General features: G+C 34.5%; 1 pseudogene; it reads left to right on the plus strand.

Moving 5' to 3' along the window:
- Positions 1–133,727: 133,727 nt before the first annotated feature.
- On the plus strand, positions 133,728–136,425 carry LOC115844998 (DNA endonuclease RBBP8-like; annotated as a pseudogene).
- Positions 136,426–144,179: the final 7,754 nt, after the last annotated feature.

Genomic DNA, 144,179 nt, shown 5'->3' on the forward strand with positions numbered 1-144,179 from the left:
AAATCAAAGAGGAAATCAAAAAATACCTAGAAGCAAATGACAATGGAGACACAACGACCCAAAACCTGTGGGATGCAGCAAAAGCAGTTCTAAGGGGGAAGTTTAGAGCAATACAAGCCCACCTTAAGAAGCAGGAAACATCTAGAATAAACAACCTAACCTTGCACTCAAGCAATTAGAGAAAGAAGAACAAAAAAACCCCAAAGCTAGCAGAAGGAAAGAAATCATAAAAATCAGATCAGAAATAAATGAAAAAGAAATGAAGGAAACAATAGCAAAGATCAATAAAACTAAAAGCTGGTTCTTTGAGAAGATAAACAAAATAGATAAACCACTAGCCAGACTCATCAAGAAAAAAAGGGAGAAGACTCAAATCAATAGAATTAGAAATGAAAAAGGAGAGGTAACAACTGATACTGCAGAAATAAAAGAGATCATGAGAGATTACTACAAGCAACTCAATGCCAATAAAATGGACAATCTGGAAGAAATGGACAAATTCTTAGAAATGCACAACCTGCCAAGACTGAATCAGGAAGAAATGGAAAATATGAACAGACCAATCACAAGCACTGAAATTGAAACTGTGATTAAAAATCTTCCAACCAAGAAAAGCCCAGAACCAGATGGCTTCACAGGCGAATTCTATCAAACATTTAGAGAAGAGCTAACACCTATCCTTCTCAAACTCTTCCAAAATATAGCAGAGGGAGGAACACTCCCAAACTCCTTCTACAAGGCCACCATCACCTTGATACCAAAACCAGACAAGGATGTCACAAAGAAAGAAAACTACAGGCCAATATCACTGATGAACATAGATGCAAAAATCCTCAACAAAATACTAGCAAACAGAATCCAACAGCACATTAAAAGGATCATACACCATGATCAACTGGGGTTTATTCCAGGAATGCAAGGATTCTTCAATATACGCAAATCTATCAATGTGAAAAACCATATTAACAAATTGAAGAAGAAAAAACATATGATCATCTCAATAGATGCAGAGAAAGCTTTTGACAAAATTCAACACCCATTTATGATAAAACCCCTGCAGAAAGTAGGCATAGAGGGAACTTTCCTCAACATAATAAAGGCCATACATGACAAGCCCACAGCAAACATCATCCTCAATGGTGAAAAACTGAAAGCATTTCCACTAAGATCAGGAACAAGACAAGGTTGCCCACTCTCACCACTCTTATTCAACATAGTTTTGGAAGTTTTAGCCACAGCAATCAGAGAAGAAAAGGAAATAAAAGGACTCCAAATCGGAAAAGAAGAAGTAAAGCTGTCACTGTTTGCAGATGACATAATACTATACATAGAGAATCCTAAAGATGCTACCAGAAAACTACTAGAGCTAATCAATGAATTTGGTAAAGTGGCAGGATACAAAATTAATGCACAGAAATCTCTGGCATTCCTATATACTAATGATGAAAAATCTGAAAGTGAAATCAAGAAAACACTCCCATTTACCATTGCAACAAAAAGAATAAAATATCTAGGAATAAACCTACCTAAGGAGACAAAAGACCTGTATGCAGAAAATTATGACACTGATGAAAGAAATTAAAGATGATACAAATAGATGGAGAGATATACCATGTTCTTGGATTGGAAGAATCAACATTGTGAAAATGACTCTACTACCCAAAGCAATCTATAGATTCAATGCAATCCCTATCAAACTACCACTGGCATTTTTCACAGAACTAGAACAAAAAATTTCGCAATTTGTATGGAAACACAAAAGACCCTGAATAGCCAAAGCAATCTTGAGAACGAAAAAAAGAACTGGAGGAATCAGGCTCCCTGACTTCAGACTATACTACAAAGCTACAGTTATCAAGACGGTATGGTACTGGCACAAAAACAGAAAGATAGATCAATGGAACAGGATAGAAAGCCCAGAGATAAACCCATGCACATATGGACACCTTATCTTTGATAAAGGTGGCAGGAATGTACAATGGAGAAAGGACAGCCTCTTCAATAAGTGGTGCTGGGAAAACTGGACGGGTACATGTAAAAGTATGAGATTAGATCACTCCCTAACACCATACACAAAAATAAGCTCAAAATGGATTAAAGACCTAAATATAAGACCAGAAACTATCAAACTCTTAGAGGAAAACATAGGCAGAACACTCTATGACATAAATCACAGCAAGATCCTTTCTGACCCACCTCCTAGAGTAATGGAAATAAAAAGAAAAATAAACAAATGGGACCTAATGAAACTTCAAAGCTTTTGCACAGCAAAGGAAACCATAAACAAGACCAAAAGACAACCCTCAGAATGGGAGAAAATATTTGTAAATGAAGCAATTGACAAAGGATTAGTCTCCAAAATTTACAAGCAGCTCATGCAGCTCAATAACAAAAAAACAAACAACCCAATCCAAAAATGGGCAGAAGACCTAAATAGACATTTCTCCAAAGAAGATATACAGACTGCCAACAAACACATGAAAGAATGCTCAACATCATTAATCATTAGAGAAATGTAAATCAAAACTACAATGAGATATCATCTCACACCAGTCAGAATGGCCATCATCAAAAAATCTAGAAACAATAAATGCTGGAGAGGGTGTGGAGAAAAGGGAACACTCTTGCACTGCTGGTGGGAATGTGAATTGGTTCAGCCACTAGGGAGAACAGTATTGAGGTTCCTTAAAAAGCTACAAATAGAACTACCATATGACCCAGCAATCCCACTACTGGGCATATACCCTGAGAAAACTGAAATTTAAAAAGAGTCATGTACCAAAATGTTCATTGCAGCTCTATTTACAATAGCCCGGAGATGGAAACAACCTAAGTGCCCATCATCGGATGAATGGATAAAGAAGATGTGGCACATATATACAATGGAATATTACTCAGCCATAAAAAGAAATGAAATTGAGCTATTTGTAATGAGGTGGATAGACCTAGAGTCTGTCATACAGAGTGAAGTAAGTCAGAAAGAAAAAGACAAATACCGTATGCTAACACATATATATGGAATTTAAGAAAAAAAAAATGTCATGAAGTACCTAGGGGTAAGGCAGGAATAAAGACGCAGATCTCCTAGAGAACGGACTTGAGGTTATGGGGAGGGGGAAGGGTGAGCTGTGACAGGGCGAGAGAGAGTCATGGACATATACACACTAACAAACGTAGTAAGGTAGATAGCTAGTTGGAAGCAGCCGCATGGCACAGGTATATTGGCTTTGTGCTTTGTGACAGCCTGGAGGGGTGGGATAGGGAGGGTGGGAAGGAGGGAGACGCAAGAGGGAAGAGATATGGGAACATATGTATATGTATAACTGATTCACTTTGTTATAAAGCAGAAACTAATACACCATTGTAAAGCAATTATACCCCAATAAAGATGTTAAAAAAAAAAGAATGAGTTACAAATGACAATAGCTAACTTATATTCTAAAAACTATTTATAATTTACAATCCTATTAGCATAACACGCAATTCATTCCTGAATACTTCATGTTTTACCTCAAAATCAAATTATGTGTAATCAACACTTTTCTAATCAGCATAGAAGGTAAAAAAATTCTCACTTTAAGGAAAGCACATATAAGAATTTAGTAGGCATAGATTCTAAGATCCTTTTTTTTTTCATTCTGTGACATAATGGCACATTTTAATCTTTACTTTGGCTATTGTGGGTTAGATGAAAAGATTCAGGTGTTGCAGTTTGTTAGTCATTGGAAAGCATTGTGGAAGATGAGCTAGATAATTTTTCTCATTTCTACTTGAAAAATATGTAGATTAGTGTTCAAAAGGCAACAAACAAATTTGGGAGAACTGAAATGATCGAATTTATACTAATAATTCTAGCTATGTTACAGGAAGACAATGTCTGTGTAATTGAGAATCATAAATACATATTGAAAATTATGGTATAGAATACTTTAACTAGATTGTCTCATTTAGTTTTATTTTTTGTTATTTATTGGTTGATTTGTCAAATACATATGTGTATATTTCACAGTGAATATGGTTACTATCCAAAAATATGTAAAATTTGGCACTAATATTTTTAGCTTTGTCTTTTATTTGCTGCACCTATATAAAAGGCATTTAATACTAACAGTTTAAAAACTAATGAGGTGGATGGACCTAGAGATTGTCATACAGAGTGAAGTAAGTCAGAAAGAGAAAAACAAATATTGTGTATTGACGCATATATGTGGAATGTAGAAAAATGGTACAGATGAACTGGTTTGCAAGGCAGAACAAGACAGATAAAGAGAACAAACATATGGACACCAAGGGAGGAAAGTGGGGGTGGGGTAGTGGGATGAATTAGGAGATTGGGACTGACATATATACACTAATATGTATAAAATAGATAACTAATGAGAACCTGCTGTATTAAAAAAATGCTAATGGGAGTAAAATACTAATCATACAGATATCATATGTGACAGTAACTGTGGTTTCAAGTCATGCTGTACACAATTATTAGAGTGTAGTTGTTTCTGATAACTATTAGAGAATAACTGATGTCAACTTGGAATTATATGGCAAATTATCCCACGTAAAAGATAACTTCTTTTTGTAGTCCAGTCTGGTGTTCAAAATGTCCGTGTTAGTAATTTTTTTCATATCCATGACTAATTTATTCTGCAACTGGAAGTTTGTACCTCTTAATCTCCCTCACCTATTTCTTTCCTCCTTCTCACTCCCTCCCCTTTGGCAACCACCTGTTTATTCTTTGTATTATAAATTTGTTACTGTTTGTTATGTCTGTTTATTTGTTTTGCTTTTTTAGATTCCACATATAAGTGAAATCAGACAGTATTTGTCTTTCTCTGTCTGACTTATTTCATGTAGTGTAATACCCTCTAGGTCCATCCATGTAGTCATGAATGGCAAGATTTCATTCTTTCTTATGGCTAATATTCCATTGTGTGTCACAATTCACATCTTCTTTACCCATTCATCTATTGATGGGCACTTGGGTTGCTTCCATATCTTGGCTATTGTAAATAATGTTGTAATGAACATAGGGGTGCATGTATATTTTTCTAATTAATGTTTTCATTTTTCTTCAGATAAATACCTAGGAGTGGAATTGCTGGATCATACTGAGGAAACTTCACACTGTTTTCCATAGTGGCTGCACAAATTTACCTTCCTACCAACAGAGCCTGAGGGTTACTTTTTCTCCACTTCCTCACCAACACTTGCAATTTGTTGTCTTTTTTGATAATAGCCGTTCTCACATGTATGAGGGGATATATTATTGTAGTTTTGATTTGCATTTCCATGATGATTAGTGATGTTGAGCATCTTTTTATGTATCTGTTGGCCACCTGTATGTCTTCTTTGGGAAACTATTCAGATTCTCTGCCCATTTTTAATTGGGTTGTTGAGTTGTATTAGTTCTTTGTACATTTTGGATGTTAACCTCTTATCAGATATATCATTTGCAAATGTCTTCTCCCCTTCAGTAGGTGGTCTTTTTGTTTTGTTGATAGTTTTCTTCACTGTGCAAAAACTTTTTAGTTTAATGTAGTCTCATTTGTTTATTTTTGCTTTTGTTTCCCTTGCCTAAGAAACATATTCAAGAAAATATTACTAAGGCCAATGTCAAAGAGTTTACTGCCTAAGTTTTCTTCTAAGTTTTATGGTTTCATCAGGTCTTACATTTAACTCTTTGAAGACAATACAAACAAATGGAAAGATACACTGTGCTCATGGATTAGAAGAATTAGTATCATTAAAATGACAATACTACCTAAGGCAATCTACAAGATTCAGTGCAATCCCTATAAAAACACAAATGGAATTTTTCACAGAACTAGAACAAATAATTCTAAAATTTATGTGGAAAAACAACAGACCCCAGATAGCCAAAACACTCTTGAAAAAGAACAAATTTGGAGGTTTCATGCTCCCTGATTACAAACTGTACTACAAAACTACAGTAATCAAAACAGCATGGTGTGTCTTCCCTGGTGGCGCAGTGGTTGAAAGTCCACCTGCCGATGCAGGGGACATGGGTTCGTGCCCCGGTCCGGGAAGATCCCACATGCCACGGAGCAACTAGGCCCGTGAGCCATGACCACTGAGCCTGTGCGTCCGGAGCCTGTGCTCCCCAATGGGAGAGGCCAAAACAGTGAGAGGCCCATGTACCACAAAAAAAAAAAAAAAAAAAAAAAAAAAAACAGCATGGTACTGGCTCATGAACAGACACATAGATCAATGGAACAGAATAGAGAGCTCAGAAATGAGTCCACACTTATATGGTTAATTAATCTACAACAAAGGAGACAAGAATATACAACGTGGAAAAGACAGCCTTTCAAAAAATGGTATTGGGAAAACTGTATAGCTACATACAAAAGAATCAAACTGGACTAGTCTCTCACACCAGGCACAAAAATAAATAAAAATTAGAACACTAAATTCAAAATGGTTTAAGGAGTCTACGTTAGTAATTTTTATTTAAAAATTTTAACAGTTACTAAGGAATGAGGATCTGGCAGAGTTATACATTATATTAATACAAATATTTAATACAATTAATGAGTAACCATCTCTGTGCTAATTGTCATTTCCCTAAAATCTTGAAAATATGCTATTTACCATTTATGCCCAGAGTGTGAGTAAATATGGCTATTTGGATTGCAATAAAAATAAAACAAAAAATAAATTAGAATGTCTGCTTTCATGTGTAATGTAGTTACTATTATTCCTGCCACAAAAACTAGGATAAAAAAACAAAAAAAAAACAAATTCATGTTTCTAAAGACTTTGGAAAGATGTGACACAAAAATGACCAGAGTAATTAAAATTGCATAGAGGTAAGACTCCTTCTATGGCAGATTGTTGTAGCAATGACCTCTAGTTTGGTCACTCTTACCTTTATCCAAAAGTCACTTTACATTTTAGAGATCCCATTAAGATGGATTCATGAGTTTTCGGCAGAAATACTGGAAGCCATAAAACAATGAAATGTCACGTTAAAGTGCTATTACTAAATAACTGACAACTTAGTAATCTACACTTAGAAATTCTTTAAAACATAAGTTGAAATGAACATATTTTCAGAAGAATAGAAGTTGATTAATTTTTACATGTGCACTAAAACAATCATAAAGAAAATCATTCAAATACAAGGAAAATATTTGCAGATGGAGATACAGAAGTTCTAGGTGAAATGAGACATAGGTTAAAAAAAATGATGTATATGATTTAAATGAATGTCGACATAATACTACCACTACACTGTTCTTAATGATGATAATGTCTTTTGAAGTTTAAAATTTATATAGAGTTAAAAATATGACAAATATTGCATGATCTCACTTACAAGTGGAATCCTAAAGAAAAAAGTTGAACTGATAGTAACAGAGTAGGATGGTGGTTACAATAGGCTGAGGAGGGGGCAAATGGGAGGTATGAATCAAAGGATACAAACATAGAGTTTTAAGATGAAGGAGTTCTGGACACCTAATCTACAGTGTGGTAACAATAATTGATAATATATTACATACTTGAAATTTGCTGAGAGTAGATCTTAAGTGCTGTCACCACACACACACAAAAGATAACTATGTGAGGTGATGAATATGTTAATTAGCTTGAGTGTGATTGAGTAATCATTTCACAATGTGTAAGTATATCACAGCATCATTTTCCACACCTTGAATGTATATAATTTTATGTGTCAGTAGTACTCAATAAAGCTGGAAAAGAAAAACAAAAATAATCATTTCAATTTTACACAAACCAGCATCATTTTAGTGGTTGGACATATTGCTTTAACACTTTAAAGCATTAGCTTTCAAATCACAATCAGGACAAGAACACAGCGTCAATATTACTTAACATTGTTGTAGATATAACACAATTAGAAAGAAAGAAATTGGAGATATAAAAATTACAAATATTATTATTATTTCTGATGTTATGATTTTTTACTTATATACATTTATAAGCAATAAAATGAATCACTAAGATTTCTAGATACAAACAAATGAACTAAATATTTACATCTCAAAGGGCAGAGAAAGAATTTAGTTGTAAGTTCTAAAGTAAATGCCCTAAGCAAACGGACTTCAGAGGCTTAGTGTCAAAAACTTGTCTAAAGTTTAGTCAACATGAGGTCACTAGTTTAGGCCACGGACAATTTTTTTTTTCAGTGTTAAGTGGTCTAGAGAAATGTGGATGGCTAAAGCAATTAGAATTTATGTTGGTCACTTAGGAATTACTTCAAACCATACTAACTGACAGTTCCAGACCACTTTGCAACTGCTGTTGTCAGAAAACCTCTATAATCACAAAGCTCCTGCTGATTCCAAAACAATTCAGTGACTATCACGATCCACAGGGACAGTATGAATGCTTGCACCCAGGTTCTTAAAATCCTAAAAATCGTGTTCAGTTACTGGACCCAGTGATAGAGTCACTGAAAGAAAAAAGCCTCTATGACTGGGTTTGTCAGAAAAAATGTTAGAAATAACAAAATCAATACTAATGCCACCTCCACTTCAGTAAACATTGCAAATCTTAAATAAATGTCCCTGATTCTCTAAACCAAAAAATCACAAGAAAACATAGAAAATATATTAATAGATTTAACTTTCCTGACTCTAAAATACATAGGCATGCTAAGGAATGTTGAACAGAATTTAAATAAAAATCCAATACATTCATTTGCTAAGACTAGAATGGTTATTCTCCAAATATGATAAATGGGCATAAATATCACTTACAGCACACTAGTTTCATAAATCTATTTATAGGACATTTGCTGACAGAGAAAGGAGTTAGCTAAATGGGGAATACAAGTTATATTATGCTCAAGTACATATCATATTTTAGACCTGATATGCAAACAACAGAATTAATAGGAACTATGGCAGATCAGAAACACTAAAGTGATTCAGTTGCATTGAGCTTACTTTTAATGCAATACATATGCAGAATACAGATTAGAAAACACATTTTGCCTGTAAACTACTCATTTGCAAACTTTTGCTAAGAGACAGAAGTACTGCCCTGAAATATGACATTCTAACACTTAGCCCTTAATCTACCACTCTTGGGTTGTATCATTTAGCCCCACTATGACAGTTACTTTATCTGTAAAATTAGCAGGATTGAGCAGGAAATCTAATATACTGAATGTGAGAAGGTGAGTCAAAGGTGTTTTATTTCATTATACACCCTAAAAAGCAATAATGAAGAGACTGTAGCCCTGAAAGGAAAGATTTGTATGTAATAAAAGAAAAGAATATAATGCTTAGTTATTTTTAGTCATTTTGCACTTCTTAAGGCTAATTTAGTTTGACATTGAAGGAAATTAGTGTCAAATTCTAAATCAGGCTTTAAAAGTTTAAATCCAACCTGACATTTGGACAGAATGCTAGCATTAGCTGAAGGGTATACCTTGTGTAGTCATTTTCATTTTGAATATTTATTTGTAATATATCACATTCAAAAAACCCTTGGGGGAAAAAGGATATTTGGTACATTATTGTTATATACAGGTGCCAACTGCAGTTTGGGGAAAACAACTTTTACAAATGAAATTGCCTAAATTCCCTCCCTTTATTGTTTTAATACATGTTGTTATGTGTGTCCTATTGACCACAGATTCAAATGTTATATAAAATGATTTGACTAAGCCATCTAATAAATAATTAGGGTTTGCTAAATTAAAAAACAAAAAAATGAATTTATTATTTATTTATTTATTTATTTTTTTGCTGTGTCGGTCTTCGTTTCTGTGCAAGGGCTTTCTCTAGTTGTGGCCAGCGGGGGCCACTCTTCATCGCCGTGTGCGGGCCTCTCACTGTCTTGGCCTCTCTTATTGCGGAGCACAGGCTCCAGACACGCAGGTTCAGTAGTTGTGGCTCACGGGCCTAGTTGCTCCGCGGCATGTGAGATCCTCCCAGACCAGGGCTTGAACCCGTGTCCCCTGAATTAGCAGGCAGATTCTCAACCGCTGCACCACCAGGGAAGCCCTATTATTTAACTATTTTAGTTTAGATTTCCAAGTGTTTATGTAATGACTTAGAATAATATTAAATATTGCTCTCCATTGTATTCATTCCAAATTTTCTACAAACGTTTTCTGTGTGCCATGGAAATTTGGTGAATTGATTGTTGAATAATTTACTTTGCCCCCTATATGCTACCTTGTTTTTACTACAAACTTAACACCTGTAGAATGGAGACTTACTTTAAAAAACGACTTTAAATCTCATTGTCAACGTCTGGTGTGTTTTTCGTAGATGGGAAAGTTTATGGACCTAGAACTCTCATTGGATTTGTGTCAAAGCTGTATTCTGTGCTTTTCCTTCAGTGTTTACCATATTTTGAGAAAATTATTTGTGTACTCCTTTGTTAAATATTATCTCTGGTACAATGGTAGTTCCTGGAGAATACAGCATATGCTATTAATACTTTTTAGTATAGAACTTACTTATGATTAAAAGAATACCTCAGACATTGTCTTTTTTCAGTAAATATTTGTAGAAGGAATGCACAAATGAGTGAATAAATGATTAATTGAATAGATGAATGAATGAATGATTGAATCAGATTCCCTTTGTATTTGGAACTCAATTTACAAATGTTGCTCCAAGTCTGGTAGATAACTTTCCAGGCACACAGATTCTGACATAACAATGTGTAGGAATTCATTTGGGGGACTTTGGGAGTTTTGCTTTTGACTTTGAATTGTAAAAACCGTGAAGTTTCGGTGAGCTCATTCAATAAAGCACAGCTTGCCAGTGTGATTTATTTAGATCATTCATTGGATCCTTAATTCCCAATGCTTTAGTTGGTATATATTGACTATTACAAATCTTCTCCCTCTTTATTCTGTTTAGAATAACATCCAGGGTCACAAAAGGAACCATTACGGGATGAATTTTTGTGAAATCCTATGGCCAACTGGTAATTTCTCTCTGGTGCTCAACTTGGATTTGGTTTGTTGATTAGATAACAATTGATCATGGTTATATATTTCAATGCTGCTGAACGTAGGTTCCAACCTAATGCTATAGTTGACTACATCAATGAATAAAGAGAAATGGGGTCTTTAAGTGTAGGAGTAATCTTTCTGCATTGGAGGAGAGGAAAATAATTGATGGAAGTGTGGCAAACAGTGGCTAAGCAGAGAGAGTAAACAGTCAGTTCTGGAAATACCCTGACTCTAGGAATCACATTTGTTCAGACTAAAGGAAAACAACAATGAGAAGTACAAGTGCCTCACAGGGTATGTTTACAACAGACAGAGTTTGGGACTTTCCAAAAAAAAATCAGAAATTTGAGGAAGAATGCAATCATCCTAAAGACTCTTTCATCTCTTAGAAAAGTCCATTTTTTTCTTAAAGGAAGAAATGTTTAAATACAGCAAGTAGTACTGGTCCTTAATATCTTAGAGAGCGAATATGTGAATATGTCAAAATGTTACATTGGACAGATGTAAAAAGCACAATAGGAAAGAAAATGCAATATGACAGGGATTCCAGTCAAGTTATCCTACTGCAAGGAAAGAGAGGTGAACCTCTGAACACAAAAGAAGAGGTAAATGCTATTCACAGCTTGAAAAAGTAAAAGTCTGTGAACTAAAGAGATTTGAGAAAGGACAAACATTGGAGAAGTGAGGCTAAAGAAACATCAAAAAAACCCATCAATTTTAGCTCAACAATCTCTTTGAGGACATATTCTAATTCCAAGAAATAAAGAAACATGTGGGACCCCTTCCTGGAATGCAGAAGAGTGATGGAGTCTCTCTCCTAATCCTGAGAATTCTCATTCAGTTCACCATTGAAGTACCAGAAGCACAGGAGTCACAAAATAAATAAAAAGGAAGAAAGGTCCAGACAATTTCTCATGAATAAAAGTCTTTCAGATAATACAGTCTAAAGGGGAACCGAATCTTCCACAGGCAATGGGAAGACAGTACCCCAATTAATCACTTGATGGAAGAGTTCTATCAATTGAAATTTTTACTCACAAATTTTGGATTCTAAGTTGTGCCACAAAGAAGCAACTTTTTAGTAATTAGGAATCCCCAAATGCTTTTATTATTTTTGTCTGTGTATATTTCTCTATCCCCTTGCCCTGAACAATTCAATTTCTCCTGTGATCTGTGACTGACAAATGTAAGCAATCACTTTTCAGATGGAGATACAAATCTAAGAATTACTGTGGAGTTTTGAAAAAGCACAAACTATCTAGTCCAAGTATTAACCATCAACCAGGCATATGTGTCTTGGTCTGCTAGAGATGCTGTAACAAAATATGATGAACTGGGTGGCTTGTTAACAACAAAAAATTAGTTTGCATGGTTTTGAAGGCTGGAAGTCTGATATCAAGGTGCCAGCATGGTTGCATTATTGTGAGGGCACTCTTCCGTGTTGCAGGCTACAGTATTCTTGTTTCTCGCGAGAGCTCTCTTGGGTCCTTTTAATAAAGGCACTAATCCCATTTATGAAGATTCCACCCTCATGACCCAATTACCTCCCAAAGGCCTTACTTACTAATACCATCACATTGGGGGTTAGGATCTTAACATATGAATTTTGGGGGAACACAAACATTCAATTCATCACATTCCTCCCATATGGAATAAACTATGTTGGGATAAGGTGTGTGCATGTGTGTATTTAAATAGCTACAGAAGTAATTTCTATGTAAACTTCTGACTTTTTACCTTCAAACTGTATTTTCATATATATTGTTTTTACACTTTTCAACTTTGCATCAGAAATACTATTTTCTAAGAAAATTTGTGTCTGGATCATAAAAGGATATAGCTGTTTGCATTTGTCTCTAGAGAATTGATTGTACTTTCTAAATATCCTGGAAGTTGAACTAGTGTTAAAATACCCTCGTGTGTCTTACTTACCAGCTGGAATATCAGAAAGGTGGGGACAAATGACTAACTGAAGTTAGACTAACCAAATTTGCAGATGCTAAATGAAGAAATGAACCTGATTATAGTAGTGGATGAGTCAAGCAACTACAGCTGGGAGAAAGAATCTAAGTTCTCCTTAGGCACATGACTGTGGCATTATAGGTAGGACTAAGCTGAATAAAGAAATGACAGTGAAAAATATATTTTTGGAAATAAATGTGTTTAAAAGGGAGAAGACATTTTATTTAGGAGACATCAATTCCTCTGTAGGAATATAAGATATACTTAAAAGTGAGTGTTGGTATTTACTATTGAACATTATTTAATTGCTGACAAGACATCATAGTAGAAGCTTTCAAAATTTACTTCCATATAATAGATATGGAAGATGAACTTACATTTTATATTCTTTTTAATAGTTATGACAATTGGGCTATTGTGTGTGTGTGTGTGTGTGTGTATTTTGCGCTTACCAAGAATGAGTTGCATTAGTCCTGTAGCTATTTATGCTAATTTTGGCATGTGTTAATTTATTTATGGGATTTAATCAAATAATATGCAATATGATGACTCATGAGTGCAGGGAAAATAGATTTATTTTATTCTAGATGCACTAAGTTGAATACTTTAGAGAAACTCCCTAAAGGCAAACAATTAAAAAGAAATCACTGTCAAATTGGTTTTGACAAAGAACTTAAAAGATTCAAGGGTGGAGTGAGAGTAAAATATATACGTGGATTTTCATATTCAGACTGATATTTCTATTATTTTTAATATCTCTCCCTTTTTAAAATGAATAGGGAACTGAAAAGATACATATTATGAGAGGTGTATAAGACAATTTTTTAATTAGACCATTACCATCGATGAATTTTCTTTTGTCTAAGTGAAAATATTCAAAATAATGTGTATTATCTTGATTTCTTCTAAGTCAACAAATTTGCTCAATTAATTCATCAAATTACACCAATCAAATCAGAAATGATGGATTCTATTCTCTCCTGAATTTGCTGACTTAAAGGTCTCAATGTTAATTTAAGGCTGTCTGATCACCTATGCTGGACAATATAGCTAGCTATGATTCCATATGAAAAATAGCACACAGAATACATTATTGATGAGATAAATAAGTGTTATCCTCAAGATAATTAATTTCACATTCTAAATAACTGGTTTTCTGGAGGCAATGTTAAAGAGGCATTCAGATCAATATGATGTACTGCTTCTCTCATTGGTTCCAAATGATCAATAGAAACCATTGCAAAGAGCAGCAAAGTGGCCTCACCACAGTGCTTGCAGAATTCTCTGATTCTGTGTTAATCTCTCACTCAAGATAGAAAGTAATGCTCCTAATTCACAACAGGTTTGGCAACACCTTAAGAAACCGGAGGAAGGGCCGAATTGACAGCCTCTAGGATATGATATCTATGTATGGCCTCCTACTCTTTCTCCAAAGAGAAGTGTGGCTCTGACAGCTCATGTCCTAAGACACTGATAACATGCATTTTATAATAAAGTTTAAATTTCAGTATGCATTAGGATGTCTCCTTCCTTTCTCTCCTTTGAATTCATGGAGTGGATGTGTACTAAAAAACACTTGCATATTGGAGGGTTTGGTAAATTAAAATTTCTATATTCTAACCACAGTAGCACTGAGATCACTTAAGAATTATCCCTTGTTATAGTTCAGGCTTACTTCTTCGTCTCCTCAAAGGCAGTCAGTTTGGGCTGAAATATTTTATCATTTTATCTGAAAAACTTTCTAATATATGATGACTATGAAGAATTTGAAAAGATCATCATTAAAAATTTTTGATCAGGAAATATGTATAGCCCTTTAATTATAGAATTTGGTGTAAAGTTATACTTATGGAAGCAAGCCTGTTTCTTATCAAAAGTTTTGATAAAATTTTTGAATCAACAGTTAATAACTTCCTTAATATTTTGCTTTAATTTTTAAAATTTCATAATATGAAGTATCAAAATATAATTGCTTAAAAAAATCAAGCTTCACATAAATGCCTTCAAATCCTTTCCAGAGTACCTCCCTTTTCTATATCACACTATAATATTTTGTGTATAATGTTGTTAAATTGATTGGGGGCCCTGCCCTTAGGGGAATGTATATCCAAGTTCCTCATCCTATGGAGAGGTTCTGATATAAAAGAAGAACTCATAAAGATTCCAAAATGGAGGGTTGGAGCTTTTCTTTGGAGTAGTAGAAGCTATTCATTCCCTCTTACTCTCTATTATTATTGTTTTCTAGCTTTTCAGTCATTTTCTCCCCTTGCTGTTGGTATGGTTAATAGGGGCACGTAAATGTCCCTCAGCTAGGAAATATACCAACTCATATATTTGTAAAGCCAAATGAGCCCCAGAACGTTTATAACATGTATTTACCACTCAAGTCATTTTTTTTTCTTCATTTGAAAAAAACAGTGATATTGTTACTGCAATTAGTGCTCCATTAAAAGCCATTAAAAATGCACAAAAACAGGTGACACATTTCATATCTTGTATCAAGGCATTAAAAATTCAGACTCAAATTTGGTTTATTTAATTTCTACATGGTAAAAGTATGTAGAGATTTTTAAGGAAAATCCTTACTTTTGGTCATTTTGTTATTGTTGTTATTTTATTTTGTTTCATTTTGTTTTGCTTTGCCTAGAATACTCCCAGAGTATCCAACAAGGAGCCAAGTGGTGATTTGATACTCATGGAGCTGCCTGGAAATTTGGAGTCAGGGAGCTGACATCACTTTCTTAGGAGACCAGGTATAAATTTGTGAATACCCATGTTATTGGTTAGTCCAAGGTATAAATTTGTGAATACTCATGTTATTGGTGAGCCATATGCTCACCAGATAACAGGCCAATAAACAGACAAGTCGTTGGGGCAAGGAATAACAACTTTATTTGGAAAGGAGTAGACATAGAAGATGATGGACTAGTGTCCCAAAGAACCATATTACCTGAGTTAGAAATCCAGCTTCTTTTATACTCAAAGAGGAGGGGGTGTGGCTGGTTGTTGCAAACTTCTTGGTGTCAGGCCACAATGTTCCTGTAAAACTCTAACAAGACAAATGTTATTCTCTCTCTGCAACTTTTTATCTCTTTATGAATGGAAAAGTGTTATACCTTTAAACGTTAGAGCTTTGAGAATGGGCTATCCTACATATTTCAGGCTACAGGCAACATTCTTAACTTGTAACAATAGCAATAGTATACAAAGGTCAAAGTAAAAGAAACAGATCCAATATGGAGTCAGATTTGTTCCTCCCTATTACAATTTCAATTGTGGTTTTAGCTCTGACCTTAGGCCTTTTAAGAGAAATTTTCTTTTTTTCTCCAGTGACAATAAGCACAGCATGAAGAGATCATTAATTAGCAGTCTTGCCCTAGTATTATTCTACTAACTTTAAAAATGGCATTATGTTCTGGAGATTTGATTAGTTTTAAAGAATAGCATAATCTTTACAAATTGCCTCATGGTTTTATTTTTCCTGATATTTTCCTAGTTATTCAAGACTCCCAATAAAGATATCTAAAACTACATTTCCTTGTCTCACCGCCAGCCACAGCATTTTGGATACTACAGTGAATTTAAATTTCCCAATGTTTCATTCACATGTGCTGATGATCAGTCACTTGAACTACTGGTCAGCATCTGTCATTGCCTCCTCTTCTGCTACTGACAGGCATTATTTTATGGAACCACTGAGTCGTGGTTGCTATGGAGACTTCCTCCACTATTCCAAAGACAAATAGTATGCCATGTATTTCAACCAATAAAAAACCATCACATTTAACTGATACAAATATATTTCTTCCAATTGTGGAGCAAATTTACCAAGCTTCCCAGTTTTGGGTTTTCAGTTGTTTGTCAAAACTTCTGTGATTATTTTCATTTATATAAATAGGTATTCTTCCAAGATAACATCTTGTTCTTGTAATCCTGGCAGGAATCTGAAAGATGTAGCATATGAGTGATGCCTAATATATGTAAGGCTGCAATTACAAGTGCCCTTTTTCTCCCATTGTTGACATCCTTGCATCAAGTATATGTTCAACCTTCTCTTTCATTAGGAAGAAATACTTATCAAGAGATTTGTAAGTCCCTCACACACTCAGGTCTTTAGTGGATTCACTACAAGAATTGTCTGGGTGAGTCTGGATATATTTGATTTACAAGATATACCAATTTGAATCTCTGTCTCTGGAAATCTTACTGCACTCTCAATTCTGTTATAAGAGTGCTACTTTTGTGTGCTAATTTATTATTTAATCATTTAGGTTAATTATTATTTAAACAGTAAGTTTATTTTGAAATATATGTAGTTGTAAAAGAAATTTCAGTTAAAATAAAATTTTATTGAAAACTGCAGAAAGTAACCTTGTAAGAGATTTAAAGGAATTCATTGTCCTTTTGGTGGTGTGTTTAACTCCTATTCATTTTCCAGTTGGTTATGTGTACATATAAAGGGAGGTTACCACACATTTTTGAAGTTGTTTGTTATTAGGTTCAATAATTTCTAAGCTTCTATATAGAAAGTAAAGTACTATTCTCTACAAAGCTGCAAATCTCTTATGTATGAATTGTACTCATTTTATATTTGGGTCAGATGCTGATGTCATTGGGAGCTACATGACAGAAATTAGTGCAGGAGCCTCAAAATATGCCCTTATTGATATATTAATAGGATGGGAGAGCTGTCTTCAACAATGCTCTGATTCTTTGAATTATATGTAGAGCTCTAAGTCATAAGCATTTAACATCCTCTTCTATTATAATGAACTGTTTCATTATTCACTTTCATTTTGTTTCAGTACACTTCATATTCCCATTAGTTGAATATACTTGAGAAGTTATCACCTGGGGATTCAAGAATGAATGAGTAATCTTTGAAGGGTAAGAAATCTGGGCAAGGATACTATCACATGTTTAAAATAATGTAGTCACAATTTTACACATACAATGGAGAGGTGTCATAATTCTTGAACTCCCAATCCTCCTCCAAAGAAGAGAGAATTAGAAGTTCTTTAAGAGACCTTTAGAAAATAGGTTACAAAAATTAGCATTCATGTTAGAGTGGCTAAGAACATTTACATTATATTATCAAATATTGTCTACCACAAAAATTGTTTATCTCTTCTGACGTATTTAAGATTTTTATGCATACTTGATATATTTATATGCAGGATTGGTCTTATCCATGTGCAAAATATAAAGTGTCAAAAAGGATATAATTTTTATGGACCCAGGAAAATCTCTACCGAAAAAAGCACACACCAAAAAAAACATAGGCAAAAGAAGGAAACAAAGAAATGTGGGCAAAAGGAAGATAAGGCAACACTACCATTGGCCAGGGTCCCTCTGAAAGCCTTGACATTTCTTTAATAGAAAAAGACATCAACAACTTGTATGATGTAACTAAAATTAACAATTACAATTTATCACTCTTCTAAGTGAGTTAGTACACTGTTGGAAATGACTGAGGATTAAATGGAGAGCAAGTTCTGATTATAGTATGAGAAGTCTTGGGAGAGGAAGGACACCATAATTCAGCTTCCTGTTGGGTCAGAGAGTCTGGTGCCCAAAGAGAAATGAAATATACCCTATAGTTGTAAACCAAAGATATGTTTGCTCAATTTATATAATGTCTGAACATTCTTGATCATATAATATTAATATGTTTATTTTGAGTTTTATTATTAGTTTTACTACTTTTGTAGGAAACCAAAGTGTATATAAATTCAGAATATCAGACCAGTGAAATCTGTTTAAAAAATGTATTTGCCATTATATTTTATACAAGATATTGGGCATTTGTGTTTATTGCTGACATTTGTTATAGTTAGAAAATGAATAAATGAATGAACTTTCAAATGTATCAATATATTTTGATTGTATTGTTTTAGTTTGGCCTTGTTACTACCACTAATATACAAATTGTTACATCTGGAGTAAGTTTTGAAATCTATATTATCTAGAAATCTGTTTATACACAAAATTAATTCCAGTCATATTAAAAGAATAGAGATATTAAAAACAATATTTAAATATAAATAATAAAATGCAGGGAAAACTAAGAAGAAGTATCATGAATCATAAATACTTTTTGGAACCTATGGACGTTAGAAAAACTATTACTAAGTGTACTAAATCCAGAAGGTGGCACTCTTGTACTGTATTATGCAAACTTCTTGGTATTTCTCTTTCTCTGCATACACCCACACATTTAAATGTATGTATTTGTATTTACAAGTATAAACACTTATAAACACATAAAACTGTATGCATTTATATAGTGAGTACTTGTTCACATGGCAACATTATAATATGATTTTTATATTTGTCAATTTAATATTTTGCAAACTATATGAAGTTAAAAATATATTTCAGTAATTAATTTGGAACATTTTCTTAGTTATCAAGTAATAGTTTTATTATATAGTTAGCATATGAATGCACTATTGTATAATTATTTTTTATACTAATTATACAATACAGTATTAAAGCAAATAATTTTGTTGTATAAAATTCATATTCAAAATTAAAAGAAAATCACATTCATATACAGCAATTGTTTCACATTTTCAGTTTGCAATGGAGTACAAACATAACAGGTAAGTTACAGAGTAAATTGCCATGATTTAAATTCATTGTTTAATTTACTTAACTGTAAAGTTAAACATACGTAATAAAATTCAATTCTAGATCAAGGAAAAAGAATGTGGGGTTGGCAACTACACAAGATTTTAATAACCAGATAACTGAATCCTACTTAACTCACTAAGAAATGATACTTCCAGCAAATATATAACATTACATACAAATAAAGCCTGAGGGAGAAAAACATAAAATAGCTACAGACAAATGTGTGGTGTGAAAAATAAAGATTGAAGGAAAAAACACAAACAAAAATTCAAAAGGAAGTGTAAGAATGTAAATGAAATATGAAAAGTCATCCTAAAGATGTGAAAACATTTTATTTGTGACAAAGCAAAATCTATTTTTTTCTAAGTTGTACAGCCTAGTTCATTCATTTATCAATTTTCTCTGTCATTTCTCTTTATTTATATGGAGACAACATGATACAATGGACAGAGCGTGGGGCTTTAACACAAAACCTGGCTTGATGCAAGCTCTCTCCTGCTTCCAACTAGTGAGGTGACCTTGAGCAAGTGACTTATCCTGTCTGAGAAACCTGCAGCCCTGCAGAGAAACAAGGGCATTGTTACTTAGTGTTCAAAGCTGTTGTGACTGATTCATACTTAACAAAAGTTACCTTCTTTTGTTTTCAAGTTTTGTTATTGAGGGATGGTTTACAGTGCTAGGTAGGAAATTCAGAAACAAGTTCACATTATTGCTTTTTTGATGCCTTTTCACACCTGATCACAGCAAAGGAATCTTTCCTAAGTGCCTCATGTTTCATTTTTCTGAAGAAAACATGTAAATTCATGTGCTTAGTGTAAAATTCCATTTTCGAAATACTTGATTTTTATGAAAAGTAGGAGCATTTTTCTTTCTATGCAAAAATGATTAAATCATGTTATTTTTCTTCTTGCTAGGTTGCTAAAGAAATCTGACATAATTTGCATTTGTATTCCCATGAAAAGTATTTCAAATTGGGTTGACAATATGTTTTACGGCTTGATTACCTTCCTAGAGGTTTTATGGTTGCATTTGTGGTTTATTTTTTGTAAGATAAAAATGTATGCTCAAACTGCTATAAATGAGTGTAAGTGATACCTTTCAAAAGCTGAATTAGATGTAAATCCCCCCAAACTACAAAGTGGTAGGTATCATTGCTCTAGATAGGTTTCCAGTATAGTTGATTAGCCTAATAAATAGCAACATTAAATTGCTCAGAACAAAGAAAGAATGGTAATGGTGAAAAGAACTGTAAGTCAGAGGGACTGACAATAGGAGACAACGTTAAACTTCCAGTTCCTAAAACTTCCCTGCGAAGGGAAGAAAAAAAATTAAACATAATATCTTGTTCAGTTAATGTAGCATAGACGTTTTAAAGTATTTTCAAATAAATTAAGTTGTATTACTTTGAAGTTTAATAGTAACTCTAAATTTAGCAATTATTTCAAGCAGAATTGCATGAGAATTATATACATCTGAGTAGGCAATTTTTTTGCTATTGTATTTATATATATATATAAACATGTCATTATAAAGCAATTCAAAATCAAGATTTGGAAAAATACTTGATGGTATAGAAGAATATTTATTTTTGCTAATATTTCAACCACCATTTCACAACTATTTATTAAGCATCCTCACAGACTGGGCCTCCTACTGAGCTCTGGGTCTGGTGTCTTGCATGTAGGTGACACTCAGGATGTGAAGGACAAAATAGTCCCCCTTATGATGGCCTTCCTTTCTGCATTCAGGATAAAGAGGCATATAATTCCATCCATAGAATCAACATATTGGTGGGGTGAATTTAGATGATATTAATATTTTTATTAGTAAATATTCCAATGTCTCAACAATAGGCATATATTATTTGATAAATAGAGGAAAATAGATAAACATAAGTACACACACATACACACTACACACACATACACACAGAGAAAAGAGCGTGGCTGTTTTACCTGCAGTTATAGCTTCATCAGAGGTCAGATAAAAAGTGAGGAAAGGAAATAATCCTCCTACATCAACTATAGGCTATATCATCAAAACCCATAAAAAGGTCAAAGAAGTAGACAACCCCAAATACAAAATGTTTCTAATGATATTAGTCTGATGTTAGCAAAAAAATTAAATCCAGTGTCCCTGGTACTCATGCAGTCTTATTGCTTTTGATTTGACTCCTTCCGCTTCTTGATAACTTTCTCTCCTCTCTGAATCAGCACTGATAAACTCTTTAATGTATTCACTTCCTTCTCCATTAAAATCCCTGCTATATCAGGATTTAAAAAAATAGTTTGATTTCTATTTTGAATAAATATATAGTCAATGTCACTCTTTCCAATAAATAATGTCATATATGCAACATTTGGCAAAAGATTTTAGTATAAGAACAATGGCACACAAATGAGCACAAAGCAGTACTTATTTTACTTTATGTTGTTATGTTATATTCTTTAAAATTAATTTACAAATGTTATTATACCTATTTAGTGTGATGGCTACTTGTTAGGTTTATTCCTTTTTTTCCCTTAGATGTCTTAATTTTTTTTTTCTATTTTAGATTGTGTCTACCATATTACTTACAAAATAAGTCACAGGTAACTTAGAAATATTTTCACCCAATTTCTAATGTGATTTTCATACTTAAGTTTTAAAACAATTACTTAGAAGCAATTTTTGATGTGCTCTAAGTGTTAGAATGTCATACCCAGGCCCATCTGAATCAGAGATTAAAACAAAATCAGTGAATCATACATCCAGGACTTTAGATCTGTATTTGGAAATTGCTTGGTATTTTTAACCATTTTATTGAGGTATGATTTACTTATTACAAACTTTATATATTTAAAGTATTTAACTCACTGGGTTTGGATATAAGTACACACTCATGAAACCATCACTACCATCAAGGCCATAGACATATCCATTACCTCCCAAAGTTTCCTCCCACTCTCTTTATTATTTGTGGTAAGAACACATAGGATCTAGCCTATTAGAAAATTTTAAATGTACAATACAATATTCTTAGCTATAGGCACTATGCTGTATATTAGATCTTCAGAACTTAATTATCTTGCGTAAGTAAAATTTTATACCCTTTGACCATCACCTACTCCTTACTTCATTCCCCCAGCCCCTGGAAATCACCATTCTACCCTGTGCTTTTACTCTTTTGACTATTTTAGATTCCACATGTTAGTGACATCATGTAATATTTGTCTTTCCGTGTTTGGCTTATTTCATTGAGCATAATGTCCTCTAGGTCCAGCCATGTTATCACAAATGGCAGGATTTCCTTTATTTTGTAAGACTGAATAATAATTCTATTGTATGTATATATCACATATTCTTTTTTAAAGATTACAGTGATTTTATTTTATTCTTTGTAGTACTTCTTTGTTTTTTCTAAATTTTCCATAGTGAGCATGTATTACTTTTTTTTTTTTTTTTTTTTTTTTTTTTTTTGCGGTTCGCGGGCCTCTCACTGTTGTGGCCTCTCCCGTTGCGGAGTACAGGCTCCGGATGCAGCAGGCTCAGCGGCCATGGCTCACAGGCCCAGCCGCTCCGCGGCATGTGGGATCTTCCCGGACTGGGGCACGAATCCGTGTACCCTGCATCGGCAGGTGGACTCTCAACCACTGCGCCACCAGGGAAGCCCCGTGTATTACTGTTTTATTGAAGTATAGTTGGTTTACTATCTTGTGTTAGTTTCAGGTGTACAGCAAAGTAATTCAGTTACACATAAATATTTTTTTCCGATTCTCTTCCACTATAGGTTAGTACGAGATACTGAATATTGTTCCCTGTGCTCTACAGTAAGTACTTGTTGTTTATCTATTTTATAAATAATGGTGTGTATCTGTTAATTGCAAACTCCTAATGTATCCCCTCCAACTTTCCCCTATAGTAACCATAAATTTGTTTTCTATGTTTGTCAGTATGTTTCTGTTTTGTAAATAAGTTCATTTGCATTACTTTTTAGATTCCATGTATAAGTGATATCATATATTTGTCTTTGACTTACTTCACTCAGTATGATAATCTCTAGGTCCATTCATGTTGTTGCAAATGGCAATATTTCATTCTTTTCTATGGCCGAGAAATAGTCCATTTTATATATACTACATCTTCTTTATCCATTCATCTATTCATGGACACTTAGGTTGCTTCCGTGTCTTGGCCATTACAAATAGTGCTGCTATGAGCATTAGGGTGCATGTATCTTTTCGAATTACAGTTTTTGTCTTTTCCAGATGTAGAGCATGTATCACTTTAATGATTAAAGAAAATAATTATTTAAAGTACATTCTATAGCATGGCACTCAAGGTCTTGGAAAGAATTCCGTTCCAGCTACTCTGTTATATCCCTCACTGTTTCCTAAACACATCAAGCATGTCCACACTTCCCTGCTTTTTTTCCTAAAGTTTCTACTGCTTGGAAGCCCTCACAAGAACTTGTAATGTATCACAATTTCTTTCTTTTTTTTTTTTTATCACAATTTCTTTATCCACTCATCCCTCAGAGGATATTAAGGCTGTTTCCATATCTTGGCTATTCTAAACAGTAATGTAAGGAAATTGCATAGTATTTCCATTCAGACATGGTTTCAGTTGCCTTTCTGATCTAAATGATGGTTAATAATAGTAAATTGTTGAAATACTACTCATGTAATGTTCTAAAAACCACATCTTCTCACTTAGAAAGGAAATGGTTCACAATAATTCCTCAATCAGATGTTGCTACCAATTGTACTGGCACATTACATAATCAATAAATGCTTCTTACCATTACTATTATCAATTATTATTATTGTTATTATTATTATTACTCACATATTGAGTATCGACTCTGGATGAGGATCTGCCGGTACTGGTGGGTGAACGTTCATGATCCTAAGGGAAATTAGTAGCTCATATTGACCAAGCACTTTGTATGTGCAAAGTGCTTTTACTAATTATAACAATAAATCCTCAGAGCTTCTCTATGAAATAGGTGCTATTTGTATTTCCATTTCAGAGAATGTAAAGTTTAGACCCAGTAATCTGTCCAAGGTCAAGAGAATACCTGGCTGAGCCAGGGTTAAACTACTTGACCTTTACCATAAAGCTAAATTCTTAATTGTCACATACTCCAGGCAATGGAGAATGATAGGAAACTGAGTCACTGAGCTGAAGGACATTATAGATTATCTGGTTCTATTAATTTTACATACAGAGAAAATAGAGCACAATGAATTTGTGCCTTCTCTGTAGTCACAAATTCAAAGGCAAAATCTAGTCTCTTTATTCAGAGTTTTATATTTGGTATGACTTCTAAAATAGCCTTGTGCCAATTTGGAAATGGGATCCCATCCCTTCTCTTCCTGTCAGTACTTATCCAAAACTTATCTACTTAGTGTATCATGAAAGACTTTTTTTTTTTTGTGGAAAAACCATTTAACCACAATTCAAGAATTTTTTCCCCAGAATCTCTAAGTCTGATATTTGTGGGGCCTCAAACACATTTCTCTCTGTGACAATGAGTTCTTCATTTGTGTAAGATAAAAGAGTTGAATATGATGAACTACATATTTAATAATGAACTACATTATTTAAAAACCTCTTAAAAACCATGGCATATACTGCTATTTTTCATTCTCCTAATTGTACTCTTGGGTATTGTTGAGCCGTCAGTTACCATTGAAAATAATATTTTACGCCTGTATAACTGAAGGACTCTTTCAAATTAACACATTTTTTCCTTGTAAGCAATCTGCAAATGTAGTTATTTTTTAAATTCCCTGTACAGTGAGAAAGCAGAAATTCAAGAGGTTAATTTCAACACTACCCATCTACCAAGTAGTAAAATGGAAATTCAACCACAGTTTTTTGGATTCAACTTTCATTAGTCTGCTAAGTTCACCGGTCTTTAGAATAAAGCACAGTTTTACAACCTATGATGTGACTAAATGAAAAGTCAGAGGCATGAAACATGAACAAAATTGAAAAGAGAAGAATCTGCAATAAGTCTGGGAAGGAAATTAAAAGTAAAATAACTACTGATGGAAGGACTTGAAATTTCTTGGAAAACAGGGAAGTTAGCATTTCCTCATTGATCTTGGGATATTTGGACACAAATTAAAAGGACAAATGACGGACTCCAGAATTTGGAAAGTTATCGGTGAAATGTAGTCATTAGAGTGTTTTAGCATTATTCTCTTCAAGGTTATTAATTCACCTTTTAACATAACTTTAATGCTTTCTCTTCATTTGTCAGTTATTAGCTTTTGCCCTACGTTGGATTTTAATTACATTCACTTTCTTTGTCATTAGATGTGATGTGCTGGGTCATTCTGCCACTTCAAAAATCAGTTGATGAGACAGCTGATGTACTTCAATAAAATTCAGTGATTATTTTGGGTGAAATTACCCTTGTGTTGTTACTTCAGTACAAAACGTTTTGTAGTTTCTCTCGTCATGCCTTAATATTTAGGATATAAAATTCAATATGTGTATGCGAAAGCGAGAATGTATAGAGTATATTTTCACAGTCATAATGTCACTCTGCTAAGACAGTTTATTAATATAAGAGTATTACTGAAGAAAAAAATATATCTTTGCATTGTTACTAAAAACTATTGAGAAACCCTCTTAACTCTAGAGAGTTAGTGATAGAAAATGTAAAACAAAGACAATCTGTACTCTCATAAATTTTAGTGAAGGTTTTGAATATTTAGTTATGAGTTAGGTCATTTCATATGTATATACACATTTCATATGTATATATAATAATAGCACTTAAGGATTTATCCTTTATGACTCTAATGCATTTTTTGCATAGAAGGCTGAATGGATGGATGTTTTCAGTATAGCACTAACATACATGCAAGTGTTGTAAAATGTAGGATAATGTAACATAAGAGTTGAAGTGTATTCTCCCATGTCACTCACCACATATAGGAAAAAAATGGCACAGTGGTCCTAGAAGACAGTAGTGAGGGTCTTGAACCAGAATATCTGAATTCAGTTTCAAACTCTTGTACAATGTTTGAATCAGAGTGAATTGGTTGAATTCCTTCTCTGTGTCTTAGTTTCCTAGCAAAATAGGGATTTTTTTGCAGATTAGGGGATATTTTATGGACCAAATACATACATTAATTTTCACACGTAGGTAAATTGCTTATAACAATTGCTGGCAAAAGGTAATCTCTCCCTGTATGTTATCTTTGTTGTGATTATTATTACATAGCAACGCTTTTATTTTTTCACCTATTTTTCCTGATTGGATTGCACACATAAATAATGAGCCAAGCTTGTCTCTGTTTCTTGAAACACTTATCCTGATTTTATCTCTTCCTCCTACCTCTACTCTACCTGGGGATGCTCTTGGAATGCATGTGGAGCAACCCTTTTGAGATCAATGACAGTTTCTGTCTCTCATAATCTGTAAGAGGCACCAAAGGACCACTAAGATCCAACAATATACCTTTTATAGCTCTTTAAATAGCAGTCTTGAGAGGAGCATGGTATGTGAACATTTTAATTCAGTTTCTGCTGGTATGTATTCACAGACACCAAAGTAGACACAAAGAAATGGTTTTAAATTTACAACCTCCATTTTCTTTTTGGGTGGTTCTTTCTCAGGATTAGTAAGGTCTGTTGGTTCTCTTAGAATTGGGGATGGATTCTCAGCAGGAGTCAGTCCTCTGTCTTGTACCTGGATATTGATACTTGGAATGTCATTGATGAGCATTTTAAGAGTTTTTAATCCCTTTTTGGCTCTGGGTCAGCTCTTCAAATGACCATGAATTTATACTGAGCCAGAAGTGCTGAAGAAAGCTTCATTACTCTGGATAAAGTGCAACACCATCATTCATTTTTTAATTTAGGCTGTGCTTCAAGTGTTGGAGGTTGTAATCAATTACATTAACACATGATGCAATTTGACTCATTTGAGCAATTTCAATCAGGGTTTCATCCTCATCATAGTGCTGAGACTGCTGTATTGAAAGTAAATAATGACCTTTTGATTGCAACAACGGGTGTTGTCTTTTATGATTTTGTTGGACCTTTTGGCAGCATTTGATGCAGTTAATCATGACATTTTATTGGCTGGTTTATATATTTTAGTAGGATTTTCTTAAATAAAAGTAAAACCAATTCAAAGTGCTATCTCAGTGATCTATTTAAATGTCTGTTTAGTAAGGTCATTTGATCTCTACTGTAGGATCCTACAAGACTGAAAGTGACTTTTTTCTGCTTTTCTATTTCTATTTTGTACAAATTCACTTTTTTATAGACAAATTTCTGGAAGTTTTGTGACATTATAGGATGACTTGGACAGTTTTTAACATCTCAGTTTGAAAAATTAGAGAAGTGTATTTGTTCCCTACATACGTAGTGACGTTGACCAATTGTTATACTCCATTACTGGTATAATCATTTATAAAACTCTAGCTTCTAATTCTGCTATCTATAGCAGACATAAAATTACACAGCATATACACACACTTACCTAGGTCCAAACAAAATGTTAATAGGCTAAGAAATGTAAAACAAAGTAGCTTTCTCTAAATCAAGCCATTTTCAGAGTACTCCAAAGGTGAAAGTGACCCAACTAACAGTAAGGTAGTTCTTGACGTTAACTAAGACTTTACCTGAAGAGCCTAATTGTATTGATGTTAGAGTTGCAAATATGCAGAAGGCATATTTGGAAACTGCTTGATATCATTGTTTAGCTAAAAGGCACAGCTAAAATACTGTTCTCTTTGTAATTCCCATGATAAGAAGCTGGAAATTTAAATGAATGTTGGAAGCTCAAAAATTGTCAAATATAGAAGTATGGTTCTGGAAAAAAAAAACAATGGTCAGCACTAGGCTTACAGATGATTTTCTCACTTTACTGGAGAAATGTCTGCAGGAAAAACAAACAAACAAACAAAAAAAACAAGGAACATAGCCTGGTCAAATCTCCTGGTAAACAATCTGTGAGAAATATTTTGCAAATGTATTAAAGTATTTACTAGTAGAAGAGTCCTTATCTATGGAGGGGTCTTAGAAGGATGCACCTATTTGAATTGCTTAATAAAAACACACTTAGAATATATGGATTTATGAACATGGCTCCCTGGTAAAAGTCCTGTATGCTATACAAATATCAGAGTATAAAATGGAGATTTCTCTTGACTGAAACAGCTATTTTTTTTTTTTTTGGTGTAATTGATGCAGCTTCAAACATTATTTAGAGATTTCATATGTTACTCTGGACCAGAATATACTCTTATGTAGCAAAAAAAGATGTAACAGCTGCAGTGGCAATCCTAGACTTCTCTCTGTTTATACACCGTGATTATTTCTATCCTTGAAATTTTTCTGAAAGCTCAATCTCTGATTGTGTGTCTGATTTGACAATGGAGCTCTTTGTGTTATTGCAGAATTGTTTAAGCAATTATGTTTTAACTTATTTTGTATACCTTTTCTAAAACTAAATGGTGTGTATTTCATAAGAACATGAAATTAGGTATTGAATGTGATTCATGGGGAATTATTTTAAATTGGATTTTAAATGAGTTTGGAATTTTAGGCTAACAGGGATCCTTATGTTAGTTGGTTCTTTTAATTAGAGTAGCAGTAATATAAACTACTATAGATACTAACATATTACATACTACTCCAAGGATTAGTTTATCTTTTGATAAGTAATTCTGGATATTTACCAGGAATAATAAATTTTAGTACATATTTTCCCTTATATTTATTCTAAACAAATCTCTTTCTGACAGTAATTTGTTTTCATTTATTATTTACAATATCCTTTTCCCCAAACATCAAACATTTTACTCCTTGGTTTTCTGCCACTTCAGTTCCCTAAACCTGAATATTGTTTAAGTCAACCTTCTGCCTTTCCCAATCTTAATTCTGAATAGAATTAAACAAATTACATGACCATGATCTCTAAACTCTTAAGGATTCTCAATTTTATACAGCAGCCCTTCTAGACTCTCTCCGTCCTTAATATTCTCCATGATACTCAAAACTCTCACTTCATAGACTCCTTCTCATACAACACAGTTTTGCCTCCTAATTCACAAATTAACAAATTTAATGAGATGCATATTTTGCTGGTATTTTAAGCTTTTGATCTAAAAAACTGTCTGAATTGTAATACCACCTTCCTCTTAACCTTCCATTTGAGATGATTTTTTGTTTGTTTTCGTGGAGGACGGTAACTTCCCCATTCTTTATGTCAACTTACATCTTGCTGCCTATTTGGGCCTTATTCCATTAGTTGTTCTTTCTTCAGTTTTATTGTAATTTATTATTATTTTAATCCCTCTTATTCTTCTTTTTGCCTTGTTCATGCCACTCCATTTTAACTGAAATTTAAAAAAAAGAAATGTACATAAGTAAAGAATCTAATCATAAAAACTGCCATACTATCATAATCTATCTTGTATAGTTAGTGAAGTATTTCCCTTCTCTAAAGAGTACAAGCTCTTAAAAGAGTAGTCTACAGTTTTTTTATCTCCAATTTCATATTTATTCTTTTGGCATTTTGCCTACCTTTCCACTTACAGGGTTCTCCCCAAGGTTACCAAAGACATCTTAGTTTCCAATTTCAATAGTTGTTGTTGTTGCTTTTTACTCTCTGATTTCTGTGGAGTAAATGAAAATTGTTGATCAGTCATCTTTCATCTTGCAAATGGGATGAAACAATTGGTCTTTCCTCTAACTTCTCTAATGCTTATTGCCAGTGTTCTTTTTGGCTCTTCATCTCAGGCTGGCTCCTTAAAATTTAGTGCTTCCTGGATTCCTTCACTGACCTGCTCTCATTCTATTCATTTATATTTACATAAATGATTTTATGTAAATTTGATTTATTTAAAATAAATTTATATTTATTTATTTTAAGCATTCTCATGGCTTTTGCCAGTGCCTAATGTCCATAATCCTTAAATCCCTCTTTCCTGCTACTGCTTTCTCCTGAAATACAGACCAAAATTTCTAAATATATGATGACTGTCTGTACTTTGATTAATTTAACTTGTCCAAATCTTTGCTCCTCAGTATTCGTTGCCCTCAAAACATACACTAGAAGGTATCATTCACTCAGTTATACAAGAAGAGACCCAGAAATAACCTGGAGCAGAGATTCTCACTGTGGTGTGCCTGATATTGTTCATCTCTGCCCATGTTGTCAGGTGATTTCCTTTGCTAAGTTATTTATCCCAATGTGCTATAAAATAGAATTACTTTTTGTGCTTCATGATGTAAGAAAAGCATAGACTTCTTACATATTCTAATTTCTGATAACTTAAGAAATCATTAAATTTGGTCAAATCAGCATCTGAAAGGCCTCTCAAAACTGCTTCTTATTTCCTATCACCCTACCCCCATTCTTTTGTTAAGAACCTTTTCTTTTTTTTTAACATCTTTATTGGAGTATAATTGCTTTACAATGGTGTGTTAGTTTCTGCTTTATAACAAAGTGATCAGCTATACATATACATATATCCCCATATCTCCTCCCTCTTGTGTCTCCCTCCCGCCCTACCTATCCCACCCCTCTAGGTGGTCACAAAGCACCGAGCTATGCACCCTCTGCTATGCAGCTGCTTCCCACTAGCTATCTATTTTACATTTGGTAGTATATGTAATGCCACTCTCTCACTTCGTCCCAGCTTACCCTACCCCATCCCCGTGTCCTCAAGTCCATTCTCTATGTCTGTGTCTTTATTCCTGTCATGTTCCTAGGTTCTTGATAACTTTTTTTTTTTTTTAGATTCCATATATATGTGTTAGCATACGCTATTTGCTTTTCTCTTTCTGACTTACTTCACTCTGTATGACAGACTCTAGGTCCATCCACCTCACTACAAAAAACTCAATTACATTTATTTTATGGCTGAGTAATATTCCATTGTATATATGTGCCACATCCTCTTTATCCATTCATCTATCGATGGACACTTAGGTTGTTTCCATGTCCTGGCTATTGTAAATATAGCAGCAATAAACATTGTGCTGCATGACTTTTTTGAATTATGGTTTTCTCAGGGTATATGCCCAGGAGTGGGATTGCTGAGTTTTATTTTTAGTTTTTTAAGGAACCTCCATACTACTCTGCATAGTGGCTGTATTAATTTACATTCCCACCAACAGCACAAGAGGGTTCCCTTTTCTCCATGCCCTCTCCAGTATTTATTGTTTGCAGTTTTTTGATGATGGTCATTCTGACTGGTATGAGGTGATACCTCACTGTAGTTTTGATTTGAATTTCTCTAATGATTAGTGATGTTCAGCACTCTTTCATGAGTTTTTTGGCAATCTGTATATCTTCTTTGAAGATATATCTATTTAGGTTCTGCCCATTTTTGCATTGGGTTGTTTGTTTTTTATATATGAATCTGCATGAGCTGCTTGTAAATTGTAGAGATTAATCCTTTGTCAGTTGCTTCATTTGCAAATATTTTCTCCCATTCAGACTGTTGTCTTTTCATCCTGTTTATGATTTCCTTTGCTATGTAAAAGGTTTGGGTTTTAAGTTTTATTAGGTCCCATTTGTTTATTTTTTTTTTATTTCCACTTCTCTAAGAGGCAGGTCAAAAAGGATCTTGCTGTGATTTAAGTCATAGAGTGTTCTGCCTATGTTTTCCTCTAAGAGTTTTATAGTGTCTGGCTTTACATTTATGTATTTAATGCATTTTGAGTTTATTTTTGTGTATGGTGTTAGAGAGTGTTCTAATTCCATTCTTTTACATGTAGCTGTCCAGTTCTCCCAGCACAACTTATTGAAGAGGATGTCTTTTCTCCACTGTATATTCTTTCTTCCTTTATCAAAAATAAGGTGACCATGTGTTCATGGGATTAACTCTGGGCTTTCTATCCTGTTCCATTGATCTATATTTGTGTTTTTGTGCAAGTACCATACTGTCTTGATTACTGTAGCTTTGTAGTATAGTTTGAAGTCAGGGAGTCTGATTCCTCCAGCTCCACTTTTCATTCTCAAGATTGCTTTGGATATTCAGGGTCTTTTGTGTTTCCACACAAATTGTGAAATTCTTTGCTCTAGTCCTGGGAAAAATGCCATTGGTCATTTGATAGGGATTGCATTGAATCTGTAGATTGCTTTGGATAGTATAGTCATTTTCACAATGTTGATTCTTCCAGTCCAAGAACATGATATATCTCTCCATCTATTTGTATCATCTTTAATTATTTTCATCAGTGTCTTATAGTTTTCTGCATACAGGTCTTTTGACTCCTTAGGTAGGTTTATTCCTAGGTATTTTATTCTTTTGGTTGCAATGGTAAATGCGAGTGTTTCCTTAATTTATCTTTTGGATTTTTCAGCATTAGTGTATAGGAATGCAAGAGATTACTGTGCATTAATGTTGTATCCTGCTACTTTACCGAATTCATTGATTAGCTCTAGTAGTTTTCTGGTAAAGTCTTTAGGATTCTCTATGTATAGTATCATGTCATCTGCAAACATGGACAGCTTTACTTCTTCTTTTCTGATTTGGATTCCTTTTATTTTTTCTTCTCTGATTGATGTGGCTAAAACTTCCAAAACTACGTTGGATAAAAGTAATGAGAGAGGGCTTTGTCTTGTTTCTGGTTTAGTGGAAATGGTTTAAGTTTTTCAACATTGAGGACGATGTTGGCTGTGTGTTTGTCATGTACAGCCTTTATTATGTTGAGTTCAGTTCCCTATATGCCTAGTTTCTGGAGGGTTTTTACCATAAATGGGTGCTGAATTTTGTCATAACCTTTTTCTGCATCTATTCAGATGATCCTATCATTTCTCTCCTTCAATTTGTTATTATGGTGTATCACATTGATTGGTTTGCAAATATTGAAGAATTCTTGCATTCCTGGGATAAACCTCACTTGATCATGGTGCATGATCCTTTTAATAAGCTGTTGGATTCTGTTTTCTAGTATTTTGTTGAGGATTTTTGCATCTATGTTCAACAGTGATATTGGCCTTTAGTTTTCTATATTTGTGACATCTTTGCCTGGTTTTGGTATCAGGGTGATGATGGCCTCACAGAATGAGTTTGGGAGTGTTACTCCCTCTGTTATTTTTTGCAAGAGTTTGAGAAGGATAGGTGTTAGCTCTTCTCTAAATGTTTGACAGAATTCGCCTGTGAAGCCACTTGTCCTGGGCTTTTGCTTGTTGGAAGATTTTTAACCACAGTTTCAATTTCAGTGCTTATGATTGGTCTGTTCATATTTTCTACTTCTTCCTGGTTCAGTCTGGCAGGATGTGCATTTCTAAGTATTTGTCCATTTCTTCCAGGTTGTCCATTTTATTGGCACAGAGTTGCTTGTAGTAATCGCTCATGATCCTTTGTATTTCTGCAGTGTCAGTTGTTACTTCTCCTTTTTCATTTCTAATTCTATTGATTGAATCTTCTCCCTTTTTTCCCTTGATGAGTCTGTCTAATGGTTTATAAATTTTGTTTATCTTCTCAAAGAACCAGCTTTTGGTTTTATGGATCTTTGCTATTGTTTCCTTCATTTCTTTTTCATTTATTTCTGATCTGATCTTTATGATTTCTTTCCATCTGCTAACTTTGGGTTTTTTTTTCTTCTTCTTTCCCTATTTGCTTTAAGTACAAGGTTAGGTTTTTTATTTAAGATGTTTTCTGTTTCTTAAGGTATGATTGTATTGCTATAAACTTCCCTCTTAGAACTGCTTTTGCTGCATCCCATAGGTTTTGAGTTATCGTGTGTGCATTGTCATTTGTTTCTAGGTATATTTTAATTTCTTCAGTGATCACTTCGTTATTAAGTAGTGTATTGTTTAGCCTCCATGTGTTTGTATTTTTTAGATATTTTCCTGTAATTGATATCTAGTCTCATAGCATTGTGGTTGAAAAAGATACTTGATACAATTTCAATTTTCTTAAATTTACCTAGGCTTGATTTGTGACCCAAGATATGATCTATCCTGGAGAATGTTCCATGAGCACTTGAGAAGAAAGTGTAATCTGCTGTTTTTGGATGGAATGTCCTATAAATATCAATTAAGTCCATCTTGTTTAATGTATCAGTTAAAGCTTGTGTTTCCTTATTTATTTGTATTTTGATCTGTCCATTGGTGAAAGTGGGGTGTTAAAATCTGCTACTATGAATGTGTTACTGTCGATTTCCCCTTTTATTAGTATTTAGGCTGTTAGTATTTGCCTTATATATTGAGGTGCTCCTTATTGGGTGCCTAAATATTTACAATTGTTATATCTTCTTCTTGGATCAATCCCTTGATCATTATATATTGTCCTTCTTTGTCTCTTGTAACAGTGTTTATTTTAAAGTCTATTATTTCTGATATGAGAATTGCTACTCCAGCTTTTTTTGATTTCCATTAGGATGGAACATCTTTTTCCATCCCCTCACTTTCAGTCTGTATGTGTCCCTAGGTCTGAAGTGGGTCTCTTGTAGACAGTATATATACAGGTCTTTTTTTGTATCCATTCAGCCAGTCTGTGTCTTTTGGTGGGAACATTTAATCCATTTGCATTTAAGGTAATTATCAATATGTATGTTCCTATTTCCATTATCTTAATTGTTTTGGGTTTGTTATTGTAGGTATTTTCCTTCTCTTGTGTTTCTTGCCTAGAGATGTTCCTTTAGCATTTGTTGTAAAGCTGGTTTGGTGGTGCTGAACTCTCTCAGCTTTTGCTTGTCTGTAAAGGTTTTAATTTCTCCATCAAATCTGAATGAGATCCTTGCTGGGTAGAGTAATCTTGGTTGTAGGTTTTTCTCCTTCATCACTTTAAATATGTCCTGCCAGTCCCTTCTGGCTTGCAGAGTTTCTGCTGAAAGATCAGCTGTTGACCTTTTGGGGATTCCCTTGTGTATTATTTTTTTTTTTCCCTTACTGTTTTAATGTGTTTTCTTTGTACTTAATTTTTGATAGTTTGATTAATATGTGTCTTGGCATGTCTCTCCTTGGATTTATCCTGTATGGGACTTTCGGTGCTTCCTGGACTAGATTAACTATTTCCTTTCCCATATAAGGGAAGTTTTCAACTATAATCTCTTCAAATATTTTCTCAGTCCCTTTCTTTTTCTCTTCTTCTGGAACCCTATAATTTGAATGTTGGTGCGTTTAATGTTGTTCCAGAGGTCTCTCAGACTGTCCTCATTTCTTTTCATTCTTTTTTCTTTATTCTGCTCTGCAGTAATTATTTCCACTATTTTATCTTCCAGGTCACTCATGCGTTTTTGTGCTTCAGTTATTCTGCTGTTGATCCCTTCTAGAGTATTTTTAATTTCATTTATTGTGTTGTTAATCATTGTTTGTTTCCTTTTTGGTTCTTCTTGGTCTTTGTTAAATGTTTCTTGCCTTTTCTCTTTTCCATTTCCAAGATATTGTATCATCTTTCCTATAATTATTCTGAATTCTTTTTCAGGTAGACTGCTTATTTCCTCTTCATTTTTTAGGTCTGGTGGGTTTTTACCTTGCTCCTTCATCTGCTCTGTGTTTTTCTGTCTTCTCATTTTGCTTATCTTACTGTGTTTGGTGTCTCCTTTTTGCAGGCTGCAGGTTCGTAGTTCCCACTCTTTTTGGTGTCTGTTCCCAGTGGCTAAAGTTGGTTCAGTGGGTTGAGTAGGCTTCCTAGTGGAGGGGACTAGTGCCTGTGTTCTGGTGGATGAGGCTGGATCTTGTATTTTTGGTGGGCAGGTTCACATCTGGTGGTGTGTTTTGCAGTGTCTGTGGACTTATGATTTTAGGCAGCCTCTCTGTTAATGGGTGGAGTTGTGTTCCTTTCTTGGTAGTTGTTTGGCATAAGGTGTCCAGCACTGTAGCTTCCTGGTCATTGAGTGCAGCTGGGTCTTGGCATTGAGATGGAAATCTCTGGGATATTTTTGCCTTTTGATATTACGTGGAGCTGGAAAGTCTCTTGTGGAAAAGTGTCCTGAAGTTGGCTCTCCCACCTCAGAGGCACAGCACTGACTCCTGGCTGGAGCACCAAGCACCTTTCATCCACATAGTTCAGAATAAAAGGGAGAAAAAGTAGAAAGAAAGAAAGAAAGAAAGAAAGAAAGAAAGAAAGAAAGAAAGAAAGAAAGAAAGAAAGAAAGAAAGAAAGAAAGAAAGAAAGAGGATACAATTAAATAAAGTATGATAAAATAAAACAATTTAAATAAAAAATAATTATTAAGAAAAAAAGTTTTTTTAAAGTAAAAAAAAGAAAAAATGGATGGACAGAACCCTAGGACAAATGGTGAAAGCAAAGCTATACAGATAAAATCTCACACAGAAGCATACACATACACACTCATTAAAAGAGGAAAAGGAAAAAAATATATATATCTTGCTCTCAAAGTCCACCTCCTCAATTTGGGATTATTTGTTGTCTCTTCAGGTATTCCACAGATGCAGGGTACATCAAGTTGATTATGGAGGTTTAATCCACTGTTCCTGAGGCTGCTGGGAGAAATTTCCCTTTCTCTTCTTTGTTCGCACAGCTGCAGGGGTTCAGCTTTGGATTTGGCCCTGCCTCTGCATGTAGGTCGCCTGAGGGCGTCTGTTCCTTGCTCAGACAGGACGGGGTTAAAGGAGCTGCTGATTCGGGGGCTCTGGCTCACTCAGGCCGGGGCTAGGGAGGAGGGCGGATGTGGGGCAAGCCTGCAGTGGGAGAGGCCAGCATGATGTTGCACCAGCCTGAGGCGTGCCGTGCCTTCTCCCGGGGAAGTTGTCCGTGGATCTCGGGACCCTGGCGGTGGCGGGCTGCACATGCTCCTGGGAGGGGTGGTGTGGACAGTGACCTGTGCTCGCACACAGGCTTCTTGGTGGTGGCAGCAGCAGCCTTAGCATCTCATGCCCGTCTCTGGTGTTTGCACTGTTAGACGCAGCTGCGCCTGTCTCTGGACCTCCTTTAAGCAGTGCTCTTAATCCCCTCTCCTCATGCACCAGGAAACAAAGAGGGAAGAAAAAGTCTCTTGCCTCCTCGGCAGTTCCAGACTTTTTCCCGGACTCCCTCCTGGCTAGCCGTGGTGCAGTAACCCCTTCAGGCTATGTTCACGCCACCAGTTCTCTCCCTGGGATCAAATCGAAGCCCGAGCCTCAGCTCCCAGCCCCTGCCCACCCCGGCGGGTGAGCTGACAAGCCTCTCTGTCTAGTGAGTGAAGGTTGGCACAGATCCTCTGTGCAGGAATCTCTCTTTGCCCTCCGCACCCCTGTTGCTGCACTCTCCTCCATGGCTCCAAAGCTTCCCTGCTTTGCCACCTGCAGTTTCCGCCCACCCATAACTTTTTAAAAATTTCTGATCTGATCTTTATGATTTTTTTCCTTCTGCTAACTTTGGGGGGTTTTTGTTCTTCTTTCTCTAATTGCTTTAGGTGTAAGGTTAGGTTTTTTATTTAAGATGTTTCTTCTTTCTTGAAGTAGGATTGTATTGCTATAAACTTCCATATTAGAATGGCTTTTGCTGCATCCCATAGGTTTTGGGTCATCTTGTTTTCATTGTCCTTTGTTTCTAGGTATTTTTTGATTTCCCCTTTGATTTCTTCAGTGATCTCTTGGTTATTTAGTAGTGTATTATTTAGCCTCCGTGTGTTTGTACTTTTTACAGATTTATTCCTGTAATTGATATCTAGTCTCATAGCATTGTGGTCAGAAAAAGGTACTTGATACCATTTGAATTTTCTTAAATTTACCAAGGCTTGATTTGTGAAACAAGGTATGATCTCTCCTGGAGAATGTTCCATGAGCACTTGAGAAGAATGTGTATTCTGTTGTTTTTGGATGGAATGTCCTATAAATATCAATTAACTCCATCTTGTTTAATGTATCATTTAAAGGTTGTGTTTCCTTATTTATTTTCAGTTTGGAAGATCTGTCCACCTGTGAAAGTGGGGTGTTTAAGTATCCTACTATGATTGTGTTACTGTCGATTTCCCCTTTTATGGCTGTTAGCATTTGCTTTATGTATTGAGGTGTTCCTATGTTGGGTGCATATATATTTACAATTGATATATCTTCTTCTAGGATTGAACCCTTAATCATTATGTAGTGTCCTTCTTTGTCTTTTGTAATAGTCTTTATTTTTAAGTCTATTTGGTCTGATATGAGAATTGCTACTCCAGCTTCTTTTGATTTCCAGTTGCATGGAATATCTTCTTCCATCACCTAACTTTCAGTCTGTGTCCTTTGTAGACAGTGTAGAATGAAGTGTGTCTCTTGTAGACAGTGTAGATACAGTTCTTTTTATTTGTATCCTTTCAGCCAGTCTATGTCTTTTGATTGGCACATTTAATCCATTTACATTTAAGGTAATTATCAATATGTATGTTCCTATTACCATTTTCTTAATTGTTTTGGGTTTGTTATTGTAGGTCTTTTACTTCTCTTATGTTTCCTGCCTAGAGAAGTTCCTTTAGCATTTGTTGTAAAGCTGATTTGTTGGTGCTGAATTCTCTTAGCTTTTGCTTGTCTATAAAGTTTTTAATTCTCCATCGAATCTGAATGAGATCCTTGCTGGGTAGAGTAATCTTAGTTGTAGATTTTTCCCTTTCCTCACTTTAAATATGTCCTGCCACTCTCTTCTGTCTTGCACAGTTTCTGCTCAAAGATCAGCTGTTAACCTAATAGGGATTCCTTTGTATATTATTTGTTGTTTTTCCCTTGCTGCTTTTAATATCTTTTCTGTATATTTAATTTTTGATAGTTTGATTAATATGTGTCTTGGCATGTTTCTCCTTGGATTTATCCTGTACCAGACTCTCTGCACATCCTGGACTTAATTGAATATTTCCTACCCATATTAGGGAAGTTTACAACTATAATCTCTTCAAATATTTTCTCAGTCCTTTTTTTTTTCTCTTCTTCTTCTGGGCCCCTTTTAATTTGAATGTTGGCATGTTTAATGTTGTCCCAGAAGTCTCTGAGACTGTCTTCAATTATTTTCATTCTTTTTTCTTTATTCTGCTCAGCAGTAGTTATTTCCACTATTTTATCTTTTATCTTCCATATCACTTATCTGTTCTTCTGCCTCAGTTATACTGTTATTGATTTCTCCTAGTGAATTTTTAATTTCATTTATTTTGTTGTTAATCATTGTTTGTTTGCTCTTTAGTTCTTCTAGGTCCTGGTTAAACGTTTCTTGTACTTTCTTCATTGTATTTCCAAGATTTTGGATCATCTTTATTATCATTACTCTGAATTATTTTTCAGGTAGACTGCCTATTTCCTCTTCATTTTTTAGGTCTGGTGGATTTTTACCTTGCCCTTTCACCTGGGTGTGTTTCTCTGTTTCTCATTTTGCTTAACTTACTGTGTTTGGGGTCTTCTTTTCACAGGCTGCAAGCTTGTAATTCCTGTTGTTTTTGGTGTCTGCCCCCAGTGGGTATGGTTTGTTCAGTGGGTTGTGTAGTGTACCTGGTGGAGAGGACTAGTGCTTGCGTTCTGGTGAATGCAGCTGTTTTTTGTCTTTCTGGTGGGCAGACCTGCGCTTGGTGGTATGTTTCAGGGTGTATGTGACCTTATTATGATTTTAGGCAGCCTCTCAGCTATGGGCAGGGTTGTGTTCCTATCTTGCTAGTTGTTTGGCATAGGGTGTCCAGCACTGTAGCATGCTGTCATTGAGTGGAGCTGGGTCCTAGCATTGAGATGGAGATCTCTGTGAGAGCTTTTGCCATTTGATATTACATGCAGCAAGGAGGTCTCTGGTGGACCAATGTCCTGAACTCGGCTCTCACACTTCAGAGTCATAAGTCTGACAGCTGGCCAGAGCACCAAGACACTGTCATCCACATGGCTCAGAAGGAAAGAGGGAAAAAAAGAAAGAAAGAGGAAAAAGTTAAAATAAAATAAAGTTATTAAAATAAAAATAATTATTAAAAAGAAAAAAAGAAAGAAAGAAAAGAGCAGCCAAACCAAAAAACAAATCCACCAATGATAACAAACACTAAAAACTATATAGCAAACAACAACAACAAACAAACAGAACGGAAAGACAGATCCCTAGGACAAATGGTAAAAGCAAAGCTATATAGACAAAACCACACAAAAAAGCATACACATACACACAAATGGAGAAAAAGGAAAAAAATATATATATATTACTGCTCCCAAAGTCCACTACCTCAATTTTGGGATGATTTGTTGTCTATTCAGGATTTCCACAGATTCAGGATACATCAGGTTGATTATGGAGATTTAATCCACTGCTTCTGAGGCTGAGGCTCCTTTCTTTTCTTTGTTTGCACAGCTCCTGGTGTTCAGCTTTGGATTTGGCCCCGCCTCTGTGTGTAGGTCACCTGAGGGCATCTGTTCTTCGCTCAGACAGGACAGAGTTAAAGTAGCAGCTGATTAGGGGGCTCTGTCTCACTCAGCTGGGGAGGGAAATGGAGGTGTACGGAATACAGGGCGAGCCTGCAGTGGCAAAGGCCAGCGTGATGTTGCAACATCCTGAGCCACGCTGTGTGATCTCCCGGGAAATTGTCCCTGGATCTCGGGACCCTGGCAGTGGCGGACTGCACATCCTCCCAGGAGGGGATGTGTGGATAGTGACCTGTGCTTGCACACAGGCTTCTTGGTGCCTGCAGCAGTTGCTTTAGCATTTTGTGCCTGTCTCTCTTGTCCGTGCTCATATCCGTGGCTCACACCTGTATCTGGAGCTTGTTTAGGCAGTGTTCTGTATACTCTCTCCTCGCGCACCCTGAAACAATCGTCTCTTGTCTCTTAGGCTGGTCCAGACTTTTTCTCAGACTCCTTCCCCACTAGCTGTGGCACGCTAGCCCCCTTCAGGCTGTGTTCACACAGCCAACCCCAGTCCTCTCCCTGTGATCTGATCTCTGAAACCCAAGCCTCAGCTCCCAGCCCCCACCCGTCCCTGCTGGCTGGTGAGCAGACAAGCCTCTCTGGCTGGTGAGTGCCACTGAGATAGCTAAACACCAGTGATGGGTCTAGGTTCATAATGTTATAATATTAATGTTCATATTGGTGGTAGTGAGTCAGAAAGACCATAAATCTGAAAAGACTTTTGGCATAGATCATATTCTGGGAGGACATTAAAGCTAAGGAGATAACAGCACGTTTTGCATAATTGATTATCTCACCACAAAAAGAGCAAGTAGTGTCTGTGGCTCCTTTATACTGATGGACTAGCATCACGTGAAGGTATTAGATAATCCAAGTTAAAGAATCCTGGGAGGTGGCAAAAAACCCTACTGAAGCTATACTCTTAAGTGCATTATTACTACCTTTTCAACACTGTAATTATGTTTTCTTCTTCTTCTGTGACCATTTTTTTTTTCTATCTTCTTCACTGGAGTTCTTTCCTCAACTTGATTCCAAAGTGAAGAACACCTTTTTTTTCCCTACCTTTACTAAGTCTCTTGTATTTATGTTGCTGCAAAATTATATAAATCTACACTGTTTTCAAATGAACACTGTTATACCATTTTTGTTGTTTAGAATTGAACACTGAAGTGATTTGTTATTATTTCACCATATTCAATAATTTAAAAAAAAATAAAAAGCACTTTACAGAAATATCTGTACTTCTTTCAAGAAGATATTGTTTTTAGTACTTTCATAAAAATAGCTAGTTTGTGTAGAATATATTTATAGTAAGATCAAAATTAAAGTATTTTATTTAAATATGCCCAGTTAGTTTTATTGTATTTTATGTCACAAAATGTAACATTTTGTGCCTTGTTTCAGAAGCAGAGAACTTAAAATATGTGTTTGCTAAAAGGGAGTCAATGCCATATGACCAAATGCATTAACTGATCTTCAAATTATATCTTCAAATAAATAGGGCATAAACAAATATGTAGTGATAATAAAATGTCTTTAATGAATTATATTCTACAGAAAGTGTGTCCATTTTAATTGTTGTGTTTCATGCATGACAAATTCAGAAGTACTAAAGAAATTCATTTTAATACTTAAATAATTTTTAAAAACAAAAGCAATAAGCACACACAGAGTCAGAGTAGTACTGCTAAAATTATTTGGAAGACTAGTTTTAAGGTTAATTCATGACATAGGAATTCCAAATTTCTTTTGAAAAATTATGCTAATGATGGGATCCCAAAGTGCAATTTAGCCACAGACTCTTTCTCACTCAACACAGGTCAATAAAATTTCATGTTAATCTTACCTAAGGAAAATTATGTATTATTTATACCTCAGAAATATGTTAAATAATATTTTAAAGTAAGCTATTTTCTACATATTAGAAAATAAGTATGCATCTTTATTATTCACATCTGTGGGTTTTTCTGCTATTACAAAATTCCCTAGAAGATGTCAATGCAAGACTGTAAGAAATTACATTCCAAATGGAAAAACTAAGCTAAATCATGAAAGTCTGTTAGGACATAGAGGGTACACTTGTAATCTCAATAGCAAATGATGATTCCAGTGAATGTATGCAGAGAAACTTTGTGAAGTCAAGATAAAATTTTAAAAGTTAATTTTTAAAAGTTAGTCACACATTAAAAGATAGATTGGCAAAAATTATAACTGAAAAATACACTGTACATAAAGATTGTTAAAATAAATCCTAAATAATTATCTTTCTAAGTATACCAGTGACTTTAAAATGGTTAAAATAAGAGAATTGCTAGGAATATTATTTGAAAAATAGATGATTGAAGATAAATTCTATTTCTGAAAGTAAATAAAACAATTTTAATTTTCTTCTGTGTGTGTGTATATGTATATTTATTTATTTGTTTATTTATTTTTCAAGAAACTGAAGCTTTTTTTTACAACAGAGAGAGACCTGGTGGTCCGATCTGGCAACTTATACAGCCCTGTACTGCCCTCATAGGGCCATTTCTATATGCTCTGGTCTAAGGGGGGCTTTATATCTGTTCAATACTTGTTCTCTCTGCTCTTCAAAAATCGTTTCTAGACCACATTAGCTTATTTATCAAATCATGAATTAATTATAGCAGAAGGAATGCAACTGAAGAATATTTTTTTCTATAAAGAAAACCATACTCTAAACTTAATAGCCAATGACAAAGTTCGAACTAGAAGATAGCCTGAAATATAAGCAGGAGAAAGAAATATTAGAAAAAATATATATTTGTCTTAGCTATGCAATTTAGAAAAAGTTCCAAATAGGCTTGTAAATATGTGAATAAAACAAGAATATATATATATATATGTATATTTATATCTGGAAGGCAGCCAGTTGTAATAAATTTTCTCAAATAGAACTACAGTATATATCATGTTTGAGAAATGGGGGCATGCAATGTGCTATTTACTGTCTTTTGTAAATGGTTTAGTTTACATATTGTATGTGTATGTATGTATAACAGACTTTTTAATAAAACAAAATTTTTACTCAATAATTCATATTTAAAATCACATGTAAAATTCCTGGTTAAGTGTGAGATTGAGTTTACATTTCTGAGTCACAGATATCATAGGACTGTCAAGATGTATTCACATAGTGTTAAGCATGTGATGAACATTCGAAAATCCTTCTCATAGCAGTTTGTAGTAAATGTGATTAAGTATTGCTGAAACAAAAATCATCAACATAGGAGGACATTTGGTCAGTGCAGAATGTGTACATTTTTTTATTATTGATTAATACTGTTAGCAAAGTTATAAAATCACAAAGCATGAAGAATCACATTTGAAAATATAGTTGAGTTTATGTCAGTAAAATTCATCTGAAAACACACATTTTCCAATCTCCCATTTATTTCATTGTTAAAGAGAATCTTAGTTAATGGTTTAAATCTCTGAGTCTACTATATTTGCTCTGTCCTCAGAAATTCAGAGCTACCTATCACATACGGAACAACACCCACATTTACTGAATGTAGTAACAAATTATTCTGTCCTCATCTATTAGATTCATTTGAAGACTTTATTATTACATGCTCCTCACCTATTTAAAATAAAAAATCTGAGAGCATAATTTATTGATTTCAATGACATATTTAAAATATATAAATTTTTTATTTTATTCACTAATTTTAACATTTTTATACTTGAATTTGAGAACAATTACTTTATTTGATAGAAATTTGGTGTTCCTTACAATGTCTGTTGATTTGAAGTAAGGCTGAACACGTAGAAGCTGAATTTTAGAGTCAAGTATTCTTTCACCTATGTCCATTTCCTAAATTGTGAGATAATATGATCTTCCAAACTCTCATTTTGAGAAACACATTTTTGGTATTAGATATATGAAATGAAAAACACACTGAATTAAGGTTTTTGGACATTGGTCTGCAAGGGCATATAATGTATGATCAATAGACACATTCCAATAAAACCTGGTTTAATTGAGCATAATTCTCAGTGAACAATATGTTCATAAAAAGCAATAAATATGTTCATAAATAATAACATAACTACATATTCTCAAAGCGGTTCACAGTATTCCTTGATATTATTTCAAACACACTACAATTTGTTACCATCACATCCTTATCTTTAGAAATCCATCCAAATAAATAATTTAAAAAGAATCAAAATTGGGAAGTATCAAATTTAATGAAAAAATACAAAACTAATTAAATAGTGATGCCTCTATAATAGTTTACTTATGGGACATTGTTGTGATGGTCATTTCCCCCTTTTTCCTTTTCCTTCATCTTATTCTTGGGCACATTTTCGTATCAATTATACATTTATTAATTTATTAATATACCTGCTCCCATAAAGTAATTTCAGACAATTTATATTAAAGAGGATATAATATAACCAAATATATTTTTTAAAAGGACAGTTGATACTTACTGAGCTTTTATTTTTCTTCAGGTGATGTATACATATTATTTTATTTAATTACCAAAACAGTATTAAAAAAGAAGTATTTGCATTCTTCCATTTTAGAGACAAGGAAAGGAGTCATACTTGGTAAGAAACTTGCTCAATCATGAAGTTTCAAAGGCCATTCACATTCAAATTCATAATTCTATAATGTGAATCCCATGCTCTTATCACTGCATCATAGTTCATCCAAAAGAATAAAGGTAAAAATCAAATAATAAAGAGTTAAAGAGAGGAGCTCATTAATTATAAAGTGCAACATTTAGGTCTCAGCATCTGAGAATCTTAAACTAGTATCTACCAGAATTGGTTACATAACTATAGCTTTAGATTATTTTGTAGGTCTAATTATTATACATCTTCTTTTTGAATATTTACATTCTCAGCTAAGCTTTTAATAGGAGCAGCTTTTACACAATTAAGTTGAAATCTTTGGCAAAAATCTACACAAGAAGTATTTTGTTGATATTGGCTAAAAAAGATTTATGTCTTCTGGATAACAAGTACATGCACAATGTAAGTGTGGTTTTATTGAAAGGGGGGTGCACTTGAACTACATTTCTGGTCTTAAAGGAGAGTGCCAGAGATCCATATGCTTAGGAATAGCAACAATGTGAATCTGACCTTTTCATTTTAAGCAGAGGACAAATAAGCTTCAGCATCCAAATAAGCAATAGGTTAACATAGTGTGCCATGAGACCTTATCCTGGAGTACCCCAAGGGTTGTATGGTGATGATGCTTTAGTATGTTTCCTTCTCTATTTGATGTTAAAGAGATAAGAAATAGAGCTTCAAAGAGCTACATGAAAGTGATGTAAGATGTTCAATCCCAAGGTTATGAAAAATGATATTATAAGGAAAATCAAAGCTGCTCTATTTGTAACAGAGACTATTTCAGAACCTCTAAAATGTTTCTTTAGAATCAGAAGAAGATATATGTGTAATGAAATATATATGGAATATCAGTTACAGGTAAAATCTAATTACATAAAACATCATTGCAATGAAGATTTGTAAAAGATTTAAAACTTTATAGATATATAGTGTTTCACAGTTTTCAAAGGAAATTTCCTACACAGCAGTCATTTCAAAATAAAATCACTTGTAAGTACTTTAAAAACAATAAAATCAGTCAAAGATGGGGAAAATGTTGAGTACTTTTTTGGTTGGTTGATATTTATGTTTTTAATACCTCCTTACTGATACTATGTTTGAGATTCAGAAAGTATAACTTGCGTAAAATCATAGGGATATAAGTTGTCATTCATTGAATCCTGAGTCTCCAGTTCAACCTCTCCAAAGTCTACTGTTGTTAATCATAAAAAGAACAAACATTTGTAAATTTAAATCCTGTTTTTTTAATATATATTCACTGATTTAATGTTAGTAATAGACTACTTTGACAGATATTATTATTATCCCTACTTTACAAAAAAGGAAACCAAAAACTCAAAGAAGTTGAACACCATGCTCAGAACTATTTAACAGAATCATTTTTGAAATCCAGATCTTTTAACTTGAGATCATATATATTACTTCTACTTTGCCAGATTCCTGGACTCTATTCAATAGCCAAATTGCTCTGTTAATTCCAGCACAATAAATCAAGTTGTTGGTTCCTTTAAATTTCTTGTATTAAAATTGATATGAACAGCACCATGGGAATTAAGAATTTTAAAATTACACAAAACTCTTTGAGTAATTAAATATATTTTTTAAATGATAGGAAACAAAACAACTTTCTCCACTCATTCATAAGGTTAACTGCTCAGCCCTTCCTTCATTGTTCTCACCTCCACACATTTCACAGACAAGTGTGATCTGCTCTTCCCTCTACTAATCCAATAAAAGTGTTCTTGTTTAGGTCACTAACAATCTCTTAATTGCCCAATACAATGATATACTCTCACTTTTTACCTATATGACTTCTCTAGAGCATTCTCAATGTTGTTCACAATCTACTTTTTTAAACTCTCTTTTTTTCTTTGTTTTTGACTCAGCCTCTCCTTTCTTCTAATTTTAGAATAGGTCTTTTTCAAACTTGTTATATGGTTACTCTTACTCTGCATCTCTAATCAATCAGCTTTTTGAGCTGCCATGTCAAACCTTCACTCACTCAATGGATGTTTCTCCTGGATGTTGTGCAAGAAACTCAGATCTGTACAGAATCCAACTCAAAATCTGCCTGTAAAGATCTACTTCTGATACTGCAACTCAATTAAAAATAATACTGACCTCATAGAAACACCTTTTACATCTCTCTGTACTGAGTCATCTTTCACTCCTTCTACTCATTCACTCTACTCTATCCAAATAATAGTCTATGCCTGGAATGTTCTTTCCCAGAGAGCTGAATGACTTCCTCCCTCAAATTCAGGTCCCACTAAGGTCTTCCATGTAAAATTCTTACTACATTTTTGCCCCATTTCCTTTCTTGCCTAATTTCCTTCATAGTTCTTATCAATTTTCATACTATATTTATTTTGCATATTTGCTGAATGCTATCTCCCCAAAGAAATTAAGCAACATATGATCAAGGATTTTTCAGTTTTTTCTGTTGCTCTAGACATCGAATATAGCACTTTGATTGGTACAAGAAACTCAGTGTTGAATAAATTAGTGAAATATTATATGATTCTTTTTCACATATTTTCCACATAAAGAACTATATATTATTTATTATATAATTTGCCAACAATACCCTATTCCAGGCTTATGGTAAGCATGGTTTATTCTCAGGCAATGACTTTGTCTAAGTTCTGTGATTGACTCTTCTCTATTTTTTCTTATACTCAGCATCAGTTACACCAGTACCATGTTTCTAAAATATATACCTGGTCCTTTTAATTTCACATAATAAAAGCATTTACCAGAGGGTAAAGTTTAAATCTGTTATTTTACATCAAGTTCTTCACAGTCTTAGTCTAATACACACCTCCATCTCTTCACACTCTCCTGAATTCTTTCCAGTGTAACCATACAAAACAAATTATTGACTTGATCATACTCTCCTTTTTCATATGTCTCTGTCATTGGTCAGAGTTTTTTCCATACAACAAAGTTAACTACTACTCTTATCCAACAATCAAATTTCCTTTCTAGCCCTCAAAGGCCATCTCTTTTGTGAAATCTTCTCTGACCCCTTCAGACATAATTATCATATATTCTTCTCTGCTTAAAATGCACTTCATACTGTCATTATTAGAATCATCATAATGTGCTTGTGTAATTTCCTGGCTGTGCTATAATATTAATGGGGGATATTCAGTTGCTTATAGCAAGAGCAGGAAAGTTGGAATTTTAGAGATCTAAAATTACATACATTACTGAGGTAGGGCACACCAGGAAAGACTAAAACAAGGTAAAGTATAGGAAACATGTGTCTGACAGGCTAGTATGCTGTATAAATGCAATAGTTATGCAACTGAGGTCTGGACAAACATCACAGTTAATGGACAAAATAAAGTGATAAAATTTCCCAATAAGTTCAGGAGATACCAGGAAAGTGATACTTGCAAAGTTTAATTAACGTATTAACTGAACAATTTAAAAAATATAGAGCATGTACTTTTTGCTAGGACCTCTGTTAAATTCTGGAGTGACAAAGAATAGAAAGAAACACAGCCTTTCTACAAAGACTAGAACTGGACTGCTAGGTTCTAGTCTGACAAGTAGCGAGAGTGATATCACAAAGAACAACAGAATACGAGTCCTTAGATGTTTAATTATCTTCTAATTCACCTCTGGATTACTTCTAAGAACAACGCACTGTGGGGAGCTATCAAGGACTTCTGTAATGAAGAAAAGGATGGAAATGTCAGGAAGATGTCCAAACCTGTCTCATTCCCCTCTAGGCTGTGACTCACTCTGTTTTACAAACAATGTCTTACGTATCTTTGTGTTCTCATGATTTAGAACAAGTGTTCGTACATATTAAGTGCACAATAAATACTTACTTGGTGAAATGATTAAACAGAATTAGACCCACAATTACTGTGTTTTGTTGAATTTTACTACAGGGACACAATGGTGGGCTATCAATCACTATAATAAATGATGTAAACAGAAAGTATCCTAAAGTATTTATAAATTGGAAAACTCAGAAAATAAAATACCTAAACCTAACAAAATACCTAATATTCAGTTTTCTTGGCCTTCTGGGATGAATCCTAAAACTTAATTTTGACTCTATAATTTCATAATGAGAAAAATCCCAGCCAAGGAAGAAAAAAATAGGATGTGCAAATATACATCTGAGAATAATATATGTAAGGTAATTAATTAATTATAATTTAATCACAAGATTTATTTTGAAATCTATGTTTTAATTTCACATAATAAAAGCATTTACCAGAGGGTAAAGTTTAAATCTGTTATCATTTTACATTGTTTTTCTCAGCCTTGGTCTAATACACACCTCCATCTCTCCCTTTTTTCAGGGAAAAAAGGTGATAGTATTTACACAATTAAAAGGTCATATAGGGCTTCCCTGGTGGCGCAGTGGTTGAGAGTCCGCCTGCCGATGCAGGGGACACGGGTTCGTGCCCTGGTCCGAGAAGATCCCACATGCCTCAGAGCAGCTAGGCCCGTGAGCCATGGACGCTGAGCCTGTGCGTCCGGAGCCTGTACTCAGCAATGGGAAAGGCCATAACAGTGAGAGGCCCGTGTACTGCAAAAAAAAAAAAAAAAAAAAAAAGGTGGTATACACTTAATAATAGGAGTGGGTGGTATTAAGTTTATCAATTGTATTTAAATATAGTCACTTACAGAGCTAAATTTGCCCTTTTCTTTCCTATTATATAGGAGTAGATTTTCTCTGTACTTGTGTGTCCCTACATTCTCTCTTTCCATCTGATTTCTCTTTCTATGACTTACAGATTGTGTATTATATATTATATTCTAGGTTATACACTCTACTCCTGTGAGTAACTTTAAGCTTAAATCATATGGTGAGACATATCTTGCTTTGGCTGCTTAGTGTCAATACTTAAAAATTTTATGCCATAACAGTCATGTAAGTCACATTATATTCTAATTTTAAGAAAAATACTAGTATATCTGGATTGCTTACATGATAAAACATGGCAATGGGATTGCAGGAGATGGAGGAGGTGAAATAAGTGAGATGAAGGAGAGAGGAAGGAGGGGGAGAAAGGAGTTAATGGAAATGAGAGGGGGTGGGAAGAAGGGACTAGGCAAAGGAAGAGGAGGGAGAAAGCTAGGTAAAGAAAGAGTGGTGAAAATAAAGACCCTTTCCACTACTGGTTCGTGGAAGTTTTAGATCAGCATGGAGAGGGTGGAGAATACATATTTGTGGAGACTTTAGAATGTACTGGAAAATCTATGGAATGTACCAGAGTTATTGGCAGGATGGCAGGAGGGGAGTGGCAAAAGTCTCATAAAGTTTTTTTTAAGGCAGTGGAGACAAAGAGTAAATAAAGCCTATTATATATATATTATATATATATATATATATATGTATGTATTATACTTTCCCAGCCTAGTTTAGCACATTTCACAAACATTACATGTAACCAAAGAGGACTTTATAATATGAATAAGAAATAGAAATTTGATCAGAAGAAATGCATGCTGTATGTCATGATTTTGAAAGACCAGCTGTCACAGGACAATGTGTGGTAATACATTTTTTTTTTTTCCACAGAGGATTAGGAGTATGTTTAGTTAATACGTTCTGGGCAGTTCTCTCTTTAAAAATAGCATGCATGTATTAATTTTTAAAAAGCAGTGCAATATTAAGCCCCTAAAATTATAAACAGGAATAATGCCATGGTCTATAAGCAGGAAATGCATTTTTATAAATTTGTACTCACCAGGCCAAAGATGAGAATATAATTGGCAGGAATAAGATGGACAGAAGCAACAAAAATACACAAATAAACGTGTTTTTCCTTCTTTAATCAAATATTATTGAATCTATAACCTTGTTGCTAATTTGAGATTCAAGTGACCAAAAGTTTTGGTTTTTTTTGTTTTTTTTTTTGCGGTACACGGGCCTCTCACTGCTGTGGCCTCTCCCATTGCGGAGCACAGGCTCCGGACGCTCAGGCTCAGCGGCCATGGCTCACGGGCCCAACCACTCCGAGGCATGTAGGATTTTCCCGGACCAGGGCACGAACCCGTGTCCCCTGCATCGGCAGGCGGACTCTCAACCACTGCGCCACCAGGGAAACCCGACCAAAACATTTTAAAGATGAATTCGCCATGGCCCCAGAAGAAAGAAGAGTGTAAGAAGAGTCATGTGCCAGTTGGAGATATGGGTACGGATACCTTAATCAGATTCCAGAATCAAGGCTAACCCTTAAGCTATGGTAAGTTTCCTTACCTCTCTGGTCCTTAATATTTATACATAAGATATAACATGCAAATTAAAACTTCAGAAATATAAAATTGTACAGACTCATTATAAAAACTTGGGAACGTTTAAACAAGAAAAATCACTCATAACTCTATAACCAGCTGATACTCATTTCAAAAATGGTGGTGCAATATAAATAAGTGATAGAAAAAATAAATAAATGGTGGAGAATACACAAACCTCCTATACTTAAGAATTCCAAAGTAATTTATGTAAAAATTCTGTTGTCAAGGAAAAGGAGCATAACTACCCCCACCAAAGTGTGAGCCTTGCAGAATGTCTTCCTTCCAAAGTGCACAGTATGGAAAGGGAAAAAAAAGAGAATGACTTTACAGTAGAGAAACCTGACAACTACTCCCTCAGCCAGGTGATCAAGGTCAACACCAACAGAGATGTCATGATAACAGTACGTATGCTTGACATGGGATGAGAATTGGCACTTTACCTCTGTGGTCTACCTCTCAAAAAAACCCACATAAACTCAACTTAATCACAACACAAGCATCAGACAAATTCCAATTAAGGCATAGTCTACAAAAACCCTGAGTAATACTCCTCAAAACTGTTAAGGTTATGAAAAACAAGTAAAGTCTAAGAAACAGTCACAGCTTAGAAAAGGCAGAAGAGCCGTGATAACTAAATGCCATTTGTTATCTCAGACGGAATCCCGCAGCAGGTAATTTTTTTTTAAAGTAAAAAGCAAGGAAATCTGAATGAAATATGGACTTTATGTAATAACAAGGAGTTGATATTGTTGACAAATATATCATACTAGTGTAAGAAGTTAATTATTAGGAAAACTGGGTATGGAGAATATAGGAACTATCTGTACTATCTTCACAACTTTTCTGTAAAGCTAAATCTATTTTAAAATTTAAAAATTTATTTTAAAATTTCTTACAGTTCTATTTCACTCGTCTAACATTTTTCAATTTTTACTTAACATCATATTCGCATAATGTTCAAATATCATTAAATCATAACATTTTTCAGATCTGCATTTATTTTCATGTTATGGATGCATCATATGTTATCTATTACTGATTTATATTGTTGGTCATTCTGATTGCTTCTATAATTTTCCTTTTTTTAAATAAATAATCCTTTGGTGAACATGGTATACATGAATTGTTCTGACTTCTGGTTTTTCTTTGTGTGTTTGGGTTTTGATTTTAATTTCTGTCATTTTTTAAATCAATAGATCTGAATTAGGTTTTTGATTTATATGTTATAGTTGGTTTTTAAAATTTTACATTTTTAGGATACTGAATTACAATTTTTAAGACTGATACAGCTGAAGCTTAAGATAGCTTAAAGTAAAAATAGCCCCATTTAGATTTTTTTTACCTCAACCCACATTCACATAAATTAATCATTCTTTAACACGAGAAACGTGATAAAGAGAAGAGTCAGTTTATTGACAGGGCAGTAAAATCAGCTACTTACCCTTCTTTTCTCCCACCCTTCAGGACTGGATCCTCTCTCTCAGTCTAGAATTTTCCACCATATGGTTGTTACTAGGCACAGGTTGGTGACACTGACTCCTCTGGAATGTTCACACATGGGAAATGGGTTGAGTCTCAGGATATCATCACCTATTTATGATATTTGTTTCATTCTTTGAGCAGGACCTAGACTTCCCTAATGCTCCATCAGAAGCAGACTATGGCTTATTTATTCATTATCCTTGAGAGTGAGACAACATTTGTCTTATTTTCTGCTAAAACTCCCTTTATAAAAATGTAGGGGAAATATTTACATATGCTTCATACTCGTTTTTTGTTTGTTTGTTTGTTTTTTCTATTTGCATGCACAGCAGTGAGGATTAGGATCTGAGATGAAAAGGAAAACATATTTCTGTCAAACGGAGAAGAAGTATGTTTAGTTATATTCCAGGTTAAAAAATTATATCTATACTAGTTGTAAAATTTATGAGCAAGCTATTCTGACCAGCAAAATCATTTTGATGTCCCTCTATGTTACACATTAACCATCTAAACTGCAACATATTTACCACAAATTTAAATTATTTTACTATATAAGAAAATCATGACAAAAAGTTTTTATAGGATATATCCATTCAAAGATTGAAATCTGTTCTTATTTCCTCCTCTCTCCAGTTAGATAATAATTAGCAGACCATTAAGAAAAAAATTATATTGTTCTAAAATAATATTTTTGATCTAGTAAGTCAGGGATCTTGATGCAGCTAACAATAACATCCTTAAAGAATAATCTTATAAATGAATATTATTAGAAAAACTAATCTAAATTATTTGTCAGATATTTATTGCATGCTAAATATTTTAATAGAATAACAAATGTATGTGTCCGAACTCCAACAATAAAGCCAACTTAAAATTTTCTAAAAGAAAATATCCTTTTTTTTTTTTTTTTGGCTGGATTTTTTTTTTAAAAAATTGTTCTTTTCTTTTAACATTTCTGAATGTTTCTTTAAAAAAAAAGGAAGAAATAAAGAATGGTCTGCAGAATGTTGGTCATTTTTATTGTACCACTTGTCAGAGAACAGAATAAAATCACTTCAAACTATTCACTTCCATCAGAGAAAATGAAATGCCTCCAATAAACGGCATCTTCAGAATGTTGTCAGGTTTGAGAGCAAACAATAGGCAAAGTGAAATCAAAAAGCAGTGCAGAGTGAACACAGTAATTTATTCAAGTAATTAGAAAGAAAATTATGTTCAACTGAGTACCATAATCGTTTTGAGGTCAATAACTAAAATTTATAATTAAACACATTATTTAGTACATGAATAATCATGACTTCACTTTTCTGTCTTTGGGCATCAGAGAAATGTTAAGTGAAGTTAAAGCAAATTATGAAACAAAAAAAATTTTAACCTTGGATGTCAAACTTACTTAAAATTCCTTAAAATTAGTGGGAGTTTGAAATTCAGATTTTATAATCTAACAGTATCTATTCACCAAGTACGTTGCATTGACATATTTAAACTATTGGCTGAAGGCAATTTGTCTTACATACACTTATTCTTTTTGCTAATTTGGTATCCCTCTTATGTTTTCTATTTCTTATGCTATTTCTACAATAAAATGATATAAATCCTGGCTTTGCCTGTGCTCTATCAGTCTGAACTCTATACATTTTTTTAAAAAAAACTGAAAAATATGGGAAATAGAGTTAGTAGATTATATTCCATTCACTATATTTAAAGTAGGCACCACTAACCTATTGACGTTATAGCAAACTGTCTTACCAATATAAACAAATTAATATAGATAATTTATTACAGAATCACAGTAAACTTGTAGCCTAATGTTTTTCACACTCTTAGCTTCCATATGAAAGGGTCATCTTTAACCTACACCCTTTTATGCTTAGCTAATTCTAAAGCTCCTTTTGTGGATTTAAAGGATATCAGTCTTAGAAGACCAAATGGAATTGAGGTTACCTCTGATACATGGATACAAGGTATCTGAAAATTTCTCTAAATCTCTAATTCTATAGGATTGGTAAGAGATCTCTCCTCTTATACTAAAAGGAAGATACTAAGGAAATTCAAATTGTGACTTATAAAAAGCAGTACTCTTTATAAGTTGGATGTATAACTTAAAAAATTATCTCACTTCTTCATTCTTTCAATAGGTATCTATTAAGTGGCAATAAGTATAGCATTGATAAGTTTTGTCCTGCTTTCATAGAGTATAAAGTCTCATGCAAAAGACTGATAAGAAAACTAGCAATGAGTCTGAATTAAACATTGCTGTGATCCCAGCTTCTGAACAAGGCTTGGCACTTTATAGGCATTCAATACATGTTGAATTAATTCAATATATATTTTTCACTTACCTGTTCATCTATTATATTATCTTCCTCTTCAGTCATGAAGTTGATTCAAATAACAATATGCAATCGCTTTTTTCAAGGCACTTAGAGCTCATCAATATCCAGTGATCAGCAAAACAATATGATAAACACCAGAATGGAAGGTTTGCAGAGATTTAATGTGGTATCATTTTTATCATATTTTTTTTGAGCAATAGCTTTGTGACATGGAGGTAGGTTATATGCTGAAAACAACTTGATACATGAATTTGAAGCCTACCATTCAGTGACATAGCTTTAGCCATCTCTTACATAGAATAGTTGCAGTCCCAAGATGGGAAGAGATTTCTCTGAAGAGCATTCAAGTGTGGGAAATACTTATAGCTCAGGCAGAACACAGAAGAAAATATGAGAAGAATCTACAAACACAGAAGTGCCAGCAGAGTATTTTGTTTGAGGCAACAGAAATTCACAAAAGCAAGAGATTGAGCCACCGTCTCAAAAGCTGTAATAATATACTCACTGTGATGAGCAAAACATAAAGTGAAGTCACTGGTGAACTCTTTCCTAAAGTAGTTTCAGTGTAAAGTGGGTGCGCATATTAAATCAGACTGGGGGAAAGGAAAAAAACAGTGAGAAAATAAATATGAGCTTGGGAAAATGTTCAACAAGCACATTTGAATGGAAATAGAGGAGAGTGTAACTAAATGGTATCTTGGGTCAAAAGTTATTTTTTAAGGTGCTTATGTGTGGATAAGAGCCAGAAGAGGAGGGAAAGATTAATGTGATTCCATGGGCAGCAGATAATCAATGAAGTCCCTGAGGAGAGTGAGAGTGTGAGATGCAGAACAGGTGCGATGTGTTAATCTTAGCAGAGGAGAGGGACATGTTTTCCATAGGAATTAGCTAAAAGTGTGAGTGCTTTACTTCCTGAATGACTTTATTTTTGTTTGCTTGTCTTTGGTATAGTGGGCAAGGATAACTGTTGGGATTGAGGGGAAAAAGCCAGATGTATTAGAAGGCTATAGGAATGGGATAAAGCTTAGAAACAAGTGAAGGTCAAACTGCCATATAGTTAGAGACACCTGCATATGAAATGGTGAAAAAAAAATACTTTTATTAGAATAAATATGCATATATTTTATTCATGATCTATAAAGTACTCTTATTTCAATATTGTGAATTGTTATCTCTTACTGTGCCTGTCCTGTGTTTTGGCTCCCAGTGTTCTCCAACTTCCTTAGCACCTAGGGAATTCCCTGGGAATCTGGGTGTGGGCTGGGGATTGGATGCAGGAGGAGGAATCTCACTGCTGTGCCTCAGGAGCACAGGCTCCCCTTGTCAAATCCTGGCAGCAGCCACAATGTGATTTCAGGCAGAAAGAAGCTGCAGCAGGAGAAGTTGGCATTCCTTCTTATCCAGTGCTTGTAGCAGCCTCCTAGGTGCTGATAAATTTCTTCCATTTTGTCCTTGGCTCCCATCTAACAATGTTGCAACTGATTCTCTCACTAAATTCCTCTCTATGTGAAAGCTCTAGAGTGTTTTTCCATTCCAGAATGACCCTGATTGATACAATTGCCAAGAAATAAATTAGAATTTTAGAAAACTTATTGTCTGAATGCAGTGTAAACCAAAGGCAATTTGTATATACGTATATTCAAATTCCAAATTCTAAGTCAGTTTAACTGAACCAAATGTAAATATGGAGCAGACACCTCACCTTATGAACTAAGCCATCAGATTGCATCAGAATTGCAGAATGGCATTATAAAAAGATTTTTATAATGTTTAATGAGTCAGGCAAAATAATATACTATCCATATTTAATAAAAGGTCAACTGCATTTTTGAATGTAGTATTTTCTCTTAAATTGTGATTGCTGGTTAATCTGTTTATCATCTTGTATTAGCATTTTTATAATGATCTTACCTCTTTCCTAAAATTTAATATTTCTAAGTTTAGCTCACTTCAAATTTTATTTTCTTGAGATTCAGATTAACGAGCATATTTTTCCTTCCTTTTTTAAAAAAATTAACACATCATCTCACATATTTACCTTTTTTGTATGTGAGAGAACTTTTAAGTTCTCCTCTCTAAGCAAATTTCAATTATATAATATAATGTTAGCAATTATAGTCTCCATGTGATACATTAGATCATAGAACTTACTCATCTAATAATTGAAAGTTTGTACCCTTTTACCAACCTCTCCTTGTTTCCACTACCCTCCAGCCCCAGGGAATCACTTTTGTATTCTCTGCTGCTAAGAGTTTGATTTTTTTGTCGATTCCACATATGTGACACATGCAGTATTTGTCTTCCTTTCACTTACCATAATGCCTTCAAGGTCCATTCATGTTGTCACAAATGACAGGATTTCCTTCTTCCCAAAGACTGAATAATATTCCACTGTATATGTATATATATAAACATACATATATTTGTATATGTATCACATTTTCTTTATCCATTTATCAGATAATAGACACTTTGTTTCTATACCTTGGCTATTATGAATAATGCTGCTATGTGAGTAATACATGTGAGTAATGAGTACAGATATCACTTAGAGATAATTAACAAGTGTCCTGTGAATATATACCCAGAAGTGGAATTGCTGGATCATATGGTAGTAATTATTTGAGGAAACTCCATACTGTTTTCCATAGTGATTGTACCAGTTTACATTCCCACCAAGCGTGTACAAAGGTTCCCTTCTCTCCAAAAGCTTGCCAACACTTGTTATCTCATCATTTTGATCATAGCCATCCTAACAGATATGAAGTGATAACTCATTGTGGTTTTAACATATATTTCCTTGATGATTTGTGATTTTAAGTACCATTTCATGTAACTGTTGTCCATTTGGATGTTTTCTTTAGAATAGTGCCTGTTCAGATCCTTTGCCAGTTTTTAAATTAGGTTATTTATGTTTTGTTTTTGAGTTATATGAGTTCCTTATATAATTTGGATATTAATCCCTTATAGGATATGTAAGTTACAAATATTTTCTCCCATTTTATAGGTTGCCTTTTCGTTTTGTTGATAGTTTCCCTTGTTGTGCAGAAGCTTTTTAATTTGATGTAGTCCCACTTGTTTTTGTTGTTGTTGTTGTTGTTGTTGTTTGTTTGTTTTTGTTGTCATTGCTTTGAGTGTCAAATCAAAAATATTATTGCCAAGACCAATGTTAGGAGCTTACTGCCCATGTTTTTTCTTCTAGAAGTTTTACAGTTTCAGGTCTTAAATTTAAGTCTTTATTCCATTTTGAGTTAATTTTTGTTTATAGTGTAAGATAAAAGTTCAGTTACATTTTTTTAGCATGTGGGTATCCAGTTTTCCAACACTATTTCTTGAAGAGATTGTCTTTTCCTCATTATATATGCTTGGCTCCTCTGCTGTAAATTAATTGACCATATATGTGGGTTTATTTCTGGACTCTCTATTCTGTGCCATTGATTTTCTGTCTGTTTTTATACCAATACCATACATTCTGATTACTATAGCTTTGTAGTATGATTTTAAATAAGGAAGTGTAATGCTACCATCTTTGTTCTTCTTTTCAAGATTGCTTTGACTATTCAGAGGGCCTTTGTGGGTCCATACAGTTTTGAATTTTTTTTCTTTAAAGACATTACTATGCCTACTAATAGATTAGCCATGAAATATGTTTGACTATTTAAAACATTGTTTCTGAGAATATGATCACAGGTATAATTTTCCATATAGGCCTGGTAAATTCCTGTAGAGAAAACTCTATTCTGTTGTTTCAAACTGCACTCTTCACTCAGCTATCTTGTAAAAACATGACTATTAGCTATCTATTGCTAGATTATAAACTACCCCAAACAAATATTTATTATATCACATAGTTTCTAAAGTTCAGGAATCTAGGATTGGCTTGCCTAGGTGGTCCTGGCTCAGGGTCTCTCATGAAGTATCTGTTAAGTTGTGGGTACAGGCTCTTGCTCTGAATTTGTTCAGGCTGGAGATTCCTCTTCCAACCTCACTCACTTGGCTATTGATGAGAGGTTTCAATTCCATGCCTGTCTATGAGCCTCTCCATACAGCTTCTTATGACATGACTTCAATTTTTCTGAGAGATGCAAGACAGAGAGAGTGTGTGTTGAAGAAGCCATTCTTTTTTACAGTTACAGATATTCCAAAGTAAAAAGGCATAGTTTTTTTTTTTTTTTAAATAACTGTTGAAGAAAAAGCAGAGCTGAAGAGTAGTTAAAGAGGTACAAGCAGATTTTATTCAGGACTACTACAATGGGGAAAAAGAGACTTCAGTATAGACTGGGTTCAATTTAATACACAGCATGGGCAAGTAGGAATTTATAACCAAGAGACAGAATAGGGTCATTGAATGAAAAATTGCTGAAAATACATCAGGGGTACAGGGGTTCTGGTCAAACCGACCTAACAGGATTATAGGTGAAGACAGGCCAGGGTGATCAGACATCACCTGGGAGATGGTGGAAGATGAAGATCAGATATCCAAGATGATCAGGTATGGAGGGTAGTGTTCTTGATAAACTGACATAGCAGGGTTCTTGTTAAAACTGAATTTTATAAGGAAGTACACAGATTGGCCTAAGAGAAGTTTCAGGAGCCTCACTAAAGTTTGGTCAAGCAAAAAACCTTTGTCATACCTAATCTTGAACTCACATTCCATCACTTCTGCCATATGTTATTGGTCCACACAGACCAACCCTCGTACAATGTGGGAAACGGTTGCAAAAGATGGTAAATACCAGGACGTGGGGATCATTGTGAGGCATCTTAGAGGCTGCCTAGCACATGCTCCTTACTTATCAACAGCCCAATGAGCATACAGTGATTTGGGGGAATGAGAATTGGTTAAATATGTACTTTTGGAAACAAATTTTAAAATTCAATGTAAGTTGCCTACCACCATAACATCACCTTTGTTTATGAAAAGCAGAGTATGTATGCATTAAAAATTCTTCTAAACGGTGATAAATACTTTTAAAAGTAGAAAGGAATATTTCAAATTTTGTAAGAAGAAAGATCATAAAATGAAGGACTTCTGGATTATGACAGATTTTAGACAAAAATCACTAGTAGCATGTATTTAAGTTCAAAATTTTCTTTTGATAGTTGTAACATTGTATATTTAGAAGTTCACTCAATTTAATAAAATCCAAAATATATTTTCCAATAAATGACATCTAGTATATAATATTCTAAACATTTTTATTCAATGTATAAAACCAATGAACACAAAAGATGAATCATCTTTATATGGGGGGTATTTTTCTGTTTGTTTTGGGTTTCTTAGAAATGGGATTCAAATAAAAGTTGAACTGAGATGTCATTTTTAATTAATCTTCCTGTAAGAAACACAGGTTTTCTTTATTTCTCCAATGGCTATGTAAAGCATTCATATTTATTTTTCTACATTCTTTTTTCCTATACTGAAAACTAAAAATTTAACTCATTTTCTTTCAACCTTTCTTTCTTTAAATAAATGTCTTTCAGGCTCTAAGTTTATGTCAAATCCTACTTTACCATCAAAACACAAGTTTTTTGTTGTTGTTGTTGTTCAGTGAATTCTGCTGAGAATACATCTTTTCACAGAGGAGATGGTTAAGATAAATTTATGGGTTTTTTTATGGTTTATTTCAAAGTTAATTTCAGTAATATCTGATTTGAAGGAGAGGGAGGGAAGAGCATTTGCATGTGAAGTGAAAAGTGTGAAGGGGCATAAACAAAGAGAACCCATGAGGGAAACTGGAGCTTCTCTTATTCTCTGACCCTTTATGGACCTGCAAAATAACAGTGTGTCGGGGAAGCCAGTACGTTTTTTTCCTAGCCCAGGAGTTGGAGAAGGGGACTATGGACCAACAGCTACCCCGCAGTTAGAAAATGTTTACCCAGGATTCAGAAACCTGAAGTTTGAGTTGCTGAGACCCGGTGAGACAGTAGTAGATCAGTGACAGCATAAATGCTCTGTAATAGCAGCTGGTGCTTTGTGCTCAGTTTCTAAGCATAAAAAGGATATGGCTACTGCTTCTTAGTTGCTTGACTGCTGCCCTGCAAATTGTGTGCAAAATATTTCCTGTGGCTGAAACTAACTTAGAACTATATGCCCTTTTGGGAAATTTAGTTGTACTTTAGCTAAATTGATATACTACAATCCACTAAGGTTTATCTACCATCAATTTGGCATCAATATACACCATTTAACCATGCTTAAATTCAAATTAAGGCAATAGCATGATGCAATCTTTCTTGCACAATTGAAAACATACCAATCAGAGTATACCCTCAAAAAATAATACACCGTTTCTTTATCTTTATAGAAGTTTATTATTGCTGATTCACATTCCCCTTTTAATAACCTCAAAGTATTTACTGAAATACACAATTCAGTACTGTTAAGATACATTGTTATATGGCATGGGATTGAGAGATGGGATAAAAATTTGCAAAATATATTTACAAATAAACTCATATCAAAATAAGGAATAAATTACTAATTACCATTTTGAGTCCTTGAGTCTGGAACTAGTGTGGCCATAGCTGGTATTTATGACTACTTTCTTTTACTACCCATTTCACGTTTTCTTTGGCAAAAAGAAAAAAAATATGCTTTTCAGATGCTCATGCTTCTTTGCCTGGTAGAGTGACTCAGACTTTGAATCTACGGATATTTCAAGTGCAAGTAACTTAAAGACTACACTTTGAGAGTACCTGATTGATGAATTTCTTCCATGGTACACAGTAAGTCAGGCTTGTAAACCCAGGGAGTGCACTGTCTTCTGAGAGAGCCCAGAGAAGTATCAAAACAATAAAAAAACAAGAATATGCCATATTTTTTTCAACTCAAATGTCATTTTCACATAAATAACTAAACTATTGCCTAATTCAGATAAAGTATATTGTTCATTTGTTTATCCCATGACATGTAGAAACTATAGCACAACCTTGGCATTTCTTTTTATATTCCTACCGATTTGGGAGATAAATCCCCATGCAAATTGTCATCTACACTTAGAGTATAAGTAAGGGCAAGGGAAGATCTGTTATCCCACATTGCCAAGTAGATGTTACTTGATATCTTAAAGTTTCACTTCTAATTACCAGTCTCCTTTCAAGAGTCAAATTTGTGCCTCACAAAATTATAAACTCAATGTCATGATTGTTTTCAAATAGTTGAAACTGAATTTTGCATAAAGTACTCACTAAGTAAACAAATTGTCAAAAAATTGTCAAAAAATGTCAAAAAGAAATGCACGAGTTTGCAAATAAGAAAATAATTTACTTGAGACCTTAAGCATTGCAATTCCATAGACACAGATTCTGGTAAAGTCAAAAGAGTGTTGCAGGGAAAAGAAAGAGTCAGGGACTTATAAAGACAAAAAGTCAAGAGGTTGTTAAGAAGTTGCCTGGCAAGAATTTTGGTTGACTCTGACACAGTCAGAAAATATTTGTCCTTAAGGAATCAGGAGCTATTTTAGGGTAGGGGTCTGATAAGTAGATAAGGTGTCATGAGTTTCTGGCAGGTGTTCTGGATGACTTCATCAGATCAAAAGGTTGGATTCCATCCAGGCCAAGAGAGGTGTACGCTACACTTCCTCAATGGCCTCTCAGCTCCATCTTAGTTAACAATACTGAATCCATTCTGATTTTCCTTTCACAAAATCTATGTCTTAAGTGCTAAAGAAGTTAAAGGAGGAAGGAAGTCACAGGGGCTGAGGGATTCAGGATAGGCATTTTTCTCCAACAAACAGATGAAACAACTCTATTATTTCTGACAAGTGCTGCTAGTATTAAGAAGACTGCTCTCTATCAAAAATTTGCCTTTGTGGGCTTCCCTGGTGGTGCAGTGGTTGAGAGTCCACCTGCAGATGCAGGGAACACGGGCTCGTGCCCCGGTCCGGGAAGATCCCACATGCCGCGGAGCGGCTGGGCCCCTGAGCCATGGCCGCTGAGCCTGCGCGTCCAGAGCCTATGTTCCGCAACGGGAGAGGCCACAGCAGTGAGAGAGGCCCGCGTACAGCAAAAAAAAAAAAAAAAAAAAAATTGTCCTTGTTGGTAATCTGCATTTCTCTTCTGGTACTAAGATTTTCTCTTTATCCTTGAAGTTTCATAGTTATTATGGGATGTTTGGCATAAACATATTTTTTAATTTATTGTTCTTGGTATTCGGCCTGTGCTTTTTTGTCCTGAGGAGTCTCTGGGAAATCTAAGTAATGACTTATTTAACTCTACCATCGTTTCTTATAGTTCCTTTCAAAATTATTAACATATGTTTAGATCTGTCAATATAGTTTAAAAATCTGTAAACAAAAGCGCATTTTTTTCTGTCCGCTTTTGCCCTGGGGAATAGTCTGTTGAAGTGTAATATTTTGTGTGCCTTTTAACTTGTAAGAACCAAACACTGACCATCATCATCAGCCTCAAAATCCAAAGTAGCACAGCCTGGTCACCTTCCTCTAAGGTGACTCCCTCACCTTTCTTTTTAAGTTTCTAGTCAAAAGAGATAATTACCTTGTTTTTCCGATATTCTACAACTTTTCTTTCTACTGTTATGTTTTCTTTATTATTGTTGCATTTTGGGAACAGAGAGAATTCACCAGAGAGTGATCTTATTCTGCCATCTGAGCCAGAAGCCATTAAATCATCTTCAAATCCTGCATTTATTCGTTTCTTCCCTTTAAAATAGATGTTTCTTGTTTTTTGCATTTCTCATTTTTCTTTTTCTTTTCCATTTTTCTTTCCTTTAAAAGTCTCTCATTAAAATATAAACCTTCACTGACATATTTTAAGCTTACATTTTTGCATATTTCCCATTCTGATGCATTTCCTATATATTTATGTAATATAACCCTATACATGTTATTGTGATTAGTATGTGATTAGTATGTATTATGTTTGATGATATCTCTGAGGATGCATAGTTCTATTTGCTTAGAGTAGAAATGAGAGTTGAGAGTGTTTGAGAAAAAATATACAAGTTTTAAATGTTTAAGGTAATAAACATGCTGTATGAAATGTAGCACAAAGAACAGTGCAAATCATAAATATTAAAAAGAGCACAGCATCCCATGTCAAATCCTAACCATATCCTCTCTGAGGAGTCAAACCCAGAGTAAAAAAATTTAAAAATCAAAGAAAATGCTGTTTGAACAATTTACTAGCTAATGACAGAATTGTATAAACATAAATTTGAAAAGAGTCAAAAGTAGAGTGAAGAAGTGGAGCAAACAGAGAAACCTGTGGAAAATTAATTCCCAGAACTAGAATGTTCAAACACGATAATAGTATTAGGCAAGCAAAGAGAAATGTGTGTCATCCTGGACAAGAAAAGAAATATGCAAATGTAATCTTCACTCAGGAGTCTGCATATTAACAAGCTCAGCCTAGCAACTAATCAGTCTCTAATATCCCAATGCCTTGTCTCCTGCTATGGTAGTAATGACCTACATCAAGATGTTTTACTGAGATATACATACGTAAATAGAAACATTTTGGACAATTGTTTTAGGACACAAAGGTTTTTTTAAAAGACATAAAAGCACTAAATAATGTCTAAGAAGGGGTCTGGTTTCTAATCTTTTTTGTTTTCCCTTGAGAAATTAACAATATCTCTTTCTAACCTTCTGCCTTTCTTTCTCCCACATAAATAAGAGAAAAAACAAGACTGTAATGTCTTCTCTAGGAGATTTATCTGTCCGCAGGGAGAAGTGTAAAAGTTAATAAACAAAAACCTCAGCTAAAATAGTTTGAAGGCCAGAGGGGGGAAATCTCTTGCCCTACAATGAAAGCAGATCCCAACTGGAAGAAGGAAGATCTCCTCTCTTTGCCTGAGCTCAGCCAATGAGAGACTGTCACAACTCAGCCAATGAAAAGCCACTATACTTCAAACTCTCAATTCCTCCAAGGGACTCTTTGTTTACTATAGCCCTCCCAACTTCCTTTCCCTTCTTCTTCTCTTAGCGTGCAAGGACTTGTGGCACTCTGTGGTAGCAGACCTCAAATTGCAATTATTTGCTGATCTCCGGTAAAGCCATTTTTTGCTGGAGAAATAACCAGCATTCTACTTGTTTAAGGTCAACAGAAGTAAAAGCAAAAAAACAAGAATATGTTAGTCACAAATCATGCCAACCCAGATGGAAGATAAAAATTACCACCTTTTCTATATAAACTAGTAAAAAATGTACTCTAAATTTCCATGGAAAATATAAATGATGTGAAGACTAAATTACTTAAGTTGACAAGGTTGTATTGAGTACGTAATTTGTGCCAAATATTTGGGATAAATGAGTGTGCAAAACAAACACAGATGACTGTCTTTGGGGAGTTTACATTTTGGTAGAAGACAATTTAACAATAAGCAAAATGACTATATGTTAAATACATGGTATATTAGAAGATGGTAAGGGCTATGAAAAAATAAACAAGTAGAAAAGGGAAGTCCTATTGGCAATGCTTTACTGAGAAGATGGCATTTGACCAACTATTTGAAAAGATGAGGGAGTTGGATACAAGGATGCCTGAGTGGTAAGGGTTCCAGGCAGACAAAAACTGTTTTAAAGACCTGAATTCAATCTTAAGTGTTCTTGCCACAAAAAAAGAGATAGTAATTATAAGATGTGATGAAGGTGTTAGTTAATCTTAAAATGGCAATTTTTTGCAATTTATAGTTGTATCAAACCAAACCAATATGTATGTTTTAAACTTATACAGCATTGTATTTCAATTATACCTTAGTAAAACTGGGAAAATTACATTTAACAATATGGTGAAAGAAAAATGTGAGTGGGAAATGAAATCTGAAATACAATGGGGTTGATATCATTTGGGTAGTGTTTCTCCATCTCTACAATATTGGATTGGATAACTCCTTGTTGCAGGGAGTCTGTCCTGTGCATTGTAAGATATTTAGCATGTTCCTGGATTCTCCCCACTAGTGCCAGCAGAACCCCCTACCAATGGAATGATAATCAAGTTTGTCTCCAGATGTTGCTAAATGTCACTTGGGGGTAAAATAACCCGCACTTGAGAATCCACCGAGACAGAGCCCTGTGGACCATTGTAAAAATGCCATAAAGACTCTTTATTTTATTCATAGTAAAATGGAGAATTACTGGAGGATTTTGAGCTCAAGGCTAATGTCTTAAAAGATCATCCTGGCTACTGCCTTGAAAATAGGTTATAGGGCAGCAAGAGAAATGTGGGAATACCAGTTAGGAGGCTAGTGCAATGGTCCAGGCAAGGGATGAGGGCCCACCAAGTTCTCAGCAGTGGAGTGGTGAGCATGGGAGGAGCCAACATGATTTCCTAATAGTTGGATGTGGGTTATAGAGAAATTGAGAAGTCAAGACTGGCACAAATGTTTTGACCTGAGCAATTGGAAGGGTAGAAATAACATTAACTATGATAGGCAAATAATAAAATTAAAAAGTACTATTGGGGCATTTTAATATTTCAACTATTTTTTTTTTCATAAACTTGAGTCAGCGCTACATAAATCTAAGGCTAGGATTTTTAGATATTACAAATATGCTGTCATTTGGAACCACAATAAATATCCCTCATTACTCTTTTGTTCACTTGAAACCCACATCTCCATTGTTCTGCATAATGAAAATAATATATGTCAGTATCCTGAACAAAATGAAAGTACCTCCCTTTACATAATTTTCTTCGTATTAATTTCTTTATTTCAACCCTTCATAATAAATAGTTTTCACTAATAAAAATAACATTTCTTTTAAAACTAAAAGTAAACGTTGAGTAAATTGGACATATGTAGTAAATCAGCCAAGCAAACCTCTTAGTGAAACCAGAAAAACTTCTATAAAAACCACTATAAATACCCTTTAACCAAGCTTTGCCATTTATGAGGCTTAGAGAAAAATACTCCTTGTGAAGTCCACATTACATACTTCTTCTTTCTAGTAAAAAATTCTCTCTCAAATACTACCTTTCTATTCTTGTCTGCTTTTCACTGTACAGATGAACATATTTGCAAGGCAGGAATAGAGACGCAGACATAGAGAATGAACATGTAGACACAGAGGGGGAAGGGGAGGGTGGGATGAATTGGGAAAATAGGATTGACATATATACACTACCATGTGTAAAATAGCTAGTGGGAAACTGTTGTATAGCACAGGGACCTCAGCTCGGTGCTCTGTGATGACCTAGATGGGTGGGATGGGGAGGTGGGAGGGAGATCCAAGAGAGAGGGTATATATGTATACATATAGCTGATTCACTTGGTTGTACAGCAGAAACTAACACAATATTGTAAAGTAATTATACTCCAATAAAAAAAAAAGAGCATTATGCTTAGAATCTTATTTTCTCACTTGTTATTTACTAACTCAGCATTTTGTGAAAGATTATTAGGTTATATGTAAAAGAGAAAAGGAGCCTGTTAGATAAATTTTGAAACACTATATTTAAAGGCAGATTTCATAAGACTTCTGTATCTCGGAGCTTCTTAAAGCTTTGTATGTGTTGATGCATATCAGGAATCACCTGGTAAGTTATGTATAGTATAACTTTTCTCAAATCAGTTTGAATACTGATGTATATTTTTTCTTTTTAATGTATGTACAACATTTTATGGGTTTTTCTAAAGAATATACTTTGAAAAAACTACTTTAATACACTAACAAATGTACTGTAAATTCCAACTTAGGAAATTGAAATCTTCATGTTCTCATACTATTGATATTTGTCCTTTTGAGAAAAATAATTGTTTTGCTTCTCAAAATCCTTACTCTTTGCTCCTGGGTACTGTACTTCCACGCTTCCTCATTTAACCATAATTTTTTAAGTCAATCTTCTTCATACCTAATCCTTAAATATAGGAATTTTTGTAAAATTAAATTTCCAGCACCTTTTAAAAATTCTCTACATAATATATTTTTTTATTCTCACCAGTACACTTATTTTCTCTATATGCCTGGTTTCTATGTCTACAGTTTTATTCTGACTTCTTGATCTTTTGACTTTAATAAATTTTGGCCTATTTGTCTGATACCACCATCTCTATAAGCAAATTGCAACATCCCAAATTGTGTTTTTTTCTAATCCTTTTCCAAATCTTACCTTCTACTGTCTCTATTATCAATCATCAAAATACTTTGTCTCTCAAACAAAAAATAACGATATAGTTTTATTTTCTCTTTGTTCACACATAATATTCAACTGGACTCCACGTTTTGCTGGGTTTTAGTGTTCCTTGAAATGTTTATTTTTAGTGCAATCATACTGCTGTCCTGCTTCCCGTAAACATCCTTTACATGACTGTTAACAGGCTTTCAACTAGATTTTCTGCTTCAGGCTTTTGCTGAATAAATCCTTCTAGTGATGTCATGTCATGTGCATTACCCAATGTTATGTGCTGAATTCTGCACATGCTTTTCTCTAAATCTCTACTTGTTGAAAGTGATCCAGTAATTTTATAATCACCACTTCCTTTCATGAATTCTTTTTTTAACTTTCCATTCAAAATAAATCACTTTCTTCTTGAGCCATCCAAAATTCTTTGTATTTCTGCTGAGAAGAAATTTCTACTGTTGTGCTCATCATTCTACCCCTTGTAGGAAAACTAGCTTTTCACATTTCTGTCTGTCCTTTTAGACTGTAAGCAATATGCTGTTATGTAAAATACTTGGATTTTGGGATAATACATACACTCTCTTTGTGACTTTGGGAATATAAAAACTTTTTGAGCCTTTGTTTCTTCATTTTTAAAAGGATAATTTTTCCCTTAATTTAAATGACATAACGTAGAACAGAATTTATAGCAGAGTGCTACAGTCCACTATATTTAAATTTCATGAACATTCCCAGTCTCCTTTACACGTACTCCTCAGAACCTTTACAGAGCAGCCACATACTAGGTCCTTAATAAGTATTGTTGAACAAAAGAATGCAGCTACATTTTACTTCCATGAAAATGGAGATCAATATTTATTCCATATGACTGATGTTCTTTTCAGCACAGTGTCCTATGAAGAAGACTTTAATTGTTAAGTCAGAAATAAAATTTTTGACAACAAAAGTATCACATTCGGTTGACTTTTCTAATCACTTCTTTCAATATAACTTTCCTTTTTTATATAAAATCATTTTTAAGGAGTCTCTTCATAACTCTAAGGCCAGATAAAAATCATTAGCATTTATTGACCTTTTGCAGTAGTAATTTAATCTTTGGGAGAACAAAGTTGATTAATCACAGCTTGACATATTGAAATTTGGCATAATTCTTTCCCAAAAGTGCTTATAGGGCAGCAAGTTATAGGGCATTCAGTGTAATAACTAAGGCATATATTACAAATAAAATGTGCTCAGAAAATCTTCCAGAAATTTAAGGTTACACATTTTGGTAAAGTCTTTCAATCTGGAATAGTCCTGCAAGTGTACAAGGAATTCAGCACATGCTTTAATCTTATACCTTCATCCAGACAATCCAGGAAAATTATGGTTAATAATTTAAAAGAAAGAAGACGGGGGAATATATAATAATGATGAAAGTTCAAAAGACATTATCTTTAAGTGAGATATTTTTAAAATATGGCCAACACTGAGAATATTCTCATTGAACAAACATTCAGTATCATCTCCTAAAAGACAGACTATGGAACACTAAAAACTGTACATTTCTGATTCCATTAGATAATCCTGTAAGTTTCCATCAATAAGATGAACTCATGGTAAACTTAAATTTGGAACTGAGACAGATGGGGAGAAAGAGACAGTATTGGAGGTTGCAGATTTTGCCAGAAGTGGTAAATTTCTTGGAGCTTTCTAAATCGCAGAAAAGTTTCTTATTTTAGAAGAAAGGCCACAGGTCAGGAACTGGTATTTGTAGCAGGAATCTTCTAATTTGGTAGGATGATTCTTAATTCTCCACTTTCTGAATGTGACAGGGAGGAGTTTCTAAAGAAAGCCATTTCAGTACAGTGGCTTTAGAAGTCAGAAGTTCAGTCTGGACTAAGTTTCTTCAAAAAGTCAAATGATTCATTGAATTATTTAAAACTATGTGATAAATCTCCCTTTCTTTTCTTTTTTTTTTTTTTTCAGTACGCGGGCTTCTCCCTGTTGTGGCCTCTCCCGTTGTGGAGCATAAGCTTCGGACGCGCAGGCTCAGCGGCCATGGCTCACGGGCCCAGCCACTCCGCAGCATGCGGTATCCTCCCGGACCGGGGCACGAACCCGTGTCCCCTGCATCGGCAGGCGGACTTTCAACCACTGTGCCACCAGGGAAGCCCCAAATCTCCCTTTCTTATGCAAGCTGAAGTGGATTTTGTTCTCAGCTGTATTCTGACCAATACAAAATTGTGTCAGGGATTTCTTTAACAACACTCAGACTGTGGAAATCTGGGTTTCATAATTTAAACAGCTAGGTTGGAAGAGATTCAAGCATGTGTTCACTGTGGATATAGGATAATGGCTATTCCTATTATACAGTGACAAAACAATTAAGTCATTATCTTTAGCAGTGAAAATGAAATTCCTATTGAAGGCCAGGGATTTGGCAGATATGGCAGCTGCTGTGATAAAACCGTATGGTGAAAATAAAGCTTATCTCACAGGTTGTTAAATTATTTTCCTTTCCCAGTTTCACCTAGTCACTCATCTGAAAGCTAGCTGGTAAACAGTGGGACCCTTTAATGTGCAATAGTACATTTGCTTAGAATCAAATAACACTAAATATCACAATCCTCTCAAAGCCTTTGGGCCTGTCTTGTCAGTGTAAGATGCCTCTCTGCCTTTGTTTTTGAAGCTTGTCCCTGAATATCTCATAATAAACTTATTTAAGGTCAAAACATCCCAGAATCTCCAAAGGATATTAGTTTTCCTTATCTCCCAATTCCATCATTTCTTATTGCCTCCAGACTTCAAACTGCAACTTGGTGAGCAAGAAAATATTTGATGAGAAAAATTTAACATAGTAAATAATGCAAGATTTTAAATGCACGGTAATTTGAGAGAAATTAACAGATTATGAATTATATATACTAGTTTATGTATCTGAGAATGGTTTCATTTCTTTACTTGGTTAGTAGATTAAAGCAAGAATCAAATGCATTCTATGATTGCTGATATTGTGATGCTTGCAATTCCTTATCATGATAAAATAAAAGGAAACTCCAAAATTTAAGAAGATATAAATGTTACAAAAATTAATGATGTGTGACTTATGTTACTATTCCATAATTATTTACCCAGTGGGCTAAGGAACTGTTTAATTCTCAAAAGATGTTGAGGAACATATCATATACATATATGATCAGTATCATTTTAAATACTGCAATAGTTGTTCTCTAAGACAGGAATAAATATGGGAGATGTTTGAAATTAGTTAATTGATTTCCATGGAGATGATGGAATCCTCAAATATCAGAGGTGAAGCAACCTGACCTAACATCTATAGGAAAAGCAGACACGCTTACCATAATAGGTAAGATTAAAACTGGGATCGCTGTCATGTTACCAAGCAGGAGCCTATGAGGCCTTCCCCCCACTCCATATCCTCCACCTGCTTCTTGTCTATAGAAAAACTTTAGCCTCCTAGGCCTTCCCCAAGTTCCAAAGAGTATATTTAATCAGATAAGTGAGAAAATGTAGAAAGAAAGAAAAACAGTCAAGCAAGACAAAATAATAATGGTTTAGCTATTAAACAAAGTCAAGGACTTTTGTTCCTCCTTAAGGGTTATAGATAATATTCTGAGCCATATCCTTCGAGCTGTTTTGCAGATGCTAAACCCCCACCAGGTGGGAAAAGTTAACTGTTTGCTACCCACAAGCACGTAGACCTCAGACCAGTTGGAACCATAAGGTTGATGATGTTGACTCCCTATTACCCCACACCAACCAATTAGAAGAATGTCCATGAGCTGATCACACAACCCACAGGCCTCACTCTGTCTTTAAAAACCTTTCCCTGAAAGCCTTTGGGGAGTTTGGACCTTTTAAGCACCAGCTGCCTGGTCTCCTTGCTTGGCGCCCTGCAATAAATGCTGCACTTTCCTTCACCACAACATGGTATTAGTAGATTGACTTTAGTGCACAGGACTGAGAGGACCCAAGTTTGGTTCAGTAACAGTCTCACTGGAATATTGGTGGTGACCAATTCTCTAACTGCTAATGACCATTCTCTAATGACCATTCTCTAATTGCTATTCCAAGGACAGAAATAAATGACCAGCCATCTAAAACCATACTTTTTTGCATAATAAAAATATGAATCTAAGTCTAATTAAATGTAGAACAGACATGCATCATTGCAATGGAGAGTTATAAATTTTCATCCAATTCCCAGACCCAGTTAAGTTCAGAAAGGCAGTGTCACTTGCTTGAAGGAAAGACAAGCAGGCAGGGATTTAAACTTAAATGAAAGATCTTATGTTAATATCTTAATTATGAACTGTAAGTCTTTCTCTTAGCCTTCTATCCAAAAAAAAGTCTTGGCTGTATACCTGTGTAAATGTTCATTCAGGAGATAAACATTCCCAGTTATTTTACTGATTACTAGAGACTGTTTCTGAACTACTAGTAAACGTTTGTGGTCCAGAAGTGATCTGGTCAAAATGGATTTTGGAACTGAATCAACCTCACCATGGGTTTTCTATATTCATCAACCCAGCCAATAAGTACTTTCCCAGATCCTGAATATATAAAAATAGATATACTCAGCAGTTAGCAGAAATATGGCCTTGGCTCCTTGACCTTAAAAGTAAGAGTAATTATTATAGAATGGGAGAAGTGTAACCTCTAGAGCCAAACTTCCTCAGCAAAATAGCAAAGCAATAGCAATACTACTTTACTGAGTGAAGTGTATAAATAAGTGTTACTATTAAACTCTTAAAAGGTATAGATAACATATTCATATTTAACTCATCTGATTGGTCTGTACAGGAGACAGATGTGTCTTGCAAAACCATAGTGGAGAAAATTAATGCATCCCCTGGAAAGAAACCATCCATCTGCCAAAGGCTTTTTCTCATTCTCTAAGAGAAAACACCAGATGCAATTTGATTCAATCTTTCAGGAAACAGCAGTATACACTCATTTTCCTACCATCTCTATTACATCGACTCTCCCGTCAAAGGTTCTAATTAACCCACAGGGACCCTGATCATTTCACTACCCCATACCGTAGCATATTGGTTTATGACATTTATAACACTGAGATCTGGTAGGAAGAAAGAAGCAGGAGCCCTGAATGACTTGATGATATACATGCCTCCTGGAGGCTTAGAGATAAGCCTCATGAAAATTCAGGAGTCTCCCTCCTGAGTGAAGTTTCCAGGAGTCACGCCATGTATGGAGGAGTGATGTCAGGCTAGTCCTTCCAAAGTGAAATACAGGTTGTGGCTCCATTCATCCACTCCTACTAAAAGAGAAACACAATATTGTTTTGGATTTTTTTTTCTTTTTTACTTTGGAAACAAGATATACCATAGATAGTGTACTGTTCTGACCCATTTTACTGAGTAAATTGAAGGACTATCGGCTTTTATAATAACCCAAAGCAAGAAATTGCACCCCGCCTTGTCAAAGATTCACTTCAACAGTCACAGTCACTAGTCGTCAGGACATTATGAACAAAATTAGAAGGGAAGCTGTAAACATCACAAGTATTTTTGAGACTGCAAGGCAAACACACACGCAAAACACTTAAAATACAACTTAAATACTCTGTGTTTGTTTTGGAAAATAAAATTTATTGCTGCAAATTTAGAAATGTATATATAGAGAAAATAAAATAGAGAAGTGATACCTAAAGTTTACCAGTGTAAACTTCATAGATTTGAAGTGATAAATATTGGTAACAATTGAGAAATAAAAAGATTAAATAGGGCTTCCCTGGTGGCGTAGTGGTTGAGAGTCCGCCTGCCTATGCAGGGGACACGGGTTCATGTCCTGGTCCAGGAAGATCCCACATGCCGCAGAGCTGCTGGGCCCATGAGCCATGGCTGTTGAGTCTGCTGCATCCGGAGTCTGTGCTCCGCAATGGGAGAGGCCACAACAGTGAGAGGCCCGCGTATTGCAACAAAAATAAATAAATAAAATAAAATAAAATAAAAAGATTAAATAAAGAGAGGAATATAGTAGCTCAAAAATACTGTAGAGACTACCCACAAAACTTCAAAATCCTTGTTTAGAGATTGGTACACAATACTTACTTTTACATGTGGATTGACTTGGAATGCTTATTGGTACTTGTATATATCAACAACTTTTTTAAAGTTTTACTCTCCTCTCACTTTACCTTTGTGCTTAACTCAGCCCAGCTACATGTGCAAAATGCACTCATCACCACCGGGAAGGACAAGGTTTTTCTTTGGTTTCTCTATTGTCCTTGAGAGACAATTCAGAGGTGGATTTTCATATTATATGCAGATAGTGATGAACCATAAATTATGTCACGTACGAGTCAATCATTATTATTTTCATATGAAGACAGGGAAATTTACTAATACAAGCTTTGGGCAGAGGTGATAACTTTTTTTTTTTTTTTTTTTAACTCAGGCAGAGAGTAAGCACCTAGCTATCCGGATTCTGAGTCACCACAATACTGACTTTTGAAATGGGCTCCCTCTGCCAGATTGCTCAACTTCTCTTTCAGAAAAGACTTTCTCTTAGATCATTCTTTCATCTTTGGGTTTCACTATATTCCATATATTCTAGTCACACTTATTCTTATCCTGCCATACAAATCTTTTTCACTTTATTTATTCACAATAATCTTTGATGGCAAGTGTAGCCCCAAAAGAGTGGATTGCTCAGTTTCACTGAAGTTATATCATTAAGGAAAGATAATTCTGCCTTACAGAAAGGTAGGGACATTTCATGCTTCCTAGGAAAATGGTCCAGGCAGCAATTCCTGGATACAAAGTTAGGGAGATATTTCCTTCTATGCAGGGAATTCAGTTCTTTCTATGTAAAACACCCAAAGTATTACTTCTAATCTACTAAGGTAAAGAAAACAATTATTTTTTCTTCACAAAACAATTTAAACATTCACATTCTTCTACAAAGTTAGATATTTTGGTGTTGTTTTAGAAAATCTGGACAGAATTTTCCTAATCTTAAGGAAAACATTTCTTTAGAAATTAAAGTGATATAGATTTTTCTGACATAATCTGGTAGTAATTTGAGAAGCAGTTTTTGAAGACTGAAATGTCTGTTTTTATAAATAAGATGTTACTTACATGAACTGAAATCTTTTTTTTTTTTTTTTGGATTGAGAGCATAAATCAGTGGTATTAGAATTGTGTTGGATCTTGTATCAGATAAATGGCAAGTGAGGGAGGACAAGAGAATTTCTCCAGATAGTTCTTGTGACAACCACAAAGTGCTTTTGTCCAGAGATGAAGGCCAAGTGGTTACAGTTATCTATGAGTGCAGTGGAAAACAATTTGAAAAAACAATGGTACATAACATGCTGCATATTGTTGAAATAGACTGTTTCTTAAAAAATCACAAATAATATTTGTTAAAGCTACTCAAATTCGTGGGAAATAAAGGAACATGTTAATGATGTAAAACATTTTGTAAAATAGAGACATGTGAATTATATATTTTATAAAACAGAAACACAATATTGAAATACATTGCCTTTCTCTTTTTGATATAAAACAAAACTAAACCAAAACCAAAAACATGAAGGAATCATGATGCTTTAATTCAAACATCTCAGGTTATCAAATATATCTATGTGTATGCATATGTGTCTGCAGCCTTATATGTATGCACATGTACATGTATGTGTTTATACACAGACACATACCTATATACAGATAAACACACACGTACAAGTGCTTGATCATTTTGTTTCAATATACTGACTAATGTGGCTGCTTAGGCATTAGAATTTTGCTAACTCAATTGATTACACATTTTTCTTGGCATGGTTTCTAGGTACTGATATTTTGAGGCAGGTTTTTCTTCCATCATGAGAGGATTCATTATATCTTGGTTTTAAATAGTTAATATTTAAAAATAAATAAAATAGTTAATGTTAACATGTATAATTTTATTTCAGACAATGTATTAATCAAATCCTTTAGGAGTGAGGTGCTAATTAGTCTTTAACTTTGAGCAAAGCATGTAGGAAATGCCCATGAAGGTATGATTAACAGGTCTTTGAGACATATAACTTATGGTACTAATATGCAGATTGTTTGCTGATACCACTCTTTTCTTTTTTTTTAATAAATTTATTTTATTTTTATTTATTTTTGGCTGTGTAGAGTTTTTGTTGCTGTGCGTGGGCTTTCTCTAGTTGCAGCGAGCGGGGGCTAATTTTCTTTGCAGCTTGCAGGCTTCTTTTTGAGGTGGCTTCTCTTGTTGCGGAGCACGGGCTCTAAGTGCGGGCTTCAGTAGTTGTGGCTCGTGGGCTCAATAGTTGTGGTGCACGGGCTTTGTTGCTCCGCAGCACGTGGGACCTTTCTGGACCAGGGCTTGAAACCGTGTCCCCTGCATTGGCAGGCGGATTCTTAACCACTGTGCCACTAGGGAAGCCCCACTCTTCTTTTTCATGACTGTGATATCCATTTACAATTATTTAACTGTGGTCTTTTTAAAATTTTGCTCCTTATATTTTTCTGAAGTGTTGCCTCCTTCATGACATTTGTCTTTGACCATTGATAATAAGTATTTCTTTCATTATTTATTTTTGTGTATTTAATGAGGTATATATAGAATTTCTTAATATATGCATCATTATCACTTCTAAATCACTTCTATATAATTGTAATCAATGTGCTTAATTTATTATTAATGAAGTTCCATAGGGTGTGATAAAACTGTCTAAAATATAGTCTGCTTTATATATGAAAACATGTTCATTAAAATTTGGAAGTAAATATTGTGTTTCCATTTTTACAAATGGAGAAAAAATATACTTCCATTTTTTTCTCTCCCTACATTTTCTTATAGACTTAGGGGATGGTGGCAAGGATTAAAAATCTTCCCATGATATGTTAATACCCCTAAGAGGGCATCAACTGTGGAAGAGAACTAAAGAACCAGACAAAATAAATTGTTCAGTTCATGGTAGCCAACTCCTGTTATTGGATATCTGAGTTAGCATAGAAAGCATAAGAATGAAGTAATTTTGGGGTCAGGAACAGCACCTATTCATGTATATGTACAGGCATAACATCATGAATTCCCATTTACCAAGCTTGGTAAAACTATCACCTCTTTTGATCTTCAGCCTGAAAGCAGCAAGAAAAAACAGTGAGCCCCCAGCATTTGAGGAGAGCAACATTGAGGAGACTTGATAGAGAATTGACTATCTTGGATCTCTTCTACCCTAGACATGGGTAGAAGTTCATTTTTGATAAAGATGGATGTATATTCCAAAATATAAGTTGCTTCCCTGCATTCAGAGAAAAGAAGCATCACTCTCTAAAGACTTACAGAATGTTTGATTCACCTACACAGAATTTTATGTAATATGTCAGGCCAGTGGATACATTTTATACAAGGAAGTTGCAGGAATGAGCCCAAGACCAAGAATACATAGTTCAGAATCCAAGAACTGGAAGCAGAAGTATTCTCACTTACCATCATCCTAGGGAGTGCTCTTGGGATCGATATCAGTGAAAGCAACAGTAAGGAAGCATGATTTAACAGAAGGAAAAATTAAGTTGTGTTACATTTAACAATAGCTTTGGATGGCCCAATGGAAAGATCCTTTTAGAGTTTCCCCATTTGGGGTGGAGAGAACAATTGGATACCAAGAGAAAGACTTGATCCTGAGTTAGGCAATTCAGTGACTCATTTGGGAAATGTATGCTTCATAGTACTGCACCTCTTGGTTTTATAAATTTGAAGGTTCTTTATTCCAGAGAAGAAACACTTCTATCATGAGACATCTAGCAAGAGTCTCGTTTAATCAGAGGTACTGCTGTTTCCTAGGCCTTTTCAAAGACTTTGTGTCAATGGTCCAGTAGGCAGAAAGGGAACTTGTCATCTTGTCCAGGAAAAATGAATCTGATTATCAAGAGTAGGTAGAGGGGTAGGTTGGAATGCATTTCACATCCAGGCAGGCCATTTTGATGCTTTTTGGCAATTCTTGACTAATTTTGATGTTTAATGGATAAATCCAGTAGCACTGACCTAAGATCATGTGATTCATATTTCAGCTTTCTCAGAGAGGAGGGTAGGTCATGCCATCAGGTATACCACCAAGACCATCAGAAGTTCTGGCTTAGCATAAAGGGAATCTAAAATAAATAGTGAAGGTGTTGTCAAACCCAGGTCCATGTGCCCAACACACAGTGAGGCCAAAAAATCTAAAATAAGAAATGGGGGATGTGGAAAGGATTTTGTACTGGGAAGGGCCCTGAGGGTCTTGCTTGGTTTCAATCATCCCTTTTCTTTGATAGTCCTCAATCTTGAGGAAAACAGGCATTGGACAAGAAAGGGAATAATGTTTGGGGTAGAGAAGTTAATCATAAAGTTGGCAGAGGAACTTGGTTTTAGGGGAATTTGGTTTCATAGGGGAATTTTGACTATCAATTGTTGCCCCAAGATCAGCTGCAATGTCAGGGTCTCTAGTTTAGCATCTAACCTGTCTCTTTTACATTTTACTCAAAAAATGGGCCATCAGAATGCTGAAGGAACTGTCCTAGGAACCTAAGTGAAGAATAGATCTGAATAGTATAAGACGTGGAAAGTGGAGGATGCTATGACGTCCTTATTACTCCTGCTACTGAGAGTAAAGCCAGAACATTGCTCTCAGCTATCAAGTCTCTTTTGGACTTTTTCCTTAATGAAAACTACATCATACATCTTTTCTTGAGCAGCTTGAATTCAATTAATCAGCACAGGTTGTAAAGACCCAGTCCCCTCACCCAAATTGGAATAAGTCTGAAGGAGACTCCCCATTGGGCCAGCCACATTAGTATTGACTATGCACTACAGCTCTGCCCAGTCCTACTTCTTTATTTTCTCTTTCACAGATGTATACATCTAATAAATCTCTGGGGGGCTAATTTCCATCTCATTGTCTGCTTCCTTAGCAACCCAACTTAAAACACTTATAAGAAATTCATTATGTGCCCAACAAAATTCTAAATATTTTACATATGTAAATTGATTTAATAGAAATACATATATAAGCATGCTATTTAATAGATATCATCTAGACAAGAATATAGACATGTATAAACCAGATGATCAGGTCATTAACATGAGTACAATTTTTTGAAACTATCAGAAAGGAAACTATCCTATAAAATATGACTGTAGGCAATCTTTTTCCAAAGTTACTATGGATATTCATTATCATACACTTTAGTCATGTGATATAATGAAAATTCTTTTTGATTCTTTTGCCAGGAATTCAGTTTGATTAAAAAAAAAAAACAGAGTACAAAGTAATATATTCTAAAGACTCACTAGCCCTTTCCATTATTTGCTCTTAATTATAGTTGCTAATGCTTACTCCTCAATTTCCATCAAGGGAAATATTGTTTTAAATAAATGAATACTTTTTAATGAAGTGTTAATTTATACTAATATGAAAGTGAAAATAAGCTATGACAGAAATCATTATGGATTCTTCTAGGGGGATAAAGAAACTGTAGAAGCTAACAGTTTTATTTTAAAATCAAATCCACTCAATTTAGAAGGAGTTTAGAAAAATTACTTTGTTTCAGTAGCAAGTTTCCCAGAATAGAGTGTCCCAATTTACAATTTTCTTTTGTTATGCCAGCAAGTAGAGAAAACTGCCATGGTTAATAAAATGCATGAGCCTTAGATAAAAATCACTACTTTGCTATTTAACCTTTTCTTCCCTCTTCAAGGTGATGTAGAATGGTTAGTTTTACTTAGGAAATTGTAGGCAAAAATAGCTTTTGCGCATGGAAAATATATCTGACTACTATGATTTTTATTCCTTTGGCTTTAAAAGAATTTATGTTTTATTCTATATATTTTTTCTTCCAAAATAAATGAACCATTCTTTTAAAAATTTCTCCCTAAAAAAGAAGTAATAGTGTAAAGCTAGGTAGATGATTTAACAGTGACTTAAGTGAACAACATAATTTGTTAGTCAGAAAGCAACATCAGGAAGTTCTCTTATCAATTTGCTTGAATTTTTACTATATAAAAGTATTTTGAAAGAATCTTTACAGTATGAAGAACCAAAAAGAAAAAAAGCATGTGAAGCCTGCTATTATATAGTTGAAACACATGCAATTATATATAAGAATGTATGAACATTTCCTATTGATCACTGACCTACAAATGAATAGAATTTTACTTGACTTTAAGTAAATGTTACCCCCCCAGGAAGGAAATTTCTTTGACAAGAGACAGTAATAATCCTGTCATCAAAAATCAACTTAAAAGTGGAAACCCAGAAGAAGCTGTAGGGAACAGTGGAGTTTATTGTTCCATTGTTTACTCAACAGACTCTTAGTCCAATATTTTACACAGTAAGCAATTTGAAAATAACAAATATTTACACCTTTAAAATGATTATTTTCTACATTGTATTATTTACTTATATCTTATTTACTCCTCAGTGAATGGAATTAAAAACTACACTTTTTACACTATTGAAACTTAACAAGCATTTCTGCTTAATCGAATAAAATAATTCCTTAATTTGAAAAAGCTATTATATATATTAGCATACCCATAAATTTATTTAAACACAGTTTGTAAAACCTTATTATCTTTTTACAAATGTATAGAATATTTACATTCTACAAGCATATACAAATAACAAATGTCGAGCATTTACAGGCAAAAATGACCTCAGATACTAGTTTCATAAATTGATAAACATTCAGGGGTTTTAGTTATTGCTCCAAGTAAATAATGATAATATTCAATAAAATTACAACTAGAAAAGCAATCAATTTGTTATCAGATATTCTTTAGCTCAGATACATACAATGTACCCTTAGGAGAACTAAGAAATTGAATTGGATATTATTATAAATAAGTACTTGATCAATTTTAAGATCATATTTCTGGGTCTGAAGATTACATATATTCAACACTTTCTAAATTATGCTTGGTGCTAAGAGATATTAGGTCAGAGACTGAAAGCATCAAGTAATACTACAATCCATACCAAAAAGTTTAAAACAACAACAAACTTTTAGTATTGTTCCTTAAATGATTATATGATTACTTATGGAAATTTTGGGTATGTAAAAGTGATCAAAACAAAATATTATAAAATAAATATTATGTGAAAAAGTATTTATTACATATTTGTTTCATCATAGGATGTAGAAAGCACTAGACCATTATTCTAAAAACTAAGAAGCTGGAGAAAAAATGGAATAAAATACAATTTCTTGCTTCAAACATACATGAGAAAATGCAAGTCATCTATTACTGAATAATATAAAATAAAAATGTGAGATCTTAGGCATGTATCTTACTAACAGTAAATGACCAGTATGTATTTGATTAATTTTAATGGTAATAATACAAGTATTCTAAGACTTCAAGATACTGCTTGTTTTTAAATGAGCTATTTTGGCTATGTAGAACATAAGGCCTGAGTGTTTACTATTTGATAGCAGTTGTTTATTGTCTCGATTATAATTTGTTTATTGTCTCATAGAGCAGTGTATTCAATGTTTATATTTATTGTCTCATAGAGCAACACGTTGAATGGATAGATAGTACACTAAGGATGGCCGACCAAGAAATGGACACTGAAAGGAGACAGTATCAACAGATAACATATGCTGACACAAACCAGCATGAAATGGAATGCCAGATCTGAGGAATATAATTGGAAAGATTTGCTAAGGCTAATTGTAGAGGACTCTGGATATTAGAAGAGATATATTTGTAATAGCAGCTGTTTTAGTAAGTAGTTACTATGTGTTTTAATATTTATTTCTACAAAAATTGTATAGAGTAAGCCCTAGAATTTCCCTTATATTATAAACAATAAAATTAAGGTTAAATTAAAAGAATTAACTTGATCCAGGTCACACAGCTACCAAGTGCTGTAAATAAAATTTATGCCCAAGAAATCTGATAACAAACCTTCTATTCTTAATCATAGAGTACATGCCAATTGCAATGAATTAACTTATCTTGAATCTTTGTTTTGTTATTAATTTTAGACAGAATACCTCCAAATATTCTACAGGTAAATTATCTTGGGAATTGGTTTTAAATACATATTATCTACAATTTACAAAAATCCATCTATTTTTAGTTCATAATATCTATAATTTACAACAATCCATCTGTTGTTATAGTTCACAATAAATTTGAAATTTTAAAACTACTTAGAATCTTTAATAAAATATTTACATTTTTCTATTAGTGATTAATGGTCTAATTATAATTTCCCTATTAGACAAGTTACATTAATTATATCATAAAAGGATATATACATATATATTATAATTTGTTTCATTAAAGTAATATTTATTATATGATATTTATTATTTAAAGAATAAAATAACTCACCAATTATATTTTACAGTACTGTTTTCTATATAGAAGTTAGTCAAATTAAGTGTATTTAATTACTTATATTCCCAATTTTCACTAATTTCTGTATTACAGATGTATATTAGTTGTAAAAATGCCCATTTATTGTATATATCCTAGAGTGAAAGCAGAAAGTTCATTTTCAGCATAACTCAGTCTTAAAAGTCAGGAATCCATTCCCTTCCCAGACATAATTCTGCAACCAATTTGGTATGTGTCATTCTAGAAATATTTGTGTGCATCTATAAGTATTCATGCATGCATTTATATATATACAAGAAGAGTTTTTTTATGTAAATGGGGGCATATTAGATAGACTTTCAATTTTAATTTCTTTCAACGAATTTACTGTAATTAGATATACAGAAATTTTGTAAAGAATATTTCCGTATTATACATTAAAATGTTATTTAACTATTTATTACTGATAATTTAGCTTTCAACCATATGCATAAAATATTTGCACATGTGACATTAAAAATATAAACATTTTTGACAAATGTGTATACAATTTAACTTCTAGTAGCTATTGTAATCAAAATTTCCCTCAAGGTAAATGAATTACACTGTCATCAATCACCATGGCACACCTGTGTGTCATCAAATATTAAAATTGTACCAATATGATCTCTCATTATTTAAAAAATAAACAACAAATAAAAAAAGGCAAGTAATGGTTTTAGAAAATATTATAACATATACAACTGACTACAGAATAATATCAATAATATATAAAGATCTTGAATCAGCTAAGAACACTCAAATAACCCAGTTGTAAAAGAGGTTGATTATATGAAAATGCAATTCTGAAAAGAATAAATACAAACACCAATTAATACATGAAAAGCCACTCATATTGCAAGAAACTGGAGAACTGTAAATGTGTAAAAGTTGTATGTGTGTGTGTATGTCTTAACTTGTTTAGTGTGCTTTTCCCGTTTACCAAATAAAGGGTTTGTTGTCTCTGTCATGGTGTGTTCTCCCATCGTTTAATGACTTGTTAACCACTTTTAACAAAAACGGCATAAAATACTGATTAAAACATGCAAGAAATAGTCTAGAAATTCTGCAAAAATTCGAGGGGGGATATAAAAGTGGGCTGTTACACATAAATTTTAGGGTATCTTGGGGCTTCCCTGGTGGCACAGTGGTTGAGAGTCCGCCTGCCAGTGTAGGGGGCACGAGCTCGTGCCCCTGTCTGGGAAGATCCCACATGTTGCGGAGCGGCTGGACCCGTGAGCCATGGCTGCTGAGCCTGCGCGTCCGGAGCCTGTGCTCCGCAACGGGAGAGGCCACAGCAGTGAGAGGCTCGCATACCACAAAAAAAAAAAAAAAAAATTTTAGAATATCTTGAGTGTCCTTCCAATAAATGAGTGAGGAGATAGGAAATTGGCATGTGCACTTGTATCTTCAGAAATTTGTCCAGCAATTATATAAACAAAATCAAGAATAAATTGTGACTATAATCTTATCAATCAGAAAATTAAAGAGATTAAAAAGCAAGAATAATTGAAATAAACTTTTAGAAAAGTTATGAAAATTCTTAATTAATCTTATAGGTATTTTCACAGTTACATTCTTGTTGGTAATAAAAATGTTTCTTCTATTGCATGATCTACTTGGTAAGTGGGTGTATATAGAAAATAAACTGATTTTTCTATATTAACTTTGAAAAATTCAATATGCTATCTAATAGTTTACCAACTGATTTTCATAATACAAGATAATAAGGATTATTAATCTTCCTTGCAGATTTAACCTTTAACCTCTCTTTTCACGTTAGTTTGTAATATTGTTGATTCACTGCAAAAACAGGTTTAAAATAGTTATATTCATCTGGTATCGCACTTTTAAGCTTGTTTCTGATTTTTAATTTGACATGTACCTAAAATATATACCTATAATTTAAATACATATCCATTTATCTATTTTATCAAATGATGTTCTGCTGTCTATGAAGATTATATTTTCCTATTGATATTGATATTTTGAAATCTATAGATTTTCTATGATCGAACCATGAAATAAAGCCCTATTTGCTCTGCTGCTTAGTTCTTTGAAAGTTCTCCTGTCTTCTACTTTATAATATTTTATTTAAGATATTTGCTTCAGTATTCACAAATGAGATTGTTCTGTACTTTTAGGTTTTGGTATCAATATCATACTGACTCCGTTCAAGGAATTTCAAAGCTCCTGTTTTTTTGCTGGGCTCTGGAATAGTTTAAATAACATTGGATATTATCTATTCCTTGAAGTTTTCAAAGAATTGGCTTTGGAGCTTGATGCATTTTGGGAAAAGTCATTCTCTGACAACATTTTCAACTGCCTACAGAGTAATTGGTCTGTCTCGATTGTTCATCTCTACTGCTTAGCAATACTAGTAATTAGAAAAAATAAAACAATTCAGTAAATTGGGCTTATTCTATAATACCTTACTATTTATTTAGAAAAGAGTAATAAAAAATCCTACTCACAAACATAAAAATGGATAACATCTAAGGATAAACTTAAGAAAGTGTAGTATGTAAGAAAAAAACTTATAAAAAATTAATAAGAAAGAAATATGTACTTAAATGGGAAGGTATACAGTTTATTTTCTGGATGGAGATACTCAAAGATGTTAATTATTCCAAAAATAACCCAATTCAACCTTAAAGGAATTTACAAGATTACTTTAAAGTATATTAGAAAGAGAATATGTGCAGGAATAACCAATGCTGTGTTAGAAAAGAGCAATGAGAAGAACTTGCCCTATACAATATCAAAATGAAACCGAGTTCCCCTAAAACAGAGTTCCTCTGCCGAGTTTATGATTAACCTCTCTGTCCAAAGTATTATTCCCTTTCTTGTCCAACATGTGTTCCTCTCAAGATTGATGAATATCAAAAAAAAGGGAGGATTGAAACTGCATACAAGCTCCTGTGTCTCTGTCCTTTGCAGTCTCCTAGGCCTCCCCTGAGTCTCCAAAGAGACTCTCTGGCCTTAGAGTTAAAGATTAGGAAATATGAAGATATAGAAACAAAATGTAAAGATGTAGAAAAAAGAATAGCTGTTGGGCAGGGAAACTGGTAACAATTTAGACTATATACCAGCTAAACAGCAGAATCACCAAACTCCCAGTTCCCTGAAAGATATAGATAAAGGTCTGACACACATTCCTAAGTTTTTTTCATAGGAAGTAGACACCCACCAGATGAAAACAGATGACCGCTAGCACATAGACCCCAGGCCGGTTGAAAGGATTTTCAAACTTCACCTTGATGCCTACCAATATGAGAATTGTGTAGGAGCTGCTCAGGCACCCTGCAGCCCCTTCCATCACGCTGCCTTTAAAAGCTCTTTGCCTGCACCAAGATGTTAAGATAGTTTTTAAGAAATAGTCCACCATCTTCTAGGTTAGCTGGTTTTCTCAAATAAAGTTACCACCTTGTCACTTGACTTATTGGCCTGTCATGCAGTGAGTAGCCAAAACTGAGTTTGTTAATAAAAATATACTCTATGGCAATATTAACTAAAATAATGTTAGATTAAAAGAGGAATCAAGGCTTCCCTGGTGGTGCAGTGGTTGGGAGTCCGCCTGCCGATGCAGGGGACACGGGTTCTTGCCCCTGTCCGGGAAGATCCCACATCCCACGGAGCGGCTGGGCCTGTGAGCCATGGCCACTGAGCCTGCGCGTCCGGAGCCTGTGCTCCGCAGCAGGAGAGGCCACAACAGTGAGAGGCCCGCATACTGCAAAAAAAAAAAAAAAAAAGAGGAATCATCTCATAGCACAGTGACACAGAATGTTATTTAGAAACAGGCATATTTTATGCTTAAGATAAAATTTTTAACCAGTGGATACTGGACATTCTGCTCATTAAAGAATATTTATTTAAAATATGAATATATTAGAAAAATAGATGTATAACATATCTTTCAGAGATAAATAACAATATTATATTAAAAGGGGGTTAAATAACTACAGGAATATACTATTTATTTTTATAATAAATTAATTAATACCTACTGTAGAATAGGCACCAGCCAACAAAGCTTTGACACTTACTAGTCAGATGGAAAGAACAGAGAATTAGGCACAGCCATAGCCACTAGAGAAGGTACATAATAGGGAAGAACAAATCTGACTCTATATTGGGTCTATTTCTTTTAACTTTTATACTCTATTGCTTTTGCTACAAGATAATCACCAAAGGGATGTTGCCTATAACTTAAAGTATACATAATGGCTCATCTCCTGGAACCCTTCCTCTCATGATTGAGCACTAAGCTAAAATACCTTTGTTTAGCTCACAGGAAACATCCTGACCTGTTAATGGCAGCAGGAAAGAAGAATTTACCACATCCCCTCTGAGTCTGGCGAGAACCAGGGAATATTTGCAACAACTTATCTTCTTTTACACTTTATTTTCTCACTTCCTCCTCTTTGTTCTATAAAAGAAACTAGCATCCAAACCTGGGCAAAATGGTTCTTTGGGACACTAGTCTACCATCTTCTCCATCTGATGGTTTTCTGAATAAAGTCACTATTCCTTTCCCTGGCAACTCGTCTCTCAATTTATTGGCCTATCATGGGGCAAGCAGTACAAGCTTGAACTTGATAGCAGATATACAGTCAGTTAGTAACAATTCTGGTTCCTGTGTTGTTTGCTGGCTTAAATACTAGCTCTGAATTTTATCACACATAAACTTGTGTTGTATCATGTTATATTTTCTGGATTGTGTTCAATTTTGTATCAGACTTATTTCTGCATAATAATGAATTGATATTTTTTAAATTAAGTTCTGCATTCTGGAAAAATTTAAGTAAAAACATTCTATCACATGGTTTAATAAAATTCCACATTTCTTAAATCTTGGTGGGTGTATTATTTAGCTCATTTCCCTGTAAATATCTATTTTATTAGTTTTTCAATAAGTAGTTATGGACTTCTTCAGGTTAGGGTGTTGAAATTTGCAGATTTGCATTTGCATCCTAATGCTGCAAAAATATTAATTAAGCTGCAAAATAACAGCTTCTTAGAAATACAAATAAAGTAACATTCAGAAGAATAAACCTTTCTTAGGAGAAAATAGATCATGTATGCTTACATTGCTGACTTACAGTGGGAAGAGTCAAAAACTCAATAGTGACAGAGGACATTTGCTGGAGTAAGAGCAAGATTTCTCAATTTTTAAAAGAGCAGTATCGGGCTTCCCTGGTGGCACAGTTGTTGAGAGTCCGCCTGCCGATGCAGTGGACATGGGTTCGTGCCCCGGTCCGGGAAGATCCCACATGCCGCGGAGCGGCTGGACCCATGAGCCATGGCCGCTGAGCCAGCGCGTCTGGAGCCTGTGCTCCGCAACAGGAGAGGCCACAACAGTGAGAGGTTCGCGTACCGAAAAAAAGAATAGTATCAGCTAGTGTGAGAGATTAGAATCCCAACAAGTCTCTGACCTGGTGTGAACCCAAAATTCGTTGACAATTCTTTTCCATATGGACTTCACCAAGTATATAGAGCTGAAGAATTGAGAAGTGTAGGAATGTGGACAGACAGTGAAGGTTATCTGAATAATGGAAAAGTGTTGATGAGGGATATTTTATACATTATCAAGAAAACAAGCAGGATGAACTTTAAAATTGTTTTATTCTCCATCCTTAACATTAACAGTTATAATATTTTCATACTGTAGTTACAATTTCCATTAATTTTTGATATTATCTAAATCAATGTTTTAATATTATACATAATTAGTTATCAGCATCTTGTTAGGTAACAAAAGTAGCATCTTTATATATAATGGTTAAAAAATATTAAATTATTATTAGCTTAAAGTACAAATTACTATATAATGTTAAATTGCAAATTTAAAAAATATAATCTGGAAAATATATAATCTGGAATATATCCTAATGAAAAGTATAATTATAAATTACAGATACTAGAATTATTATTTCTTACATCAAAAGTTATTTATAAAATATTTAAAGAAAGTTTGTGAAAATCATATTAATATACTCATATTAACTTTATTGCTTTTTATGTACTTGTTCTGTAATAAGAGATTATGTTTTTTAACTGTATTTTAAGATTTGTTGAGTAAAAAGTATACATGTGTCATGAAAGATAGTAACAATTTACACTATTGTTTTATGGACTGAATTTAGTTAAGACAATTACAATTAGTTATGCTTGGATTACAAATGTAAAAAAAATGTATACTACTGTGCTGGTGACTGAAATTATTAGATTGTATCCATCTACACATTATTTCATATTAATACACTTTTTCAGTGATTTTTGACGAGACATGTCTTCCATATTGACAAAGTTTTTTGTGAATTATCTTCAGACTACACCAAAATGCTGATGAAAGTGAGGGATAAGAACTGCAAATTTCTTTCTTAATAGCTTGATTATTCTGTTTTATTACTTTATTCATTATTATTTATTTTTATACATATTCTTATAAGATTATTTATATATTTAAATTTTTATATATTTAAATTTTATATATTTAAAATTAGAATCCAATTATTATACTTAGTAAATATTTTAACTAAGTTTTGACATATTAATTTTAAGACAAGTTTATGATAATACATAGATATCATGAACTATTTGGGGGAACGCATTTTAAAAATGTAAATTTTATTTACACAACAATATATTATTTACTCTTATAATCCATGGAAATCATGACTCTGCTTTTTATCTCTGTATTTTGTTACATCAAATTATTGTACAAATAGGGTCATATAGTATGCAATGTTTCAAGACTATTTTTTCACTCTTCATAATTCCCTTATATCCATCTAAGTTGTTGCATAAAATACTATAATTTAGAAAGTGTGTATTGACACAAGGATAGATAAATTGATAAATGGAATAGAAATATACGGTTTCAAATACAAACCTGCACCAGTATAATCACTTGATACTTGACAATGGAATCAATGAAATTCAATGAAAAGGAAAATATTCTTAATCAATCTTGGTAGGGCAACTGAATATCTACCTGGCTAAATATTAACCTTACCTTCGTCTTCACACCATACATAAATTTAATTTGAAATGACTTATCAATATAAATATAAGGTTTAAAACTGTAAAACTTTTAGAGTAAAGTCAAAGAAAAAGTTTCATGATTCAGGTTTGGGTGGAGATTTCTTGGGCAGATTTCAAAACTCATAAAAGTTAGACATTATAAAATTTAAAAAGTATAGTTGACCCTTCATATCCATGTGTTCCACATCTGTGAATTCAACCAATTGTGGATCAAAAATACTAGAAAATAAATTTTTTAGAAAGTGTCAAAAGGCAGAATTTGAATTTGCCAAGCATCACCAACTATTTACATAGCATTTACATTGTATTAGGTATCAAAAGTAATCTAGAGATGATTCAAAGTATACAGGAGGGTGTGTTTAGGTTACATGCAAATACTATGCCATTTTATATCAGGCTCTTGAGCATCTATTATGGAACCAAACTTGAGTCCTCTCACCAGCATGCAGAGAAGTCAGTCTACTGACACTGGGTTGTGATAAATTAAAGTGCAGTGTGTATTGCAGACACCAAGCAAGGAGTATTGGCAGCTAATGCTCAAAAACTCCAGACTCCCTGATGGATTTCAGAGAAGTGTTTTTAAAAGCAAGGTGAGGGAGAGCATTGCAGGGTGTGTAATCATCTCCTTCACAATTCTCTGGTTGATAGTGAGGAAACAGGTTACTGTTATCAATCCTCAGGCTCCAATGAGCCTGGGGGCTGTGTTCATGGTCATAATGCAGTTAACTTCTTCCGTATGGTGGTGGTTTTAATATCTGTAAAACAACTCAAGAACGTGCATCAGACACTGTTATCTACATCTTTCAGAGAGGAACTAAAGATTCTGCTATAGGGCTAACTGATTGTTCAAATTATTAGCAGTTCTCCTGGCTCAACTGACATTTTTCTGTTGCTACATGTTCACATTCTTTCAATCTTTAATTCTTGAGCCAGCCTTTTGTGACTTAGGGAAGGCCTGAGAGACTAAAGATTTTCTATGAACAAGAGGCAGGTGGAGGGCGTGGGGTGGGGATGGGAGTTACCTCCCAGGAAAGCCCAATAGAATCCTTCTTGGTAACCCATCTGTGGATTTTGTTATCTTTGTGGGAGTCTTGAAACAAATCCCCCACAGATACTGAGGGGCAACTGTATTGTTCATGAAAGATATCATTAAGAAAACTAAAAGGCAAATCAAATAGTGGAAGAAAATAAAAAATATATTTATCTGTCAAAAGCCTCATAATTTAGAATATTTAAGGAATTCCTATGAATTGACAAGAAAAATTCAGATAATCTAGTTTAAAAATGGTGAAAGCCTTCAATATGCATTTCCCTAAAGTAGCTCAACATTATTAATTAACAGCAATATTAGAGTATAAATTTAAGTCACATTGCATTAATATTGCACCCTGTCAGAATAAGTAGAATATGAAAGACTGATAAAACCAAAACTGAATGAGTAAATATGGAGTAACTGAATTGCTCATACATTTTTAGTGTGAGCATAAGTTACAAAGAATGCAATACAATTTTTTTGTCAGTCTCCAATAAATTTGAGCATATACTTAATCTGAGCCAGCAGTTCCACTCCTAAGATATACATGCAAGAAATGAGAGCATATGCTTACACAGACACACAAAGTCTTCAAGATTATTCATAGCAGTTTTATTTATAATACCTCCAAACTGGAAACAGCCCAAATGTTCATCATTGGGAGAACAGATAAACAAATTGTAAATTAATTCTATTGAATGCTATGCAGAAATAACATGATGCATGCAACTACATGGATTTAAGTTAATGACAATAACTTGAGCCAAAGAAACCATACACAGGAGATTAATGCTTATATTACATGCTTACATTTATATGAAGTTGTAGAAGAAGCAAAACAAATTTATTTTAATATAATTCAGAGGAGTGGTTATGAAGGCGTGTGGGAGAATTGAATGTCAAGGAACACAACGGAACTCCCTGAGTGGATGGAAATATTTCTCTGTTTTGATCTGGGTGGAGGTTACCCAGGTATTGACATACATTTAATATTCACCAAGCTGCACACACTTAAGAATATGCATTTTACCTTGTGTAAACTGCACTTAACATACAAAAAAGAAAAAAAAACAGCCTCTTGTCTGAGAGGTCTAATAGAGTTGAGAGGTGGAAAAGAAAAGAAGGAAAACAGCAATAATATCACACTTCAAGACACATGGATTTGGTATTATCTACCTTGAGCTACTAAAATAAAGAGGATGTATGCTTCTAGAACAGAAAATGTGACTGATTTTATAAGAGAAATTTAAGGCTGCTTAAGCTTATTCTATCACCCCTATTTCTTCCCAACATACCCTCAACAAATAGCTTTCTGCTCCCAAAGAAGTATAATAACTGTGGAGGAATTAACATAAACTTTGTTATACTGTGCTGTGCTCTATTATGTAAAGATGTTATCAATGAACGAAGTGTCACAAGAAAAGAATATGCAAGAATATCAGAAAAAATACACCCAGGAAACTGGAAAACTACCAAGAAATTATTCTATAGAGACTTAAAGAAATTAATGGCATGATGGTTTGTTTTAAAAAAAATCATGAAAATGGAGGCACCAAGCAAATAGAAGCAAGGGAAAAAATATATATTAATGCAGTTTTATGGAGTTATAGCCATTTTGAAGTCTCCATAAGAAGCAAACATACAGCTGAAAGCCTTGCTAGTGAAATTGAAATCAAACTTGAAGGAAATACAAAAGTAAATGAAAATAAAATGAAATAAACTATCAAACAATGCAGATATGAAATAAATGCAAAGGAGGATCACCACATGCATAACACTAGTTCATTCTTCCATTCAACATGTTTTGTGTAGTACTTCTGTAATTTGCCTCTTGTATGTGTTTATCCAGGGCCCCTGAAAAGTACCAAGACAAGATTGAGTGCAAGGATTTTATTAGAGGGCATGCCCACTGAAGGGAAAGTGAGAAAGGAGGCAAGAAGGAGGGAAGAGCAGTCAGACTGCAGTGTAAGTCTGATCCCAGAAAGGAAGAAGAGCACATTTGGATGGATGTGTAGTCTAAGAAAGGTTTGGCAAGGAAGTCAGAGTCTTCCAGTAAAAGTCAGCTGAGAGAGGAGTCCTGTGTCTCCCAGAAGCAGACCTGCTTTAATCATGCCTCCCCACCTCCGTAATTAGCTGGAAGCAGCAAGTGGGAAGCATAGTCTTTGCATAAACAATGGACAGATTGTGCAGAGCTTCTGCTGGGGACATTGGTCATGGTACTTCCTGTAAGTGGAATACTGAAAGGTGAATTCTCACAGCTGTCATCCTGGGGTTCATCTATAAAGGATACATGTTTATTATGGGGCACTAATTCACCAACCCCCTTCTTTCCTTTAGAGAACTTGACCACTAATCATACCAAGTTTATCTTCTCATTGTTTCAACCATTCCTATGAGAGCTGAATCATTCACCAAATATGATTAGTTTAAGAAAAAGCACATGATGCAAGCCAATTAATGTGCTCCTTATGTTTAATGATACATCTTAAAACTATTTTCATGTTAGTGCTTACATATGTAAGCATCAATTTTAATAGTTGTGTAGTATTCTATTGGATACATTTTCCAAAATGCATTTAATTTTTAATTAATAAGCATTGTTTGCTTCTAGCTATTTACTACTAACACACTCAATCAAACACATACACACACACACACACTGCTGTGAATTTAAGGGAATAATCTAAGAATTGCTGAATACAAGTGGCCATGCAACTTTATTTTTAATATCTCCAAATTTAAAACAAGGATAATGAAGAGATATTTTCTCATGTATAACAAGTCTAATTTATTTAAATAAACCAGTAATACTTTAAATTACCTTTGATATTTAGCTAATAATTACCAAAAGGTAATTATATTTTTATACCCTAAAATAATTTATTGAGTTTGAATATATATACATTTCAGCTTTTGTTCTCATAAAGTTGACACGTAATTGACACCAGGCATTTAACACATACACATTAAAACACTTTTTTGAACTGATCATGCTTAATATGTCCATAGAATATTTGTCATAGAAAAGTTGCACAAAATCAATTAAACCAGTAAAAATCTTGTTAAAATACATACATGTCATTTATTATATTTAAGTAGTAGATTGATTTATCAGCATATATAAGTTAAGAGGAATACAGAAACATCTCAGCTTACTATGAGAATGGAGTTAAGTTTGTATTTGCACTTTCAAGTTTGACATGGTGAAATAGATTTGGATACATTTTCCACTGGGTGTTGAGTCCTATTTAGCTTCAGTCCTCACAAAGCTTTTACAAATTATTTGATAAGTTTTTTAAGACTCACAAAAAATACATCTGTTTTTTCTAACTCTAGGTTATAATAAACTCAGATATAAATCTATCATTTAGAGTATAAATTATAAATTAGTTTCTCCATGTCTACTTAAAGGGCATTTTAAGTGTGTTTAACAAAACATGGATAAGAATATTTTGATCTACATTTCATAAATGTTCCTAATTTTCAAAAATATCAAAACCAAAACTAAGGACAAATTAAAAGGATACCTCATATCAAAATGTCATTAAAATGTTGTCATATATAGCAGATTGTATTTCAAAACATTCATGAACTGGTACATAAATTATGTAAAATTAGAATCCATAACTGTAAGGTGTACACTTATTTATTATTTTCAAGATTTGTTTAAAATTTATAGGCACAAAAATGCAGTATAAAAGAACTATGTATATGCTGAATTTTTTTGAGAATCTAAAACTAGAAAAAATAACATTTTAGAATTTAAATTTAAATAATATTCTGTGTGATGTATTAAGTACTGCTCTTTATTAAGATAAAGATATCAATCAAATTCAAGGGAAATATTTTCTGATGAAGATTTCTTTAAATGCTATGGGATGCATGATAAAAGACTCAAGATTATTTGAAATCCATTTTAAATTACTTGATTACTGCATTTTGGGTGGTTTTGGTTCACTGTATTCAAGATTCAGTAATGGTTTTTGAAGGCAAAAGTAAAGCTAGGAAACGTTTTATTCTATGACAAAAGAAAAGGCATAGGGAGACAATACTGAAAGCATTTTTTATATTTTGAAAGGATCTTTCCTTGTTTATGTATGTATTTATTTTTTAATGGATATCCTTTTTAGGTACTCGGAATCTGAAAATTCTTCTAATCATTGGTCCCTATGTCATTGAGCATTTTCCTCACTGTCCTCTTCCTGGTTTATTTCTATATCAGTTCATTTTAAATTTGATTTTCCACTTCCATTTATTTTCTTCACATGGACAATTATTGTAATGTGTTCATAGGACACTTGCTACTGTGTTCTTTTAAAATATATTTTTTGATTTATATGAAAATGTGTTTATGTTTTTTCCATGGCTTCTAACCAATAATATGGAATTACATGATATTGTCAAAGAGGAAGAAATTTGCTCTACCCTTCTAGGTTCTTCTGGCTAGTCTAAGAATTAAATTGGAATGAGACAAATTAACAGGAGAAACTGTTTAATTACATGTATTACATGGAAGAGACCCAGGAAAACTAAATAACTTGAAAAAATGGCCAAAATACTTACCTTAAATACTATTTTCAGCTAAAAACAAAAGAGTTGGGGTAGTGGTTTAGGACTTCAAGGGGAAGAACGCAATTCACATGGAAATGGAAAAGCAAATGTTTGATAAGCAAATGTTAGCTGGGCCATGCAGAGACAATGGGACACAGAGTGAGCTCTGATCTCTAGGCCTCTACCACACCTAGTCCATATTCATTGCAAATATCGCTGGTGCTAGCTTTATTCTTGGAATATGTCCTCTATCTAAAATCTTTTAGGTAGTTGAAGGGAAGATGAAAGTTTTTTCCTGAGTTTTTGGGCCTTGATAGTTTTCAGCTTGAAAAAATCTTCATGCCAAAGACACATTTTGGGGTGACAAATTTGCTTCCTTACATTATATACCTATATATGTTCTTCCCACTGATGGTTGCTCAGTTTTGTTGGTATCATATTTAGCTGGGGTTTAATAGACATATTTATGTGGATGATAATTATTGCTGGAGGCAGACATGTTATTGTCATGTGAGGAGGTCCTAGTTATTTCTAAGTATCATTCAGATCTCTGGTCATTCTCCTCTAGAAATCTTCCCACTGTCCGGTCTCATCTGGCGTCATGACACGAATGAGTGGGAGGTATTGAATGATGACTGTGACCTATGTCACTCAGCCCCGCATGATCTGAAAACTACAGAGCCAGAAAATTGTACACAGATTCTCTTTTTCTCCAGTCACTAGATATATAAAATCCTAGGAGGAATATATGGTTTTTACTGATTCCTATTCAAAGTGAAAGTTCTCCTTTGTCAGAAACATATTTGGTAGTACAGTACATATTCACCAAATTTTCTTTTATAATATGAATCATGGTAAATAGACTATATCTTTATTTGGAGAGGGCAAGGAATATAAACAAATAGTATGTCTGTATGTGAAATCTCATGTATATGCATCTCAATGTATCAAATACAATTTAGCATAGCTGGCACAATTTGTTCTGACAAAGTTACCAGTTCCAAATTAAGTGCCATGTGAGATTGCTACTGACACAGAAAAACTGCCTGAAGATAAAAATGTTTGGTGATGAAATATCTATCCATATTCATTAATAAATAAATGCAGGCTATGAAAGAGTAGTTTGATTATATAAATATGTGGAAATATGTAGGCAAATGCAGTATAGGGAGATTTTAAAACACATTTGATACATATGTATTTTTTAAAGAATATTTGTGATTTTTTAAATAAATTAATGGTCATGCTAAAATACAAATATGATGGTAAATGTCTTAGGGAAGTAAAAATGTAAACTGAAAAAAAGTGTGGTATTTTTCAGCACTCTAAAATTTGTGATTATTTTGATTTCTGTGCTCATTCAAAATAATTTCTTTCTCATATGTATTTTTTTTCTTAAAAAGAAATGCATAAGTTGCATATGCCTCAAGCCTCATAAAATCTGGATCTCCACCTCAAAATATATTTCTTTAAAAATTGCACTGTTGAATTACTCCAGTATGTCATTTAAAAATTTATCATTTTGCTCTTATATACTAAATAGGCAACTAATAGGTTGTTCTTCCATTTGGGATAGGCTTAACTGAATAAATAGAGATTAATCTAGCCTTTAAAAACAAAAAGAGCTACTTGTTTTGTTGTATATATTCAGTAACAACTAAAATAAGACAGGAATAATATATTGCTCAAAAGTTTGTTACTATTCCCTGGTTAAACAATTTCAGCTTATTGTTATTAAAAGGCTATTTCCTACCATTTAATTTTAATAGTTATTATCAATTTCTGTATTTCTTCTTATTCTGATTTTGTATGTTTCTTAGAATTTAACCATTTAATCTATATTTTCAAAAATATTAGTGAAAGTGGTTCAAAACATTTTAACACTTATATAGTTTAACATTTTATCATATAAAATTATGTCCGCGGGCCTCTCACTGTTGTGGCCTCTCCCGTTGCGGAGCACAGGCTCTGGATGCGCAGGCTCAGCGGCCATGGCTCACGGGCCCAGCTGCTCCACTGGCATGTGGGATTTTCCTGGACCGGGGCACGAACCCATGTCCCCTGCATCAGCAGGCGGACTCTCAACCACTGCGCCACCAGGGAAGCCCAAAGTTATGTCTTTTTATTTCTGTACTTTTACATAGGTAATATCCATATAATACATAAAATGTATAATATAATAATATCATTAGTGTTGTCAGAGTGCTGTTTTATTTCCAAATAACTCAAATTTATTATTTGTTTTTATTTTTCTCAAGATTATTGATTTTGTCTTTTATATTTAATATTACCATTTTTCCTGTGGATTACTCTATTGCTTTATTCCTTTTTCAGTTAAATTCTGAACATTTAAAAAAAACCTTTTTTCTTAATAAAAAAAGTAAAGCTAATCAGTATTTTTTTGCCTTAGCTGGGTTACACCAGTCTTGCTTTGTAGGCTAGTATTAATCAGTTCTAAGCTTTTCTTAATTTACTTTATAACTCTGTAAAAGGAAAATGAAAATGGAGTTGGTATTGCTAACATAGCTCTCCATAATATACCTGGGAAGCCATTGAGGAAGTGTGACTTTGTTACGAAGGTTGTCCCAGAATCTTACCCCTTTCTTGAATGGAAAGCAATTACTCTTATCTAAGTTTCAGGAGGAAGCTTAAAAGAGAAAAAACAAGAATTGGTTAGAATCACCTAGGCCCAAGATGATGGAAGATTTAAAATCCAGTAGACCTTCAGCCTCATTATACACTCATTGTAATACATTAGCATGCTAAATGACATACCCACCAGCACCATGATAGCTAAAAATTGCGATGACTTATGGGTCCAAATGACACCCCTATTCTGGGATAAATCATGAATATTCTTCCCACTCTTTCCAATTCCCTCACTTTTATCTTCCTCCTATATATTGGGTGTCTCCATCCCAATTGGGCTGAGAAGCTGATTTGCAAACTAGTTTCCTGCTTCTCCATTCTTGGTTATTGAATAAAGCTTGTGCTGTTCCAGTCTTAGCATTGGTTTTGTTATTGACTGCATGAATCTGATCAGAAAATGAACCTCCCTGGCTAGGACCGCAGTCAACCAATTCTGTAAAACTTATGCATGTTTCAGCTCAGATAGAATCTGAACTTTGACCACTTCTTGTCCTAATGTAAGCATCCAGAACAACTGCCTAATAGTCTAGAAACTCAAGATACTTACCAAACCCTTACCCTAAAATAATTTGTGATGGCCTATCCCTTAAGGACAAATATTTCCTTTCTGTGGCAGGATTCATCATAATTCTTGAGCAACGTTGTGCCTTTTGTCTTTATTAGTCACTGACTCTCTTCCATGGAACACTTTCAGTTTTACAGAATCTGGGTCTCCCAAATTTCAATACATAAGACCCCCCCGCCCACCACAATAAAGTTCTTTGTTCTTTGCAGCCTCGTTAGTGATTATTGTTCAACAATTTTACCATTTCCTCTTTTTTTTGCCCCAATATTACTTAAAACCGTATACTAATTTTCAAAATATGGAACATTTTCAGGTATACCTTTGTTATTAATCTATTATTACAATTTATTATTCTGAGATAACATAGTTTAAGCAAATGATAGATTATTTGAAATTTTTTAGGTCACTTTCATACCCTAATATATCCTCAATATGTTCTGTTTGTATAAAAATACTCTTTATGCTGTAAGGGCAAAAGCAAATTAAAAGTAGAAGCTTAATTCTCCCTGTAGAAAATAAGGAAAGAAATTCCTCTTCCCTCCTTTTTTGTTAGAGCTCTTATTTAGAAAATGTATAATTCTAAGTACTTTCTCCTCTCTTTGAAATGTATATAAATCCTTTTGAAAACTAGATAGGCCTTTTGTCAGCTTTAAGACTCAGGAATGCCTTCCTCAGGAACTCATGAACCATCTTATTGAAATGTAAACGTCAAGGAATATAGCACCCAGATCTTTCCCTGTCTGTTAGTGGGTAGGAGACTTTCTTGGGAACATAATTCCAAGTTGCAAAAACTACTTCCTGTCATAAACAAATGAGAAGTTTATTTCTTCTCTGGATAAAGCCAATTAACAAATACAAGTGGTCACCCAAGTTACCAGGTGAATTTTGGATGAACTATGTGTGAGAAATGGTGCTGTCAAGTTCTGTTACTTGAGAACTAGTTATTATTTATCTGGAAACATGTGTGTGATGGGTTGTATGTGACTGGTTATGTGAAAGGGTGAGATTTCTTTCTGTCTTTGCAAACTCTGAGAGAATTTCCTGTGATATGCATCATATTCTGGTTTAATGGTTATTTAATAATGAGTGTTTTCTTTCTCTCCTACCTATGTGAAGAGGATTTCTGGTTTGGGAAGAGAATTTGCTTTTAGTTATATTTCTCCAAACTGCTTTAGAAGAAAATATTCTCTCCTGGACATTTATTTTTAATTTATGATGTTATCTATTTAGCTTTAAAATTTATGTTGTTTAGGTTTTTAATATCAAAACTTATTTTTCATCAGTGGGTCTATTAGTTTCTGAGTTGGATGAATTAAAATATTCTGCTACAAATACTAATGTATGTATTGTAGGGAAGAAAACATTTTCTTTTACCTTCTAGGTTCTTTTGTCTGGTCTATTAATTAAATTGACATAAGACAGATTAACAGGAGAAATAAAAAAACAAATTTAATTACACACATACAGGAGTCCCATAAGAATATGAGACCCAAGGGCAATTCGGGCATTTGAAGCTTATGTGTCACCCTGAGCTGAGGAATGGGATAGGGGCTGGGGCTTCAAAGAGTAGAAGGGTAATTCAGAGGAAAATAAGAAGAGCAGATGTTTCATAATTAGATGTCTGCCTGGTCATGCAGATAGGTCATTCAGATGAAAGTTATATTTGGTAATAATTCTCTCTCTTAGGCCTCTTATCTAAATTATTTTAGGTAATTGAGGGGGAGGTAAATAGCTCTTCCTGAGTCTTCTGGACCTCCATTATGTTCAGCTCAAAATAATCCACATATTGAAGTGACACATCTTGGGGATACTCATTCTGAACCCCTTCATTATTTAAATTTGTCAGTTGTTGCATTTATGTTTCAATGCTATTTTTTAATATACTTATGTATAATGGTTATATATTCTTTCTCTGTTCTTTGTTTTATCATATATGACTATTTTCTATCTTTTTCTTCCTTAAATTATATATTCATATATATATATAATTATATATACATATATGTTAATATTTATTCCTAAGAAATTTTTTAGTTCACAAATATCTCATATTTTCAATAAATTTATTTTGACTATTAAGGTTTATTCCTGATTTGTTCATTGTTTTAAACTTATTGTTTACAAAGAACATATTCCGTGTGTTGTATAATGCCATTTGAGGTTATGACTTGTGAACTCAATGCATTTATATTAATTTAATATCTATTTTATTAGGAGTTATAGTTTTAATTTTATTTTTTTATTTTAATTCTACTAAACTATCTTTTTTCTTTGATATTTCTATTTCTCACCTTTCTTGCTTTCTGCCATATTATCTTCCGCATGTTTAAAATATATGCATAAAATATTTGTTATAAAATACAATTCTTAAATTAAGACCCATGTCATAATTTCCAACTGATCTTCATGTCACCAAACTCAGGTTTGACTGCTCACCTCTCTAAAGCCAACACTAGAGAGGCAAGTGTTGGTATAAAAGAAACATTGCTTTATTCAGGGTGCCAGCAAACTGGGAGAAGGTGGACTTGTGTCCCAAACCAAATCAGAAGATTCTGCTTGCCCATGACAGTTTTCAAAGGGAAGAAGGGGAAAGAATCTCAGTGAGTAGTCAAGGCAAGAAGTCAAGCTCTATAGCATTTTCCACTGTGTGCAGGCTGGCTGACTCCTCAGGATCTTTCTTCACATGTTTTCTCATCCACATGGTCTGCCTGCAGTATTGCTGAGGGGACTGCTGGGGGTGCAGAGCTGATCATTGTTTACTAACTTCTTCATTCCTACTTCTTTTAATCTAGGAAAAGAATCAAAAGTTTAGACAGGGCATTCTGTACATTCAGTAGAACATAGGTCAGGAGTTATGTGAAATGTTACCTAGTGATCTCAGTATTATAATTAAGGTTTAAGAGGAACAGAAATAGACCAACAGGAAAGGGGTGAAAGAGCTGCTTACATTCATATTTCATTTATAATTATATATATCTTTTCCAGAAGAAAGAATATTCTATCAAACTCCTATCTCTTGTCCTCTTCTTTACTTTCTAGCAAGCTTATGTTAACATAGATTATACTTTATATGGTTTTATATGATGTAGTATTTTTAGAGATATATGTTCTCATTTTTTTAGTTTCAATGTGGAACTTTGTATAGCACAATAATGTTAATATAGCCTTGAAAATATTTATATAAGTGAAAGAAAATATGGCAGGAGATGTAATTCTAATTTCTAATTATTTTCTTTTAAAGACAAATTATTATACCTTTTTAAAAATAACTTTCAATTTAAAAAGCTGAATCTAATCAGACCTTTTCCTTTTTTGCATGACCATTTCTTTTTCCCTGGAAAATCCAGAAGTTTATATTTTTATCATAATGCATGGTTTAAATTTCTATTTTAATATTCCTGGAGCAGGTTTTTATTTATCTTTCATTTGGAACTTTATACATATGGAAATTATGGAACATTATACATATGTACATGTTGCTATTTTCTTAAATATATTTAACATCTTCATTTTTAGTATATCTGCTCCAACAGTTTCAATTTGCAGAGCATATACTGTTGATTATTTGCAAGTTTTTTATTTCAACGTATTTTATTATTTTGGTCTTGAAGTGCATATTCTAGTGGAGGTATTAACTGTCCTTTTTTTTTTAACATCTTTATTGGAGTATAATTGCTTTACAACAGTGTGTTAGTTTCTGCTTTTTAACAAAGTGAATCAGTTATACATATACATGTCTCCATATCTCTTCTTTCTTGCATCTCCCTCCCTCCCACACTCCCTACCCCACCCCTCCAGCTGGTCACAAAGCATGGAGCTCACCTCTCTGTGCTATGCAGCTGCTTCCCACTAGCTATCTATTTTACGTTTGGTAGTGTATATATATTCATGCCACTCTCTCGCTTTGTCCCAGCTTACCCTTCACCCTCCCCGTATCCTCAAGTCCCTTCTCTAGTAAGTCTGTGTCTTTATTCCCATCTTGCCCCTAGGTTCTTCATGAACATTCTTTATCCTTTTTTTTTTTTTTAGATTACATATATATGTGTTAGCATACGGTATTTGTTTTTCTCTTTCTGACTTACTTCACTATGTATGACAGACTCTAGGTCCATCCACCTCACTACAAATAACCCAATTTCTTTTCTTTTTAAGGCTGAGTAATATTCAATTGTATGCATGTGCCACATCTTCTTTATCCATTCATCCTTTGGTGGACACTTATGTTGATTCCACTTCCTGCTTATTGTACATAGAGCTGCAATGAATATTTTGATACATGACTATTTTTGACTTATGGTTTTCTCAGGGTATATGTCCAGTAGTAGGATTGCTGGGTTGTATGGTACTTCTATTTTTAGTTTTTAAGGAACCTCCATACAGTTCTCCATAGTGGCTGTATCAATCTACATTCCCACCAACACTGCAAGTGTTCCCTTTTCTCCACACCCTCTCCAGCATTTACTGTTTGTAGATTTTTTGGTGATGGCCATTCTGACTGGTGTAAGATGATATCTCATTGTATTTTTGATTTGCAATTCTCTAATGATTAATCATGTTAAGCATTCTTTCATATGTTTGTTGGAAATCTGTATATCTTCTTTGGAGAAATGTCTACTTAGGTCTCCTGCCCATTTTTGCATTGGGTTGTTTGTTTTTTTGATATTGAGCTGCATAAGCTGCTTATAAATTTTGGAGATGAGCCCTTTGTCAGTTGTTTCATTTGCAAATATTTTCTCCCATTCTCAGTGCTGTCTTTTCATCTTGTTTATGGTTTCCTTTGTTGTGCAAAAGCTTTTAAGTTTCATTAGGTACCATTTGTTTATTTTTGTTTTTATTTCCATTTCTCTAGGAGGTGGGTCAAAAAGGATCTTGCTGTGATTTATGTCATAGAGTGTTCTGCCTATGTTTTCCTTTAAGAGTTTGAAAGTGTCTGGCCTTACATTTAGATCTTTAATCCATTTTGATTTTATTTTTGTGTATGGTGTTATGGAGTGTTCTAATTTCATTCTTTTACATGTAGCTGTCCATTTTCCCAGCAGCGCTTATTGCAGAGGCTGTATTTTCTCCACTGAATATTCTTGTCTCCTTTATCAAGGATAAGGTGACCATATGTGTGTGGGTTTATCTCTGGGCTTTCTATCCTATTCCATTGATCTATATTTCTGTTTTTGTGTCAATACTATACTGTCTTGATTACTGTAGCTTTGTAGTATAGTTTGAAGTCAGGGGTCCGATTCCTCCAGCGCCGTTTTTCTTTCTTATGATTGTTTAGATTATTCGGGGTCTTTGGTGTTTCCATACAAATTGTGAAATTACTTGTTCTAGTTCTGTGAAAAATGCCAGTGGTAGTTTGATAGAGATTGCACTGAATCTGTATAATGTTTTGGGTAGTATAGTCATTTTAACAATATTGATTCTTCCAATCCAAGAACATGGTATATCTCTCCATCTATTTGTATCATCTTTAATTTTTTCATCAGTGTCATAATTTTCTGCATACAGGTCTTTTGTCACCTTCGGTAGGTTTATTCCTAGATATTTTATTCTTTTCGTTGCAATGGTAAATGGGAGAGTTTTCTTAATTTCACTTTCAGATTTTTCATCATTAGTGTATAGGAATGCCAGATATTTCTGTGCATTAATTTTGTATCCTGCTACTTTCCCAAATTCATTGATTAGCTCTAGTAGTTTTCTGGTAGCATCTTTAGGATACTCTATGTATAATATCATGTCATCTGCAAACAGTGACAGCTTTATTTCTTCTTTTCCGATTTGGATTCCTTTTATTTCCTTTTCTTCTCTGATTGCTGTGGCTAAAACTTCCAAAACTATGTTGAATAAGAGTGGTGAGAGTGAGCAACCTTGTCCTGTTCCTGATCTTAGTGGAAATGGTTTCAGTTTTTCACCATTGAGGACAATGTTGGCTGTAGGTTTGTCACATATGGCCTTTATTATGTTGAGGAAAGTTCGCTCTATGCCTACTTTCTGCAGGGGTTTTATCATAAATGGGTGTTTAATTTTGTCAAAAGCTTTCTCTGCATCTATTGAGATGATCATAAGATTTTTATCCTTCAATTTGTTAATATGGTGTATCACGTTGATTGTTTTGCATATATTGAAGAATCCTTGCATTCCTGGAATAAACCCCACTTGATCATGGTGTATGATCCTTTTAATGTGCTATTGGATTCTCTTTGGTAATCTTTTGTTGAGGATTTTTGCATCTATGTTCATCAGTGATATTGGCCTGTAGTTTTCTTTCTTTGTGACACCTTTGTCTGGTTTTGGTATCAGGGTGATGGTGGCCTTATAGAAAGAATTTGGGAGTGTGCCTCCCTCTGCTATAGTTTGGAAGATTTGGAGAAGGATAGTTCTTCTCTAAATATTTGATAGAATTCACCTGTGAAGCCACCTGGTCCTGGGCTTCTGTTTCTTGGAAAATTTTTAATAACAGTTTCAATTTCTTTGCTTGGGACTCGTCTGTTCATATTTTCTATTTCTTCCTGTTTCAGTCTCAGAATGTTGTGCATCTCTAAGAATTTGTCCATTTCTTCCAGGTTGTCCATTTGATTGGCGTAGAGTTGCTTGTAGTAATCTCTCATGACCCTTTGTATTTTTGCAGTGTCAGTTGTTACTTCTCGTTTTTCATTTCTAATTCTATTGATTTGAGTCTTCTCCTTTTTTTCTTGATGAATCTGGCTAATGGCTTGTCAATTTTGTTTATCTTCTCCAAGAACCAGCTTTTAGTTTTACTGATCTTTGCTATCGTTTCCTTCATTTCTTTTTCATTTCTTTCTGATCTGATCTTTATGATTTCTTTCCTTCTGCTAACTTTGTGGTTTTTCTGTTCGTCTTTCTCTAATTGCTTTAGGTGTAAGGTTAGGTTGTTTATTTGAGATGTTCCTTCTTTCTTGATGTAGGATTGTACTGCTATAAACTTCCATATTAGAACTGCTTTTGCTACATCCCATAGGTTTTGGGTCATCATGTTTTCATTGTCATTTGTTTGTAGGTATTTTTTTATTTTTTCTTTGATTTCTTCAGTGATATCTTGGTTATTAACTAGTGTATTGTTTAGCTTCCATGTGTTTGTATTTTTTACAGATTTTTTCCTGTAATTGATTTCTAGTCTCCAAACATTCGGTTGGAAAAGATACTTAATACAATTTCAATTTTCTTAAATTTACTAACGCTTGATTTATGACCCAAGGTATGATCTATCCTGGAGAATGTTCCATGAGCACTTGAGAAGAATGTGTATTCTGTTTTTTTTTTGCATGGAATGTCCTATAAATATCAATGAAGTTCATCATGTTTAATGTATAATTTAAAGATTGTGTTTCCTTATTTATTTTCATTTCGGATGATGTATCCATTGTTGAAAGTGAGGTGTTAAAGTCCCCTACTTTGATTGTGTTACTGTTGATTTCCCCTTTTATGGCTGTTAGCATTTGCCTTATATATTGAGGTGTTCCTATTTTGGGTGCATACAGGTATACAATTGTTATATCTTCTTCTTGGATTGATCCCTTGATCATTATGTAGTTTCCTTCTTTATCTCTTGTAGTAGTCTTTGTTTTAAAGTCTATTTTGTCTGCTATGCAAATTGCTACTCCAGCTTTCTTTTGATTTCCATTTGCATGGAATACACTTTTCCATCCCCTCCCTTTCAGTCTATATGTGTCCCTAGGTCCCAAGTGGGTCTTCTATAGTAAACATATATACAGGTCTTGTTTTTGTATCCATTCAGCCAGTCTGTGTCTTTTGGTTGGAGCACTTAATCCATTTACATTTAAGGTAATTATCGAGATGTATGTTCTTCTTACCATTTTCTTAATTGTTTTGTGTTTGTTATTGTAGGTGTTTTCCTTCTCTTGTGTTTCCAGCCTAGAGAAGTTCCTTTAGCATTTGGTGTAAAGTTGGTTTGGTGGTGCTGTATTCTCTTAGATTTTGCTTGTCTGTTAAGGTTTTAATGTCTCCGTGAGTTCTGAATAAGATCCTTGCTGGGTAGAGTAATCTTGGTTGTAGGTTTTTCTCCCTCATCACTTTAAATATGTCTTGCAACTCCCTTCTGGCTTGCAGAGTTTCTGCTGAAAGATCAGCTGTTCACCTTATGGGGATTCCCTTGTGTGTTATTTGTTGTTTTTCCCTTGTTGCTTTTAATATTTTTTCTTTGTATTTAATTTTCATAGTTTGTTTAATATGTGTCTTGGCATGTTTCTCCTTGGATTTATCCTGTATGGTACTCTGTGCTACCTGGATTTGATTAACTATTTCCTTTCCCATATTAGGGAAGTTTTCAACTATAATCTCTTCAAATATTTTCACAGTCACTTTCTTTTTCTCTTCTTCTTCTGGGATCCCTATAATTCAAATGTTGGTGTGTTTAATGTTGTCCAAGAGGTCTCTGAGACTGTCCTCAATTATTTTAATTATTTTTGCTTTATTATTCTCTGCAGTAGTTATTTCCACTATTTTATCTTCCAGGTCACTTATCCGTTCTTCTGTCTCAGTTATTCTCTTATTGATCCCTTCTAGAGAATTTTTAATTTCATTTATTGTGTTGTTCATCTCTGTTCTTTGCTCTTTAGTTCTTCTAGGTCCTTGTTAAAAGTTTCTTCTATTTTCTCCATTCTATTTGCAAGATTTTGGATCATCTTCACTATCATTATTCTGAATTCTTTTTCAGGTAGACTGCCTATTTCCTCTCTATTTGTTAGGTCTGGTGTGTTTTTGCCTTGCTCCTTCATCTGCTGTGTGTTTCTCTGTCTTCTCATTTTGCTTAACTTACTGTGTTTGGCGTCTCCTTTTTTCAGGCTGCAGGTTCATAGTTCCCCTTATTTTTGGTGTCTGTCCCCAATGTCTAAACTTGGTTCATTGGGTTGGGTAGGCCTCCTGGTGGAGGGGAGGAATGCCTGTGTTCTGGTGGATGAGGCTTGATTTTATCTTTCTGGTGGACAGGTCCACCTCTGGTGGTGTTTTTTGGGGCATCTGTGGCCTTATTATGAATTTAGGCAGCCTCTCTGCTAATGGATGGGCTTGTGTTCCTGTCTTGCTAGTTGTTTGGCATAGGGTTTCCAGCACTGTAGCTTGCTGGTCATTGAGTGGAGCTGGGTCTTGGCATTGAGATTGAGATCTCTGGGTGATTTTCATCATTTGATATTTCATGGAGCTGAGTGGTCTCTTGTGGACCTGTGTCCTGAACTTGGCTCTCCCACCTCAGAGGCACAGCCCTGATGCCTGGCTGGAGAACCAAGAGCCTGTCATCCACATGGCTCAGAATAAAAGGGAGAAAAAAAGAAAGAATAAGATAAAATAAAATAAAATTTTACAGTTATTAGAATAAAAAATAATTATTAAGAAAAAAAATTTAAGTAATAAAAAAAAGAAAGAAAGAGATAGCAACCAAACCAAAAAACAAATCCTCCAATGATAACAAGCACTAAAAACTATACTAAAAAAAATAAACAAAACATGGCCAGACTGAACCCTAGGACAAATGGTAAAAGCAAAACTATACAGACAAAATCATACACAGAAGCATACACATACACAGTCACAAAAAGAGGAAAAGTGAAAAAAAATATATATGTCATTGTTCCCAAAATCCACCTCCTCAATTTGGGTTGATTCATTGTCTCTTCAGTTATTCCACACATGCAGGATACATCAAGTTGATTGTGGAGCTTTAATCCACTGCTCCTGAGGCTGCTGGGAGAGATTTCCCTTTCTCTTGTTTGTTCTCACAACTCCCGGGATTTAGTTTTGTATTTGGACCCGCCTCTGTGTGTAAGTCACCTGAGGGCATCTATTCTTCGCTCAGACAGGACGGGGTTAAAGGAGCAGCTGATTTGGGGGTTCTGGCTCACTCAGCCCTGGGGGAGGGAGTGGTACAGAGTGCAGGGCGAGCCTGCAGCAGCAGAGGCCATTGTGATGTTGCATCAGCATGAGACACATTGTGTGTTCTCCCAGGGAAGTTTTACCTGGATCACGGGACCCTGGCAGTGGTGGGTTGCACAGGCTCCTGGGAGGGGAGGTGCGGATAGTGACCAGTGCTTGCACACAGGCTTCTTGGTGGTTGCAGCAGCAGCCTTAGCATCCTATGCCCTTCTCTGGGATCCACTCTGATACCCATGGCTCCCACCCATCTCTGGAGTTCCTTTAAGTGCTGCTCTTAATCCTCTCTCCTCGCGCACTAGGAAACAATGAGGCAAGAAAAAGTCTCTTGTCTCTTAGCCAGCTCCAGACTTTTTCCTGGACACTCTCCTGGATAGCTGTGGTGTACTAGCCCCTTCAGGCTGTGTTCATGCAGCCAACCCCAGTCCTCTCCCTGGGATCCAACTGAAGCCCGAGCTTCGGCTCCCAGTCCCTGTCTGCAGAAAAAGGAAGTAGAGAAGCCTCTCAGGCTGGTGAGTGCTGGTCAGCACCAATCCTCTGTGTGGGAATGTCTCCGCTTTGCCCTCTGCACCCCTGTGGCTGTGCTCTCCTCCGTGGCTCTGAATCTTTCCTCCTCAGCCACCTGCAGTCTCCACCTGTGAAGGGCCTTCCTAGTGTGTGGAAACCTTTCCCCTTCACAGCTCCCTCCCACTGGTGCAGGTCCCATCCCTATTCTTTTGTCTCTGTTTTTTCTTTTTTTTTTGCCCTACCTATACGTGGGAAGTTTCTTGCCTTTTGGGAGGTCTGAGGTCTTCTGCCAGGGTTCAGTAGGTATTCTGTAGGAGTTGTTCCACATATAGATGTATTTTTGATGTATTTGTGGGGAGGAAGGTGATCTCCACATCTTACTCTTCCACTATCTTGAAGCTCCTCCTTAACTGTTCTTTTGATGAAGGATATTAGAGAAAGGATAAAGGCAGTCCCTAGTCTGATTAATGTAAAGTGATTTTCAAAAAAGCAGAGAGATGATGCCTAGCAGAGAGCTCAGGTACCACAAAACCAAAGAATCTTGTTTCTGCTGCATTGAAGCTAACAATTTAGCCCAAGGTTTAATTTTTATTTCTTTCAGAAAAACTCCATTTGAAAAAAAATGTTGTTCCTGGTATTCATCCATCTGCACAGGATATGTTGAGAGCTAGATATCAAAGGAGTGAAACCTGAAGATAAACTCCTTGACTGGCATTTATTTTATTGGTCCTCAGTGCTAGGCTGATCTTCTATGACTCTAATGTCATTATGAAGTCTGGCATGCTGTGTGCCAACATGTGGGCAAGGAAAGAGATGGAGTGTTTTACACCAGAAATCCTTTCATTGTTTTCTCTGGAAGCCATCTGCTTAAAACATTCAAGCCCACTCACCAGCACCCAGGTTTATTACCTTACAGAGATCAGAATAGGATTCAAATTCCCCTTGCAATTTCTAACATGTTGTTGTGGTTTTATTGTCATTGTTGTTGCTGAAGTTGTTAGTTACACACAAATTCACCTCAATTTTAACTCAAACCCATGTTGTTTATTTTTTTGAGTTTTTTTAAAAAATATATTATTTTACATTCATATTTTAAACTGCCCCAAACTTGTCTGTGAAACTTTTATTTTTCTATTTTAATATGTGGGCCTAGAAATGAAAGCCAGAAGGAAAATGACTTAATTCTGGAGATAATAAGTCAAATAACAATAGAACAACCTAATTTCCAATTTTAGCTTTCCACCATCCTCTGACAATTGCTTAATAATTTAAGATACATATAACTTTATTTTTCATTTGTAATTGGACTCATGTGTTGTATTTTATGAAATTGAGCCTCAGTGGTACATAATTTATAACTCATGGAATTTACACTTGTAAATTAAATGGAAAGTAAATTAACTTCAACCTGAATTTCTAACTGTATTTTGTAGCTCCTAGTGTAAAAAACTATAGCTCTCAAAACTGTAAAGTAATCAAGTCAAATTTAAATTGGTCATGCTGAGAAGAAAAGAGAAAACTTATCATAGTGCTTAAATAATTACACTCACAATGGTACATGAAAAGTAAATATAATGAATATATTTATGAAATATAACAGATATACTTATGTAATATAAATAAATATATTGTATGATATGAAAAACTTTTTTTAATAGTTAAAATTTAAATAATGCTTAAAACTATGAGATAAGAAAGTTATTCTTATGTGAGTGTCATGTATACAAAAAGGAATATATGTTACAGAACATGTTGGATATTTAGTAAACTAAGGACTTAATTCAGGTTTAGAATCTACAATTCTATTTCACAGGGAGAATATTTGAGGATACACATAACAAAAAATAAATAAATGCACTAAGCATGATAATCAAATCATTTTGTCTTGTTAGGTTAACTGGAAATATAATTACAGTTAGATGTTATGGTAGGAAGAATAATGCCACTCCCTCACCAAAATGCCTGCACATTCATCCCTGGAACCTATGAAGTTGTTATCTTATGTGGGGAAATAAGACATTTCAGATGAGGAGATAGTCTGGATTTTCTGTGAGCCAAACTAATTATAAATCCTTACAAGCAGAGGACCATTCCCAACTGTGGTCAATGGAAGAGTGATTATGAAAGACTGGTCACAGATGCAATGCTGCTGGTTGTGAAGGTGGAGGAAGGAGGCGACAAACCAAGGAATAGGGGGCAGATCTAGAAGTTGGAAATAGTAAGGAAATGACTTTTCATCCAGTTCTCCAGAAAAGAATGTAGTCCAGCCTTCACTTTGACTTTAACTCAATGAGACCTTTGTTGTACTTCTATCCTACAGAGCTGTAAGACAGTACATTTGTTTTGATTTGAACCAGTAAGTTTGTAGTCATTTGTTAAAGCAGAAGTAGAAAACATACAAAATTGTGCATTTTCTAATTTTTTGATTACTAAGAAGACCTGATATAAAAGATAGGCAAGCAAAGGAGCAAAAATCTCTTTAATCCAGAATTTCTAAAATTTGATTTCATAAAGAACTAGTTTCCTTAAGATTCATTTAAAAATATGTCCATATCAAATAGTTTACTAAATTGAGTATACAAATTCCACTGTTTTGGAGATTCAAAATACATTTTAGCATTATATAGAAACATTTTACCTGTTGTTATAGATTTTATTATATGAAAATATCTGGGGACTTCCCTGGTGGCACAGTGGTTAAGAATCTGCCTGCCAATGCGGGGACAAAGGTTCAAGCCCTGGTTCAGGAAGATCTCACATGCCGCAGAGCAACTAATCCCATGCACCACAACTACAGAGCCTACACTCTGGAGCTCGTGAGCCACAACTACTGAGCCCTTGTGCCACAACTACTGAAGTCTGTGCACCTAGAGCCTGTGCTCTGCACCAAGAGAAGCCACGACAATGAGAAGTCCGCGCACAGCGATGAAGGGTAACCCCTGCTCGACACAACTAGAGAAAGCCCATGTGCAGCAACAAAGACCCAACTCAGCTACAAAATAAATAAATTAATTAAAAATATATATATCTGGCGTTGCTGTATTGAACATACTTGCTTGATCATTGCAAAACTGCAAAGATAAATTACAAACAAAAAAACCCAAACAAATAATTCATTAATCTTATCATTTGCAGAGTATTAATATCTGTACATATAAAGAATAGTCAGAAGAAAAACATAACGTAATTGAAAAATCTTTAAAATTTATAAAACTACTAGTTCTCAGGTGAATCAATGCAAATGACTATGAATAGGAAAAAAAAATGGTCACTATCACTCAAGAGAATGCATGTTCACAATTGCACTAAGATACAATTTCACATGTATCAAAAACTTAAAAGTTTGGTAATGTACCCTCTGGATATGCTGACTTTCAAAACATTAAGATGTCTTCACAGGAATATTTAGCAACATCCAGTGAAATTATATGTATATTTCCCTTTGATCTAGCAAGCTTAGTTTTGGAACCCTATTAAAAAAAACTACAATTTATTGAGTTACATATGCCTAAAGTTATTCTTGGTAGTACTACTGAACTAAACAATGACTAAAAACAGCTCACAAAACCCTTAGAAAAAAATGCATTGAACAACAAATGGGATAGCCACAAAGTAGAGTGATGTGCAAGTGTAAAAAAAGGATGAGAAAATATCTAAATACCAATAAGGAGTGATCCCTAACTATATACAAAAATACAGGATGTTAAATGCTATTTACAGTTTGTTAGTTTTATGAGAATAGGGAGATGAATAAATATACATTGGTGCTTATATGTATCAATATATATACACTGTCAATACAATTCAAAAATAAATAAAAGGTAATTCACTATATAAGGAGGAAATGAACATAGTAGAAGAGTTGGACCTTTAAATGACTTCTGTAAATGAACTTATATATCTTTGATTTTTGAATTATTTCAATATTTTTGCATAATCAAAAGGAACAGGGTAAAATTAATACACACACATACACAGCAACCCCTAAATAATAAAACCAATTAACCTAGTTTATATCAAATTGATGGCAAAATCACACAGGGAAAATAATTACTTAATGTGTTTAAAAACAGTATTTTGAATGTACATCTTTAGTAATTTATATTTCTAAGCAAAGGACTACAAAAAACCTTCAATTGGTTTCAATAATCTTATTATCAATAGTACATACAGTGAATATTATACGTTATTTTGAAACTATAGAGGTTTATTGTAGAATAAATTCAACATATATTTATATTTATGTCAATAGGGATTACATTGTTCAGTATTAGACAAAAGAGATACATGTAATAACAACAAAATATAAATGCAATAGAGTAAACTTACAGCTGAAAGGGGAACATAGATATTTATATTCTCTAATGAGACTTATGTGTGTGTGTATTCATATACAGACATACATATATATGCACATTTTTTTCTAGGAAAGGCCTAAAAGCAATAACAATTCAATAGCAATAAACACCTGAAGCATCAAAATTGTGATATTTAAAATCTATTTCCTACTAAAATGAAAAAGACAGTTATAAAAATAGATTATTCTAAGTCAGGGGCAAAACCAACAAACAAAATATACAAGGAAATCTCAGGCATCTTATTTTGCCCAACAGTAGGGACATTATTGAACCTTCCTGGGAATATATCAAAAGGACATAAGAACTATCTTGAAAGATCTGTCTCTGCCCAAAGGTGAGAGTATTTAATCATCAAGAAGAATAACTGGAATTTTAATTTTTTTTATACACACACAAACATATACAATATCTAGCTAACTAGCTGTCATCTATCTAACTACTTATTTCTCTATTACTACTTAATTGCACAGCATTGGAAGCTGTTATGGAACCAACACATTACTATTGTACATTGAAAAATAAAGGTAAAGAATAAATAATTTGAATCATATTGCAAACTGCATTTCAAGATAACTAAAGAATCCCCAATCCTCCACCTTCCCCACCTTTTGGGCCACTACTGGGCTAGGAGCTCCTTTGTCCCTCTCTAGAACTCTCTTCAAGAAGGGTCCTTTGTCTTTCTCTGCCCCCAGCATTTTTCCCACAGTGCTTTGAAGACTGGTCTGGTGAGAAGAGGTCTAGGTGGGAGGTGGTTAGCAGGTTCTTCCAAGTACCTTTATCCCTCACTGCCAAACGTACACAGATTCCCAATAAATGATTGTGAGAAGAAAGAGGCGAAGCCTCCACAGTTTTTATGCCTGCAATATAAGCTCCATCTCCTGCAGAAGTGGGCAGGGGTAAGGGTTAGCCTTGCCTGGCCTTTAGGAACTTTGGTGGCGAAAAGAGTTTTGAAGAGAGGAGAGGGACTTTAGAGAAGGAGGACAATGCACCCTGAGAGCGTGGAAGGGAGGAGGAAGGGTGGCTGCATGTTTCCTATCTCACCCAAAGTGGAGGGTGGAGCAGTAACAAAGGAGGTGGTCCACTGCTGTTCCACCTCAGAATAAAGGCACAGTTCACTGTCTCAGTTACCTCCTGCATATAAGCATCTTGTGTTGGGAATCTACCCACCCCTCAAGGACCAACGACCTTTCCTACAAAGAGTAATATTTGGGTGATACTCCCTTAAGCCAAGGAGGAGCTCCCCAATCTGTCCAAGAACCCAGAAAGGGTGGCAGAGAACACAATGGGTCAGACATGGGGGGAGCACCCAGTTTGGGGGCTCAGGTTTTGGAAGGACATTTACCCTCACCCCTGAAGACCTGGATATGGACTGAACTTGAGTGGGTCAGGTAGGGGGCCTAGTCAGGGGACTACCTTGTCTTTGGGACCAGAGCAAACTAATGTCAGGCAGGCTAGGGAGACATGGGCACATCCTTCTCCCCAGGAGGGGCTGTGAAGAATGGCAGTTTGCATGGTGGACCACCCACTTCCCCTTCGCTCCCCTTCACTTTCTTGTTGCCCCATTCCCAGTCACTTAACATCCACTCCTGGTCAGTCCCAGTTCCCTCTTCTGTATCAGGTTTATTGGTTGTACATATAAATTATACTTTAAGAAAAGAATCAAATGATGAAAGTTATTTATATAAAATTCTATCTGTATTAGTCTCCTAGGGCTACTGTAACAAATTATCACAAACTAGGTGACTTAAAACACCAGAACTTTATTTTCTCATAGCTCTAGAGGATAGAAGTCTAAAATCAAGGTGTCAGTAAGGTCATGCTCTCTCTGAAGGCTGTAGAGGAGGATCCTTCCTTTCCTCTTCCTAGCTTCTAGTGGTTGCTGGCAAATCTTGGGATTCCTTTTTTGCAGATACGTAATAACCCTAATCTTCTCTTTCATCATGACATGTCTTTCTTTTCCTTGTGTCTATCTCTGTGTCTCTGTTTTCTCTTCTTATAAGAACAATACTTATAGGGCCCACTCTAATCCAATGCAACCTCATCTTAATTTCCTTACATTTGCAAAGAACTATTTCCGAAAAGGTATCATGAAGATACATGTGTGCCATATGAATGCTCATTAAAGGGTGGCCTCAGCAAAGGGAGATTTTAATAATCAAGTTAGTAGAATGACTCATTCTGAGAGGTCAGCTTCTTTCTTCAGTCATTACTGTCATTGACCAGAGAACTCATGAATAAAATGGCCCTGGTGGCAAGGATGGAGGTCATGCATAGGGTCAGCAACATGGACTTCCACTTACCAAGGCTGACCTGGCTATAGCCACTGCTGAGTGCTTAGTCTACCAGCAGCCAAAACCAACATTGATTCCCAAATATGGAAACATACCTTGGGATGATCAGTCAGCTACCTGGTGGTGGGATGATTCCATTGCACCACTTTCATAATGAAAGGATGAGTGCTTTGTTCTTACTTCAATAAATGCTTACTCTGGATATAGATTTACCTTCCTTTCAGCCAAATCTGCTGTCTCTGGTTTTACATAATTCCTTATCAAACATCATGGTATTCCACACAGCATTGCTTCTGATTGAGAAACTAACCTGGAATTAACTGGCCTTATCATATTCCCCACATACTGAAACTGTTGGCTTGAGAGAATGGTGAAATGGTCTTTTGAAGACTCAGTTACAGTTGCCACTAGATGGCAATACCTTGTAATGCTGGACAATGTTCTCTAGGAGGTTGTTTGTGCTATAAATCAGCTTCTAATGTAAGGTGTTATTTCTCCCAACACGAGGATTTACCAGTACAGGAATCAACGAGGGAAATTGTAGCAGCATTATTCACTGTTACCGCTAGTCATCTATCAGCAAAATTTTGCATCCTGTCCCTGGAACCTATTCTCTGCTGATTTAAAGGTCTTTCTTCCAAAGGGAAGAAGGCTTCCACCAGAAAATACAACAAAGATTCTGTTGAACTGAATTAAGACTGCCATCTGCCTACTTTGGGCTAGTGGTCCTTCTAAATTTACAGGAAAACAAGGGAATTAGTGTACTGGCTGGGGTGAATGATCTTGATTACCAAGGAAAATTAAGCTACCACTACACAATAGAGGTAAAGGAGATTAAGTCTGGAATATAGGAGGTGCCTTAAGGTGTCTTTTTATACTACCATGACCTGTAATTAATGTCATTGGAAAACTATAACCTGATTTAGCAGGATGACTAACAGCTCAGACCTTTCAGGAATCAAGGTTTGAATGACCCCACCAGACAAAGAACCATAACATCTGAGGTTTACAGAGGGTGATGGGAATATGGAGTAAGTAGTGGAGGAAGGTAGTTATAAACACCAGCTACAACCATGTGACCAGTTTCAGAAATAAATAACTCAATCATTGTAAGTATTTTACTCCTTTTTTTTTTTGAATGAATTTGCATGTACATGTATATATGAATGTATGTATGGATTAGAGCAAATATTTTTTTGTTTTCTTCCTTCTCTTATCCCTTTTTCATCTAATATAAGATGTATTCATCAGAGTTAACTTTATGTTACAATATTAAGTCACAAGTTATCAAGGAGAAGAGTGAACAGTAACCAAGGATTTTGCATCTGAGCCCAAGCAGGACCCTGTGGGGCCCTCCAGGTACAAAAACCTTTCTTATTTGTAGGAAGAATGTCTCCTAGACCTTCCTTGAGTTCCAAAGAGCAGATTCAGTTACTAATTTGGGAAGTGAGGGAATGCAGAAAAAAAGGAGGATCAGTCAAGAAACAATAGTGCAGTGATATTTCAGATTCCTAATTTCTCCTCAAGGGATGTACATAACAATCTGACATATATCTCTGGGTTCTTCTATAGGAACTAAGGCCCCCACCCAGGTGGAGGATGGTAACTTCAGGCTGAGCACTAGATTCCTAGATTATCACATTGTTACCTCACCACCAACCAATCAGAAGAAAGGCACACACCCTGCAGGCATCAACCCAAAGTTTGCCTTTAAAAACCTTTCCCTGAAAACCTTCAGGGAGTTCAAGTCTTTTGAGCATGAGCTGCCTGTACTCCTTGCTTGGCACCTGTAAAATCCACTGTACTTTCCTTCACCACAACCTGGTGTCAATAAATTGGCTTTGCCAGGAGAAGAGACTCAAGTTATGTTTGATAACATTCTTTCCTAGGTAAAGGATTTGTGTGCTGTTAGTTTTAAACAGGATTGTTGTATCATTTTATGCACAAGTATGACTGTCATAGTTTTCATTTGGGGATTAAGTACAGTTTTAAGAAATGTGTATAAATGCCAGGTTGAAAAAGCAAATGTAAACCGTGATACTTTGTTTCAGTTGTCAATGTAACTAAACTGTAGCTCCCAGTAATTCAATTAAACTCTAAGTGTTACTGTGAAGGTATATTGTAATTATGGTTAATATCTACAATCAGTGAACTTTAAGTGAATAATATTATCCTTGATATTGTGGATGACCCTCAGTCCAATCTGTTGACCCTCAGTCCAATCTGTTGAAAACTGAGGAAATGTCTCTCTCTCTCTCCAACTGGTTCTCCTTCTCTCATAGAACCCTGATTGATACAGAAAGTGTAAGAAATAGAACAATAAGTTTAAAAATACTATGAAGAATCAGTCGGACAAATCCAGAATATGCAATATTCTATAGAACAAACAATCTAATGTCTCTAAACAATTGTTTTATTAATCACTTTTATAGTTTCTTTTTTTTTTAATTTCAGTAATTTCTGCTTTAAAAAAAAATTTCTTTTCTTCTTGAGTCCTTGGTCTTATTTGAATTTTTTTCAACTTTGGAATTTCAATGTTTAACTCATTAAATCTCTTTATTTTTTAAATATAAATATTTAGCATATAAATTTTCCTCTAAGAATACACAAGATTTTGTGTCTATATGGTATTCTCATTTTCTTTCAATTTTAATATTACATGCTCTTAAATATTACTTAACTTATATTATTTTCTGTAATTTGATGTACAAATATATATGTGTCTTTTTAAAAATTTATTTATTTTGTTTATTTTTATTTTTGGCTGTGTTGGGTCTTCGTTGCTGCACACGGGCTTTCTCTAGTTCCCATGAATGGGGGCTACTCCTACTTGTGGTTCATGGGCTTCTCATTGTGGTGGCTTCTCTTGCTGTGGACATGGGCTCTAGGCACATGGGCTTCAGTAGTTGTGGCATGTGGTCTCAGTAGTTGTGGTTCATGGGCTTAGTTGCTCTGTGGCATGTGGACCAGGACGCGAACCTGTGTCCCTTGCATTGGCAGGCAGATTCTTAACCACTGAACCACCAGGGAAACCTTATATGTGTTTTTTGTTTGTTGGATTTTCTTTTGCTCCAGGTCATGGATTTTTATAACTATTTTCATATTACTTCATTTTCATCAGAGAAAGTGAATTTTTTCCACGTTTGGTGTGCATTCAAGTTTTTCTATATACACTTGAGCTGATGTTTTTCTAAGCACAAAATATTTATTTTAAAATATTATATATTGGAATTCTGAATATGTCTTTCATAATTTTTCCTTGAGTTGCTAAAAAAGGTACCTTTATTTTAATGAGTAAAAGCAGTGGCTTTAGAATTCAACTATTCCATATAATATATTTATTTGCTGTTTTATTCTATTCAAACTAATAAATCTCTCTGTTAAATAGTTATATCATCTTTAAAATGAGAATATATTTCCCTATCCAAAGGATCATTCAGAGGATTCAATTAAATAAGGAATGGCAAGTGATATTGTAGTCATACATAGTAAGAATTCAAAATATGTTAGTTATCATTATTATTAATTTTTGTTTATTAAAAAGTCTTGATAAATATTTTCAAATCCAATTGTGAAATTATTAAGCTAATTTTGCCTGGTGCATAATATTTCATGGTTTTTATCTATTTGTTGGAGTACCACTTAATCATTATATTTGCCAATATTATTGCAACACCAACTTGATTTTTGTTGTTTTCTTTTCCATTTAAGTTTTTTTTTCTATTCCTTGATTTTCAAACTCCATTATAATAATATTTCAGAAATATATTTTGAAAAGTGCATAAAGTTAATTTTTTTACCCATTTTTGTGAGTTTAATCCACTTTTTGTTTTGAATTGTATTTACTGAATATTTACATTTATTTTTTCTATATTATTTAATATTTTCTCTTTAGAATGCATTCCAAATACTTCAATACGTTTCTTCTTCTCTGTTTTGTGTCTTTTCTTCACTCTTTTTATCTCTCTGTTAATTTGTGAATTAATTATAATGTATTAGTATTCCTGAACTATTTATATTTCTTGCTATACATAGCTCACATAATGTTTTCTTACCATAGTCTACATTTATTTGTTGCCTCTGAATTTAACTAGAAATTTAGAACATTTTAACTTTCCTTTGGACCTTCCTCTCTTCTTGTTCACAAACTTGAGACCTAGTCTTTTAGTTAAATCTTATTTTCTACCCATTCAAGTTTTCATATTAATCACAATTTTATCTACATAAATTTGCCGATTACTATGTTCATCTTCACATCTTGTATCCTATTTCTTTTTGCTAGTTTAATTTTGTCATTTATTAAATTTTCCTTATTATCGTAGTTTTTCAGTAAGCGTCTTCAATACAGTCAGCTAGGAAAATATTCCAGATTTACACATACTTCTTTTTATGCTTTGACACTGTCATCTATTGTTACTGATTGGAAATCTCTTTTCAATCTATTTCCTATTATTTCATAGGAAAATCTGCTTTATATCATTTCCCTATGGATAGATATGTTTTCATTGTATCCTTTCTAATATGCAGCATTTTAAATACCCCTTTTGGCCATGTTTGCTATTTCTTATCAATCTGAATGTCTCTTCAATTCTATAATATTCTTCACTTTTTTTGTGTGTGTGTGGTACGTGGGCCTCTCACTGTTGTGGCCTCACCCATTGTGGAGCATAGGCTCCGGATGCGCAGGCTCAGCAACCATGGCTCACGGGCCCAGCCACTCCACGGCATATGGGATCTTCCTGGACCGGGGCACAAACCCGTGTCCCCTGCATCGGCAGGTGGACTCCCAACCACTGCGCCACCAGGGAAGCCCCAACAATTACCTTTTAAAATTATTTTTCTCATCTTTCTCATTTCTTTCCTTCACAGTATCTTCTTTTGCCTTAACTGATGTTTTTATTTTCTATGTCTAATATCTAATTGAGAGTATTCTTCCAAGATTATTTTACTTACTACTGGTTTATGGCTGTCTCTCTAAGAGCCTTTGCCATTGATTATTTCTGTAGCTTGTAGGTCCTGAAGCAGTTGCCTTTGTTAGCTTATGAGTGCAATATTTGTCCTTCCCTCATTGATGAGAAAGCATTAATGAGGCTGTAGGTACAAGCCAAGATAATAGCTTGTTCATTGTTACGGCTTTAAATTTCTTTTGCAATTCAGTTGCTAGGAGGCTTACCTCTTTATTTTCATCTTTGATATGGAATATATATATATATATATTCCATATATATATATAGATTCATTAGTAAATTCTGCCTTGTTCAACACTGAATTTATTCTAAAGCCATTCGTAATTTGTACATTATTTTATAAGGTAAAAATCATTAGCATTTCAGGTCAAAACAAGTATTACCTTAATTATTTTAATATGACTGTTGTGGCAAATTTTGGAGAACAAAGTTAAGATAGCTATATAGCTTGCAGGGAAATTTTGTAATCAAAAAACTGGTTATAGGTCTAAGGAAAAAAATGCTAAGAAGTCAAATATACGTGTCTTTTATTTAAATCTAAGCTGATTGGGGTATTATAGAGTCTGAATTCAATATTTTCAGATTAGAATATTTTTCAATGACAAAAAAGAAATATCAAATGTTTTATTCTCCTAATCAACAAGTACTTGATTTATTTAATAATATACCAGACAGAAAATCTAACGAACTGGTTTGAGTGTACCTGGAATGAATCATCAATGTATTATCAAAATAAATATCTACAGGAACATTTATAGCCATCTAACTACTCATGACCTTCCTTATTTTGTTGTATTAACTCCCTAAATAATATTTCACTGAAAAAATATTAATAAGACAACAACATAGAGTGTTGCTAAATACCCCTGTGTTAGGGCCATTCTGGAAAGCAGGAGAGAAGTGAGAGGAGTAAGGTTAAAGTAATAATGAAGAAGTTATTTGATCTGTTACCCAATTTTTAGAATTATCTGTGGAAATGTTGGAAACTTTATAGGTGTGCTTACCATTAAATTTATTCACATTTCTCACTTTTTTAGAGGATCCAAAAGTAACTTTTTAAAAGAATGACTGCAGTTATGGACACATCATGTAAGCAATAAAGAATTTTTTTTTCTAGTAATCACAGCTGCTAGAGAGAAAGGTGGCAGACAGAAGCAGCAGGACAGCAGCAGGAAAGCCATCTGCTTCACAGACAGCAATATGTAATTCTTTGGGATTGTTGATTAAACAAGTCAATTCAACTTTTTTTTTTTTTTTTTGAGAAAAATCTTCTGAGATCATAAATTCAGTTAGTAGGTCATTTGTTATCAATAAAAGGAGATCTTCATTTTAGTTTTACATTTCTTCTTATGTTAAGCTGCTCCCGGTTGATGGTCCTATCTAACATTATTGGATTTACAGACAATGCTACCTTATTTTCATATGAACTATGTAATCAATTATGGACAGTCCATGTCATAATTTCACTCATCTCACCTAGAAAATTATGTTAGATATAATTTGTTAGATGATATTAAAACATATAAAATAACCATATGAATACCTGGAGTTAATTATCAATAATGTGCATTACTTACGTTAGTTTTCTTTCTGATTACATCATCACTTCATCAAGAAGAGAAGTGGAAAAATAATTAAGTCCACAATGATCAACTTGGGTAGAAAATAGATTAGAGCCCTAACTAAAACCTTTGTGAAGATTTTCCTGTAAGTTTCTTTCTTACAACCAATAAAAATGACAATTTGGCCCCTTACCAACAACCCTTTAAAAATGATTTTAACTTGATCACTGATAAAAATTGAGTAAAGAATGGTATGGGCAGTCAAGGAAGATGGCAGAAGAGTAAGACATGGAGATCACCTTCCTCCCCACAGATATATCAGAAATACATCTACACGTGGAACAACTCCTACGGAACACCTACTGAATGCTGGCAGAAGACCTCAGACCTCCCAAAAGGCAAAAAACTCCCCACATACCTGGGTAGGGCAAAAGAATAAACAGAGACAAAAGAATAGGGACAGGACCTGCACCAGTGGGAGGGAGCCCTGAAGGAGGAAAGGTTTCCACACACTAAGAAGCACCTTCATGGGCGGAGACTGTGGGTGGCGGAGGGGGAAAGCTTCAGAGCTGCGGAGGAGAGCACAGCGACAGGGGTGCGGAGGGCAAAGCAGAGAGATTCCCGCACAGAGGATCGGTGCCAACCTGGACTCACCAGCCCGAGAAGCTTGTCTGCTCACCTGCTGGGGCGGGTGGGGCTGGGAGCTGAGGCTCAGGCTTCCGTCTGCGCCATGGCTAGCTGGGAGGGAGTCCGTGGAAAAGTCTGGACCTGCCGAAGAGGCAAGAGACTTTTTCTTCCCTGTTTCCTGGTGCACGAGGAGAGGGGATTAAGAGTGCTGCTTAAAGGAGTTCCAGAGATGGGCGTGAGCCACAGCTAACAGCGCAGACCCCAGAGACAGGCATGAGATGCTAAGGCTGCTGCTGCTGCCATCAAGAAGCCTGTGTGCGAGCACAGGTCACTACCCACACCTCCCTTCCGGGGAGCCTGTGCAGCCCACCACTGCCAGGGGCCGGGATCCAGGGACAACTTCCCCAGGAGAACGTATGGCATACCTCAGGCAGGTGCAACGTCACACCAGCCTCTGCCACTGCAGGCTCGTACCGCAGAGTGCCCCTCCCTCCCCCCAGACTGAGTGAGCCAGAACCCCTGAATCAGCGGTTCCTTTAACCCCATCCAGTCTGAGCAAAGAACAGATATCCTCTGGTGACTTACAAGCAGAGGTGGGACCAAATCCAAAGCTGAACCCTGGGAGCTGTGCGAACAAAGAAGAGAAAGGGAAATCTCTCCCAGCAGCCTCAGGAGCAGAAGATTAAATCTCCACAATCAACTTGATGTACCCTGCATCTGTGGAATACCTGAATAGACAAAGAATCATCCCAAATTGAGGAGGTGGACTTTGAGAGGAATATTTATTATTTTTTTCACCTTTTCCTCTTTTTGTGAGTGTATATGTGTGAGATTTTGTCTGTATAGCTTTGATTTCACCATTTCTTCTAGGATTCTATCTGTCTTTTTTTTTTTTTAACTTTTTAAAAACATTTTTTTCTTATATAATTATTTTTTATTTCAATAACTTTATTTTATTTTATTTTATCTTCTTTCTTTCTTTCTTTCTTTAATTTTTCTCCCTTTTGTTCTGAGCCGTGTGGATGAAAGGCTCTTGGTGCTGCAGCCAGGAGTCAGTGCTGTGCCTCTGAGGTGGGAGAGCCAAATTCAGGACACTGCTTCACAAGAGTCTGCCCAGTTCCATGTAATATCAAATGGGGAAAATCTCCCAGAGATCTCCATCTCAATACCAACACCCAGCTACACTCAATGACCAGCAAGCTACAGTGCTAGACACCCTATGCCAAACAACTTGCAAGACAGGAACATAACCCCACCCATTAGCTGAGAGGCTGCCAAAAATCACAATAAGTCTACAGACACCAGCAAACACACCACCAGACGTGGACCTGTCCACCAGAAAGACAAGATCCAGCCTCATCCACCAGAACACAGGAACTAGTCCCCTCCACCAGGAAGCCTACTCAACCCACTGAACCAAATTTAGCCACTGGGGACTGGCACCAAAAAGAGCGGGAACTACGAACCTGAAGCCTGCAAAAAGGAGACCCCAAACACAGTAAGATAAGCCAAATAAGAAGACAGAAAAACCCACAACAGTTGAAGGAGCAAGAAAAAAACCCATGAGACCTAACAAATGAAGAGGAAATAGGCAGTCTACCTGAAAAACAATTCAGAATAATGATAGTAAAGATAACCCAAAATCTTGCAAATAGAATAGAGAAAATGCAAGAAACATTTAACAAGGACCTAGAAGAACTAAAGATGAAACAAGTTATTATGAACAACACAATAAATAAAATTAAAAATACTCTAGAAGGGATCAATAGCTGAATAACTGAGGCAGAAGAATGCATAAGTGACCTGGAAGATAAAATAGTGGAAATAACTACTGCAGAGCAGAATGAAGAAAAAAAAATGAAAAGAACTGAGGACAGTCTCAGAGACCTCTGGGACAACATAAAACACACCAACATTTGAATTATAGGGGTTCCAGAAGAAGAAGAGAAAAAGAAAGGGACTGAGAAAATATTTGAAGAGATTATAGTTGAAAACTTCCCTAATATGGGAAAGGAAAGAGTTAATCAAGTCCAGGAAACACATAGAGTCCCATACAGAATAAATCCAAGGAGAAACATTCCAAGACACATATTAATCAAACTGTCAAAAATTAAATACAAAGAAAACATATTAAAAGCAGCAAGCGAAAAACAACAAATAACAAACAAGGGAATCCCCATAAGGTTAACAGCTGATCTTTCAGCAGAAACTTTGCAAGCTAGAAGGCACTGGCAGGATATATTTAAAGTTATGAAGGAGAAACACCTACAGCCAAGAATATGCTGCTGAGGAAGGATCTCTCTCAGATTTGGTAGAGAAATTAAAACCTTTACCGACAAGCAAAAGCTGAGAGAGTTCGGCACCACCAAACCAGCTTTACAACAAATGCTAAAGGATCTTCTTTAGGCAAGAAATAAAAGAGAAGGAAAAAACCTACAATAACAAACCCAAAACAATTAGGAAAATGGGAATAGGAACATGCATATTGATAATTACCTTAAATGTAAATGGACTAAATGCTCCCACTGAAAGACACAGACTGGCTGAAAGGAAACAAAAACAAGACACATATAAATGCTGTCTACAAGAGACCCACTTCAGACTTAGAGACACATACAGACTGAAAGTGAGGGGATGGAAAAATATATTCTATGCAAATGGAAACCAAAAGAAAGTTGTAGTAGCAATTCTCATATCAGACAAAATAGACGTTAAAATAAAGACTATTAGAAGACACAAAGAAGGACACTACATAATGATTAAGGGATTCATCCAAGAAGAAGATATAAAAATTGTAAATATTTATGCACCCAACATAGGAGCACTTCAATACATAAGGCAAATACTAACAGCCATAAAAGGGGAAATCAACAGTAACACATTCATAGTAGCAGACTTTAACACCCCACTTTGACCAATGGACAGAGCATCCAAAATGAAAATAAATAAGGAAAGACAAGCTTTATATGATACATTAAACAATATGGACTTAATTTATATATATAGGACATTCCATCCAAAAACAACAGAATACACATTTTTCTCAAGTGCTCATGGACCATTCTCCAAGATAGGGTCACAAATCAAGTCTTGGTAAATTTAAGAAAATTGAAATTGTAACAAGTATCTTTTCTGACCACAACGCCATGAGATTAGATGTCAATTACAGGAAAATATCTGTAAAAAATACAAACACATGGAGGCTAAAGAATACACTACTTAATAATGAAGTGATCACTGAAGAAATCAAAGAGAAAATCAAAACATACCTAGAAACAAATGACAAAGGAGACACGATGACCCAAAACCTATCGGATGCAGCAAAAGCAGTTCTAATAGAGAAGTTTATAGCCAAACAATCCTACCTTAAGAAAAAGGAAACATCTCAAATAAACAACATAACCTTGCACGAGAAAGAAGAAGAGAAAAGCCCAAAGTTAGCAGAAGGAAAGAAATCATAAAGATCAGATCAGAAATAAATGAAAAAGAAATGAAGAAAACAATAGCAAAGATCCATAAAACTAATAGCTGGTTCTTTGAGAAGATAAACAAAATTGATAAACCATTAGCCAGACTCATCAGGAAAAAAGGAAGAAGATTCAAATCAATAGAATTTGAAATGAAAAAGGAGAAGTAACAACTGACATTGCAGAAATACAAAAGATCATGAGAGATTACTACAAGCAACTTTATGCCAATAAAATGGACAACCAGGAAGAAATGGACAAACTCTTAGAAATGCACAACCTGTCAAGACTGAACCAGGAAGAAATAGAAAATATGAACAGACCAATCACAAGCACTGAAATTGAACCTGTGATTAAAAATCTTCCAACAAATGAAAGCTCAGGACCAGATGGCTTCACAGGCGAATTCTATCAAACATTTACAGAAGAGCTAACACCTATCCTTCTCAAATTCTTCCAAAATATAGCAGAGGGATGAACACTCCCAAAGTCATTCTATAAGGCCACCATCACCCTGATACCAAAACCAGACAAAGGTGTCACAGAGAAAGAAAACTACAGGCCAATATCACTGATGAACATAGATGCAAAAATCCTCAACAAAAGACTACCAAAGAAAATCCAATAGCACATTAAAAGGATCATACACCATGATCAAGTGGGGTTTATTCCAGGAATGCAAGGATTCTTCAATATATGCAAAACAATCAACGTGATACACCATATTAACAAATTGAAGGATAAAAACCTTATGATCATCTCAATAGATGCAGAGAAAGCTTTTGACAAAATTCAACATCCATTTATGATAAAACCCCTACAGAAAGTAGGCATAGAGGGAACTTTCCTCAACATAATAAAGGCCATATGTGACAAACCTACAACCAACGTTGTCCTCAATGGTGAAAAACTGAAACCATTTCCACTAAGATCAGGAACAGGACGAGGTTGCTCACTCTTACCACTCTTATTCAACATAGTTTTGGAAGTTTTAGCCACAGCAATCAGAGAAGAAAGGAAATAAAAGGAATCCAAATTGGAAAAGAAGAAATAAAGCTGTCACTGTTTGCAGATGACATGATATTATACATAGAATATCCTAAAGATGCTACCAGAAAACTACTAGAGCTAATCAAAGAATTTGGGAACGTAGCAGGATACAAAATTAATGCACAGAAATATCTGGCATTCCTATACATTAATGATGAAAAATCTGAAAGTGAAATCAAGAAAACACTCCCATTTACCATTGCAACAAAAAGAATAAAGTATCTAGGAATAAACCTACCTAAGGAGACAAAAGACCTGTATGCAGAAATTTATAAGACACTGATGAAATAAATTAAAGATGATACAAATAGGTGGAGAGATATACTGTGTTCTTGGATTGGAAGAATCAACATTGTGAAAATGACTCTACTATCCAAAGTAATCTACAGATTCAATGCAATCCCTATGAAACTACCACTGGCATTTTTCACAGAACTAGAACCAAAAATTTCACAATTTGTATGGAAACATAAAAGACACTGAATAGCCAAAGCAAGTTTGAGAACGGAAAATGGAGCTGGAAGAATCAGGCTCCCTGACTTCAGACTATACTACAAAGCTACAGTAATCAAGACAGTATGGTACTTGCACAAAAACAGAAATATAGATCAATGGAACAGGGTAGAAAGCCCCGAGATAAACCCACGCACATATGGTAAACTTATCTTTGATAAAGGAGGCAGGAATGTACAGTAGAGAAAGGACAGCTCTTCAATAAGTGGTGCTGGGAAAACTGGACAGGTACATGTAAAATTATGGGACTAGAACACTCCCTAACACCATATACAAAAATAAGTTCAAAATAGATTAAAGACCTAAATGTAAGGCCAGAAACTATCAAACTCTTAGAGGAAAACATAGGCAGAACACTCTATGACATAAATCACAGCAAGATCCTTTGTGACCCACCTCCTAGAGAAATGGAAATAAAAACAAAAATAAACAAATGGGACCCAATGAAACGTCAAAGCTTTTGCACAGCAAAGGAAACCATAAACAAGACCAAAAGACAACCCTCAGAATGGGAGAAAATATTTGCAAATGGAGCAACTGACAAAGGATTAGTCTCCTAAATTTCAAGCATCTCATGCAGCTCAATAAGAAAAAAACAAAGAACCCAATCCAAAAATGGGCAGAAGACCTACATAGACATTTCTCTAAAGAAGATATACAGATTGCAAGCAAACACATGAAAGAATGCTCAACATCATTAAGCATGAGAGAAATGCAAATCAAAATTACTATGAGATATCATCTCACTCCAGTCAGAATGGCCATCATCAAAATATCTAGAAACAATAAATGCTGGAGAGGGTGTGGAGAAAAGGGAACATTCTTGCACAGCTGGTGGGAATGTAAATTGATACACAGCCACTATGGGGAACAGTGTGGAGGTTCCTTAAAAAACTACAAATAGAACTACCATATGACCCAGTAATCCCACTACTGGGCATATACCCTGAGAAAACCATAATTCAAAAAGAGTCATGTACCAAAATGTTCATTGCAGCTCTATTTACAATAGCCAAGAGATGGAAACAACCTAAGTGTCCATCATTGGATGAATGGATTAAGAAGATGTGGCACATATATACAATGGAACATTACTCAGCCATAAAAAGAAACGAAATTGAGTTATTTGTAGTGAGGTGGATGGACCTAGAGTCTGTCATACAGAGTGAAGTAAGTCAGAAAGAGAAAGACAAATACCGTATGCTAACACATATATATGGAATCTAAGGAAAGAAAAAAAATATGTCATGAAGAACCTAGGGGTAAAACAAGAATAAAGAGACAGACCTCCTAGAGAATGGACTTGAGGATATGGGGAGGGTGAAGGGTAAGCTGTGAGAAAGTGAGAGAGTGGCATAGACATATATACACTACCAAACGTAAAATAGATAGCTAGTGGGAAGCAGCCCCATAGCACAGGGAGATCAACTCTGTGCTTTGTGACCACCTAGAAGTGTGTGATAGAGAAGGTGGGAGAGAGGGAGATGCAAGAGGGAAGAGATATGGAAACACGTATATGTATAACTGATTTACTGTGTTATAAATCAGAAACTGGCACAACATTGTAAAGCAATTATACTCCAATAAAGATGTAAAAAAAAAAAAAAAGAAAAACTAAATGCATAATGACATCTGGGAATAAGAGAGGAAATGGAGTCAGGATATGAAGAAATGAGAATTAAAAACCTTTTCTCAAGTGGAAAAAAAAATAATCGTATGAGAATTTGCAACTTATTTTCAAAATTGAGTCTAGCCCAAGGATTCATTTTCTTCTCCCAAATATATTTTATAAGAGTAACAAGCAAGTAACTTTACTGGAATTTGATTAATTCTTCTTCCACTCACTTCAGTTCTCTTTATTTTGCCTAAAGCAGAGGTAATTAATTAATATAAAAATATGAGATCAGAAGCAATTAAATTGGTATAAATTTTCCTTAATTAAGTCTCTCAACTTGGCAGTTTATCATTTTGGCACTTTTTTTTTTTTTCAGATAGAGGTGCAGAAATTGTCAGATATCTTAGGGAAAATGGTATATTTAACAGATTTGTATATATACTGTAGAAATCTACCTTTGTTAATACAGAATAACTTCATTTCCTTTAAAAATTGTTACTAAGTTAACTAATTACAAAGGAATACAAGCAAAAATAGAAACTTATTTTCCGAAAAGAAAACAAATGTGAATTCAGTTTTGCCTGGAGTGTTGAAGCCCCCAATGTTTGTAATTATTTGCATCCTCATCCAAACAGATGGCACGCTTAATTTCTCCAATGCTATCACCTTTTTGCCTTTCCCAGTTCTCTGTCGAAGCAAACAGTAATTCTTGATAGAAAAAAAAAATAGCATAATGAAAATTACATAGTAAATGATAAACTTATCATGTTTCTGTCAAAGCCATTCAGTAGCAAATTAAATCATAAAATATTAATTTAGCTATTTCACCAAATTAACAAATTTAGCTATAAACAATATAAGCTATTTTTATAACATATAACTATAACATATAACTATTTTTATAACAATATAAAAATAGTAGGATAATTGAACTTTGCCCAAATATTTGATCTTTTTTTTTTTTTTTTTTTTGCCTCTCATTTCATTTTGGAAAATACTGGTTAGAAATATTTTATTATGATAGCAGTTCTTAAACTGAGTTGAGTCTTGGATCTCATTGAGAATTGGATGCAAGCAGGTATAGAGAGAATCAACAAGGTTTGTTTTATTAATTGCTACACCAAAAGCACTGCTAATAATGCCAAACTCAAGGAAGTATTCAATAAATACTTGTTGGAAAAAAATGAAATGTGAGTGAATACTATTTCTCTAAAAATATCAAAGAAAGTTACTAATCATGTGGATTAAATCATTCCATTCATGAGTAGCTCTTCTCTTAAAAATATGATTTATTTAATAAATGAATCTGTCCTTTCTATCTTATTAATATGTATATACGAGCATAGCCTCCTCTTAACTGAGTCAGATAAATTTTTAAAACCAGCATTAAAAATATAATTTCAACATTCCAGTTTACTGTATTTATTGTAATGGCATAATGATCCCATTAAAAATCATTGTCCATTGACAGATAGGAAACAATTATTACAATGAAACTAAAATATTTGAATGTTGTAAATGAAAAAATAAAATTAAATATGCAACCTCTGTCTGAATAAGAATTGCTTTATGCTCTCTTAGAACTTTGCATCTATTTTTTTTTCATTAATTATATGGAGCTAGAATAACCATTTTTACTTGCTTTTACAACAATGAGTACAGGGCATGTCTTTGCCTCTCACTTTTTTCATGTAATACAATTGTGGGAATTAGTAATACCTCAAGAACAGTATGTGAGGGAGAAAATATGTATTATTATTCCACACTATAAGTTCTTAGGCTCAGAATAGAGCAGAACATCAAATAAAGCTCATAAAGTAAATTAATGAAGCTGGAAATGATGATAGCAGAAATATTTTCAGTTTTACGATCATATATAGGAAACTATATTTCCTTATTTATATCTCAAAACATTCCACACAAAAGTTACTCTTAGTAAACTTTAGTCCTCAGAGTATTTTCTCATTTGCTATTCATATGTGGCATATAACTTGTTTGCTTAAAATGCACAGATCATGCATTTTTTGATAATAGATATCAATATGCATTAAACTATTGAAAACATACTGTTATAATTTATAGGACTTAACTGATTTAATCTTTTGTGAAAAAAAATCACAAAAATATTTCTATGTGACACATATTTTGTCTCCACTGTCAGCATCTTGAATGTTAAGTCAAGAGATTTTAAACAAAGTTTTAAATATTGCTTATGAACTGCAATGTTTTTTGCCATCAAAAAGAAATACATAGCAAAATTAACTTGAATTGAAAACAAGATAATTGCTTTTCTCTAACTGAGTCTGTTTAAAATTTTCAGAGTTAGCTTAGTCCTTGAAGTTACAATGTGGCACATTTGGAGATCCAAATATTACAGCTGTTTTCTGGATGCCATTTGTGGCAAGCATAAAATGTCACTATATACTAATATGCTTTTTTGAGCTAACAAATAGGAATCAATTCACTGAAATCTATTTTCATGAATGTTAATACTATTTTTTGCTTCGATTTTTTAAAAGTGTGGGCAGCTGATTCTAAATGATATGAGAATTTTGCAATTATCTAAGAATAATTTTGGACAGATACCCCTATGACCAAGCAAAAATTGAAAAGTAACCAAAATAACAATTGTTATTTCCACTCTGCTACAGCTGCTACCAGTATTATTATTAGTAATTACAATGTCAATAAAAAACTATACATATTGAACAGTTTCTATGTGCTAGGAATTGTTCTGTCTCATTCAACACTCACTGTAAACCTATAAGGTAGCTTGTATTCCTTTTTTATATAATAAAGAAATCTAGTTCAGATGAATGACGTAACGAAGTAATGAAGTCAAGGTCATAAATTAAGAAGCTAGAAATCCAGTACATGAATTCTGGTATAATAAACTCATATAAGTCTCTAAAAATACAAATTTTTATTAACATGAATACATTAATATACTTCTCAGAATATGTTTTTTAAATTATGTTTTTGCTTTTATTGTTATATTTTTTGTTTAAAAGTTTTAGGAACTTATATGTTCCATTTTAGGGAAGAAGCTTTCCAGGATCCCTTTACACACAAGCATGAAGAGTCTGCAGACTCAGATGCTCCGGGATTAAGCAAACGTTTGCCTATGTAGACTGAATATCAATGAAAAGGAGACACGCTGCAGTAAGCTACTGTCTCTTATTTTGGGGGGGGGGGAATATGTCATATATTTTTGTATATTATATATACTTTTGTATATTTTATATACTTTTGGTATTTATCTGGACATAGGAAGGGCTACAAGGTTAAAATGGTAGTAAAATACACCTTTCTGGATTTATGGGTTTTATGGTCATAAATCACCACAGAAAGACACAGAATCTTCATTAAAAATTGGCTGCAAATTTGTACTCACAAGCTTATTTACTCTGCTTTTCCTCATTATGTTTCTTCCACTCTTCCAATCTTACCTGCCATATACTGAAGATGAGTCTGTTATGCTGAAAGGGAAGGGAAAGTGCAAATTATTTTATATGTAATATATATATATATAAATATATTATATATTGTATTATATATATATATATTATTTTGGAGGAAAAAGCTTTTCATTAATGATATAAGTCATTAAAATGAGGAGATAAAACCAAAAGCAAAACAGGCTTTAGTATTGCCAATATCCTCTAAGGCATATTTATTGTATGAGAATAAAATCTCGGATTGACTGTGGTGTTCTTTTTAAGTTAATGTTTATCAGCAATCAGTTTAGGGCCCTCCCCTAGCCCTGAAAAGCCCGGGCTGGGCTATTCTGAGGGGGAGACTTGACCACTGGCAGTTTGGCCGATTAGTGATGGAACTAGGAGGAAAGCAAATGGCAAACAAGGAGAAAAGCAAACGGCCTTCTCTGCTCAGCCTCAGAGTGTGCCTGCTTCTGTGCTGGGGCTTTTAAGAATCTTGAGGCAATCTTCCAAGCTGCATTTAAACTGGCCAAAGACAACTTCAGACGTATATAATGTAACAGAAAAGGGCAGAAAACATTAAGCAGTAGAAGTGTGGAGCATATTAAGCAAAATGACTGTCTCAGGAAGCAGTTGTGGAAACCCAGATGTATCTAATGACTTTAAGGATCTTTGGACAAAACTAAAGGAGTATCATGATAAAGAAGTACAAGGTTTACAAGTAAAAGTAACCAAACTGAAAAAGGAATTAATTTTAGATGCACAAAGACTAGAAGAATTCTTCACCAAAAATCAACAGCTGAGAGAGCAACAGAAAGTTCTTCATGAAACCATTAAAGTTTTAGAATATCAATTAAGAGCAGGATTATGTGATTGCTGTGCAATAACTGAAGAACATAAGCAGAAGAAACAACAAGAGTTTGAAAATATTCGACAGCAGAATCTTAAAGTTATCACAGAGCTTATGAATGAAAAGAATACCTACAGGAAGAAAATAAAATGTTTTCTGAATAGCTGCAGCAGAAAATTGAGAATGATCAACCACATCAAGCAACTGATCTTAAATCTGAGGAAGGTATTATTCCAGATTCACCAATAACAACGTTTTCATTTTCTGGTGCTAACTGGCTATGAAGAAAGGAAAACCTCGGTGTCCAACACGTAGAACAAACACATACTAAACTGGAGCATTCTGTGTGTGCACATGAATTGAAAAAAGTACCAAAGTCTTCAACTCATCCACAACATAAACCTAATGAAAGTGAAATTCTAGTGACTAACACTTGTGATCAGAGTCGAGCTCCAATGGCTAAATCATATGGAAAAATCAGTTATTCTCCTGATAATTTAGCTACAGTTATTTCTGAAATACTTGGACTTAGTGTTCAAGATGAATCTGAATCTTGAGGCCCTAGGAACCCTCTTGGTGATGAGCTCTACCACTGCCTGGAATGAGATCACCAAAAAAAAAAAGATATTTTGAGGAATCTGGAAGAAATGGTGAAGATAGTTTAACATTTTCAGATTCTAATTCAAAGACTCCTCCTCAAGAAGAATTGACCACTCAGGTATCATCTCCTGTACTTGGAGCTACCTCTAATGTAAAAAGTAGTTTAGGTTTGAATATAAGTTTTTTTTTTCCCCCTTCTCTTTTAGAGACTGGAGAAAAAAACCAAAAACAAAAGAAAACAAAACAAAAATCTGAAAACAGTGCCTTTCAGCAACACTTCTAATTATAAATTAGAGAAACCTAGATCAAAATCTGAAGATGGTGCTCTTTTCACACATCATAATCTTGGAGCTGAAGTAAACAAGATCACTAACCAGTCATCTTCTAATAAGCAGATGCTTATAAATAGAAATACAAGTGAACCCCTAAGTGAACAGGATAGTATTGATCACACTAAAGATACTGCTACTGATAAAGATAAGCATGTAGTACCCCTGAAATCATTGGGAGGCAGAGCTAAAAGGAAGAAAATTGGGGAAGAAAGTGAAGATGAAATAAGCTGCCCCCAAACCTCCTTTGATAAAGAAAATGCTTTTCTTTTTGCAATGGATAATTGTTCTTCCATGAATGGAGACTATGTGATGGATAAACCTCTGGATCTGTCTGATCGATTTTCAGCTATTCAGTGTCAAGAGAAAAGCCAAGGAAGTGAGAACTCTAAACTCAGATTTAGGCAAGTGACTCTCTATGAAGTTTTGAAGCCTGTTCCAAAGGGCTCTTTCTCAAGCTGTAAGGCCTTGAGTAGGAGCTGTGGGTTAAACCAAAAGAGCCCTGTTTACAGGAGTCTCTTTTCCAGTCCTTGAGTAAATCTCCAGATAATAAAACACTGTTACAAATAAAGGAAGAAAATCCTATCTTTAGAATCCTTCTGCATCCACGTGAAAGTTTAGAGACAGAGAATCTTTTTGATGACATGAAGGCTGCTGGTTCTCATGAGCCTATAAAAATAAAAACTAGGTCAATCCTTGAAGCATGTGAATTTGAACCAGTTCTTCTGTTAAATCCATGTAGAATTGCTAAAATAAAGTCTCCACAAACAACCAAGATGTATTCTTTGAAAATATCCAGTGGAGTATAGATCCAAGAGCAGACCTTTCTCAGTATAAAATGGATATTACTGTAGCAGATATAAAGAATGGAAGTCAGTCAGGATTAGCTGGAGGAGAGACAGTGGACATGGACTGTACACTGGTTAGTGAAACTATGTTTTTAAAACTGAAGAAGCAGAGCAGAAGGGAGAAAAAAGTCCAAATGGAGAAAGAAAAATGGATGATAGCTTGCAAGATATGTTTGATCGGACTACACATGAAAAATATGAATCCTGTTTGGTGGATAGCTTCCCCCAAGTAGCAGATGAAGAGAAGGTGTTGTCAGCTACTACAAAAAAATCAAACACTTGTAGTGATAAACAAGATAAAGTCAAACAGAAAGCATTTGTTGAGCCATATTTTAAAGATGATGAAAGAGAAACTAGCTTACAAAATTTTCCTCATATTGAGGTGGATCGGAAAAAAGAAGAGAGAAGAAAATTGCTTGGACACACATGTAAAGAGTGTGAAATTTTATTATGCAGATTCTCCAGCAGAAGAAAGAGGAAAGAAGTTGGCTTCCTGCTGGACCCCGATTTTGCTACATTCCACCCAACACACAGGAGAATTTCTGGGAAGTTGGTTTTCCTTCCGCTCAGACTTGCATGGAAAGAGGTTACATTAAAGAAGATCTTGAATTTTGTCCTCACCCCAAAAGATGGCAGCCTTACAGCGCAATATTTTCTCCCAAAGGCAAAGAGCAAAAGACATAAATGTTGAAGCAATAAGAGAAGAGAGGACAATTTTCTTTTTAGTTATTTATAGTTAAGGTTAGTATTAAAAATTGATTTTTTCGATCTTCTGTAAACTGATTTACAAATCATTTTTCTATTGAAAATGTTTTTAAATGGCATTTATCTATCACACAGATTACTACTTAAAAATGTGGATAAGTTTATGTTGTATTTTCTTGCTTTTGCACCTTTAAAATAATAAGGTGCTTTCATTTGCACTCAGAGTTAAGAGCTGTTTATTACTTTATTTGGTAATACCTAATTACCATTTTGAAAATATGAAAAAAAAATCAATTTAAAAGAAGACAGGATGTCAGCAATATGCCAAAGTGAAAAAATACCTTTCTCTATCCCCTACAAACTACAACTAGTAAAATATCCACAACTCAACAAAGGTGTTTCTTCTCAATACAGCAGGAAGCTGGAGAATTCCACACATCTGTACATATAAAAGTGGGTGGACTGGAACACATGGTAGAGGCAGAGCCTGGGAAATAGAAGAATTGGTGCCTGCAACCCTGGCCCTCTGACTGCAGTAGCTGAGTCCACAGCTTCAGAGAAGCCAGTAGCAACAGGGAAGGTGGCACACAGGACCCCAGCCTCCTTACAGCAGTAGTGCCCATGGACAAAGTTAACTGAGTAGCCATGGCAGTGTGGACTGGTACACTGTCTCTCCAGTCACTGTGGTGCCCACAACCTCAGCCCCCATCTTACTCATCTTCAATGCAGAACCAGCAAACCAGAAGTACATGCGTGACCCCAGCTCCCCTCCTACAGTCCCCTTTTCTCCATGGTTGCAGAGCCTGTGACTCAGGGGATGTTGGATGCAAGGGAAGAGCCCACCATCCCAGTGATGACAGCAATGCTGGCAGAAACAAGGCAACAACTACCCCGGAGGCACAAAACGCTATAAGGAAAGCAGCAATCCCCATCTGTTACAGAGGTGGTGGAGGCTGGAAAGCACCAACTCTCAAATATAACCAGAGGCAGCTCAGGTAAGAGAAAGAAAAATTTGTGTTTTAGTGTCACCTACCAGAAAACAAGACTGCACCTTCTAACCTGTCATTTAATTTCAAATGCACCAGCAAGGGAATTCATCAGGCACCATGAAGAGCCACAGTAACACTATACCACAGAAAGAAAATGACAATTCTCCAAAAGCCAAACTTAAATAAGTCATGGAATACTGTAATCTAATTGATAGAACATTCAAAATAGGTGTTCTGAAGAAACCCAATGAGCTATAAGAAAACTCAGAAAGGCAGTTAAATGAGATCAGAAATAAAATTAATGAACAGATGGAATACTTTACTAAAGATATTGAAACTCTAAAAATGAACCAAAGAGAAATTCTGGAGCTAAGAAACTCAAAACATGAGGTGAAGAATGCATAAGAAAACATTGGAGATAGGGCAGACTATATGGAAGAGAAAATTAGCAAACTCAAAGATAAAAATCTGGTAATGATACAAACAGAAGATGAAAGGGAAGTAAGATATAAAAAAATAAAGAAATTTTACAAGAGTTATCCAACTCTTTTTGGAAGGGTATATTAGGGTAATGAGTATCTCAGAAAGAGAAAAGCAGTAAAAGTGTGAGAGAGGTTATCTAAAGAAATAATAGCTGAGAACGTCCCAAACCTGGGGAAGGAACTAGATATAAAAGTCCATGAAGCTAAGAGAATGTCTAAATACCTCAATACAAAAAGACCTTCTCCAAAGGAAATATACATTAAAATTGTCAAAAGTAAACGACAAAGAAAGAATTTTAAAGGCAGCCAAGGAAAAGAGAATGGTAATCTACAAAGGAACTGTCATTAGGCAATCAGCAGATTTCTCAGCAGAAACCCTACAGTCCAGATGTAGAATGACATTCTCAACATATTGAAAGATAAAAACAGTTTACCAAGAATACTCTATCTAGAAATGTTATCATTCTGATATGAAGTATAAATAATTTCCCAGACAAACAAAAGCTGAGGGAGTTCATCAACATTAGACCTGCCTTGCAAGAAATGTTGAAAGGAACTCTTCCATCAGATTTCACTCATATATGAAATATAAAAAAACTAATAAAGAAAAAAAATAAAGATAAATTAATTAACAAACCAAACCAAACCAATCCAAAACAAACACATAGATACAGAGAACAGAGTAGTGGTTACCAGAGGGGGAGGGGTGAGGGGAGGGCAAAATGGGTAAAGGAGATCAACTGTATGGTGACAGATAGAAACTAAATTTTTGGTAATGAGCAAGTTGTAGTGTATACAGGAGAAAAAAATATAATGTACACATTAAACTTATATAATGTTATAAATCAACATTGCCTCAATAAAATACATTTTAAAAATACTAATGATATAAGGTAACAAAATATTACCAAATTTTGTATTGGTTCAATTCATTGTCTTAAATTAGAATTCTTATCCAGGTGAATTCACAAGAAAAAGAAACATGAAATGCTATTTTTCAGTTCCCTGTTATCTAACACTATCTGAAAACAGTGCATTAATTAAGGTTGTGGTATCTGCTATAATAAATTAATACCTACATTTCTGTGGCTTAATGCAATTGAATTTTTTTTCTAAATCTGGGAATAGACCAATATTGGCTTTCTTGCTCAAGGACTGAGAGAGTTTGATTTAGGAAGTCATGAATGCACCAAAGCTGCCCAGGGAAGAGATATGTAACCATCAGAAGGAAAGAAAACAGAAGAGCGATTTGAGTGGTATTCATAGGTCAAGATGGAATTGGCCCACTGAATCTCTTCTCAAATGTCATGGGCTAGGATGCAGTCACAGAACCAAAACTAAATACAAACTTGGAGGAGAAACAAGTCCAGGAGGAAGAAAACCACACATTTTGTTAGGCAGCTGGCATTCTCTCACCAAATCTTTAATTACACATATATTATTTATTTTTATTTTTACCTATATAGCAAATTGAAAAGTAGATTTTATGATTCAAACTTTTTCTGTTAAAAATGAGAGTAATCAACAAAAGATAGCCTTTTTTAGGGTTTAAGAGTATTAGAAAAATATATATTTAAAATATTGCTGACATATTGTCACAAACTTACATTTTTCCAAAAATTTGTTATATTTCTTAAAGATGACTACATTTACTTATGCTGATTATTTTATTTTGTTTCAGTTTATTTTGTGAGATGCAATTTGAGATTACTTGCTTCCAAATCAATCATTTTAATTATACGTATTTTAGCTAAATATGGGTGTTATTGTGAATGCAATTGTTTCTAAAAGCCTATTTTGTGTTAAAAGTAATAAAGAGAAAAATAGAACCAAGAGCATTTGAATAAAAGGTGACAAAGTCTAAAATGAATAAAATATAAAAGAAGATTTGATATTCAAGGACTCCAGAGAAAGATTTGATTAACAGAATAATGAGGAGCAAAGCTTCCCACCACTCTAATAAATAGGTGGAACACTCTCTTGAAGCTGCAACAGGCATAAGGGTTTGAATACATGAGTCAGAGTAGGAAAATAAAGAATCAAAGAGAAGAAACACTTTTTCTAAGCACCTAAATGAATTTCTTAAGAGTTTTCAATTTTTCTCTAGAGACGAGTTAGAAAAGAAAAGATTTTTCAGGTTGTTGTATATAAAGTGTTGCAAGTTAAAATTTGCCCAGAAATTATGGTAACACATAGCTACAGGGAGCTAAGGAATCTGAAAAAAAATAGTTATTTCCTAATAAGGACATATATGAAATCATTGTAAGATCAAGAAAAGTTCTTCCCCAAGGGGGATATAAATGAGCTGATTATCAGAATAATGTCATTACCCACTTAAAAAAGGTATTATTAACTGTGTCAAGCTGTTATATACCTGACTTTACTCTTGGGAAGTATTCTAAGCTATTTGCATCAGTGTACTATTTAATTGGTTTTAGCATATATGTTGGCTATCAATTTTAAGCAAAACAAAAGTTAAACAAAAGATAAATTCTCATGTTTAATACTTTTAAAAAGATAACTTAAAATAAGCAATATTAGTACATTTTTAGGAAAATGACATCCTCCTGGGAGGAGTCCCACTTCAAGGAGGACAGCAAAGAGCATAATAATGCCTGTCACCAGGGGCAGCAGTCCCAAGATGTCAACTGCCGTCTGGTTTTCAGGTGTTAGAATGCCCAAGAAAAACACAACAACACAACTTTACACAGACACTGGATGGAATAAGGCTTTCCTCATTGAGAAGAGATGGAGTAAGATCAGCTTCAATAGTGACTGACAGTCCCCAAGGCCAAGTGGTCTCCCTCCTCAACCACCCCATGCAGCTGAAACAGGGAGAGATGGTGGTGTGCATCACCCCATGCTGCAGGTGTAGGACCCCATTTGTTCTCTTCTAAGAAGAGATAGAGCAGTGGTATTGGCCAGGTGCTATATGATGTACACTCTTAAGCAGAACAAAGTACACATCAAATCCAGAATGGGGGAAGATATTACCAAATAAGGTGATATGATCAGCATAGGCTCCCAGGCCTCCTTATCTCCATGAAGAAAATGTTGCAGGTCCAAGGGTCAACAGGCTGCATGTGATTGCCTTTCTCAACATCCACCCCTCCAGTCCTTGCTCTGCCACTTAAAATAACAAATAAAGCACATCAAATCTGGCAAGGATGATACTGTTTGTAGCAATATTAATCTACATGCTGGGTAGCTTAAATTGAAAGTCCTATTTTATATTCAGCCAGTTGATTTGTTTTCTTGCACTTTATTTCTATTAAATTAAGAAATACTAATTTACATTGTTAAGTCTGGCAATTCATAACTTGCTCAAATAATGCTCTATAATTTTAACAAAGTATGGAGTGATTTCTCACTGAATAATCCTTTCATCTCTCTGTCTGTCAATATATAGTACACAAAAGCTGTAATATGGAGAGACAGAAGAAAATGGATTCAAAATCTATACTTTGATGCATTTAGCATGCTAAAGTATTTCTTAAAGTTCATTGAATTATTTGTGTATGATCTAAAAATATAAATATTAATAAATTATGATTCTCATATTCAATAATTGAAGAAAAACATTGCTATTGGCTGAAAGTGTTTCCCCAAAATTCATATGTTGAAAACTTAATGCTGAAATTGATGGTATTAGGAAATCACCTTAATCAGAGGTGATTAAGTCATGAATGGGATTCATACCCTAATAAAAGAGACCCTAGAGCGATTCCTCATCCCATCTACCATGTAGGACACAGCAAGAAGTTGGCAGTCTACAAACTAGAAGAGGGCCCTCACCAGCAGTGTGGGCACCCAGATCTCAGACTTCCATTCTCCAGAACTGTGAGAAATAAATTTCTATTGTTTATAAACCATACTATCAGTGATATATTTTAGAGCAGCCTAAGCAAACTAAAACAAAACCCAGTTGTTGGGAATCTGTGATTAAGCAGATTTCACCAGAATTGCTTCAGTATTCTTACACAATCTTTCTGATAATGCATTATAAGCAGAAAAGAATTATTAGCAAACCTGGCCCCCTCAGGTCTGAAGCTAACAAACAAAAAATGGGGGAAAAAATCTAAAAATTATAATGTCCCTTTAATTTAAATATTTGATATCTTTGCACACAAAAATACATGAGTCTACTGTTCAATGGTAATACAGTCTTAGAAATGCCTCTTTCCCTGGTAGATGGAGGCAAACTTCAGAGATTTTCCATAGTTTACAAACAAGAGTCTTAAGAAAAAACTTAGTCTTTTTTATAGAAAAGAGAGGAATTATTTCAGTCTATTTTATTATTTCTCCAAGGCTGAATGTGTTGTTCTTTGTCAAAACACAATTTTAACTTTCTCTTGCTCTGTTAGAGACTTACTGTGACAAAGTTTCTCCCTAAATTATGAAGATGAAACATAGGTATCAAAACTAGCAAGTAAAAAGAACTCACAAACCACAGAGCTTAAGCAGTAGAGTTACAAATGATGTACATCTGCTCTCAGTGCTTCAAATCAAGGTGAGGATGTGATGAACTGACACAGATTATTGTGTTACCGAATGTAGGCTTAGCTGCTCCTTACTCGAAAGCCAATACTCAAGAGACAAGTGTTGGTTGGAAAAGGAAAGGTTGTTTTATTAGAGAGGCTGGCAACCCTGGGGAGAAGGCAGACTCATGTCCAATAACCAACTCCCAAGATTCTGCTCAGCCATGATAGTTTTTAAAGGGAAAAAGTGGGAAGAATCTCAGTGAATCATCTAGGCAGGAGGTGAGGTTGTGTCATTTTCCATTGTGTGCAGACTGGCTAACTCCTGATTTTTCTTTAGATGTTATCTTTCCCACTGGTCTAGACTGCAGAAATGTTAAGGGGGAAGCTGGGAGTAGAGAGCTAGTCATTCTTCAACTACTTATTCTTTATTCTTACTTCTTTTGATCTAGGGAAAGAAGCAAAAGGTTAGGCAAGGCATTGTGTGCATCCAGTGGAGCATAAGTCAGGAGTTAGGTTAAATATTGCCTAGTGATTTCATTTTATAATTAAGTTTTTAAGTTTTGAGGGGAAGAGAAAACAGCCAAACAAGAAAGGGGCAAAAGAGCTGCTTACAGTTGTTCACAGAAAAAAGAATGATTGTAATGTGGAATCTCTTTGAAAAACTACAATATTTCAGTGGGTGGCAAACACTGGAATTGTAACAGGTACACCCTAAATATGAAGTGGCCAATCTCAGCTCCTAATTATGGGAAAATTCTCAGCATCATCTCATTTATCTAGCTATGCCATTTGAACAAGGTACTTTAAATTATACAAATTGTCTCCACTGACTTTATTTGACTTGAAAATTTTAAAAATTCATTCCACATTTCATTCCTATGTCTATTTCTCCTACATATCCAGTATATTATGGAGAAAGTATCTTATAACTGTGGTCCAATTTTCCCACTGAAATTGGCAGACTGTAGTTGATAATATGCACTCTAGGCACTATTTTTATTACTTAATTTTTCACTGATTGAAATCAACAGATGGGAGAAACCTAAGAAAGCTAGAGCAGCAACTTCAACTCTTGTTGACCCACAGCTCATACCTTAAATACCCACAACAAACCACCTTCAGATAACCACCAGAGCATCCCTGCTCCAAGAAGGCATTCACATTGCTGTGCAATTCTGGCATGACCAAACACCCCACAGAAGCCATCACAAAACCACATGCTCAAGTTATCACATCCACTATACTAATGACTAGGAGAAGCCAGGAAACTGAACACCACCAGCCATCATTTCCAACAGAGTTAAAGAGGGTAGGGCTATTAATGGAGATGGTGCACCTGGCAAACTGGTTTTCAATTCACCAGCAATATCAACACTCAGGAATCTGGGGTTTCCTCTGATTATTTGCAGCATTGTAGGCAAGGAGCCATGTAGGCATACTTCCCCCAAAAGATAGGAAGGTCAAGGAAGGTATATCAAAACACAGTGAAACTACAAAACAAAGCTTTTAAAGGAGGTGAAAGGTTTTTCACCCCTGTCAAGTGGTGATAAGTAGTGGGTCCCTGTTTTGGAAACTTGTGGGCCAGGTTCTCTAGACATAAGAATTACAATATATCTCATGTTTAGAAGGGCCTTCTTCACAACAAATTTCTTGTATCATTTACTCAAATTAAAGAAATATATAATCCTTACATGTATAAATCTGTGCCTGAAAGCAAAGTCTGTAAAAAGAACTTGGGAATAGCTAGATTATTTGGAGGTGATCTGAGGAAGCAGAAATAG

Source organism: Globicephala melas, chromosome 18 (assembly GCF_963455315.2).
Source record: "Globicephala melas chromosome 18, mGloMel1.2, whole genome shotgun sequence".
NCBI lineage: Eukaryota > Metazoa > Chordata > Mammalia > Artiodactyla > Delphinidae > Globicephala > Globicephala melas.